We start from the raw sequence: 144,179 nt of genomic DNA, 5'->3' as shown, positions 1-144,179 counted from the left end.
TTCTATTTGATGAATATTCGAACACCCTGCATTAAGGTTATCAAAAATATAAAGTCTTACTCCATCGTAATAAACACAAATCCAATGACCAGAATTGTTATTACCGCTAAAAACTATTTGAATATGTTTATCTCTTTCTCTAATTTTAAAAATTAAATCAAGCATTTGTAAATACAAAGTACTTTGCATAATGAAAAAAGAATTTGAATCATTTTTTGATAATTCTTGAAATTTATACATATGCATTGTTAAAGACGGATGTTGATTAACAAAAAAAAATAAATAAAGTAAAATAAATTTTGAAGAAAAATAATAAGTTAGAAACTACACTAATCTTTATTATTAACAACCCGCTTATTCGGTAAGCGTAATTGCTCTTCGCTACACAAGATAGAAAAAGGTGGTGGACTGTTGCTTAGAGTGTTATCTATTCAACACCGCCGGGTAGACGGTATTTCGTTGAAAATATTCACAAAGAAAGAAATGAGATAACACAAATAAAGGTGATTAAATAAATTGAGAATTGAATTGACATAAAATAAGGTAACATTTATTCATACAACCCCCAATAGAAAATACATTCCAAACCCTAATTGATCTTTAAATAAAAAATGATTACAATGGAAAATACTGCTACGTTAAGCTACTTGAATTGATAATTCAAGTCTCACAAAAATCATATATTATGAACACAAACAAGAGATCAATATTGAGTGTAGGATTTTAATAACAACAGCAAAGAATTAATTCGTGTAAATGAAACAAGTGTAATAGTGTTGGTTTTATGAGATTCTGTAATTTCCAAATTATGAATATAAATTCAAGACAACTCACCCAAATAATAATAACTAAAATGATACCGAAAAGTATCAAATTACTTTCTCACTCTCAGAAGTTAAATTGTTATCTGTCATATGAATCTGCAGTATGCGGAAGCTATCTTTCCACCTTCGTTTATTTTTATATATTTTCTTTTATCAAACTTGTTTTTGTTAATTGTCTTCGGACAATTATTTCAATATTTCAATTTCTGTTTATTAAAAATTCAGAATATTGGGTCACAAAATCTGAATTTTCTGAACAGTAAACTTGAAATATAAACAATTGCGAATATATAATAAATACTTTTAGACAAGAAATGGATTCTTCACTTTAACAATTAGAACACTTTATACTTTTCAGATAATCTTCTTGATTTTAATGAACTTTTATGTACTCGTCGACTTCACAGATTGTGGAATAAACACTTATATTTTTAATAAATAAAACTCGATGAACTTCAACCCTTACTATGGGGAATAAATGATCCTCTCTACCACTCTTAGTAGGAGTTAAACTTTAATACTCATCCGCTCCTTGGCGGGACATACATCCGCTCTGCGGGAAAAACAAATTAAGACTCCCCGAATAATAATTTTGTGGCAACGATCACACCCATTTGGTATATAATTTTAGGTGGTGGGAGGGTTGATTTTGCAATCAACACCTCGTTGTTTCCATGCAAGTTTTAGCAAAGCTTGCATTTTAATCGTGGCGTGATCGGTTCAACCACCTTTATTATCGGTATACTTTATGTGTTTCCTCATTTTCCTAAAATAATGTGGCAACTCTTAGAGTGTAAGTCCCACAACTTGCGAAATCGACTGTTAATTTAGTTTGAATTATTTCGCAATATGAAGTTCAATAATCTGAACTCATTTGCGAAATAAACTTTAATTTAGAAATTAAAATAAAAAAATGAATTTATAGATATTTATTGAATTAATTAGAAATATTATTTAACTATTCTAGTGTCTGAAACTTAGTATGTGTGCGTGTTGTGTGTTGTATAGACGTAGGTATATAATTGACAAATAGTTGTAACGTTGATAATATAAATATGATTTTTAATAAATAATATTTATCGCCTAAAAAAAAATTTAAAAATTACGGAAATCCGTCCGTAACAAATACCCCCCTTTATTCTGGCTGACGTCCCTTGGCAGCCTGTGTAGGTGTGATGTCATCTATTTATAATTTTTTTTTTTTACAAAGGGTCCTTTAGTGGTTTTACATTTTTTAAATGTTTACAAATTGTCCAAGAACGCAAAATGTTGTATGTTGTAGATTAGCTGAAAAAAAATCTAACGAGAACTGATTTTCCTTTTATAATGATAAATAGTCGTTTCCTCTTTTTTTTGTTTTAGGAAGATTTTTTAGGGAAAGGTCAAATAAGTTCTCGTTCTTAAAGGAAAAAAAATGTTGTTTGTACGAGAAAAAAATGATAGAAAAAAAAAACTGATATTTTTTTTTATAAAAAAAAACGAAATATAAAGAATAAAATCAAAACCAGCAAATTATTAAATTTCATTATTTTGATTATGTTATAAATTGGTATTTATGAAAAAAAATATTAGAAAAATTTTTTTGTTAAGTTTGGTTAATTTAATATTATTATATAATTATCAATTTTAATAGTTTACTAATTTTGCTCAAGTTAAAAAAAAAATAACACATAAATTCAAGTGTATGGAATGTATTTTAAAATAATTAAAAAGAAAAATGAAATATTGACTCTTGATTTCTTTTACAAAAAAAAAATGTGTCATATATTTCAATATGTATCCATACATTTTGTTCATGAATGCCCCCCAAAAAAAAATGAAAACAATTGATAGTTGTTTTGTTTCGGAATATCAAAAAAAAAAAACTAAAATAACAAAAAAATTTCTTATTAATAGCCATATGCAAGTGTATAATCAAAAAAAAAATAATAACACAAAAACATGTTGGAGATAAAGTATTTAAAAAAAAAATGTTCTCCAACCCCTAAGCCTCTCTCTTTTCTTGCTGTCGTCCCTTGACAGCCCTCTTTTTTTTTGTCCTTCAAAACTATTTTCCTTTTATGAATGAAGATAAGAAAAAGGTTAGTAGAAATGAATTTGATTTACGTTATGTATTATTCATCCTAATAATGTGTCGCATTTTTGTATCATATTTTATGTAAAAATTGCTGAATCTCTTTTATTTTTGTTAGTTTGCAGAAAGTGTTTCCTTTAAGTGTTCGTTTATATTATGTGATCAGTCTTTCTATAGTCTTTCTCGAGTTCTAATCTTTATTACAAAATTTTGTTTCATCTGTTATTTTGTTCGAAGTTTTTTTTTGTGTAATTATTTTACATCTTATGTCTTCCAAATCTCTTAATTTTGACTCTTATATGATGGCCCTTGAGTTGGCTAGGAGTGGCGTGACGGATGCGGCGAGTCTTTTGGTGTGGAAAAGATTTGAGTTAGAAAAAATGCAGTCCGATAAAGTGTTGAGTGGCTGTCGTGGGTATGTATTCTGTTTAATTACTTCCTTTTCCCCTTTTTTTTTTATTATAATAACCATAAAATGTTTTACGTTTATTTAATTGTGTTTTACAAAAATTTTGTTTTAGGGTTCAAATTTTGATACCTGAGTGGGTAGATGCTTTAGTTAGAATCCCTACTTTCTCTAATTGGCCTTTGGATTTGGTGGATTCGAGGAAAGCAGTTAAAAGCGATGTGGGGGAGGTTATTTGGCACCAGGAGTACCGTTGGAGTTGGGTTGAAAAAAATACCAATACCGTGGTTACTGGGCGCCTGCATCCTTTCAACACCCCACCTTGTGTACAGTTCCGGATACCTTAGAAATTGAGGAGATTCAGGGCTGTTTGGGCGTTAATATCTCCAGTTAGTAAGTATTCTGAATTTATGCATTTGAAATTTTGCGTGAGTTAATGTACCTAAAAAAATAAAATTTTAATTCTTAACGTAAATATCTTCCCCCTTTTTTTTTACAGTCCCTATTCCCATTTACCCGCTTTTCCGAGGACTTATGGGCCACGTCATACTAATCTGGCCTTAGAATTAATCTTTTGTCAGCGATACAGAGAAGAGTGGGAAGACCTTGTTTTAGTGTGTTAATTTTCAGACAATGATTATTATAAATAAAAGAAATTTCTAATAATTTCTGTTGATGAAGAATTTATTAGAATTTTTTTTTGGTAATTTTTTTTTTAAATTATATACAATGATTAAATTTCATAAAAATTTTAACTGAAAAATAGTTTAAAATAATTGAATTTGTGATAATTTCCTTTAAAATTATTAAAAATAATTAATTTAGTGAAGAGTTTAGTTAAAAATCTGTTATTCAAAAAAAATTTTTTTTTTTTTTTTTTTAAATGTAAAAAAAAATCGAAAAGGTCGCATTTTATTAAAACAAGTCAAAAAAAAAAAAATCGGAAATAGTCGAAAAAGTCGTATAATCCGAGGCCTGTAATAATAATTCTGCATTAGTGGAGTAATAAATTAATAATAGGTATATTTCTAATTTTCACGTTATCATTTATTTATATACACAGAGAGAAAAAAAAATGAGTTTGATGTTATATAGATAGTGAATTTTTTTTTTTTTTTTTTTTTTTAGTTAAGCCAGCTCATAATTATTATAGTTAATTAAAGGAATACCCATTTTATGTTAAACTTATAAATTCCTATTTTCCAAAAAAAAAAAATTTTTCTTTTATTTTTAGTATGATGAGTTCCTCTACTACGTGCTCTAGCGATTTAGAGTTTGTTTCCCTCACTCGTCGTGAGGACATTGTTTGGCCCGAAGTGGCCCTTAATTCTTCCGACAGCGAAGTCAGTGATGCCTCTACCTTGCCACTAGCCGATATCACCCGTAAGTGCCTTAAACTACCCTTAATACTAAATTAAAAAAAAATGTTTTGCATACCCTTTTTTTTTTTTTATTATATTTTATTTATTTTATTTCATTTTTTTTTATAACTATATACAAAAAAAATTTTCTTTCTAGCCGCCCAAAGTGACATACCGGACACTCCTGCTTCCCCTGATCCTGTTTTTGAGGCGTATTTTGACGCCCATGCTAGACCTTATAGCCCAGGTTAGTAGCCTCCAAAAAAAATACATTTTGATGAACTTATATTTTACCCCGTCCTTAATTTCCATTGTCAAAAAAAAATTTTCTTTTATTCCTCTAGCCCCCCCCTCTACAGTTGTTGGATCCGTTGAATCTTGCCCGAAACGGGACAGCTCCGCTCAGACTAATTCTTATTTTCCGGAGGGTTTTCCTTTAGAATGTATTAGGTTATTTTTTTTTATTATTCCTATTGATTTTTACCCCATTTGAATCAATCCTTTATTAGTGTAAGTATGTACAAGCTGTAATTTCTTTATTTTCCCTTCTCCTTTTTTTTTTTTAGGTAACTTTTATAATATACCAGCCCATAGTTCTGCCACTCATTTGCTGAACAGCGATCTCCCCCTTCGTCCCTATGGTCAGTATATGATTCAAGTATATTTATACTAAAGTTCTTTTTTTTTTTTTATTTTTTTTTTTTTTTTTTTTTTTATTTTTTTTTTAGTGTTTAAAAAAAAATTTTTTTTTTATTAGTACCTCCGGCGGCTGACGAACAAGTGGTCCTGCAGCTGATCGCTCGGCGTAGAGTTTTGGCTGACGGTTCCATCCGAATGGAATATCGGTGGGCTGGTCCTAATTTTTATTAAGTAAGTTTACCCTTATCTATTCCTAATTCTCCCTGTTTTTTTTTTTTTAGTTTTAAAGTAAGTATATATTACCACCATAATGTTTTCTTGTGAATGTAATTCTAATAATGTGCTGATTTTATTATTGTATATATATGTATATCTGTATGTTCTTTTTTTTTGAATACCCCTTTTTCTTTTAGAACCCATTTTTACATTATTTGTTGACCTGCAACTGGGCTAATAAGATGCTTTTCACTACTCAGCGACAAACATCTTAATTGTGGTTGTTTATACCATAGTTGCGCGTGCATAAATATGCATTAGTGGCAGCTAATATTTGTGCAGAGAGAAAAAAAAACGAAAAAAAAAAAAAATCCTATATATATAAAAAAATATATATATATTTCCCCCCCCTCTTTTTTTCTTTTAATTCCTTAAATCTATATGGTTAGTTCTTTCACCCCCTTTTTTTATTCCTAAAAAAAATATGCTACTATATACAACTATATACCTCAAAAAAATACATATATTAGATCAACCCGATCTATTTTATTATTGGTTTTTAAAAAAAATTATTATTTTTTTTTTTTTTTAATGGATTTTTATAACTGGACACATTACGGTTCTTCTTTTTGGTTTTGGTGTAGGTGCCCCTGAAGTTAATACTTGAATAGATTCTGAGAAGCTGGCTGTAGCTTCTTCTTTTGTGGATGTCGTAACCTTTGTTTGATTTATTTCGGTTGGAATGTCTTGGGATAAATCTCTTAGTGGTACTTCATTTGTTTTGTCCTTTCCATTCAGGATATTGTTTATGGTTGTGGATCTTTTCTTACAAGTAATCATAATAATTATCACTGTTGCTAAAATTGCTATTGTGGTGACCGTGCCCCAAATTCCTATCATTATTGGGGAATATGTCTCATTGAGTTTTTGGTTCAACACACGTTGGCTTTGTTCTTCGAATTCTTTCTCTAATAATTTCAGTTTTTCGTCCGAATCCGACTTTTTCCATGAAAAGAATTTGTTGTCGTTTTCTACTACTACGACCTTCCGACCTACATCTTCCAGTATCAATGATACATTTTCTAACTTTAATTCGAGTTTGGGTTTATAAAGATATCTATACGGATTCTCTTTAATTTGAAGACTCGGCAATTCTATAGTATCTAACTTAAGAATACATTCTCTCGCCACATGTACAATTCCTATACCTGCTAAAGTGTAAGCTTCGGCTTCTCTCTGTGGGCAATTCAAATACACTATTTCCGAATGGATAAGAGAGTATAACCAACTACCTGTTGTGATCAGTGGTTCCCAAAGTGGTTGTTGATTTTTAGTGAACCTGATGTCACAAATTTTTAGGGTTTCGTTGTTTGGATTTCTTCGAAGCTCGGCCTCACAACCCGGTACTGACAGAATATCGTAAACTCCGTGCATGTGATAACATATGTATTTATCTTCTATCTGCTTGCAGCTTTTAAGTTGTTCCTCGTTTAGATAAAAATAATACCTTTCATCGCTTGTAAATGCTAGATATTTTGCATATGCTGATATATAAGCTCTAGTTCCGTTCTCTCCTGACTCTTGTAAAACCGGCACTTCATGCATCTTATATAATGTGTAAATTCTCTCTTCCACCAGAGGAATATCTAAGGTTATAATCAAATTATTCTCGCTAGTGTGTATGTCTGTTTGTGAGATTCTATCCACGTCTGAAAGTGTTATATCGTCTATAGGTACCGGAAAGTCCACGCCCTTCAAATACTTCTTCGTCTCTGTTGCTATGTTTACTAGTTGTTCGTCTGTTAACAATTTAGGTGACAATTTTCCTTCTTTCGCTTTATACATTATATCAAGTGTTTCACTTAGACCGTGTTCGTAAATCCCTATTTCGCGGTTCCAATTTTCAATGGTATTCCTAATATTGTTCAAATAAGCTTCGTGATCCAATTCATTTCGAAAACGTAAAATTTCATCCTCAAACGCTCTTAAATTTTCCCTGAACTCTTGCGATTGATTGTGTTGTTTTTCGGCTATGTCATACATTTTGTGTAATTCCGCTCGGACTACATGTGTTTGTTCGCCCATTAAATGAGAAATATTCATTTGAGCTTCATTGAGTTCTAACATAACCGCTTTATAGTTTTCTCCTTCTTCGTAGGTTAAAACTCCGATCGTGGGGCCTATCAGTTTTCCTAGTATCCCCATTAATGGTGCACTTCTTTTGTTAATTCTGTTATTTAGGAATTCTTGTTTTGTTGACTCCGAATGTTTTAGGGCTTTGATAACCCTTTGTACTTCTTTCCAGTGCAATTTAGCTATCTCCAACCTATTTTTCAAGCTTTCCGTGTCCGCGAAGTGATGACAATTACTGCCCAATATTTTCCTACATGGCTCGTTAGATCCTATTACGTGTTTTTCGAAAATTGGTAGTTGGTTTAAAAAGTCTTCCATGTCTAAAACAATGGCTGTTCTCCAAAACCCGGTGGTTCTTAGTACTGTGGATATTCTTTCATAATAAATGCCTGAACTTTTGTTCATTGATATTATAGTGATGCCTGAATTTTGTCCTCTGACTGCTAATAAGATCCCTGTTAGAAATAGCGCTATCCCCTTCATTTTCGGCTGTGATTCTGCAACCAAAATTTTAAACTAACGTTTAGTTAAATTTGCTAATCTATTGGGTTTGGGCAGCAACCGTCTTTCTATTCTATAGCTAGTTTAGCTAAACTATCGGCTTCTTCGTTGCCTTTAATTCCACTATGCCCTGGTTCATAAATTAGTTCTACTTTAATCCCTGTTATATTGTCGTTTAGTTTGCTAAATATTTCTTTACTAACTACAGTTTTCCTCCTATTAGTTTTCCACCCATTTTTCTGCCATTTTGGTAACCAGCTCAGGTAACCATCTATCGCAAACTTAGAGTCGGTGTGTATCCTGACTTTGCGTACCCCTTTTTTCTTTAATATGCTAATTGTTTTCACGATAGCTTCTATTTCTGCTCCATTATTGGTTTGTTTTATCTTCGCTTTTTCACTGACATTGAGAGGATGTTGTTTATTGAACCATATTCCTATACCTGCTCTCGCTGATTCTTTGCCGTTAGCTTTACAAGCCCCGTCGGTAAAAACATGTATGAAACCTTCCCTATCTTCTAGAAATCCTGCTTCGTTTTCTAGTCATAAGTACGCCTTTTTGACTTGGTCTTTGTGTTTTCTAAACCTTTTTCCTTCAGCGTCGCATAGAATTAAGTTGCTATTCTCAGTGATGGAAATAACTTCGTAGGGTCCATGATAATAAGGTTCAAACTTTCCTGCTCTGACCTCTTCTTTTACATCTACTACATCACCTACTTTTATATCCAACGGTCTAGCTTGATGGTCATAAACCTCTTTTGATTTAATTTTAGCGTCTATTATATTTTTTGCCGCTAGCCTCCTGATTTCAATAAGCCGCGTAACCAATTCTTGCAAATAGGATTCGTATGTTGCTAACTTCTCTTCTGTGGGAAAAGATGTGGGAATCCTTGCCTTTTTCCCAAATACTACCTCATAAGGTGTGAATTTAGTCGCATTATGTACTGAGGTATTGTATGCTAACATCGCAAAGGGTAATAAGCGATCCCAATCGTCGTTTGAATTAGCGTAATGTCTAATGTATTCTGCCAATACGGGATGGCTTCTCTCTAGGGCACCATTCGTTTGTGGATGATAAGCAGTAGTGGTTATTTGTGACACTTTAAAAAGTTTGGCTAATCTTCTCATTAAATTGCTAGTGAACATTCTACCCCTATCTGTTAGGATGGTTTTAGGTGCTCCATAAATTGAAAATAAGTGCGTTGCTAGAGCGTGAGCTATTGTCGTCGCACTTATGTCTGGGACGGGTACAAATATGCAATATTTGCTTAACTGGTCTTGCATAGTCAATACGTGACAGTTTCCATCCGCCGTAGTGGGTAAATTTCCTACCGTATCTAGGCACACTTTGTCGAACGCTTCTAGGGGTGTATCAGTTATGAGCATTGGTTCTCTATTTTTTGTTCGTATTATCCTTTTTTGCGCGCAACTTCTACATTTTCGGATATATTCAGTAATATCTTGTTTTAATCCTGGCCATGTAAATTTTTCTCTGATTCGCTGGTACGTTTTGTTTACCCCTTTATGACCTGCTATTAAACTGTCATGGTATTCTGATATTATTTTCTCGCGATATTCCTTTGTGGGAATGTTTATTTTTCCGTAGCATAACTTAATTTCGATTTCACTGCTGAGAAATGTTGTTACTAACTTTTCTATACCTTTTTCACCCCATTCATCCAATAAGTCACCATAGCGCGACACCCTGAATCGTTTTATTCCCTCTTTGATTAAAATACCTTTAAGATTGTGCAAAGCGAAATCTAAATCCTCTTCGTTTATTTTTTGATCTCATTTTTCTGTTATAATTACGGTGAAAGTCCTATATTTCCCTTTTGGCGTAATTAGAACCTGTCCTACTCTCGGTTTGTTACTTTTTATTTCCTGCAAATCTATTCTTCCTGTCGCTATCAACAACTTAATCGTTGGTGTAGATGGCTCTGCATCTGCTGACATAAAATGAACATAATTGTCCCTATTATTCGTTAATGGTCCTCTATCATAGGTTAGAACCTTCAGCCTATCTAATTTAATTTCCGTTTCATCTTGTTTCGTATTTTGAAAAGGAGGTTTACGAACGTCAATGTAGGGCATCGCTAAGTTCATCCCAGGTTTGCACCTTATCTCATTTTTATCAGGCACCCTTTTTTCTTCGTTCGTTATTATTTTACGTGGAACTACCCCTTTTTGCCTAGGCTCTATTTCTAAATCGTCTAACTCTAATTCTTCCCGAATCGGGTTAGGTACATAGGGGGTTGATTGAGCATTAGGTCTCGCCCTTGGGATGGGGGTGTCGAAAGTGACTGTTTTCTTACTACTTATAGCGTCTTTTACCGATTCTCTAGTTTCTTTTTCTGAATTTCTATTCTCCGTTATGCTTTTGTCTGGTTGATTTATTTGTTCTGAGATTTCCTGTAAGTCCGCTATAATCTCATCTATTGATCTAACTTCGTCCTGATCTATTTCTTCTTCATTATCTATTTCTTCTTCCTTTTCTATTTCTTTCGCCTGTTCCTCCACGAATTCGTCATCCCAAAAATATGATTGATGACCGGCCATTGATAAATCGAAACGCTTGATTGATTCTCTAATACTATCTGCTATTTCTTGGTTGGGCCTTTGTGCATTATTCACTGTTTCGCAAATCGTTATATCCTCTTCATTTTCTTCTTCTGATGTATCTACGGGAGGACTTAAATATACCTCGATTTCGTCGCTCCTGATCGGTTGTATGACTCTTTTAGTGTTATCGCTATCGCTTGATTCGTCATCAGTATCCTCTGCATTCGTGTCATTTAAAGACGGTAACATACTATGGCTTTTTCGCAAAATCGGTACGTCTTCTGCCTCTACTCTAGTTTCTGATTCCGTATCTGATTCACTACTTTCTGAGACGAGTGTGTCATAAATAGTTTTTGAGTTTTGTTTCGTAACGACTACCGGCTCGGCTTTAGTTCTCGGCATTAATCTTGACGCGATGGGTGTAAAATTCACAGGCTGCAATGCTTCTTTAGTTTTGGTTTTTCCCGGTGGTCTACCCCTTTTAGGTTTATTCTCTGTTACTGTGCCTTGCTCCATATCTACATTTGTGTCAGATTTAGCCCTATTTCTAAAATAATTTGGTGCTCCTTTTTCTGTCTGTCCTTTACTCGTTTTTCCCGTCGAAGGCCCCGCTTTATTTTTCTCTAGCAAGTTGTTTAAAACTTCACTAGCTCGCTTTTTATTACAATTAGCTGCACTACTAATAGGTAACACATGAATAGTTTCCGAATTTTCTTCTATTTCGTCACTTGAATTATCGCTAGACACCACGCTATCGCTAATTTCCTGAACGCTAGTCGTAGATTCTTCTTCTTGTGAATCGGGCTTTTCTTCTTTTGGATTCTCCGATAATCCTCTTAACCAACGGTTTATTTTTCCCGGTTTACATTCGAAATCATAATGGTAATCCTGCAATCGCAATAACCATTTTGTCATGCGCGATGTCGGTTTCCTAGCCTCGTTTATGATTTTTAACGGCTCGTGATCACACGCTAGTATGAATTTCCTTCCATATAAATAGGGCCTAAAATTTTCCAACGCGTAAATTACAGCTAAACATTCTTTTTCCGTTGGATCATAATTTTTTTCCGCCCCCACTAAAGTCCTAGAAAAAAATGCAATTGGCAAATCCATGCCATCTTTTTCCTGTGTGATTACTGCACTAATATCATGTTCACATGCGTCCGTAGTAACTTTAAAAATTTTTGAGAAGTCCGGGTGTTGCAAAATTGGATTTCTACACAACTCCTTTTTTAACGCACGTAGACTTTTCCTTTCTTCTGAGTCCCATTTAAAAATTTTGTCCTTTTTTAATAATTCATACAGAGGTTTCGCGATTTTAGCGTAGTTAGCTATAAATTTCCGATAGTAACCGGTGATACCTAAAAACTCACGTATCATTTTTTGAGTTTTTGGTGCTGGAAAATCCTTTATGGCTTCTATTTTCTTTGGGTCAGCTTTTATCCCGTCCTCCCCTACTAAATGTCCTAAGTAAGCTACTTCTTTGCGCAGAAACTCGCATTTCTCTGGTTGTAGGGCTAATTTAGCATTTCTTAATCTCTCTAATAAACGTATAATGGTTTTATCATGCTCCTCTAACGTGGCCGAGAATACTATGATGTCGTCTAAGTAAACAAACAATTCTGGTCCTTGTAAACCCGTCAAGACGTTATCCATTAGTCTTTGAAAAGTGGGAGCCGCATTTTTGATACCCATGGGCATTCTTTTATATTGGTAGTGTCCCCTGCCCGATGAAAACGCTGTCTTGTGTTGATCTTCTTCTGCCGTACCTATTTGATGATACCCCATCGCTAAGTCGAAAACGGAGAAGTATTTAGCGCCCCCTAGCCTCTCCAAGATTGTACTAATCAGGGGCATTGGATAGCTGTCTCCCTCCATTTTATCGTTTAGCGCGCGAAAATCGATAACTAATCTATATTTTTTATTTCCCTCTTTGTCTGCCTTTTTTGGTACTATTAAGACAGGTGAATTGTAACTTGAATTTGAGTTTACGATCAAATCATCCCCGTACATTTTTGCTAGAAGTTTGGCTCCGGCCTCCTCATATTCAGGGGGTTGTCTATACTGCCTACATTTTATTGGTTTATCGTCTGACAGTGGAATGTAATGTTTCACTAAAGGCGTGACTGGCAATTTGTCGCCAGGTACTAGAAACCTATCTTGTCCTAAATCTATCCATTTTTTTACGTAACTCAATTCTTCTTCATTCAAACCCTCCAAATTCATTTTGTCAAGAATTGCCTTAACCCTTTGTTCCTTAACTTCTTGTTGGTCCTCTTGTTGATTGCTAAAAATTTCTTTTTCATCTACATAATCAAACGGATAAAGCTGTTGAGGGAGGATAGCTACTTCAATTTCTTTTTCCGTAGTATTAATTGCCATAATTTTGCATTTTCCTTTTTTTTGTTTTACCAAAGCTTCGCCTAACATTAACCCGGCTGGGGCTTCTATTCTCGGTAAATATCCCTCTTTAAGATCTTGATTGGTTACTGGGATGTCTATTATTTGCCTAGTTCTTGCCTTGATTCTAAACAGACGCGGCACGGCGTTCCTTAACCAGCATTAAATAAAAAATGAATGGACCTCCGATTTTTTTTCGGGGTTTTGAAGTAGAGGTAAAAATATTACTTTTTAGCCCAAAACGAAAATCTTCGGTCAAGCTTAGAGTTTTTTTTTCAATTTTAATTTTTTATACAGGTTTACAATGCATTTTTAGAATTATTTATGCGTTATCCAGCATATATATAGTATATACATATATGTATTTATGTATATATCTATATATATGTATATTATGTATATATATATGTATATTATGTATATATATATATATATACATATATATATATATATTATATCTACACTCACACACGCACACATACACATATACACGCGCAAGCAGAATGTATCTTATACAAAATAAAACACAACAATTATAAATTTAATTTGCAGAAGCAAAAATAAAAATGAATTTTTTTAATACTCAATAGAAATTCATAAAGTTTTACATAATTGTTTTTAACTCAACGAATGATAAACATAAGATCAACAATAATAATACATATTTGAAGAACAATATAGTAAGTTGCAATTTAAACATTACTTATAGGGTAAAATTAAATGTTACAATTTAAATATGATAAGAATTATATTCACCAACTGCCCGCATCAATTTTGCACCATAATCTGGGTTTTGTTCATAAACTTTATACTTCAGCCAAGTAACATTAAAGTCGTGCTTGAAATATGTTGACGTATTTCAAAAATTCAACAAAGTTGTAGAAGCCTGTTTTGGTATTACGTTGGATGACAATTATAAAAATTACATTGAAGATTTCAAATCAAGTTATTTAAAATTAGAAATTTCAGTAACACCAAAGGTTCATGCAGTATTTTTCCATGTACCAGATTTTTGTGAGATATATCAATGTGGCTTAGGCTTCTACGGGGAGCAGGCTATGGAGTCCGTACACCACGACTTTAATGTTACTTGGCTGAAGTATAAAGTTTATGAACAAAACCCAGATTATGGTGCAAAGATGATGCGGGCAGTTGGTGAATATAATTCTTATCATATTTAAATTGTAACATTTAATTTTACCCTATAAGTAATGTTTAAATTGCAACTTACTATATTGTTCTTCAAATATGTATTATTATTGTTGATCTTATATTTATCATTCGTTGAGTTAAAAACAATTATGTAAAACTTTATGAATTTCTATTGAGTATTAAAAAAATTCATTTTTATTTTTGCTTCTGCAAATTAAATTTAAAATTGTTGTGTTTTATTTTGTATAAGATACATTCTGCTTGCGCGTGTATATGTGTATGTGTGCGTGTGTGAGTGTAGATATAATATATATATATATATATATGTATATATATATACATATACATAATATACATATATATAGATATATACATAAATACATATATGTATTGTGACGAAGTAATTCGTCACAAGGCAAATTTTGACTGGGGTTGGGTTTCGCGCGTTTGGGGATTTGTAGCAGAGACAACGCAGGAGTCCAGGAGGTGGCGCCATCGCGGCGGCCACTCATGGAACGAGGCGTAGACGAAGGGATCGAGAGAGAAAATCAATGTAAGATATAGACACGGAGAGCGTGTTGAGTCGTCGACGTTTTGTTTTTGTATTTTTGAGTGGTATTAAGTTGTGTAGAGGAGTAGCGTGTGTTGAGATTGGAGAAAATTATTGTTCAATTGTCGGGCGGAGGCTCGATTTATTGTATTAATAAAGTGTACAAGGAGAGTTTTGTTTATTTTGTGTATTTGGCCATTTTTCCCTTGCCGGCGTCTTCCCGTCATCAGCTGAGAGGACAGACCAAAAGGAAATTTGTGAGCCGAATTTGTCGACGTGGGTAAGTCCAATTTTGTTGTGTCGTGTCTCAAGGGTCGTGTCCCTTTTTGCGACTTTCGTTCTCGACAGAATCTCCTCTGAGAGATTATTTGATTTATTTTGAGTTTTGGGGTTATTTCGTGATTTTCCTGGTTTGCCAATTCCATTTAAAAATTGGCTGGCGTCTAACAATAATCACGTTGGGTTTTCTTTTGTAACAATTAAGAGGGGTTATTAATTAATAACATTAATTAATTAAATAATTTCGTTATAAAAATTGGCGCCCAACGTGGGGCCTCGTTGAGAAACTTTGAGACACGACTAAATTTTTGTGACTTGATTTTTGTGACTTTCTCGACCTGATATTTTCGACATAAAATATTTTGTTGCTGATTGTAATTTTTCATGTAATGAATTTATTGTTTTTGCCCTGAAATTTATAATTTGCGACATGGTTGAGGAGTTGTGTTCGGGCAATTAAAGTGAGAAAATTTCGCGAGTGTTCCCAGGTAAATTTAATATGCATAGCGTCCGCCATAGTCACGTGTAGAAATTTTCAAGAATTAATTTCAGAGACATTTCTCGACCGATTTTGACGAATCGATTTTTCTCGGAATCAGTGAATTTTTCTGGATTTTTGTGCGTGATTAAATTTTGAAAAAATTATTTATTATTAATAATTGCTTCCCACGTGGCCGGCGTATTAATTATACCATACCATGTGATTCGTCGCGCATGCGTATTACGTGATATCTCGGTGTTTGAATTTGAGCCATGCTTCTCGACTTGGAAGAAGATAGAAATTTCAAACACTTGTGACTTGCGCAATAGGAAATCTTGCGACTTGTAAAATTTTCAATGAGTGGAGAAATTGAAAATTTTAAATGAAACGTGTGGAATAAATTTGAGTGTCGATTAGTGTGACTTTTAAAAAAGAGAATTGTTAAATAAACAAAAATTAATCCAGGACCGTATTATTATCGCGACGGTCATCTTAAAAAAATTTTCTTTAATTATAATTGGAAATTTTAGTGGGTAAAATTTCCTTAACGACAAGTCAAGTAATTGTTGAATTTTCTTTTTGTTTACCAGGGCCGTGTCAACGGACCGACGGGCCCTATCAAAAATTAATTGACATTTTACGTGAGAATTTTTAATGGGAAAAATTCTCTTAATGACGACCCGGTTATAAAATTAAATTTTTACGAGTGATCAGTGCCGTGACTAATAGTTAGCGGGCCCCAAAAATTATAAATTTTATTAAATTTAATTTTTGCGACAATTTATTTTTGTGAAAAGTCAAGTTGTGTTAACTTGAATTTAATTGTCAGGGCCGTACCTATAAAATTGGCACCCCTATTTCTAGAATTCCAAAGTAACTGAAAAATTTTAGGGAGTAAAATTTTCCTTTGCGACTAGTCAAGCAAGTGTATAAAAATTATTGACCAGGGCCGTGTCAACGGATCGACGGGCCCTTCAAAAAAAATTAATTTACAATTTTGCGTGAAAATTTTTAAGGGAGAAAAATTTTCTTTGTGGCGACTCGATTATTTAACGGAATTTCTCTTTTATTGACCAGTGCCGTATCTAGTAGGGAACGGGCCCCCTTTAAAAAAAAAAAAAAAAAAAAATTTTTTGTGTTTTTCGACAATTAAATTTTTCGAGCGTTCAAGATGGCAGAGGCAATTGAACGAATGCATTTCTACAAAGAAAGAATGCGTTTCTTGTTAACAATTCCACAGGCGAAGGAATTGTGGCAAGTGATTTTAGGAATGCCGGTAGGACAAGTGGTAACGAGCCTGTTGACTAATCAACTATGCATTAGTGGCTCGTTACAAGTTTTGCGAGAACGATTGTTTCGGGCAGAATTGAAACTCGCGCTTCCCCCAGAAACTGACGTGCCCTTTTGCGACGAGTACGATAAGGGGAACTCAGTCAAAGTTTTTCAGTTTGAGGCATTCACGGAAGAGAGTTTATTGACCAACGTAAATCTTAAAAGAGGAGGCGAGTTTTATTCGAGTAGCGACGAGGAGAAAAATTCACGGTCGATTCGTGACTTGGGAGATTTAGGAGACCGACAAAGTCAAGGAGCCATTAGAAAAAGGGGGGGAAGTGAATCATCGCACAGCAGACCAAGTCCGACCACCGATGACTTTCCGACCCCTCCACCGCCCCTTCCACAATCACCACCGGTGATGTCCACAGCGTCGATCCCCACGAATTCCCCACCACGAATGTCAGCCGTTCATTCTATGAACTCTGCGCCAACGACCACCGTGAATTCTGCCCCGTCAATGAGGGTTTCAGCGACGATGTCGCCCGGGGTGATTAGCTTGCGACAGTCTGTAGCCAAGTTTACCCTGAGTCCAGAACTACAACAGCTGATCCGTATTAATAACCATTTAATGGCTAGAATGGGTCAGAATGTGGGGGATAATAGCAATTTCCACCAGCCATCTCAAAATCCAGTAGAATTTGCGACTGGGGAAGGGGATGAAATAACTTCTGTTAATCAGGACCAATCAGGAGGAGAGAGTCCCAACACCATCCCTAACCCAACCCCCCGGACAGTAGGCGAGAACAGGAACAGGAGTGGGGAAGTATGTGACAGTAGGCGCACATACATAAAGAGAGAAAGGGGTTCAGGCGTAAAGAGCGAATCCAGCGAGTTAGGTAGCGACAATAGAAGTGTGAGATCAGAAGTTAGCGACAGATTCTCGACTAGGGGAGGGAGTCGTCAAGAACGTACGGAATCCAGCCGAAGGCATACCCCCCAAAATACACCACGGGTTGATGCTAGGAGGACACTTTTCGACAATTCTTCGACTGACAACGAGACTGACGTTAGCGACAGGACTCAGAGGCGAAGAGACTATCGTGTAGCTTCTCGATTAACTCAAATCAATAGGACTCTAAAAGATTGGGATATCAAGTTCTCGGGTGAAGAGCGAGAAGATCCTGAAGAGTTCTTAGAGAGGATTGAAGACTGCCGAGATTGCGCCATGATAAGCGACGAAGATCTCCTCCAAACACTCCCCAGCATTTTTAAGGGTAATGCGAGTAGGTGGTTCCGCACAATTCGTAAAGAAATTAGTTCGTGGAGGTCATTCAAAAAAGCTTTTCGACGAGAGTATTTAACGACCATTGATGACGACGAAGTGGTAGACGAGATGAGGAGTAGGACCCAAGCGAAAGGGGAGAAAATATCCTCTTACATAACCAGTTTGCGACTGATAATGGGGCACCTTAGGAAACCATTGTCGACCAGGGAACAGGTTAAAATTGCTTATAAGGGACTTACCCCCACTTATCGGAAACAAGTTGATTCATCGGGGTTAGAATCACTCTCGAAATTAGAGAGAAATTTGCGACAGTTCGAAAAGGTTCTAGATCTCGACGACAGATACGTTCCCCCTCCCCCTAAAGAGAAAATGCGTTTTCCCGCCGCGGCTTATAAGGGTGCGAAGAAGGATGAGAAAAAGCCATCTTCCTCTAAAGAGACCAAGAAGATAGCGGCTTTAGAAGACGAGTCAGCGACGGGTAGCGAGGTAGAGAAGGTGGTCGACAAGAAAAGTAAGGGGAAAAAGTCGAAGAAGACAAAGAAGACTGATTCTGAGAAGGGGACTACAGAGGTAAATGCAATTAAGCAATCAAGTCCTCAGCCATCCGCGACTCCGATACGGGCTTCTAACCCTACTCCCACTTATGCGACAGTGGCCGCTGGGAAAGGCAAGCGCCAATTTCCACCAAAACAAGGAGTTGGAAACACTGGACATACAACACAAATTACGACGGGCGGGTCGAAGCCATTTGTGGGGGCATGTTTCACATGTCAAATGGTCGGACACAAAGTTTCGGAATGCCCCATGAGGACATGCTTTGTTTGTCAACAGCGTGGTCATTTCGCGGCACAGTGCCCAGCTAGAGTCCAGGTCGAGTCATGCCTTGTTTGTCGATCACCTGGCGTGAACTTCCTTAATTGTCCGAATTGCGTCCAAGTGAGGGCCGCTTTGGGAAACGGACAATGGGGGGCACAGAGCGGGTCTGTACCCCCCTCCAACCCACTGAAGAATCATTAAAACCGATTCTTAACGACGGGGTAGCGACCAGGGTTGGAGAAGGTTCAGGGGAAAAGAAGAGTAAACCAAGAGGGTTAAATTTTTTCCCAATCAACGAGGGTGCATCCTGTAGTGGGCAACAGAGTGGGAAGGGACCACTCAAACGTAGTGATGAGAGAGTTGGTACTGACGAATTAAATGAAGAGAATTCATTTAAATTTGCGACACAGGTACCAAAACGTCAAAGGAGTGGAGAGCGTTCACTCAAAAACGTGTTAGTGACAGATGGGACTAAAGATACTGAAATGGAGTCAGTACCAATAGTCCAGGGGAGGGGAGAGGCTGTGACGGGCACAGCTGACCCAGAACCCTTATTCGACAAGGATGTAGACGGCAGTCGTATGGAAAATCGGTATTTCTTTCGAATGACCATTGGCGACAAATCTTATGAGGCACTTTTCGACCCTGGAGCGATGATCTCGGTGATTAGCGACAGAGTGGCAGAGCCTTATAAGAGCCGCATCCAGCCTTGCAATACATCGATAAGAAGCGCCATTGGAGGAGTAACTGAGACAGCTGGATTGTTGAATTTGAACATCGAGGTGGATGGCCATTCTCAACCGTTTAGCGTCAAGGTCCTTAGTTCAGTAGTACAAGACATAATTTTGGGTGTGGATTTCTGTAAAGCCTGGAATATGGAGGTACAATTGGGACTGGGGTTATGGAGAGTTTTCAATGGCGACTGGCATGTTTTTGGCGTCAAGGATGGGATTGAGAGTGATGAGTCGATCTACGCTGAATGCGCTGGAATCTCTGCGTTGACGGACAAACAAAGAGAGATCATTCAAGAAATGGTGAACCGATTGGTTCTTCCAGAATCTGACGTACTGGGGGTGACAAATCTGACAGAACATCATATAAGGGTTACAGACGAGACACCAGTACAGCATCGACAGAGACGCATGTCACCTATTATGATCACGTGGGCTCAAGGACACATGATTCAACTACATGGGCAAGGCGTGATCGAACCATCAAGTAGCGACTGGAGGAGTGCACCGGTGATTGCCAGAAAAGGGAATGGAGATTTTCGAATGTGTATGGACTATAGGGATGTCAACAAGGTTACCGTCAAGGACGCCTATTTAATTCCGACGATAGACTCCATACTCGACAAGTTGAGGAAGGCGCGATACTTGTCGAAGATCGATTTGAAATTGGCATATCACCAAATTCCAATGGCAGAAGAGAGCAGAAAGTACACGGCCTTTGCCATCCCCGGCTCATGACTGTGGCAATATCGACGAATGCCATTCGGCTTGACTAACGCGCCGATGACTTTTCAACGAGTAATTGATGCTCTTTTCGGACCGGAATTTGAACCTCACGTGTTTGGTTAGACGACGGTGAACATCCGGTGATGTATATCAGCCGTGTTCTGACAGGGGCAGAACGGAATTATAGCGTCACGGAGAAGGAGTGTTTAGCGTTGTTGTGGGCGATTAAGAAGTTGCGACCGTATATCGAGGGATACAAGTTTAAGGTGATCACAGATCACAGTGCCCTAAAGTGGCTCAGAAACTTGAAGGACCCGAGTGGTCGACTAGCGAGATGGGCCCTGGAAATGCAGGTGTGGGATTTTGAAATCATTCACAGGAGAGGTGCATTGAACCAAGTCCCAGATGCATTCTCCAGGATGAGTGAGGATGACGAAGAGATGATCGATGCCTTTGATACCATTATGGATCAATGGTACCTTAAGCGACGAGATTTGGTTCGACAATTCCCGGAGCGTTTTCCTGGATGGAAAATTGAGAACGATCATCTTTATCGACATAGGAGTGACCCGTTACTCCTTCCGATTGTTGGCGACGAGGATGGTTGGAAACTGGTGGTACCTGAGGAGTACAGAGAGAGGGTTCTCCACGACGGCCATGGGTTGGCGTCGACAGGTCATTTGGGGGTGGAGAAAACATACAATCGAGTGGCGAGAGAATATTACTGGCAAGGAATCTGGAATGATGTCCACCAGTATGTCACTCGATGTCCCCAGTGCCAGCTTCACAAAGCATCACAAGCTGGACCGGCAGGACTAATGGGACAGAGGATAGTTGAGCGACCTTGGGCTGTAGTGGCAGCGGACACGATGGAGTTTCCACCAAGCAAGAGTAGGTGTAAATATCTTGTCGTGTTTCAAGATCTTTTCTCGAGGTGGGTTGAGGTGAAACCGTTGCGATCAGCTGATGGAAAGTCGGTGGCCAAAGCATTTGAAGAATTGGTCCTCTTTCGCTGGGAAACCCCTGACTTTTTATTAACAGACAATGGGAAGGAGTTCGACAACAAGTTCCTCAAGGAAACGCTTCAGGAATATGGTGTCAAACACATCACCACACCACCCTACCACCCGCAAGCTAATCCTGTGGAGAGGAGTAACCGGACATTGAAGACCATGATTGCGACTTTCATAGGGAATGATCATCGCGACTGGGATCTTCATGTTCACGAGTTTCGCCATGCTATGAACACTGCGACACAGGTGGCGACTAAAACGTCTCCCGCATTTTTGAATTACGGAAGACATCCTCGACCGGTTAAAAGTTTGCGACGGGAGGTAGAACCACGAGATCAGGTTAAGAGAATTGCGCCAGAAGATTGGGTAGACAGGGTAAAGAGGTTGGATGCGTTGCGAGACTTGGTAGCGAAATTTATCGACAAAGAACGTGATCGACAGACCGAGTACTATAACCGTAATCGACGTGAGGGGTTGTTTAATGTGGGTGATTTAGTACTCCGTAAATCACACAAATTGTCGAGTGGTACACGGAATTTCGCGACGAAACTCGCACCGAAATATGAGGGCCCCTTCGAGATCGTGGAGAAATTATCACCCACGGTTTTTGTCTTAAGTGATAATGAGAGTCGTCGTATCCCCAAAATCCATGTCTCCGACCTAAAACGATACCTTCCTCCGCGAAATTAGTGACCATATCTAATGATTATTTCTTTTGTAGATCAGAGGAGGAGTTTTGACGCGGGTAGTAAGAGACGGAGAGAGAGGGATAAGCGACGGGGGCCATATTGGAGAGAGAGGATGTCCGGACATGGGAATAGTCGACGAGGAGATGAACGGCGAAGTGATCGTTATCGACCAAGATCGATGTCACTCCATCGCCCAGAGAGGACCTTCGAACCACCAAGAGACCTATCGGTCCCACCTTCACTTTTAGACTTTCCAAATCCAGATCCTATGACGACCGGGGAATTGGGGGCTGTCAGACGGCCGCTGTTAGCGACTGGGGGATTGAGCGATGATCGTTCGGGGGATAGGGTCATCGAACCAAAGTCCTTACCGGTGGCCGAACCAATTGACGATCACCCGCATAAACGCGCCGGCGAAAGTTGGGCGCAGTTCGAGTCAAGATTGTCGATGATCGAACTGGAGCGGTTCATACAGGACAAGCCTCGAAAGTCGACGATGGAGCTGGAGAAGTTGAGGGACAGACAACGGGAAGAGAAGGAAAAGAGGAGAAAGGTTTTTAGGAAGGAAGACTTGGTCTACCCAGGGGAGGAGGAAGAGAAGGAAATCCCACCCAGGCCGATCACTCCGCCTGGACCTCCTAATCGATCTAAAACATCAGCCGTTGTCTCCAAACGGAATGAGAGCCAATCTGGGACCGGAAATTTGCGACAAGGGGGCGATGTGGGTGGGGGAAATCGATCCAGACCGTTACCTACAAAGACGACCGGGGTTATGTTCAATGGATTAAAACCAATATTGACCGACCCAACAGTCGACCCCCCTCCCCATGTTTGCCAGAACTGCTGGTTGAGAGGACATCGACGCCAGGAGTGTCCCAAGAAAGTGACAGAATCTTGCTGTTATAACTGTGGCAGGAAATATGTCACCCTAATCAACTGCCCCAGATGTAAAGAGGCTCACGAACGGTTTCTGGAGAAAAAGGAGTCATCAACAATTAGTGACAGGGGAAAGTTGGAGAAAGCGCGAGGACGGTCCCAATCAGGAGTTGATCCTTCATCATCGGGCCCAAAAATACCGGAGAAGTCTCGACATGTAGCAGCAGTCCCAATTCTTTACGACGTGACACCTCGTAAACCAACGGTGGTCTCTGCAGAAGAGAAAACGGAACCACCGAAGAAGAACACACCGCCGTCTTCGGAGTTAGTGGCGACAGAGGAGGTTCCTGCTATGGACTTGGTCAGCGCCATTAAACAACTGACTCGAATGATGAGCGGGTTACCAGTTGAAACAATCAATTTGGCGGTTCGACAGTTGATTGAAGAGAGGCGAAGGACCATGGACAAAATGTAGTCCTCCAGATTGTCGACAAGGGACGATTAATTTTCGACTTGGGTTTGGTGTTGTGGTTAGGCGTTACTGCTGGGAGTAGTAACGGCCTAGGGGAGGGGTGTTTGTGACGAAGTAATTCGTCACAAGGCAAATTTTGACTGGGGTTGGGTTTCGCGCGTTTGGGGATTTGTAGCAGAGACAACGCAGGAGTCCAGGAGGTGGCGCCATCGCGGCGGCCACTCATGGAACGAGGCGTAGACGAAGGGATCGAGAGAGAAAATCAATGTAAGATATAGACACGGAGAGCGTGTTGAGTCGTCGACGTTTTGTTTTTGTATTTTTGAGTGGTATTAAGTTGTGTAGAGGAGTAGCGTGTGTTGAGATTGGAGAAAATTATTGTTCAATTGTCGGGCGGAGGCTCGATTTATTGTATTAATAAAGTGTACAAGGAGAGTTTTGTTTATTTTGTGTATTTGGCCATTTTTCCCTTGCCGGCGTCTTCCCGACATCAGCTGAGAGGACAGACCAAAAGGAAATTTGTGAGCCGAATTTGTCGACGTGGGTAAGTCCAATTTTGTTGTATCGTGTCTCAAGGGTCGTGTCCCTTTTTGCGACTTTCGTTCTCGACAGAATCTCCTCTGAGAGATTATTTGATTTATTTTGAGTTTTGGGGTTATTTCGTGATTTTCCTGGTTTGCCAATTCCATTTAAAAATTGGCTGGCGTCTAACAATAATCACGTTGGGTTTTCTTTTGTAACAATTAAGAGGGGTTATTAATTAATAACATTAATTAATTAAATAATTTCGTTATAGTATATACTATATATATGCTGGATAACGCATAAATAATTCCAAAAATGCATTGTAAACCTGTATAAAAAATTAAAATTAAAAAAAAAAACTCTAAGCTCGACCGAAGATTTTCGTTTTGGGCTAAAAAGTAATATTTTTACCTCTACTTCAAAACCCCGAAAAAAAATCGGAGGTCCATTCATTTTTTATTTAATGCTGGTTAAGGAACGCCGTGGCGGTACTGGTTTGACCTCTTTCCTCAAACTATGTCTAGCTTCATGTGATTCCTGATCTATGAATGGAATGGGTTGTACCGGTCTCGATGCAGTTATTAGTGAATTATAAAAAAAATTAATGTTGGCCCTTTCTTCTCTTAAATATGGCCTTCCTATAATGCCGTCTGTTCTGACCCCAAAATTTGGTTTTACTACATGAAAAGTGTATTGTTTGTCAAATATGGTAATATCAACCGTACCTAAAGTATAAACCCTTGTTTTTGACACTCCTGTCATGTATGACGCTTCGGAGGTTTTGACCGGTGCATCCGGGCTTAAAGCATCTGATTTTATAATATTTATGTCCGCCCCCGAATCTACAAAGAAACTAGCTTTTCCTCCTACCAAATAATTTCCCGGTAATTTTACTGCGGGCGATTCTGTTACCGTTTCGCTTATTTTGAAAATGACGGGTTTTCCTGGAAACGTACCGCTATTGGACGCATTGCGTTGTTCGAGCTCGTCGTTGCGTCTTCCCGACGAGCTAGCTCCCAGTTTAAAGGACGGTTAGTGTTATCCCTTTCTATTGAATTTGCTCTACTATTTTGATACATGTTTCTTTCTCCCTTTCTATAATCGGTTGGGTATCTATTTTCCCAGCTTTCCCTAGTTCTGATGTTGCTATAACGGTGGTCTTGTGAATACCTGCTAGGACTTTGTTGCCTATTTACCCAATTATTGCTATTCGCGTTAGGGTTATAAAGTCTAGGGTCGTCATAGTCATTGCTGCGCCCCGTATTGTCTACATGGGATTCTCCATAAATATTTTTCCCATAGTTCCTATCGTAACTTCTATCGTTTCTTGTCTCGTAACTGGGCTGGTAGTTACCTAGATCTTGATACCTCCCCCTTCTAGACCGATTTGTAACCTGATATCTATTTCTATCCCTCCTATCTTCGTAATCTCGATTATCTCTCGCACCATTTTGCCTTCCCCTAGGCTGGGGCCCTCCCCCCTGATTTTCGTTGTTATAATTAGTGATATATGACGCATAACCCCCGTTAATAGGTTTCATTTTTCTATCCTGCGCAGACTTCGCACATCTATAAGCTTCTTCTAAATTCCTAGGGGCGCGTGCGTCAACCGGATTGATGATTTCATCAGGCAAGGCCCCAACAAATGTTTTTAACGCTGTTTGCTTTACTACATTCATGTTTGCTGTCTCTATATTAGCGTCGAAACTAGCGCGTAAGGCTGCACTTGCTCCGCTAAGTAGTCTTAACAACCTGTCATAAAGGTCGGCTAGGTTCTCGTTCCTATACATTTTTAAATTCATGATTTCCCCATAATATACTTCAAACGGTTGCCCGGGCGCGAATCTTTCTTTCAATAAATCTATTATATCTGTGAGTCTGGCAAATTGTTTATTGTCGGTGCAGTCCCTTGCTGCTCCTGACAATTTTCCTAGCACCGAGGCGATTAAAGTTCCTTCATATTCAGGAGGGAAAGTTAAAGCTGCCATTACTATATCCTGTATAAAATCTTTAACCGACATGTTCCTTCCATCGAAAACCCTTATCTGTTGTAGGGCAGTTTGTATATTTAAAGTATCCGCAATAGATCGGGCAGCGGCAAAGCCAGCATCTTCTTCGCCGTTTGCGATAAATGGTCGCTGAAGAGGTAACCCAGAATGGAAACCTAAATCTGTCCTATCTCTATACAGTTCTGCTACACTTGATGCATTTAAATTTTCGCGTCTATTGTCCGCGAAAGGGTTGTCAGCGTGTCCATGGTTGTCGCCACCATTACCGGATTGACGGCGTTCCCCGTTTCGTTCCTGGTCCGTCATGGTTTTTTTTTGTTTAGGACGCAGGGATCAAAAACAAATAAAATAAATTCGTTATTTCTTTTTTTTTTTTTTTAAATTATTCAGTCGATATTCCGAAGCTTTCGTAATAGGCACTAATTAACGGGTGAGACAACCAACCTACACTGCCCGCTTGTTTCCAACCTATCACTGCTACTTCAATGTTCTCTGTAGTAGGGTAGATTGGCTCAATGACCTCGAAGTATGTTTCGTAACCTTCTACCTCTACGATAATTCCACCTAACACTCTAAATTGTTCCCCAAATAAATTTACAACAGTAACGTCCGTCGGCCAATATTCAGTGGATAAAAGTTCCGCGGAAATAAAATTTTCTTTTGTCTCTGAAGTAATAATGAATTCTGCTGATCCACTAACTATGTCTTCGCTGTGTAATACTCTGCTATGCGATTCATGCACGTAAGACGGTACCAATTCATTGAACAATAAGAACGCCATTAAAAAAAAACTTTACTGGTTGAATTTACATAAAAAAAAACAACAAAAACCAAACTCCTCATAGTTATAAAAAAAAATATAATATATATTTTCATTTTCTCTAAATACTCATATGCCTATGTAACACGACACGGTTTCTCCTTTCATATTCTTTATACTCTTTACCGCAATTGAAAGGGAAAATTGCCTTCACACGTCTACTGCTGTTCGATTAATACAGCAATTATATGTCAATCTCTTCTAATTCTCAAATCTAATCGCTCAATAAAATTTAATAATTCGCTTCTATTAACGCAAATAAAATTCTTTTATGGACTCATTGTAACTTGTATCTTTTTCCTTTATTATTATTTTAATTCTTTCATATATATAATCTGCCGATTCAGCGCTCTGGCCGCGACTCGGTTCTCTTAGTGTTTCATAATATGACGAACACACTAACCCCGTAAACTACCTAGCTACTGTAGGTCATTGAATTCTCAACAAATAAATAACTCGATTTAATTAATCTGACATGTTCAACTTTCGCAACGATTAGGCTAATGTACTATAACTATTTTCTGAACGCGTATCTTTGATTTTTTCTTTTTCCACGAATAATTGTCTTTTTACCGCATCGAATTTTTCTGGACTAATATTTCTTCTCGATAAGATTTGTTCTCGAATTTTATTCTGTTTTTCGGATTTACTCTCGTGCTCGTACTTCGAAAAATTAAACATTTAGAATTTTTAATTCAACAACAAAAATTTAAATTCGCGTTTTGTACTTTTCGTACTTTAATCCTCTCACTTGCCCAAGTGGCTACACACTTCCGGCAAGGTTAAGTCGAGGAATTTTTCCCGAATTTTTAGAGAAACCAGAGCTTGCCGAATGCAAGGGTAGTTACTGTGTCTCGGTTCGACGTTAGCGAACCAAACAAAAATAAACAAAAATTCTACTCGCGCACTTGACAAAATTCCCAAAAAAAAATTTTGTCTGAAAATTAAAACATCATAACATAGACACAATAAATAAAAATTTTTTTTTTACTTCAATAATTGTTCATAGTGTATAAATTCAATTTCATCATTTTTAATCATTTAAATTCTCAGTGTTTAACGTGTATTTGTAATTGTGTTTTTTTTTAAAACATGTACATTTTGAGAAGGAAAATTTATTTTTTCACTCTTTACTGATCTCTCATTTTTCTCTTTTTCAAACCATTTTCTCAAAAATATGAGCGACAAATCCCACCGCTGCCACCATTTTGTTAAAGACGGATGTTGATTAACAAAAAAAAATAAATAAAGTAAAATAAATTTTGAAGAAAAATAATAAGTTAGAAACTACACTAATCTTTATTATTAACAACCCGCTTATTCGGTAAGCGTAATTGCTCTTCGCTACACAAGATAGAAAAAGGTAGTGGACTGTTGCTTAGAGTGTTATCTATTCAACACCCCCGGGTAGACGGTATTTCGTTGAAAATATTCACAAAGAAAGAAATGAGATAACACAAATAAAGGTGATTAAATAAATTGAGAATTGAATTGACATAAAATAAGGTAACATTTATTCATACAACCCCCAATAGAAAATACATTCCAAACCCTAATTGATCTTTAAATAAAAAATGATTACAATGGAAAATACTGCTACGTTAAGCTACTTGAATTGATAATTCAAGTCTCACAAAAATCATATATTATGAACACAAACAAGAGATCAATAATGAGTGTAGGATTTTAATAACAACAGCAAAGAATTAATTCGTGTAAATGAAACAAGTGTAATAGTGTTGGTTTTATGAGATTCTGTAATTTCCAAATTATGAATATAAATTCAAGACAACTCACCCAAATAATAATAACTAAAATGATACCGAAAAGTATCAAATTACTTTCTCACTCTCAGAAGTTAAATTGTTATCTGTCATATGAATCTGCAGTATGCGGAAGCTATCTTTCCACCTTCGTTTATTTTTATATATTTTCTTTTATCAAACTTGTTTTTGTTAATTGTCTTCGGACAATTATTTCAATATTTCAATTTCTGTTTATTAAAAATTCAGAATATTGGGTCACAAAATCTGAATTTTCTGAACAGTAAACTTGAAATATAAACAATTGCGAATATATAATAAATACTTTTAGACAAGAAATGGATTCTTCACTTTAACAATTAGAACACTTTATACTTTTCAGATAATCTTCTTGATTTTAATGAACTTTTATGTACTCGTCGACTTCACAGATTGTGGAATAAACACTTATATTTTTAATAAATAAAACTCGATGAACTTCAACCCTTACTATGGGGAATAAATGATCCTCTCTACCACTCTTAGTGGGAGTTAAACTTTAATACTCATCCGCTCCTTGGCGGGAAATACATCCGCTCTGCGGGAAAAACAAATTAAGACTCCCCGAATAATAATTTTGTGGCAACGATCACACCCATTTGGTTTATAATTTTAGTTGGTTGGAGGGTTGATTTTGCAATCATCACCTCGTTGTTTCCATGCAAGTTTTAGCAAAGCTTGCATTTTAATCGTGGCGTGATCGGTTCAACCACCTTTATTATCGGTATACTTTATGTGTTTCCTCATTTTCCTAAAATAATGTGGCAACTCTTAGAGTGTAAGTCCCACAACTTGCGAAATCGACTGTTAATTGGCGATTCAAACAGCTACACTAGCGCCACAGTTGAACTAATTTAGGTGTGACTCGCTCTAAAGCAGTCTCTGTTTTGACAGTTTATTTCAAATTATTTAATTATTCTGATATTTTTATTGCGTTTGTAAAATTATTTTTAAGCGTTAAATAAAAAAAAATAATTTAAAACACATGGAGTGCTACAGAGCGAGTCACGCCTAAATTAGTTCAACTGTGGCGCTAGTGTAGCTGTTTGAATCGCCAATTTAGTTTGAATTATTTCGCAATATGAAGTTCAATAATCTGAACTCATTTGCGAAATAAACTTTAATTTAGAAATTAAAATAAAAAAAATGAATTTATAGATATTTATTGAATTAATTAGAAATATTATTTAACTATTCTAGTGTCTGAAACTTAGTATGTGTGCGTGTTGTGTGTTGTATAGACGTAGGTATATAATTGACAAATAGTTGTAACGTTGATAATATAAATATAATTTTTAATAAATAATAATAACTTAAAATAAAATACTCTTCTATGTTCGACATGGTATCCTTCTTCAACTTTCAAACTGTTGATAAAGCCAATTTTCAAAACATATAGTTTATTTTAGTTTATTGCTTTAAAAAATTTACTTACATGTGTTTCACCTATAAAAAATTTCATTAACTATAATTCAGCTAACTAATGCAACAATGATAGTCTTACATGAACGTGAATTAGCGTTGTTTAATCTTTTTCCATATTATATTATTTTCGATAATGATTATTATTTAACTTATTTTCCTCCGCACTTTTTATTAATATTCAAATCAATATTCAACTCACAAACTATTATTTAACCCATAAAACAACTTCAACCCTTAAAACAATATTCAAACCTCTTTCTATCTATTTAATTTTTTTTCCAAAAGCCAGCATCCTCTACTATGAAACAGTTAAAATTTTTTTTTCAATATCGAAATATATTCAATACCAATGTTATCCAATATTATATTTTATTATCCTCAAAATCCAAATATCTTTAATGACAATCTTATCCAATACCAAAAAATTTTTCCAAAAAACCAACTTTCACTGTGGTCAAATAATCAATATTTTTTTCCAATATCAAAATATATTCAATGCTAATGTTCTGCAATATCATTTTTTATCCTTAAAGTCAAAATATCTTTAATGCCAAAATTATCCAATACCAAAAAAACTAAATGGATTGAAGTATTTTTTATATGAAACATTTAAGACAACCAAAAGAAACAAATATCTTTTATACCAATATTATGCAATATTCATATTTTATGCATAAAAAAATTATTCAATAATCAATGTTTTATCTTCAAAATACATATATAATTATTAATACTTTACAAAAATAGGAATATATTTTTTGGGCCCAATACAAAAATGAAAAAGACAAATATAATATAAGAAGATTCAACACATGCAGTAAGTTATTTATTGACAAATTGCAGAAAAATATTATAAACTATATAATAATCAAGTTAAGTTACCTGAGACTATTAGAAGCTTTTTTAGCGACACTACTACAAAGTTGTTGCAAAGGTAGACTTACATCAGCATCTTAAATCAGCAGTAGCCGTTTCACTCCATTGAGGAGAAGTGTTATACCCCCACTCTACCAATCCGGGCCTATATTAAGTTCTCGCGTGAGGCAGATATTACGGTAGGCCTGAGTGGCGTCCTCGAGGATAGATGTTGGTAAATTAAGTATGGATACAGCAGTTCCACTCACGGGGATTAAACGGTTATCATCTATATCGCATATACAATAATATAAAAAATTTCCCTCAACCCAAGGCTGTTAGGACAAATCGAGCGATCACGGATTGGGTCCTGAAAAGGGAAGTGGTATATCCTCACTCTATCGGCCTATCCCGGGCTCAGACCTCGAGTAAGTCAATTACAGCGGGGGCCTGTGTGGCGTTCTCGGGCTTAATGACAATATTATTTTATGACGCTTAATAAGTTTTTCAAAAAAATTATAAAATTTTTAAATATAAACATTGTTTAATTTATTTTGACATATTCGTTTTCCTCAGAAGTTCACGATTACGAGCATATATTGCTCCAATAATAATAAATGTTAATATTGAAAAATTTTATAATTTTAGTTCAATTCAATAAACCTACATGATGTGTTTTAAATCGATTAACCCAAAGGTGCTAGCACCAAAAATTTTCTTCTTGCTTTTTATTCTCCAGTACATATAACCACATGGTGATTGTTCGAGCCGGGCTGGTAAAGTGGGGGACACAACTTCGCCTTACAGGACAGAATTTAAAAGGTCATCGACCATCTTATGAACCCTCAACCGAAAGCTGTTTTGACAAACAAATTTCAGGTAGAAACCTTCGAGAACCCTAATTATCAAAGTAAAGATAATCTAATAATAATGAGAAAATTCATGTACTAAGAAAATGTGAATGAATGAAGGAATGAACACAAAGATTATTATTCTATAAATAAAAATAATAATAATAGCGAGTCTCTTATAGCAATCACGCAATCTAAAACCATCGGCAATCAAGGATTGCTCTCGCGGTTCATATATATTAATGTCAATACGAGCATTTACTTTTGTCTTCTTTTAGGCAATACTAAATAACAACATAACAATAACAATGTGTGCGTTATGCACAAAACAATCAAAAAAAAAACAATGAATTATCAAGATATTATTACAAATAAATAAATAAACAAAAAGAAAACAAAACATATTCATAAAAAAAGGAAGGATATACTTCCGAAAAGGTCCCCCCTTTAAAATTACTAAAACATAGGTATTCTTACGTATTTTGGTGCGTAGATTACAAAAGTCGTAGTGAAAATTGGCGCAAATTTGATTATCATGGTAAAAACCATAAAAAACCCCATAAAATAATGGTTTTTTACGATTATCTCGTAAAAAACAAAAAATTTCGAAAAAAGTTTTAGACAAAAGTTGTAGATCTCAAAAAAACACACATTTTATATTTTATGCATTTTTTACCAAAAGTCATTATTTTTCGAGGAAAATGGTCCGAAAGTAATTTGCGGAAATTGTGGAGTGGAGTCTACAGCAGCGGTAAATGCAAAATTGTAAACACGGCCTTCGGCCGCGTAAGTTACTGCTCGCTTCTCTTTTTAAGAAATCTTGGCGAGAGGGGGTGGATGTGTCCGAAAGTAATTTGCAGAAATTGTGGGGTGGAGTCCACAGCTGCGGTAAACGCAAAATAGTAAACACGGCCTTCGGCCGGGTAAGGTACTGCTCGCTTTTCTTTTTAAAAAAAACCTTGGCGAGAGGGGGTGGATATGGCCGAAAGTATTTTGCGGAATTCGTTAGATCCTGACTAATGGTGAATATGATACTATATACGAGTCAAATAATATGTCTAACCATGACTGCTGTATATGTTTTCATTATCATGGTGTTTTTCGTTTTTTGGATTTTCCTCGAAAAATAATGACTTTTGGTAAAAAATGCATAAAACATAAAATGTGTGTTTTTTTGAGATCTACAACTTTTGTCTAAAACTTTTTTCGAAATGTTTTGTTTTTTACGAGATAATCGTAAAAAACCATTATTTTATGGGGTTTTTTTATGGTTTTTACCATGATAATCAAATTTGCGCCAATTTTCACTATGATTTTCGTAATCTATGCACCAAAATACGTAAGAATACCCGTGTTTTATTAAATTTAAAGGGGGGACCTTTTCGAAAGTACACCCAAAAGGAAACCAATGTCACAATGTGAACAATAATAAAAAAAGATTATGATACATTTATTTAGATATGTCCATTTAATGGATTTCCTAAGCGACTATTCACTATTTTGCTTCTTCAAATCAATCATGCTATTTACAATGTCCGTTTACTTTCACTCATCACACACCTAACAACAATATAAGAATTCTTACACTCATTCCGCCACACAATATAATCTAGATTTCGTTTTATTTTATTATATTAGCCATGGATATTTAACCGTGTTATATTGCGATCGATCGCAGATATCTCTCATCGGGAGGGAAGTCGATAATACCATAGTGTCGGTGGGTAGTTCTTTTAATATGTTTTTGTCAATTGTCAGTCTTTTGTCATACTTGTGTCGTTTTATGTGATAAATTATAGGTACGTTTGTGTCACTCTGAATGTATCCAGACTAGTCCAGTCTGGGGAATGCACCGAGATGCAGGAACCCTTTCACCCTCATCCCATCAATGATATCCAACCTCGTCATATATGGTTCTTTTATCAGGGGATTTATGTCATTTTTTAGAGCTTGGCTTATATGATTCCTCGTCAATTTTATAATGAAATTGTCAATTCTAGGGATGTTAGCTTCATTATATATTTTTTTGTTGGATAACATTGTTTTGTAGTTGGTTCCAGGGTCCCTATGTCTACCTAGGCACGCCCTGATGCAGGTTCTTTCGAAAATTCTCAATTCCTCCATTACATGAGGAGAGATGTTATACCAGACCATGCATGCATACGTCAGAATGGGTCTAATCAATGTGATATAGCATAAAAGTTTGACTTTTGAGTCTAGTTTTCTAGAATAAAATAAGCTCTTTAGTGAATAAAATGCTTTTTTGGCTATTTCAATAGAATTTTTAATGTGACTAGTGTAATTTAATTTGTTATCTATAATCATTCCCAGGTATTTTACTTTATACTTGTGAGTAAGTTTATTTTTATCTACGGTATTATCGACTATATTAAATGTTTTCTCTCTATTGGTATTTGCGCTTTTTTTCTCAGTAAATTCATATTTGGTCTGAAAAGGATAGTTTCACATTTGTCAATATTAGAGGAAAGACGCCATGTATCAAAATAGTTTAAAATATTGTGAAACAATCCTTGTAATTTATTTTCCGTATCTTTTATTAACGCGCCTTCCACATATATGATTAGGTCGTCCGCGAAACTGATACCTCTTGCTTCTTTGCTCTTATTTATATCATACATATTCATTAATTCTGCTGTATATATGTTGAAGAGAATTGGCGAATTAACCGCACCTTGTTGCAGGCCCTCCAGCAAATCAAACTGCAGGTCAGATATAAAATTCCCCTCTTTAATTTTTAATTTTCTTCCCTTAATTGTGTGCCATATGATTCTGATTAAATGTGGGGGGAAGCCCTTCTTAATTAATTTAAATATTAGCCCATCCAACCAGACTGTGTCAAAGGCCTTCTCGAGGTCCACCAGACAGGCCGCCACTACGTTGCCTTTGAAAAATGCATTGTTTATGTCTGTAGCAATTATTACATATATTAATGCTTAATATATAATATAATAATTCTGAATTTTATAGAGAAAAAATTAATTAATAATTGTGATTAATAATATATAATAAAAATTGAATTATATATATTAATTACCTATATGCATTAAAGGTCATTTTTATTTAAATAAAAACAAATTTTGTTTAATGTGTATTTGAAATTTTTTTCAAATAAACGCGGTTTTAAATAGTCACGTGGTAATTAGTCATGCGCAGTTCTAGTACTAGTTCTTGCTAGAGATCTCTAGTCTAGTTCTTGCCATGAGCATTGTTCTTGATGTGTTCATTATTGTGCGTCGTTGAATATTTTAGAAAATTTAGTGTGCTTAGCATAACCAATTAAATAATATTCTCAGTGTAAGAAAAAACGACTACATATATTCTCAAAAGAATGGGAATGTGTCTTGATATAAATTTAAATATTTTTGTTACATAATTGTATAATTTTACTTTTTGAACTAGTAAAATTTGTTACCTTTCTTTAGAGTTTTCATTTTTCAGCTCTTCATTCTGTACTGTAGAGCAACTAGGCTTTTTAAACTCCACAGCATTTTCTGAATCGCTTTCGTCACTCCATTGGCGATTATTTTTCAAAAAACGTAATTTAACGTAACATTTTTAAAAAAGTTCATGTTGTTACTGTTTTGACAGCATTTGACAGTATCTAACCTCACAATAATACCTAAACTGACCTTACAATCTAACCTACAGAATGCAGTAAAATGGCGCTCTTTATCAAAATATTTGAAATGTTCTTGTTTTCAAAGTATTCTTATTGTCTCTAATTTTTTGAAATTTAATTTTCTAAGAGAAGAAAACAATTTTTTATGAATTTAACATATTATTACTTAATACATATTAAATAATATATTACTAATATATAATAATAGTATGGTAATGTTTAATAATAATAATATAATAGTAATAGTAATATAATAATAATAATAATAGATATAATTAATTCACAATAATAAATAAACACGAATAAATGTTTATTTATTATTTGTATATTTATTTTTTATATGCTATTTATTTAGCCAAATTGGTAATTTTAATAACTTAATATAATTAAAACCGCTGCCAAGTTGAAGTATGTATTTTTGTGTTCATTCCATGAACACTTTGCTTCCTCATGCGCATTCACCCTATATTAGGAATAATAAAAGTTTTGGGTATGTTTTGCATAAAAATTAAAAAAAGTTTATCACCAAAAAAAGCTTTCTAATCTAATTATAATGATTTTACAGATACATAAAGATTTTTGAACAAAAAATGCAAACAAGTTTTTATCAATATTATTTATTTTTAAAATGTCAATAACTTTGGATAAAGTAATCGTAAAATGTTCGTTAACAGGTCAAAAGATGCGTCTTGAAAATCTCTACAAAATGAAACTAAAAAAACTGTAGGTGTCATAACATTTTTTTAAAGTTATGAGCAAAAAACGATTTTTTATGATTTTTAAAATGTCAATAACTTTGGATAAAATAATCGTAAACTGTTCGTTAATAGGTCAAAAGATGCGTCTTGAAAATCTCTACAAAATGAGACTAAGAAAACTGTAGGTGTCATAACATTTTTTTAAAGTTATAAGCAAAAAACGATTTTTTATGATTTTTAAAATGTCAATAACTTTGGATAAAATGATAGCAGATTGTTCGTCAATAGCTCAAAAAATGCGTCTTAAAAAACTCTACAAAATTAAGTAAAAACATCCCAACTTTCAAAACATGTGTTTCAAGTTATGGGCAAAAAACGATTTTTCAAAAATTTTAAAAGTCAAAAAAAATATAGTTAATATGTATTAATTTGTCCCAAAGTTTTCTCATTTTATGTCCCCAAGTGAGATCTACAATTTAAAAAAAATTCAGCCCTAAAGCTCTTATAGAATTTGAGATATTTATGAAAATGTAATGTATATACACACACACACACACATACGGAATGACATTTTCTAAAAATGTCATTTTTGGATTCCTGAGGTCAAAAAACATAAAGATATGTCAAAAAAATGAGTTCGAAAAATTTCGCGAAAACAATACTTCCTCCATGAGGAAGCAATTATTGTTAATTATAATGAAATATATTTAAATGATAATTAGTTAATTCAGTTATATTTTATTATAGAAGCTTATAATAAAATATAGTTGAGCTGAATAATTGTATCGGAATTGATTCAAGATTGAATCTAGACTGGACATTCAAGCTTCGCTCATGAAGACTGAACCAGTCTTGAATCAAGCATGGAACGAGCATTGGTGTCCAATAATTCTGTTAATTATAAGTTTTGAAAAAGCGCGAGTTAAAATTATTTTATAAAGAAGTGAAATGGAGGAGCAGGTGTTAATTTTTGGAAATGGTTGCTATACAATCGTGTATAAAACATCAATCATTTTTGATCAGAAAAATCGAGAAGTGACAACTCGTTCGAAAGTGAAGTATTTTTGGCCAGAAAAGGCACTGCACCAAAAAGCTTACATTGGAAACATCATTAAAATTTCAAGTAAGTTTCTTTATTCAAATTAAAAATCTCGTCTTCTTAATTATTTAAACATTAAAAATTTGGTTATGTGCAATCTTTGTATGCCTTGAAGTTGTCTATATGAAAAACACAGAATCGTATCTTTAGATATTTTACATTCAAATTTTTCACTAAATTTATTATTTAAATAAATAATGAAAATAGACGTTACTGTATAAATATTATTGTAGCGGATGAAGATGAATTAATTAAACTACGAGATGAGTTAAAAAAGGAAGATAAGAAGAAAGCAGCCAAGTCAAGAAAGTGTAAAAATGATAAAACTTCCCTTGATGATAAATCAGAAGATTCAGAAAACCAAGAAGTTGAGAAAAAAAAGGTATCTTAATATCAATATATAAATACATTTTTAATAAACAATAATAAAATTATACTATTAATAATAGTAACAATAAATAATTTTTAAATATTTATTTTTTAACGAAAACTAAGATTTTATTAAAATCAATTGAATTTCCTTAAAAAAATTTTCAAAAATATTAAAAGTAATTTTTTAAAATCTAGTTTTATCAACACCTATCAATGGTACTATAATATAGTTTCAGTGTTCTTGAAAAATCTGGTAACTTCTTTAAAACAATTTAAAAGCAATTAATTACTTTTGAAATTATATATCAATATAATAAATAACAATTATATTTTCTTAAATAAATAGAGATATATTTTCTTGTTTTGAAAAAAATAATAGCAAACAAAATTCTTAAAAAAATTTTTTTTTTTAATTATTTAATATTGATGTTTTGTAAAAATGATAAATTTATATAAAATATTAGATAATAATAATAATAATAATAAATATATACCAGAAAATTTCAAGGAATTATTTTATATTTCTAATTAGAAGTTTTCCAAATAATCCATTTTTTATCCATTTTTTGTCCATATCTTACAAAATATTTATAAATTAGCAAAATTTATTTTTTAATTTTTTTCACTCGCGAAACAATGATTATAAAAGAAAATTTACAATTATGTATTTTAATTTTAATGTAAATTTTTTTATGCATTAAATTATATATTTTTTAGAAGGAAGACGAAAAAGTTCGAAGAGAGGCGAATGTACTCAGCGCAAAAAAATTGATGAAAGCATTAAATGAAACCCGACATTCAAATTCGACATCATCTAATTTGTTGAAAAAGGTGGAAAAAACTATAAGGGTGAGGAAAAATTTGACTGGTCTTTTGGAAGAGCTCAAACAAGTAAACCATTTATTAAATGAAGGAATTTATATTTTAAATTTTTTTAGGGATACCGAAACCACATTTTCAGTTTTTAAAAAAATTTTTTAAAACAAAAATAATTTTTTTAATCTACATTTCAGGATGAAAAAAAATTTTTTTATGGGTTAATTGGATTTAAAGAAAAAGATTTTTTATTTAAAACTATTTAAAAATTAATTTGTTAATACCTTTAACAAAAAAATTATGTTGATTATAAAAATTTCATAAATTTATTTTGATAATTCTGGGAATAAAAAATGATTTATCGTTAAAAAATAATTACTTTTTGAAAATTTTAGATGATCAGTTTGAGAAATTCTGACCCTTATTTAGAACAATTGTTATTTAATTTTTATAATACAATATTTATTGGGGTCCAATAATTTTTGTGGTATATCTTAATCATATAACGCTTAATGACTCAAATATTAATTGTTTATTTCAAAAACATATTATTTTGATTATGGTCAAAAATTTAAATGAAAACATTTATTTAAATATACCTACTATTTAAAACTAAATCAGTGAAAACCAGTAGATTTTCACTGGTTTAGTTTTAGAGAGGACATTAAAATTTTTTAATTGATGTCACTCATAGAACACGTTCTTTAAATGACTAGGAATTAGAAGATTTCGAAAAGGAAGGTACATCAGATGATGAGATAGATCTGCTTTTGGAAGAAAAAATCAACTCTTTTTCAACTTCAACAGAGAATCTCAGCATGAATTTCAGCGAACCAGAATCTCCTCACAAGGCATCTTCTTCTAATCAAGGATTCATTGATTCGTCTCGTATTGGAGCACCACCTAAATCAACACTTTTCGCTTCTAATAGAAGAGCGTCTCCCGCTTTGAATCAAATGTCTTCTGATCGGACATCTTTTTCTTCTCTTAAGTCAGCATTACCATGTTCAAATAAAGCGCCTTCTGGATTCGGACTGATTGCTCATTATGGCAGTGACAGCGACAATGGAGAAGAAGTAGCTAAAAATGATTTAAAAGAATCAGATGAAAGAAAAACGACTTCACTGATTGATGGAAATGAGCAGTTATATGTGTTTACAAAAGATACAGCAGGAACAGAGGTATACAATTTAATAACTAGTATAGAATAAATTTCTGCTACTAACTTATATTTTTATTTATATCTTTGCAATTATCACTTTTAATTATAGAATAAAAAAGTTGGGTGGAAAAACCACATGCAATTCGAAATTTGAAAGAAAAATTAAAAATAAATGATTTTATGATTAAAAAGAAAATTTTTGAATGCGTTGTTTTCACTGAATTTACTCTAAAATTAACTCAAGTGGAAATTTTTATTATAGAATATTATAATATTCCATAAAACAGAAACTTCGATTGTTTTTAACATTTTTTGGTAATAGGCCATTGAATTATTGGAAGGAACTGACATTTTCATACCGAAAAAGGCATTAGAAGATGCACAAAAGAAAGCCAACTCACAAACCACATTAGCACGAATGTTAATGTGTTCCATTTTCACAGAAGAGGCCTTAAAAACACACAGCTTAACCGGAAGAGGTCAAGCAGATGAGAGTAAGAAAGGTTTTCCAGGTGCAGCAATTAATTGCATATTAAGTAAGTATACAATTGAAAAACAACGTACGTTCTAGTATTTTTACTTCATAATTTTGAAAAATTTATTGGAAATTCTGCATTTTATAATTAATTCATTTAACGATTTAAATTATTTAATAATTTTATGCAATTTGATTATGTATATCGATTGAAATATTGTAAAAAACTTTTATAGTAAACATAATTTTTAAAGTTTTTATTATTTTATGACTCGTTATTTCAGATTTTACGAGACAGACGGCCAAACTTAAGGTTAAAAACAAGGAGTTGAACTGGAAAGTTGTTGACAACAGGCTAATAAAAAATACCCTGAAAAGCAAATTGTTCGAAATACAAAACAAAAGAGCAATAAGCAAATAATTGCACTTAAATTTCTTTTTATTTTGGATATTGTTTGTTTTTTATTGCATTGAAATCTTTATTTATATTTCATTATCAAATATCTTTTTAAGAAAAGAGTTTACTGAAATATTCTAATAAATTAATAAATAAATGTCTAATGAAATGTACATTGTTTGTTGCACGATCTTTATGTTTATAATTGAATTCCTTGAAAAAGTGAAATAGTAATTATTATCTGATAATTTGTAGTAGAAATTAACCAGAAATTATGTAAACATTGGTATATCGATAAATAATTTTCTGCTGACCAGTGTTCGCCATTCGAATTTAATTTCCTCGAGAATGGTTAAAAATTATTATTTATCATTAAATCATCATAATTATCATTATATTATTAATGATTGCTTAAAGTACTTTCTGATGTTTGATGTACGAATTTTTAAGGTACTTTCATCCGAAAAATTATCCTGAAATTTAGTTGATATCGGTAAGACTATGAATCACTTCCTGTTGATTGATGTTCGCCATAACAATGATTATTTCTCCGAAAAATTGGTCAGATATTATCTGGACATTGGAAAATGGAACAACCATTTCCTGGTGTCAGGTATTAACCTTGTTTAAATTATTTTTTTGGAAAAATGGACCATAAATCATCTGGAAATTGGTAAGTTCCTGAATCACTCCTTGGTGACCAATTTTCACCATTCCAATGTAATGTCCTCGGAAAAATTAGTTATGTATCATTTGGACAACAGGACGTCCATGAACGACTTCGTGGTTTTCAATGTTCACCAAGTCAGAATAATTGCCTTAGGAAAATGTCTAGAAAACATTGGTAAGTCGATCATAAATTGCCATTCCAATTTAATTTTCTAAGAAAAATTGGTGAAAAATTATCGCGACATCGGTTAATCCAACATCAACTTCTTGGTGACCGATGCTCACCATTTCAGGTTCATTTATTCAAAAAATGGGCTAATAATAATCTTTTTGGTTTATTGGACTTAAATAAATTATCTCAATTTTATATTATTATTAGTATTAGTAACGTTAGTAACATTAGTAACGTTAACTTTTCCACCTGGAATATTAAAAACATTAAAATAAAAAGTTTAAAACATTAAAATGTGATTTAAACGATAAAATAATATGTATAATTTATAATATAAAATTATGTATCCAAAAAAAAATTCGATTTTAAAAATTTTATTTGAACGACAAAATTAAAAAAAGCTTTATATTTCTATTAAATTAGAATACTTGCTGAATAAAATTATTATTAAATTATTACAATTTATTACAATCCCTGATTATTCGCTCACTAATAGTTTTTTAATGAACTCCTCTAAGGCGGAATGTGCCAATTGCTTTCTACCTTAAAGGAGTTTGACTGTATTTATAAATATTTGAAATTTATGAAATAGGAAATTATTTCACATTAATTATTACTTTTTCTATAATTCCCAATAGTTACATTATTATATTTTGCTTTTAAAACATTTTTAGTGATCGTTGAATTTTCATCACTTTTCCATTCAAAAAGCGTTGAACCGATCCGCTATGGATCAATATTGATAGCAATATTGCCTAAATATTGCCCGACTATATTGCAAATGACAGACATAATCAATGTTGCAGCAATATTATGGTAATGTGTTATTCGATTGGGGTTAATAAATCTTACTTTCATCATGCACAATTCATCATTTACTAGGGCAAAGATAGCCAAAGATAGAAGGAGAACATTTTTTGGAACGATCATGTTTTCAAAACTTGAAAACTTCAAAATCACAATAATATTATAAATGATTGCGTTTTTATATATTGCTGCAATTATATGATAAAAATATATTTTATTAGTAATTTCCCTTTTTTAACGAAATCAATTGTTTTTTAGAAAAACAGACTCTTAGCAATTTAAAATAATAAATATGTATAATTTACCTGATCTGATTTCAACAGTATATGTAAAAAACAAAACTCAACTGTTGGCAATGAGTTAGAGTCGAGGCTATTTAAAGGCTAGTGCTTTGCATAAAAAAATATAAATTACTTATCAAAGTCATAACTTTTTATTTCATTTTTGTATTTTTTTTTAATGTCCATAACAATGTAATCAATGTTATATCTTTTATAACATTAAAATTGTGAAATTTTTTTATTTACAAAAAAAATAGTTAAAAACATAAAGGGTGTTCTAAAATTTTTCATGGAAAAGTATTTTTTTTATTAAAAAGCTTGTATTTTTGTTAAAAAAAGAGAAAATCATATTATAATAGGTCTACAAAAGCAAAAAGTTAAATTTTAAGATAGAATTAACAGTTTTACAGTTCATTACAAAAAATATATTTTTATCACACATGCTCAAAACAGTCGTGTTTTTGTGTGTGCGAACCCGGTTGAAAGAACTTGTACAGGATCGTGTACATGATCTTTGGCATGATCGTGCACCAATCTTTTTTATTTACCTGGCCATGTACAAGAGCTGCAAGTAAACATGTAAAAATAATTGGACCAACGATCTTGTACAAGATGTTGTTCAAGAATTTGTACAAGAACATGCACATGTTTATTCATGGTAACTAAAGAAATCAAGCTCAAGAGTCCAAGCTCGTGTACTTGTATAAGATCGTGAGTAAATTCATGTACACATGGAAAAAACAAAGTAACTATTTTAGTACGAAACTTTGTTTACCTATCGACAATGGCGGATCCAGTCGTCGCTTCAAGGGGGCCATGGCGGATTTGATTTACCCAATGTCCATGCAGCTGGGTGGATATTGGGTAAACATTGGAATAACGTAAAAAAATTGATAAATCCATACTTTTCTAAAATGTTGTCATTGTTGGTGAAAGTCTAAAAATCAATTATTATTGAATTGGATGAAATAGTTTTTGGATTATAACGTTTTTAATTTTTGACTTTTGAAACAAAAAATTTTTTTCAATGTACAATATTTATAAGCAGAATGCATAAAAGTTAACATATATAATGATTTTTAAAGCTGAAGTTAGCAATTAAAAGTTAATGTAATTCCGCATAAAACGAGTCCTATATGAAGTTTTTTGGATAAATAGATTGTTAATAAACAATTGCAATGTTAACTAATTGTTTATTAACAATCTTGCATATTTTCTATTTGCCAGAAATAAACCTCTACAAAGTTTACGATGTCACTTCTCAATGAAATGAATATAACTTAGAAAAGTTCCAATAACTTTAATCTTCAACAGTTTCTAAGTTCACGTTTAACTTAGAAAGTAACATTATATATTTATGAAAATTTTTCTATTTTCAAAATTTGAAAAAACCACGTCTTTAAGGCATCTTAAAGAAATCAAACGGCCAAGATTTAGAACATTCTTAGGACATCAAATATTCAGATTCTGTAGCTAATTTCTTCTTCTTACGTAAAAAATATTTTTCTTGGTGCATTTTCATTTCATCCTCAGTTTCTGTAGCTAATTTCTTCCTCTTACATGCCAAATTTTTTTCTTTGCATATTTTCTTTTCAATCTCAGTTTCTGTAGAGATTTTTTTTCTCTCATATGCCATACTTTCTTTGCGTATTTTCTTTTCAATCTCAGTTTCTGTAGACATTTTTTTTCTCTTATATGCCAAACTTTCTTTGCGTATCTTCTTTTCATCCTCAATTTCTGTAGAAATTTTCTTCTTTTTGCTTTTCAAATCTCATTTTTGGAGTTCTATTTTTTGTATTTCTGTTTCATTACGATTTCCTTTTGTCAGTCTGTTATGCTCTTGTATAATTATTTTCTGCTCATCATATTTTATTGTACACCCTACTGAAAATTCTCATGTACGATCTTATATAGGATCTCACATAAATTCATATATTAAAATCCACATAAAATCCTATGTGAAATTTAAGAAACTATATAGGATCTTATGAAAAATCATAGGAAATTGAGACATGATTTGAAGTGGAATTCGATGTAAATTCTTTTAAACGTATTCTTAGGTTATAAATTATGTAAATTCCTATGTGAAATCCTACAATTTTTTCAAGTCACTTTTTTTCCTTCAATTTCTTATTGAAAACCACAGTATACCCATTGCTTCTTAAATAAAATTAGGTTTAATATTATTTTCTAATGTCGACATATACGTCCAAAATCACAAAGGTGGTACGACTTTTTTTATTATATGAGCCATCAACTGTCAAGGGGTTACATTTAAAAAAAACCTACAAATATATGAATTTAACCCAATTCAAAAGTAAATAATTGAAAACATACGAAATACTGGTATAAACAGGGCAATATAAACTATTTTGGAATACAGGATTTTTTAAAAACAATTGCAATGTTTGGAAATAGAAAACAATGGTTGGACTTATAAAAAAAAATTCAAGAACACAGTTTTCCTAAAAGTCTCAAATTGAGACCAAAAATTGCATCAAATCTTTGCAACGTTTTGATGCACATAAGTTATATCAAAAAGAGATCGTTTTGTGTATCATTTTTAGAAATTATACACGAAATTAAACGAATTTTTTTCAGATATTTTGGTAATAGTACAATTGCGGAGACCATTTCACTATTTAATTTGAAAATGAAAATAACAGAAAATCAAAGACAATGTGCAATTCGATAATTAAAAAATCGGACAAGTGCGAGTTACACTCGCACTGAAATCGAGGGTTCCGTACTCGAAGCGAACTTATTTGGTATAAAAACAAATGTTTAAAAAATATGTGTTGTATGACAACTAATATAAGTGATACAAAAAGGAACAATTTTGTAAAATTCAAGAAAATTGTTCCTCTTCGTATCATTTATATTAGTTGTCATACAACACATATTTTTTAAACATTTGTTTTTATACCAAATAAGTTCGCTTCGAGTACGGAACCCTCGATTTCAGTGCGAGTGTAACTCGCACTTGTCCGATTTTATTTTTTAAAAAATATTTTACTAAAAAAATATAAGATACATAATTTTATTTCAACTCGCAATATTTTTATTGTATTTACATTTTAAAAATATATTGAATATTAAATTTTATCTTTCTAAGTCAAAAAGAGATAAAACTTAAGATATTGATATAAGGCTAGTAGCTGCTTGTCAAGGAAAAATCGAAAGTTATCTAAAAAATAAAATTTGTTTATTAATTCCAGAAAAATCAACTCCAATCATCCTCGCTATATTTTTTTTGTAATCTACACGTAAAAATACGTCAAAATATATAAATTTGAATCACTGTAGAAAAACTTTTTTCGTTTTTTGCGGAAAAATACATTTTTTTCTGAAATTTATCATTTTTCTTCAAAAATTTGATAAAAATTGAACATCAACTCCAATCGCGCCTACATTTTTTCCCTGTATTTTTCACGCAAAAATTGAGTTTTACAGCAAGTATGAACAGTCTGGATTGAATATTGTGTGCGCTAGGGAGAATAAATCATTTTTTTCGAAATTTTTTATTTTTCCTTGACAACGCTATGTAAATTAACCCGAATCAAGTTCGCTATAATTTTCCTGTAATTTTCACGTAAAAATACGTAAGTGTGTCAAATTTGAGCTCTTTATGTCAAAAGATGTGGCCGCTAGGGGGGGGGTACATACTCATTTTTAGGTATTTTTCGTAAAAATTCATGGTTTTTCCTTGACAACGCTATGATAATCAACTCCAATCATGCTCGCTATATTTTTTTTGTAATCTACACGTAAAAATACGTTAAAATATATAAATTTAATTTCCTTTAAATAAAATTTTGTTCGTTTTTGGTGGAAAAATACATTTTTTTCCTAAAATTGTCATTTTTTCTTGAAAAACTTGATAAAAAGTTAATCATCAACTCTAATCGTGACCGCTTTTTTTCCCCTGTATTTTTCCCGTAAAAATACATTTGTATACTAAATATGATCTGTCTGGGTTGAATATTGTGTGCGCTAGGGAGAATAAATCATTTTTTTCGAAATTTTTTATTTTTCCTTGACAACGCTATGTAAATTAACCCGAATCAAGTTCGCTATAATTTTCCTGTAATTTTCACGTAAAAATACGTAAGTGTGTCAAATTTGAGCTCTTTATGTCAAAAGATGTGGCCGCTAGGGGGGGGTACATACTCATTTTTAGGTATTTTTCGTAAAAATTCATGGTTTTTCCTTGACAACGCTATGATAATCAACTCCAATCATGCTCGCTATATTTTTTTTGTAATCTACACGTAAAAATACGTTAAAATATATAAATTTAATTTCCTTTAAATAAAATTTTGTTCGTTTTTGGTGGAAAAATACATTTTTTTCCTAAAATTGTCATTTTTTCTTGAAAAACTTGATAAAAAGTTAATCATCAACTCTAATCGTGACCGCTTTTTTTCCCCTGTATTTTTCCCGTAAAAATACATTTGTATACTAAATATGATCTGTCTGGGTTGAATATTGTGTGCGCTAGGGAGAATAAATTATTTTTTTCGAAATTTTTGATTTTTCCTTGACAACGCTATGTAAATTGATCCGAATCAAGTTCGCTATAATTTTCCTGTAATTTTTACGTAAAAATACGTAAGTGTGTCAAATTTGAGCTCTTTATGTCAAAAGATGTGGCCGCTAGGGGGGGGGTACATAGTCATTTTTAGGCATTTTTCGTAAAAATTCATGGTTTTTCCTTGACAACGCTATGTTAATCAATTCCAATCAAGTTCGCTATAATTTTCCTGTAATCTACACGCGAAAATACATATGTGTATTAATTTTCAGCCCTCCAGATAAATTTATGTGGCCGCTAGGGGGGGGGGGGTACACGATTTCAAAAAAACCGATATTAATAGGGTTCCGAACCGAGTACGGAACCCTAAAAAGTGACAGCTTATAAACATAACCTAAAATGCATGAGAAAAAATTTGTCGATAAAATCAATATAGCCGACCTTTTTAGAAGGTAGATGGCAGCACTCATCTATTTTCTTTCTTTAAATTTTTTCTGAATCGTTTTTATAAAAAGCAAAAGTGTCATCTACCTTCTAAAAAGCTCGGCTATATTGATTTTATCGACAAATTTTTTCTCATGCATTTTAGGTTATGTTTATAAGCTATCACTTTTTAATTATCGAATTGCACATTGTCTTTGATTTTCTTTTTTTTCATATTCAAATTAAATAGTGCAATGGTCTCCGCAATTGTACTATTACCAAAATATCTGAAAAACATTTTTTTTTGAAAAATAAAAAATATTGGAAATTTAAAATTATAAAAATTGTGTAACTTTGTTGTTTTCACTCCAATAAAAAAATGATAGATGAAAAAAGTGTTTCATTTCATCACATTTTTCAGAAAAAAATTGAAAAAAATTATTTTTTGAAAAAATTTTTGAAAATTAAAAATTTGAAAAATTTTATTGTTTTTTGACGAAATACATACATACATACATACATACAGACATACAATTTTTCCAAAAGGTATCCGACATATTGGTTTTTTGAGGTTATATCAATATCCTGATGTGAAGGGGTTAAATGGACCTCGGATTCGGATTCAGCTACCCTAAAACCATAAGATAGACATAGTGAGACCTCCGGGTCAGAACCAAAATTTTTTTTGTGTGGCTGTGTTATTAATATTTTATTTAAAAAATAATTACATTAATGATATAAATAAAATAAAATTATTATTATATTCTTAAGTATAATAAGGAAATTAGTATTTTTTTATTAGGAAACAATATAATTATAAAAAAAAAAAAAAATTAATACTGAGAATATTTTTATATTGCTTTATTAACGTTTTCTTATTATTAATCATTTTAGACAAGCGCGCTTTTTTCGTCTTATAAGAGAGTTGTCGAAGCGCAAGCGCAGTACCGTTTAGGTAAGGTCATTGGCAACTCTGATTAGCGCACTGAAACTAGCAGCCGTGCTCAGGACCCTCTCAAGGCGTTGCTACAGCTATTATGTCCCTAGGCTAAAAAGCGTCTTTTTAGCAATATTTTTTATTGAAAAAATCTGAGTGGATAAAAAACATTTATAATTTTTGTGTCAACAGAATATATATTTCAAACTTAAAAAATATGTAAACAATTATTTTTGCAATAAACAACCTACTACTTTTCTTTTGTTGAACTTTTAACAAAATGTGTGTAATATCCTAGTGGGCAAAGGGACGTCTTAAAAACGTCTAAAAGACTTCTCATCTTGTCCGTGGACATCCGGGTAATAAAGGTTAAAAAAAAAAGGTTCTATGTCTGGTCCAAAAGATGTCTGAAAAATGTCTAAAAGACATTGAAAAGGATGTCCAAAAGACGTCTTCTGGACGTATCAAAAAATAGTAAAATATTCTATGCTCGTGGTTACTGCAAAAATAAAGGTTGCTCTTCTTATAACTTTAGCATATGTGCAGGAGTAAAAGAAGGAGAAGATATATCAGTTCAGGTGGAGAGGATTGGTGTAATAAATAATTTTGAATATGGTGGTTTTCGTGAAAAATGTAATTCAAAACGTACACAGTCTCTCAAAAGTGAATAGATAAGTGAAGAAAATTAAACAACGGAACCTTCTTTTTTTACAACAATTAAGAAATTACGTGAATTGCAAGAAAAGTACTTAACAAAAGTTCCATTCGATGAAAAAAAATAAAAGAATTTACTCAACATCTTGGATCCCACCCATTTGAAGTACTGATGTTTTCGCACCAACAAATTGATAATCAATTATCAAATTGATTATTTATTATTATATTATTATTAATTATTATCTTCTACAATTGATAAAAAAAAACAATATTCGTCTCTGCTTATTGAATATACTTTGCATTATACACCGTTACAATTACTAGACATTATTACATCTAGTAATAACAAAAAAAAACTAAACATTTTATATATCTCAATTTATTTATCAATTAAAATGCCATTCAATATTCAAAAAACCGTATATAGCAATCGTTAAGGTTCATTTTGACCAACAAACAATTGACGCATTATTGGAAAGTTTGAATAATATGACAACAGAATGTTATTTACAAAGTTTATGGGATAAAATTTTATCTGACGATAAGGAAAATTCATGAATTTGTCTCGCGATATATGTACCTTTGTTCATGATTCATAATATATAATGTATACAGCCAATCAAAATATTGACAATTTTTCTGTCTCTGAAGAATGCAAGGATCTCCAAAAAAAAGTTGTACAGTCAATTACTTATTCTTGTAATATTGAAGTAGCAGCACTTATTTTTATAACTACTGTAAAGGAGTTTTTTCCGAAATTCATAAATGCTGAAATGTAAAATTCATTACATTCCCACGTGAAAAAGTTCCCGGGAGACTCCCGGGAATCTCCCGGGAGTTGATTCCCGGGAATTTCCCGGGAATTTCTCAGAAAAAATTCCCGCAAACTTGTTAACCCTTACGTACGTGAAGCATTGTAGGTGTCTCTGAAACAAAAAACTTTTGTTTAAGGCGTAAAAAATTTTTGTAAGTATTTAAAAAGTTTCATTTAACACTAGGAAGTACCCAGAAGCATATTTAAAGTTTAGGTTAATCATATTTTGCATGTTAATTACTTATAGGAACCTATTCAAGGTTTCAGTCTGAGATCCAGGTAATTAATCGACATTTTCCAATGTATTAAACTGAAAAAAAATCAATAGTCGATTACTAGGATCTCTCCAGGTACTTCTCTAAAAGTTAGTTAAATTTCGATAACTTCTTCGAGGAAGAAAACCCTAAAATATGAAAGACGATCGCTACAATAGATTTCCAGGTACCTATAATTACTCAGGGTAATTTTTCGTCAACTTCTGGAACAAGTTAACCTTAAAACGTGATAAATGATCACTAGGAAGTTTCAAAATACTTTCCTAGTGTTCAGGTCGTTTTCATAAACTTTTTCAGGGAAGTTTGTGTTAAACAGCTCAATCGTTTACGAGAAGCAATTATCATATTACCTAAACTCAGTCAAAATCAAATATCTACAATTAACCTTAAAATATTTGCTCCTAGGTCAATTGATTTTTATCAACTGTCTCCGTCAAATTAAATATAAATCAGTTAATTATTTATTCCATGTAATTTCAAACAAAAAGTTTTTATCATAATTAAAATTTTTTCTTCTGATTATTTATTTATCAATTTATATTTATAGTTTTAATTCTTGAAAAACAACTAAAATATCTTCAAAAATATCGTTGATTTTTAATTTTTATTAAACTTTTATGTACAGACATTTACTAAATTACAGAATAAAACATTTTGATTAATTTTTTTTAACTATAAAACATTCTCGAAGTATTAAACATAACATACAAAAATACCAACAAAATTGTCTGAATTTGAAATTTCATAACCTAAACTTTAAATATGCTTCTGGGTACTTCCTAGTGTTAAATGAAACTTTTTAAATACTTACAAAAAATTTTTACGCCTTAAACAAAAGTTTTTTGTTTCAGAGACACCTACAATGCTTCACGTAAGGGTTAACAAGTTTGCGGGAATTTTTTCTGAGAAATTCCCGGGAAATTCCCGGGAGTCTCCCGGGAACTTTTTCACATTGTTTAAATGAAATTATAGAAATTATAATTAAAAATTTCAACTCCAGCTTTTCTAATGCAATTTATACTATACATCTTATACTTTTGAGTCCAGTATCTTCGAAAATTCTCACATCTTTTGCTTTTTTATTAAAATTTTTAAAGGAAAGATTTCATTTTATCAAAATAACAAAACAACTCAAAAAAATAATGTGCATAGTTATTAATTCAGTTTTAAGTTCTAAGTTATCAGACTCAGAATCAATCCCGCAGTCTGATGAATCAGATATTTCAGATGATGATCCTGACCTTTCCATAGAAGTTTGGAAAAATACGAAACGGCAAAATTATGATTTGCAAGATGCAAAAAGGCTTAAAACTTGTAAATAACCAATTTTCATAGAAAAAAACCAAAAAATACAGAATTGTTAAAATTTGATAATAATGATTTGATAAAACAAACCGTGGATTGACGCTAAAGAATTTAGAGAATTAAATATCAATAATACAATTCATATATCAGGAATCGAAATAAACAAATGCAGTCTAAAACTAATTATTAATTATTTTATTGACATCGAAAAATAAAAGCGCACAATATTAACAAAGAACCAGTAACGACCTAGTAAAAAAGGAATTATTGAGCAAGCCATTTAGACAATCGAGCTAGCCGTCTGCTCAATTGTCCAAACGACATCTGGACATAAGGACTGCTTGCTCAATCATCCAATACATTAAGCCCAATCAACCTACACATATTTAGAGGTTACACAAATGAAAAATTGACTTAACTTTACATAAAACTTAATAAAAATTAATAAAAATAGATACATTTTGATAATTAAACTGTAAAAAATCTGTAATTGCAAAACACGACCAATTTTATGAAATATTTTTTTAGTTACTGTGAGTGTGATTCGGCAGGTAAAAGTATATTTCTTTACAGACACTCGATATTTATTAATTGAAAATTTCCTTTGTTGAAAAGGAAACAGTCGAATATATTGTATTTTAATGTAATCAAGATTCGCGGTAGAGCCTATACAGTTTAACGGATTCGCATGAAACTTACAAATAATATTAATTAGATATACATTTCAGGAAATTTCAAAACACTAAAAAAATTTAAAAATTTTCAATTTTTTATGAAAAAGAATTTTTTGCTTGATTTTTAGGTAGACGTGGAGCTCATAATTCTTTATTGATTCGCATAAAACTTACCAAAAATATCAATTATGTTTAAGAGCATTTGAACCTTCGTGACGTCACAAATCATGGCGCATGACACGCAAACTTCTCAGGTATGTGAAAAGCACAATTTTGAATATTTTTTAAAAAAACCTTTTGGAAAATGTTCAGAATAACATAGACTCTGTCTGTTATGTGCGGAAAATTCAAAATTTTGCGTTTAAAACGTTTTTTAAACAATGTTAAGGTCACAAATTATGGCGCATGACACGCAAACTTCTCAGGTATGTGAAAATCACAATTTTGAATATTTTTTAAAAAAAACCTTTTGGAAAATATTCAGAATAACACAGACTCTGTCTGTTATGTGCGAAAAATTCAAAATTTTGCGTTTAAAACGTTTTTTAAACAATGCCTACATATAAGCAATTCGTGTATTTTTCCTTACTTGTGACAACCAACTTAAACATTGTTTAAAAAACGTTTTATACGCAAAATTTTGAATTTTTCGCACATAACAGACATAGTCTATGTTTCTCTGAACATTTTCCAAAAGGTTTTTTTAAAAAATATTCAAAATTGTGTTTTTCACATACCTGAGAAGTTTGCGTGTCATGCGCCATGATTTGTGACCTTAACATTGTTTAAAAAACGTTTTAAACGCAAAATTTTGCATTGTCCGCACATAACAGACAGAGTCTATGTTATTCTTAACATTTTCCAAAAGGTTTTTTTAAAAAATATTCAAAATTGTGCTTTTCACATACCTGAGAAGTTTGCGTGTCATGCGCCATGATTTGTGACGTCACGAAGGTTCAAATGCTCTTAAAACTCGATATACCCTATTGAAAAAAACACGTATAATTATACGTATAATAATACGTATAATTACACTACCGTCCGAAATTGTGCGAACTCTGCTTTTTCAACAACTATAAAACTGTTCCAATCTTCAAAAATATTAAAACTAAAATTTTTTCCTCTTTATTTTATTAAAGTTAATAAAATTCTGAAAGAAATGACACCTTGACAAAGAGAATATGTTAATTTTTCAATTAGATATCTAAGAAAAACCCAATTTTCAATGTTTTTACTATTTTTTTTATTTCTCTGGCAAAAATTAATATTTTTAAACGTTCTTAGGCTCATTGAAATCGTATTTTGTTATGCAATTCAAATTATATAAAACAATTCATGTACACATTCCTCCCTAGCGTATGCAAACCGTGAAAGTTGGCTCATAAAATGTCAAAAAATTGTGATTAATATTTATATGACAAAAAATGATCAGTAAAATGTATAAATCTTAAATTTACTTACATAAATCAGAGAAGTTTAGAATGATATATTTACTTGATTTTTAAACATTATATTTTATTGTAGAATTAAATTTAAATTTTTTGACATTTTATGAGCCAACTTTCACAGTTTGCATACGCTAGGGATGAATGTGTACATGAATTGTTTTATATAATTTGAATTGCATAACAAAATACGATTTCAATGAGCCTAAGAACGTTTAAAAATATTAATTTTTGCCAGAGAAATAAAAAAAATAGTAAAAACATTGAAAATTGGGTTTTTCTTAGATATCTAATTGAAAAATTAACATATTCTCTTTGTCCAGGTGTCATTTCTTTCAGAATTTTATTAGCTTTAATAAAATAAAGAGGAAAAATTTTAGTTTTAATATTTTTGAAGATTTGAACAGTTTTATAGTTGTTGAAAAAGAAGAGTTCGCACAATTTCGGACGGTACTGTATACTTGTCAATGTTTTATAATATTTAGGTATATATTAATAAACAAAAATATATTCCATATTTATATATTCCTAAATATTAAAAATTATAGACACGTACAATTATACGTATAATTCTTGTTTCAAATTCGTATGTCTTATTATACGTGTTTTTTTTCAATAGGGTATAATCAAAAAAATGTGAATTCAATACAAAAATTTCAAAATTTTCAATTTTTTAAGAAAAAAAAATGATTTTTTTGATAATTAGACACACCTGGAACCTATAATTCTTTACCGATTCGCATGAAACTTACAATAATATCAATTAGGTTAAAATCTTGATACATAATTGTGGATATTTGAATGCACTCAAGAAATTTTGAAATTTTCACTTTTTTAGATAATAAATCAGATCCGAGTTCAGATTCAGATTCCCGGTCATTTTCCCGAATACTTTCTCCCGGAAAGATATTTCCCCAAATGCAAATCCCCCGATGACCTTTTTCCCGAAAAAGGATTTAAGTATATTCTCCGAAAAAATATTTCATTGAAAACAAAATAAATAAACAAAATGAGCTATTTAAAAAAAAGACGAATGTATTAAACGCATCCAAAAATAGTAAATTATTCTATGCTCGTGGTTAATGCAAAAATAAAGGTTGAATATGGTGGTTTTCGTGAAGAATGTAATTCAAAACGTACACAGCAATCAAGAAATTTTGAAATTTTCACTTTTTTAGATAATAAATCAGATCGCATTAAATAGAAAACAAATGCCTTTATTGACGTAACCTAAATCAGACAAAATTTGTTGTGTTGTTGAAATCTCTAATATTTTCAAAATTAAAGAAGTACATGGAAAAAAATATTTCAGTATATTTTACAAAACTAGTTTCGGAATTTCGGATACGGAGAGGAGTTTAGTATTAGTTAATCCGGTTGATACTGTAACTGCAGACAGTAACGGAGATGCAAAAGGAAGGTAGAATTCACGTTCGCTAGAAGCATAAACTTGCGTTTCCGTATGTATCCCTCGCTTAGACTTTCCAAGGTCGGTGTCAATGTCGCTTTTGGAAAATTAATTTAATATAATAGAAAATGTTTAGGTTTGAAATAAGAAATGTTAAAATTATTAAGTTAAAAACAATTTATTTAAATGAAACTTAAAATTAGGTTCAATAATATAGGTTCGTAACCAAAAATTTGAAAAACAACAATAAATAATTTAAAAAAACATTAAAAAATTGGTAAAAAATTGTTTTCGAGTAACTCTTCAAAAATAGAGTATTTTTATAGGTATATATCCAAAAAATCGTCAAAAATTGCTTAAAATTGCAAAATAATCCTTTTTCGGGCTAAAATTGCAAAAACATGTTACAAAAAAAGGTATGTAAGATTTTCCAAAAACATATGGCGGAGGAATTTGATTTATTTGAAAAATAAATGAAAATACATTTTCCAAGGTCGGTATCGGTGTCGCTTTTGGAAATTTGTTAACTTAATATAATAGAAGATTGTTTTTTTGAGATTGGAGTAACTTACATTTGATAAAATTTAACTTATATGAAAAATTTGTATTGTTATTAACAATTTTTTTTATTTATATTTATGTACATGTTTATGAACTACAAAGAAATAAAGAATATCCTTTTGTACATTTTACTCGAAAATAATAATTAAAAGAAAAAAGTAAAACCAGTGTTGTTGGAAACTAGATTTGCTTCTATAAAAAATCTTTATTAAAATTAAATATACGAACTGGCAGACACTTTTAAAAGGATTAACTGCAGAAGTCCTTTAAAAAAGTCTATAAAATTTTTCCAAGAGTTTGCTTATGAGTGACAACTCATACTCGATTTCCACATTTCTCTCAGCTTAACAATGTTTAAATAAATGTGAACTTAACTTTTCATGACATAACAATCGATCTACTGATTGTTGCATGTTTTGAAAATGTTTTACAATTTATTTTTATTATTTAATACGTACTCACTTAACTTATAATAATTATGTACATCTTCTATAATTTTTCACTTGTTTAATTGTATGCTAAGGAAGTTTCTGGTTGAGTCCAAATATATCCAGTTTTTGTTATACTACAATGAGCATCGTAATATCTGCCAGGAGCTCTACAATACGACCAGTTCGGACATCGACATCTAAATTTAGTATGAAATTCTTCTTTACAAACTTCATTCCACCAACATGTTCTCTAGAACAAAAAATACAGAGCACAGTTGAAATTTTAGAATTTATGGGATTATTGTGAACTCGTAAAAAATAGTAATTAAAAATATATCATAAAATAATTTACAACTTCACTCCAAGTGTAAAGTTGTAAGCATTCGGTGGTAATAATTCAGTGGGAATACGTATATGCATACGCTTTCCGTATTATGAGGCCCACGCCCTCCCTTCTCCAGCGCGTCATGCCCTTCGTCTCTCGCCTAACACTTTCTTTAGTTTCATGTTTACCGGATACCTCGCGCGGTGTATTTTCCACTTAAAATGTTTAAATAAAGGGTTGTTCGCGGGACCAAACACAATTTCTCTCATTAAATAGACTTGCGCTTTTATATCAAGCACGATAGCGTGTCAATATATATAAACACTTCAAGACAATTTTTCTCTTTTTTTTGTTAATAAAATTTATAAAAACATATCTGTTCAGTCTTTTGCCTCTATTGAATTACACTTATGGCATATCACGTCAAAATAATAGAAAAAACAAAAGGATATTTTCAATAAGTACATTAATGAAGAGGCCCATTAAGGTTTCAATTCGTCCACTATTGGAAGCAATTGTTCGTGAATTGGAATGGGAATATAATGAAAAGAGTTTTGATTCATTAAAACAGTAACATAAAAAAAATCTTCGACTCCTGCCCTGTGGGCAAAAAACCATGTTCGTTCTTAAAACGTGTTAAGGACGTTTTTAGAACGTTTCATGTCCGCCAAATAATGTTCTGGAACATTTTAAGAACATGGATGTTCAAATAATGTTCCAGAACATTATTTGGTAGACATGAAACGTTCTTAAAACGTTTTTAGAACGAACATGGTTTTTTGCCCACAGGGTGGACAATCATGAGAGTCGGGATATTTGCACCGAAGATAAGACCAAGTTTGGGATTCAAAAATCTGCACCATTTTCTCATTATTGTCACGTATATTTAAGTGATGAATACCAAAAGCCCATTGGCACATCCAACAGGAGCCACCAGTCAATATTTTAAAGATATTGTGCCTTCCGCACCCAACGCATCCACGCTCTAGTCTAATATTTGTATTCGAAGATAGAAAATGTAAGGATTTGAGTTCTCCCAATTCATAATTAGGAATATTTCCATTCCTGAATCATGTATTGCATCTCCAAATGCCAATGTTTTCATTTGAAGACACCCAAACTTTAGCGGACATATGCACAAAAGGAGTTTCGTTTTCTTGGAGGATATACGTACATACATACATATATATACACATACAAACATAAACATTTTTGCAAAATTAAAATAAATAAATAATCGAGGGGGAATTTACTCTGGTAGTCAAGTGTACACTTGCCTGGTAATACTCGGTAATACTCGGTAATATCTGTAATATTTTGTAATGTCTTGTAATGATAAGTATTACTGTGTAATACCATGTAATACTGTGTAATACTTGTAATATTGTGGTATTATGGTGTAATACCTTAAAAAATTTAAAGAAAATCAAACCAGAAAATGTTAATATAAGTAATAATTTTAAACACTTATTCAAATGTAGCGCGGGAGTTGATGCTGAAGTATAGCAACTTTGCCATAGGTGGCGGTATCGAATGTTTACAGAACACGACAGCAGACGACAGTTTCCAGCTTAGTTTTCCAGTGACAACGAAAATAAAAGTTTTATCTAGGTATATTTTATTATTACATGTAATTATAATTAATAATACTAAATTATTGATTTTATAAGTTGTATAACTTAAATAGAAGACGGTAAATTGTGACGTTTGGTCCGTTTATATATTTTAAATCGATATTAAAATAAAGAGGTTAGTTTTGTAAATATTGATGATGATATTAATACAAATTAATTACATAAATTCTATTTATTTACAGGCAATGGATAATCTATGGAGCATTTTCGAGGAAGAATCAATTTTTATTCCTGAATATTTAAAATTAATTCTGTCGGTTACGAATTATGACAATTTGTTCAATTTGGAACGATTTACTAAAGATGATAAAAAAAATTGAAAATTTCATGCAAACCACTTTGCATGTAATAATTAAAGAAGAAGATCGTGGAAAATATTACGGTATTTTTAAAGATCATCCTGAAAAATTCATGTTTGCTGGAGGTCTTGAACGAGCCATGTCAGAAACAGTAAACATAGCGAAGAAAATTGCTTTAAAAAATAAAAAAACTAAAAATGTTGTTTCTGATGATTCTTCTGGCTCAACATCAAAGGTGGTTAAATCTCACGAAAAAAATAGTCAGAAAGAAAATACCAGCACTGTAATAGATTTAAAACTTACATTGGATAAAAATGTGAACAAATTTATCGAAGAAAATTATTCTAGACAAGATTTGCCTCCAGCTGAAGTAGCAGAAGATGGTCTTGGTTGTTATGTTGCTACATTGGAATGTCCATTTCCTAAGTGTGGAAAAGTGATTAAAATTACAAGAAATGGAAATAGATGGAACACGTCAAACTTTTATAAGCATATTAATTTGCATTCTCAAAAACAAGAAGCTAGTAAAAAAAGAATTTACTATTAAAGTGTTTGATAAATTGCAGGAAAAAAATTTAAACAAGATCAACGAGGCAACTATAGAAGGAAACGACGAGAGAAATGATCAGGGAAATAACATGAAACCTAGTTTAAAACGAAAAAGGATTCAGACTCATGATTCAACCAGTGATTTTTCTTCTGATGAGGATAAAGTACAGTCTAAGTCACAATCAAATAAAGTAGCTTCACACTTAGAAAATGAACATTTAAACAACACTCAAGAAACATCTGACATTACTTCTACTGGTGAAAACTCAAATTTTCGGAACTTGGAGAAGGTACAGGAGTGGTAACTCTTCTCCACAGAACTAAAACAAATCAAGATAATAAATCACGCTCCGCACGAAATCAAAGAAAATTAATGTTTGCTTCTCTAAGTTGGCATAAAATCGATGAATATGGAAAAATTTTAAACGAAATGGAAATAGTTCTAATGCAAAACGAAGATCTTAAAAATAAGCTCGTAACGGTCATGAGATCTAATTCAAAATCCAAACAGCCTACGAATGTTAGTAATGTGCTACAATTATTGCTTGATTCTGCCAAGATTAATGCCGATAAAAATCCAAATGGAAGACGTTACTGTACTGTTATAAAGGAACTTGCTTTTATTATTTATTCAATTGGTGGATTATCTATTTATGAAATTCTTTCAGCAAATTTATGTTTGCCTTCAATTTCGACTGTTAGGAAACAAATTTATAGCAATAAGGTTTTAATTGAAGGTGAATTTCGTATTAAGGAATTGAAACTATTTCTTCAGGAAAGACATTATCCACTTAGAGTGCACATCTCTGAAGACGCCACACAAGTTAACGGGCGCATTCAATATCATTCGGCCACAAATCAAGTTGTTGGTTTTACTCTTCCCTTAGATTCGGATGGGATTCCTATAGTAGGTTCATATCTTGCTAGTTCAGCTGAAAAAATGTGCAATTATTTTGACGAATGTGATACTAGCAATTACGTGTACTGTATAATAGCTCAACCACTCTGTGATAACGCATCAGTATTCTGTTTGGCTATGTTCGGAACTAATAATAAGTTTACTGCATCACAAGTTCTAAAAAGGTGGGAGTGGATGGAAAAAAATTGAAAGAAGAGGATATTGAGATAGTAGGCTTCTCTTCGGATGGGGACACTCGACTTTTAAAAGCAATGAATTTTCGCGTTATTACACCGTTACCTACAAAATCGTGGAAGTGGTATCAAGCTGATCACTTAGTAAAATATTTACATATTCAGGACCATATTCATATTGGCACGAAATTCAAAAGTAGACTTCTCAAACCATCAGTAATTTTACCTCTTAGCAAAAAATGTGTAGTTTCCAGTGGTCACCTTATTGAGTTAATACAAACCACAAGTAAAGACCAACACGAGCTTTGTTTAACGGACATTAATCCAAGCGACAAAATGAACTTTCGAGCAGTTCAAAAAATGTGTGACAAAAGAGTTCCAACGTGCTTACATTGCTTACATGCTTACATTTTGCCTGAACTAAAACCTTTGGAACGAATTGAAATGATCTGGGAATGGATTTTTTTCTTAAGATTGTGGAGAGCGTGGATTTTAGAACAAGATGACTACACTTTGAGTAACAACTTCATCACATCAAATACGTATTCAAGGCAAGTGCCTTGAAATAAATACTCATTGCCTAATTCAAGCAATAATTAAATTTCGAGAAGAAAAAGAGCCTAGTTTGTTTTTGCCTTGGTTGATGTCCAGTCAACCTTGTGAACAAACTTTCAGAAAATTAAGATCAACAACAACTCATTGTGGTGTAGTTTCGTTTTCAATCTTAGATCTGCAGAACCATTTTAGGCGAATCGATTTGTTATCATCAACGTTCTTAAAATTGGGGAATGAATTTTCTTTTCCTAGGCATCATAAAGCTTTTAAGGTTTCTGATGTTACACCTTACATTCCTACTACCCTACCGGAAAATTAGGAAATTGAAAATTCAGTACAAGTTGCTCTCGATCGTGCTATTAAAAGAGCATACAATTTTGATTTAATTAAAAAAAATAGATCTTCTGTTCCAGAACCTGATTTGCGTGTAATATCTCCAACCGAAGTAGATATGAATACAATGGATGATGTTTACTTGGATGAAGATAGTAATGAAAATCTCGATGAAAATGATCTCAATGGTGCTGATGATAATCAAGAGCTGAATGGTGATACTGATTATATCCAGGAAATTGATAATGAGCTGGATCAAGAGGTGGAATTAAATGACGTCACCGAGGACCTATTCATTGTTTCATCTGGTGCTTTGGGTGTCAAAACTTTCAACGATGTAAATATTAATGATAGTAGTCCATTTGTTAGAGTAGCGGATGGTAGAGGCAATCCTGATATTATTAAAAAGCAGACTTTATTATGGCTAAGAAGCTCTGGAAATTTGAAAATTAGTTCGGATAGACTTCAGCGAGTTCAAGCGACACATGTGTCCCATTTAACACCTTTGTGGAACAAAGGACTTTCTTCTCCACAACGAGAAGATTTTGTTTCGATTGGAGATTGGTGTGCGTTCAAATCAGAAGATGGTTCTCTTGTAATTGGTCGAATTTTAGCTTTTAGCTACCTTACAGGTATAAGTAAAAAAAAAGAGAATACAGTAAAACATCTGTTCCTCTAATTACACCAAAACAAAATTCACGAGGCTTAGGTTGTTTATGTTCATGGTTTACTATAGCAAAAAACCAAATATTAAAAGTTATAAACATGGATGCTCATGGTTATTATAATATTGAAAATTATATTTGTTCAGTTCCTCGTCCAAAGTTAGAAACTAATCAGTTACATTTATCGTGTTCTTTGAAAGAAATTTCAAAATATTTGAAATAATATTGTTATTTACGATTTAAAAAAGAAAAATTTATTATTTTCTTTTATAAGTAATATTTAAAAATATTTAATTATTTATTTCTCTATTTCTTATTTTAGTTTTGCTCTTAAATAATAATTTTAAGTAATTTTGTTGAAAGTTCTACTTATAAGAAAGTGCTATTTAACGTGTAATATTTTTTGTAATAAAGGGTAATAATACTCAGTAATATATGTGTAATACTTTGTAATACAGTAATATTTTGGTAATAGTATGTAATACTTGTAATATATGTAATACTAAGGTAATATGTGTAGTTATAGTCAAGTGTACACAATTTTTACTAGTAAATTCCCCCTCGTAAATAATTAAACATATTGATTTAAGACAATCATTTTTAAACATTTAGTACAAATAAACAAGAACTTACAACAATAATGGATGTATACATATACATATAACTAACAATTTTTCTTATGGGTTCTATGCCGTGGTATATTCCCTCTATTCTGCACTTCACTAATAAATTACTATAAAAGAAATCTTGATCCTGATATTTGTTTAGGTGAACCGACATGAACGACAGACAAACGATTTCTGTTGTTGACATGTGGATTTGAAAAGGTTACATTTTAACAGGTGTGTTTATTAAAAATGGTAAATTTTGACCAAGGTTGGTTAGAGTAAAAGAATGTCTATTATCATGTGTAAAAGTATTTTTACAATAGAATATTGAAATAGACAAACATTAAGATTAATAAATAAAATATATTAAATTTATCATTAAATATAAAAAATAAAAAGTAACAATACTTTATTAATAGATATGATTAATATATTTTTTCTGTTTTTTTATAATATAAAGGTTCGTTTACATAAAAAAGGGAAGTTTAATAAATACATTTTTTGCAATTAAAGGTAATTCTACAATATTATATATATATTTTTTTGTTTTTGTAAATTTTAATCACATTTTAATGATCAGTTAGTTGCAATTGATCTCTATGAACTGTTTTAATTTGATTATTACTAATTTTTTTTATTTTAATATTCACTGAGAAAAAAAGACATGACTGGGTACTGTCCGGACAATAATGGCCCTTGTCCAAAAATTTTTTTTCGTGTAGACAGTAGTCATTGCTGCCTGGACAGGAACCATTCCTGTCTGGAAAGGACTCATTAATGCCCCAGACATTAATGAAACAGACAGTGGTGAATGATGTCTGGACAGGAACTACTCCTGTCCAGACATTATTGACAGCGCGCCACGGTTTAAAAAAATAAGTATGCATATATTTATATAAAGCCATTGAAAAAATCAAACTTTAAATCACCTTAAATTTTATTTTATAAAAAAAGATTTTAAAATCTTCTTTGAACATTGCTTTATAATAAAAATAAAAAAATGAATGTTACAATTTCGTAAGTTTTCAAAGGTTATTATGATAGTTGATTAAAGTGCATAACATGGAATCCGAAGGTAAGATATACATTTTCATATATCTTTATTTTTTCTTTAAAAATAAATTCTTTTATGCTTATTATTCTTTTTCAATCGTTTTATAGAACTTGTATTCTCGTTTGAAAATATGTTTGATAATTCCATCGTGCTACGAATCCTACAGATTGTGACATCTTCTGTACAAACTACCAACGAATTGTTTTTTCTCCAGAGAGCAATCGTTTAATTGGCAGGGAAAATCTAAAAAAATTTCTTTTCAATTCATTCGATGGGAAAAGAATTCTTAGCCACTTCGAAAAAAATCAAAACCTTTCAGAAAATGCTTTAGCCACTCTAACTCATTTAATTATAAATCGGCAGTGTAACCTCATTTTTCAAGAAAAGAATACAAGTTTGCAAAATCCACTTAAAAAATATAAGTAAGCTCTATTATATAATAACTATGTATGAGAATGTTAAAAAAATTTTTTTGCTTTTTGACTTGACCGTTTTAAATTACCTTTTTAATTTTTCAGTATTATTTTCTCTAAATTTTGAACTGAAAAATGCAGAATATTAAATATAATTCTTATTAATAATAATTTTTGAAATATTAATCAAGGCACTCATCGCACGCTTTGTTCAAAATATAACATTTTTTCAAATTCTAATAAAAATACAGAATTCGATTCAATCCAAATGCAAAATGGGAAAATATAAGATGCGAAATACAAAATAAAAATTGGAAACAAAATTACAAAAATAAATTCAATTAAAAAATACATTTTGCAGAAAATTAAAACTGAAAATTTACTTTTATAGAATTTTTTCAGAAATTTTAAGTCAACTTTCGGTAGAATGTGCGGATATTGTCAAGCAGGTCTCAGGAGTATTTTACACAGCAACAAAAACAGTCAAAATTGGTGGAGTGTAAAAAAAAATTCGAGCTTCTGGGCAGAACCTTTTTTGCGCGACGTGAGATGTCAAAAAAGAGTTTAAACGGAGTATTATGGCAGTGGGAAAATATTCCTTGTATTGCGGGACACCGTGATTTGGTATATAGTTATAATTGTCTTGGGCAATGGTATTATTTTTGCAATTTCAAGGGATACAAAAGTACGCTTTCACGTAGATACTATTGGACTTCGAAAAATACTATGAAACTTCAATAAGCATTGAAGAAACTAGGCCATCATTTCGAGAAGCCGTAGTCAAATTCATCCGTTCAAGACGTCTGGACCATGAATTACAAGAACTTTTCGAAGATATTGATTCTTTAACTGACGGTACACTATAAACATCGAAATCGGAAATGATTTAATACGAATTAAATTTTTAAATAAAAACAATAATTGCATTATGATGTTTTTTACTTGAACCCTTAGTTTGATTTAATGCCCACACAGCACATAAAATTTCCTGAATATTTCATTGAAAGATTCGAAATATTTCAATGAATGGTCCATGAAATTTTGATGCAACAATGAAATGTCCGCCTATAAGAAATATTGCAGTTCCGATTGTACGAAAAATTTCAGCGAAATGTTGAGGAAATGTGAGGATGAAAAATTACTGACATATTATTTTTTAATATTTGCAAAATAAAAAAATGAAATATGTTACAAATTTTTAAGTGAAATATTTTGAAAAGATTGTTCATTAAAAGTCTAGAAATATCAAAATGAAATATTTCTAAATTGGTAAAAATACATATTTAGGCAATATCATCCGGATATATTTGTGAAAAATAAAAAAAATGAATTTCAGAAATAAATTGCGGTAGTGATTGTGAAAATATGAGTATTCAAACCTTTAAAATTTAATTTGTCTAAAATTGCAAATGACAAAAAGTACATATGAACCGATCGCCGGAAAGACGGCATACGTCGATTTAAGACATTTTGAGATATGTTAAATTTAAGATTCACTTGTAAGTTACAATTTAAGGCATTATTATCGAAAAATTTTTTCTTTTACAAAGGTTTACTATCGGTCAACTAATTTTGTCACATATTTTCACAATCACTACCGCAATTTATTTCTGAAATTCATTTTTTTTATTTTTCACAAATATATCCGGATGATATTGCCTAAATATGTATTTTTACCAATTTAGAAATATTTCATTTCGATATTTCTAGAATTTTAATGAATAATCTTTTCAAAATATTTCACTTAAAAATTTGTAACATATTTCATTTTTTTATTTTGCAAATATTAAAAAATAATATGTCAGTAATTTTTCATCCTCACATTTCGTCAACATTTCCCTGAAATTTTTCGTACAATCGGAACTGCAATATTTCTTATAGGCGGACATTTCATTGTTGCATCAAAATTTCATGGACCTTTCATTGAAATATTTCGAATCTTTCAATGAAATATTCAGGACAAATTCAGGAAATTTTATGTGCTGTGTGGGTGTATTTCTAAGTTCTTTGGCATGAGGGTTCTATGAAAAAAGAACAAAACTTTTCCTTTATTTCATACGTTTCGGCAACTGATGTGTGCCTTCGTCAGTGAATATTTATTATAGTATCTGTAATGATAAGTACAAATGTCACTATAGAGTAATGTTCAAAATTTAGATGTTGTCCATATTTTAATTTAGTTTTTAAAAAATATGAAATTAGTATAAAGTATAAAATAAAAATAACGTAGAAGTCATAAATAATAGATTTATATAAAAATTTTTTAATTGAATTTATAATAGAAAATTATATCCAAAGAAGAAATTCCTTGCCAACAATTTGCAACTTTCAATCACATGTTTGAAGAATGTTTAATGTAGATAGAAGTGGTACTATTGAAGCATACTATGAATGTACTCCAATTAATTGTAACACTGCACAACACATATATTTTAAATATTTTACACATTTTATTTTATTTATTTATTTTTAAGAAAAGTATCAATTAATAATAATTTTTACGAAAAGACAAAATTCTTTAAATGCTTTCGCATCGACTTTTCAGAGGATACTGAATTTTTGGGGGTTTGGTATACTTGTTGTGATATAGAAAAAACTTTATGATATTGTAGTGCATTTTTGAAGCCATGTGCAAAAGAGAAAAAAATAAAACATGTGTTAAAAAGGGGTTTTTAAATGGCTTGTTTAGATGTAGCGATTTGGACCATGGGTATTATATCCCGTAGTGATTGACACTAAAGAGTCAAATATCATTGGTGCCTTTATGTTTATGAAGGATCGTAAAATAGAATTTTTTTTTTTTGAAGGAATTACTTGTGAATGTGTGTTGAATTGTTTATGTCGGTGTTAGGAGATTTAAATGTAAGGAACGTTAAAGAATTTTTAAGATAGTGGTTTATAGGTGTAGGTAATGTTTAGGGGGTGGGGGGTGGTTAAATTATGTAAAGTGTGTTTTATAAATATATATATACAAACGTATATATGTGCAGGAAAAAAAATGAATTGTTTAGTGAGAGTATGTGGTGTTTTATCGTGAATTTAAATTTCTATTTTTGGAGAGAATGGCTAAATAAAATGATGATAAGTTATTAACATCGGTTCTTTCGTTAACTGTAATACCCCGATCAGTCAAATTATTGACAACATTCATTTTGTATTTGTTTGGATGATTGAAATGAAAATTGAGAATTCTGTATTATCTCATAAAGATTTTCACTAAGATAACTTAAACAAAATTAAACTAATTCTTACAAAAAACAACTATCCATCTGACTTTATTAACAAGATTATGACAAAACGATTACACACTTTAAAAAAACGACTCTTAAACAAAAATCCAGAACAGGTAAACGCACAACCAATAGCCGCCCCCTCCCATGTTAACCCCCCTCTAGCCTTACAACCACAACAACAAAATTATATATCACTACCCTACGTACAAGGTCTTTCTGAAAAATTATCAGGCATATTGAAACCATTCAACATCAACCCAGCATTCCGTAATACTACAGATCTCTCATCCATTTTTAAAACACAAAAAGACACAATTTCCAAATTTGACAAAAATAACATTGTCTATCGAATTCCCTGCAACGATTGCGATTCTTCTTACATAGGAACTACAAAACGTCTTTTTAAAAAACGGTTGACAGAACATAGAAACAATGTATACGAGACACCTGACAAATGGACAGCGCTAACAAAACATTCATGGATCTTTTGCACATGGCTTCAAAAATGCACTACAATATCATAAAGTTTTTTCTATATCACAACAAGTATACCAAACCCCCAAAAATTCAGTATCCTCTGAAAAGTCGAGGCGAAAGCATTTAAAGAATTTTGTCTTTTCGTAAAAATTATTATTAATTGATACTTTTCTTAAAAATAAATAAATAAAATAAAATGTGTAAAATATTTAAAATATATGTGATGTGCAGTGTTACAATTAATTGGAGTACATTCATAGTATGCTTCAATAGTACCACTTCTATCTACATTAAACATTCTTCAAACATGTGATTGTAAGTTGCAAATTGTTGGCAAGGAATTTCTTCTTTGGATATAATTTTCTATTATAAATTCAATTAAAAATTTTTTATATAAATCTATTATTTATGACTTCTACGTTATTTTTATTTTATACTTTATACTAATTTCATATTTTTTAAAAACTAAATTAAAATATGGACAATATCTGAATTTTGAACATTACTCTACAGTTACATTTGTACTTATCATTACAGATACTATAATAAATATTCACTGACGAAGGCACACATCAGTTGCCGAAACGTATGAAATAAAGGAAAAGTTTTGTTCTTTTTTCATAGAACCCTCATGCCAAAGAACTTAGAAATACATTAAATTAAAAAACAATAATAATTACAATTATTATTTCTTTTATTTTTATTATTATTAATGTCTAATATTGAGATTTGATTTTTAGATCAGAAAGACACAGTTATGATAACGATTTTTCCGGCAGCAATCGTTGCTCCAATGAAGTCAACCTCCGGCTGGAAACTGAAACGATAAAAACTTGACACAGAAGAAGAAAAAAGGATCAAATTGGCTGATCGAGAAATGTTTATCGGAAATGTACCGGTATGTTATATTTAAGGGCTGACAGAAAAACGAAATAAGTGTCAAGTGTCCCCTAATATGGCCTGGAAGTTGTTGTGCAAAGGGCTAACGAACTTCACACTTTTTTCCTTTTTGCATTGTACTGCGCTCTTATGTTTTCAAAAATACTTAACGTATACACAGTTTATGATGCTTTTAATTCCATTCGGTTGATGAAGACATAGATTCTTTCGTGGAAAAAAATTACAAGAATATGCTCAAGGGCAAGAATCTTATGTCATCATCACTGGCAACCTTAAAGACCCTAAAAATATATACCTGATCGCCAGAACTGTAAAATACAACTGCCAATCCATAGGTGAATCATTCAATTTGGCCGTCAAAATATTTTTGACATATCGAATTTCATAACTTTTTAAAATTTTCAATTTTAAATAAAAGATACTTAAATTCAATTAATTATTGTAAGATTTAAATCACATAGTGATTTAAATTCTTTTTCTACTTATAATAAATTACAGATGGAATTATAAATAATATAAAACACAAACATACAACATGTTTAATATTTGAAATTTATATTATTACGTCCCTGTATTACAAACTTGTCTGATAACCTCTAAGGGAATTTTCAAATGTATTGCTTATACTGTTTTTCGATTAAATGCGCCAGTTGACTCAGAAACTCTGAGAGAAGCGAATATATTAAACACGAGTCTTTTCAATTTTGTAATTTCTCATTTTTGTTGAATAAACACATTGTTATTTGTTAAATTTGCATTCAACAAACAGTTTATTCTCCCTTCAAGACATCCAGCAACAAATACAAATATTTAGTTAAAAGTTATATTCAAAAAACTAAGTATTTTGAACACAACACAAACACAATTTTTCAAATTAATTTATAAATAAAATAAGAAAAAAGTAGCTGTTGTTATTTTAGTATTGTTAAATAAATATCGCGAATATTAAGAAATAGAAGGTAAAGAACCTCAATATAGAATAAAAGACTTCATTTTAACAAAGTTTTGTAAATAAAGTTCCATCATTTCATAAATCAATATACAATTGAGCAATATAATTGCTCAATACAAGGAGTGGCTCATCGAAGGTGGATCACGCCATTACCCCAAAATTGCAAGAAGCGACTTAGCGACAGACAATTTCATTATATTTTTCCCACTCTTTCATCAATTAATAATACCAATTGTAATTGTAAAATACGAGGAGTTAAGGTAGAGCCCACACAGCACCGAAAGTTTCCTAAACCTGTATTAAAGCTGTGCGTGCCAAGTTGGAAAAATTTACCGTAAAGCTTAGCACAGGTTGTGTAAATATGTAAATGTCCGCAATTGAGTAAATGTTTAGCGTAAAACTGTACTGAATCTTTAAATTACGTATTTAGTACAGGTTTAGCGTAAAACTGTACTGAATCTTTAAATTACATATTTAGTACAGGTTTAGCGTAAAACTGTACTGAATCTTTAAATTACGTATTTAGTACAGGTTTAGCGTAAAACTGTACTGAATCTTTAAATTACATATTTAGTACAGGTTTAGCGCAAAACTGTACTGAATCTTTAAATTACATATTTGGTACCCCTATTGAAAATTCCGATATCGAAACCTATATAGGAAACTATATGGGAAACTATATTGTTTCCCATATAGTTTCCTATATAGGAAGCTATATATAGCTATATATAGCGTCAATAATATAAAAAAAAAAATTCTTCCGACGTGTTGACTCTGAGACGCGAACCCTCGACCATCATAGCTCTCAACCGCACTGGGAGCGCCTTAACGGGCTCGACCAGGGGAGGCTATGAAATATCTTGAGAAAATGTCTCTTATAACGAAAATACTTTAAACAGATACTTATATTATTTTGTAAAGTCATCAAACAGTTTTTCAGATGTTTATTATTACAAAGAGTATATTATTGTATACATATATTTTTTTCCAATGGTATATGCGTTTTAATACCCAATTTTATATTCGGAGTTTATTAACTTCAACATTTTAATTTAGAATGACATGAATTTAAATTTTAATCAAGTGAACTCTGCATAAATTTCAATTTTTTTGGAAATAAATTAAGTAACAATGTTCGTATAGCAAATTTTTTTTAATAAACTAATGTAATTTGTATAATGCTAATACTTAATTACAACTCACTTTAAACCAGAATTTTCTTATATGAAATTAATGTGATCAAACATAAATTATTACATAACTAGAATTCAATAATTATTTTTTTTAAACAAGGAAAATAAGTTACATTGACAGAATTCTCAAGTTTTTAAAAGTTCCAAAAAAAAGTTATCAAGCAACAAAAATTTACGCACAATTTTATTAAACATTTCGTCGGTTTTTACCATAATAATCAAATTTGCTTCAATTTTCATTAACATTTTCATAATTAACGCACCAAAATACGTTAGTATACCAAGTTTTATTAAAATTGGAGGTACCCCTAATATTATAGTGTTTAAAAATAATAAAATTGTGCGTAAATTTTTGTTGCTTGATAACTTTTTTTTGGAACTTTTAAAAACTTGAGAATTCTGTCAATGTAACTTATTTTCCTTGTTTAAAAAAAATAATTATTGAATTGTAGTTATGTAATAATTTATGTTTGATCACATTAATTTCATATAAGAAAATTCTGGTTTAAAGTGAGTTGTAATTAAGTATTAGCATTATACAAATTACATTAGTTTATTAAAAAAAATTTGCTATACGAACATTGTTACTTAATTTATTTCCAAAAAAATTGAAATTTATGCAGAGTTCACTTGATTAAAATTTAAATTCATGTCATTCTAAATTAAAATGTTGAAGTTAATAAACTCCGAATATAAAATTGGGTATTAAAACGCATATACCATTGGAAAAAAATATATGTATACAATAATATACTCTTTGTAATAATAAACATCTGAAAAACTGTTTGATGACTTTACAAAATAATATAAGTATCTGTTTAAAGTATTTTCGTTATAAGAGACATTTTCTCAAGATATTTCATAGCCTCCCCTGGTCGAGCCCGTTAAGGCGCTCCCAGTGCGGTTGAGAGCTATGATGGTCGAGGGTTCGCGTCTCAGAGTCAACACGTCGGAAGAATTTTTTTTTTTATATTATTGACGCTATATATAGCTATATATAGCTTCCTATATAGGAAACTATATGGGAAACAATATAGTTTCCCATATAGTTTCCTATATAGGTTTCGATATCGGAATTTTCAATAGGGGTACCAAATATGTAATTTAAAGATTCAGTACAGTTTTGCGCTAAACCTGTACTAAATATGTAATTTAAAGATTCAGTACAGTTTTACGCTAAACCTGTACTAAATACGTAATTTAAAGATTCAGTACAGTTTTACGCTAAACCTGTACTAAATATGTAATTTAAAGATTCAGTACAGTTTTACGCTAAACCTGTACTAAATACGTAATTTAAAGATTCAGTACAGTTTTACGCTAAACATTTACTCAATTGCGGACATTTACATATTTACACAACCTGTGCTAAGCTTTACGGTAAATTTTTCCAACTTGGCACGCACAGCTTTAATACAGGTTTAGGAAACTTTCGGTGCTGTGTGGGAGGTTTGGAGAGTTTGAGGTCTCAAGTGGAGACGGTGTTACAACCCGGAGTTTGGGGTTGATCAAAGTGTGTATTGTAAAAGAATTCTCTAAGTGGAGAAATTCTTTTAGTTGAATTAAATCATTGATTATTGAGATATTGATTATTGAATATTGATTGATGAAGTATTGATTTTGTGATTATTAAATACTGGTTTATTATATTGTTGATCTGTTGGATATTGATTTGTCATTTATTGAATACTGGTTCATCGATTTATTGAGTTATTAAATATTGATTATTGAATTGAGGATTATTAAATATTGGAATATTGAATATTGATTTGTCATTTATTGAATATCTATTTATTGAGTTATTGAATATTGATTATTGAATGGAGGATTCTTGAATATTGAGGACTTTTGATTTAAATATTATTGATTTGATTTTGGTGAGTTTTAATACATTATATTTACACCACACACACATTAACACTATCAGACACATTGTTTTGATACATGTAATAAAATCATTTTTATTCTATTTTATAAAATACATGTCTTTCTTTGAAGTTTAAATTGTGATTTCTATATTTGAACCATTCTCATATTTCCTTTTTTTCTGATTAATTAAATTAAGAGTACAATAAGAATACGAATCTCAACGACGTTCTGAATAATAGAATGGTAGTAGGAGGAATCCACTACCTTTATAATAAAATTTGTCCGAAGGGCATGTTGTTGGCCTACCGGAATTTGTAATAAGTAACTAAAAAAGCTTTGTCTTTCTTCGTAAATGAACCGAACATTCCCTGCGAGTAAAAAATTACCGAATGTTGTCGCTTCATATGTTTTCCGTCTTTGTATATTATTAATTGTTTATTTGTTACAGTATGTTTCATAGCTAACTACCCTTGTCGATTTTGTCATGTAAAGAGCTCGGAAATGAGCAAAATTCTTAAGGAATCACAATGTAAGCTTAGAGACGAAAAATCATACGAGTCTGATTGACTTGCAAATGATCTCACAAATACCGGTGTCTCAAAACAGTCAGCTATTTCTGATTTAAAATCCGGTTCTACCTTGGAGCTAATAGGCGTTGACCCTGCGTATGCTTTTTTTAAAGGTTCTGTTGAATACGATACTGGATTAATTCTTCATCAGTTCATTGAAATTGATAAGTTCTTTACATTGACAGAACTTAACTCGAGAATAGAAAATTTTGATTACGGACGAAATGAAACGAATAAGCCACGTCCAATAAAATCGAGTCAGATAAAAAGCAAGCATATAAAAATGTCGGCTAGCGAAGCATTCTGTTTTGTTCGAAAACTTGGATTACTGATTGCAGATTTAATACCACGTGCTAATGAACACTGGGAACTGTTTATTATTTTAAGAGAAATCATTGATATTATCGTCTCACCAATTTCGAGTGTTGAGATATCGAGCTGCATGGGAACCCTAATAGCAAAATATTTAGGAAAGTTGACTTATTGTTTCGGGGATAATGCCGTAAAACCAAAGCATCATCTTTTTCCCTATTATCCTAGAATATAAAATCTTTTTGGGCCTGTATGACATCTGTCAACTCTAAGATGCGAAAGAAAAAACCGAATTTCAAAAGTGGCCGCTCATGCTTCTCGTAATAGACAAAATGTTTCTAAACCATTAGGTATTAAATCTCAGTTGCAGGCTTCTGATAGATTTTTACGTGATGAAATATCAGACTTCAGCATCTTTGCCAGTAACAGATTTGCCAAACGTACATTTATATTATTATTTACTTGCTGATATTGAAGCTCGGAGCAATCTGAAACAGTTAGAGTCCATTTTACTTCACGGTCAAAAAATTTATCAAAATGCAGTATTAATGATACCAGGTGAAAATTACCCAGAATTGTACATTGTTTACATTATAATTGAAGTTGAACCTGGAAAAATAATTTTTATCCCCAAAGACGTGACTGAAAATAATATATATGACGACCATTTCCAAGCCTACGAATTTTATTCTTGCGTTTTTACTGATAATGTTAAATGGGTTCGTCTTTCCAATGAAACAATTCAATCGGCTTATGTTTCATTTGTAAGTAAAAATAATAATGGTAAAATGTACATTCCAAAGCGATGAATTTAAGTCGTTTAAGAAAATTATATTAATATTTATTAGTTTCTTTTCTTGTAAAAATATTGTGAATTTTAAATAAAATTTGAGATATGGGGCGCTCTACGTGAAGCGGACAACCCCAACCTTGTCATGTAAAAAACGTAATTTTTGCAATGCTGCTATTTCCATTAAAATGAATGAAATAAAAAAAGTACGGGTGTATTTTGTAGTAAATTTAACGATCTTTAAAGTAGTGGAGTTAGTTTTTAAAATAACTTTAATTTTCATTGAAAAAAGTAAAAATGAAATTTTCAAATTCATTTTTCACGACGTTCGACCATTTTAATTTTTTTTTAAATTGCTTAAAAAATTTTTTAAAGTATGTTGATTATGTGTGCCAAATTTCAGAATGGCATCTTTTGTCGTTTAATACTTATTTAATTTTAACAGTCGATGTGTTTCAAACAGAAAATTAGTGATTGTCGATTATGGGTTAGGCGACTTCAATATATGCAACTGAGTTCACGGTAATGTTTAAACAAGTGACACAAAATGTAATATTTTGAATTTATTTTTTCAAGGTATAACCGTAAAAATATATATTTTTTAAAATGAAAAATGTAAACAAATAAATCGAGACTCTATTAAATAGAATTGAAGGACACTACATTAAAAAGTTTTTACTAATTCAAGATTTTTAATACCGTGTTTTTTTACTAGAAAACAAAATAACCTTTATTTTTTTTAATCATCGAGTTAATTTTTTTATTTATAAGATAGATTTTAATTTTTTGATGGCGTGCCGTCGTAGCCTTTGTAGCGTTCAGACGTGTCTTGTAGAGCTCCTGTAATAATCGCTCTATTCCTGCAGTTAAAGACGTTTTAAAAACTTTTTCTTTTACTCCTACTGTAGTGTAGTGACAGTTGATATGTTTTGTGATGCAGTGATGTCTGTTACTGTGTTTTTTTTGTACTTTTTTAACTTTTAAAATCGATTTCTTGGTTGAATATCCAGTGTGAACAGTAATAAGCCCATAGCAATAGTTCCTATTGTAGCCAAAAAGTGTATAATTCAAGGTAAACAATTATAAGTTTGAGTGACAGTTGATAAACAATTTTTTTCGATCGCTTTCTGGAATGCTAATGGATTCAGGAACATTTCGGACGTGGCGGACGTCATCGAGAGCATGGATGTTCTGTGTGTCTCAGAGACTTGGCTGACTCAACCTCCAACTTTCCTGCCAGAACGGATAAGTAACCATCAGATTAAGTATTGTAATGCAATTAGGGAATTCTCTGTGGGTAGACCTAGGGGGGGTTTATGTTTATGCTTTATTTTAGTCCGAGTTTAGAGGATGAGGCTTGCCTATTGTCACTGGAACGGGCAATTGACCGGGTAGAATGCCTGAATTTGGGTTGTCCGATCATCATTGGGGGGGATTTAAATGGAAGGGTGGGAGATCTCAATCAACTAGACGAGGTGATTCTGTCAGAATGTGGTGCGAATCTATATGCAGAGAGAAAGTCTTTGGACAAAATAATTAACTTAAGGGGTAAGCTTCTGATAGAATTTTTTGAGGATCATTGTTTTGTATTGATAAATGGTAGATCGAGATGTGATAGTCCCGCTCTTTTTACGTATTGCGGAGATAGAGGGAATAGTACTGTAGATTTGGCATTTTGTAATTACGAATATTTAAACTCTATTTAAAATTTTTGTGTATTTCCCCTGGTCACTCAGTCGGACCACCTGCCAGTTGTGTTATCATTATATGAAGAGGAAAATTTTATTGCGAGAAAGCAAAGACAGGCTGGTAGGAAGACGTTGGGTGGGGGATTTAGATGGAAGGAGGAACTAGGCGGGGACTTCGCAGAGAGAATGAGTTGTCAACCAAATGTTCAGTGGAAAGAGGGCTCACTCGATATGGCTAACGAAATACTGATTTCAACTGTGACTCGAGTAGCCGGGTCTTTGGGGATGCGGAGGAAGGGAAGGAGTAACAAGGGGAATAAACCGTGGTTCAATAAAGAATGATATTTACAAAAGATAAACGTAAAACAGGCTCTCAGAAAAAGTTTTGAATCGAATTTTGAGATTAATGACAAAATAGAATATATTAAAGAAAAGAAAAGATTAAGGGATTTAGTATTAAAAAATAAAAAGATTTATGAAGACTCAATTAAAACAAAAATTGCGGAAACTAAGTATCCTTCTTCTTTCTGGAGGGCGGTCAATAAATTTAAACTCCGCTCCCCGGGATCTGACCACGTCGAGATTGAGGCTTGGAATGAATATCTAGCGCAAATGTTTCCTCCTCGAATCGTCTTCGACATTGATTTGTATGATGCGAGGCACCCCTTGCTCGATAGCGACGTGTCCTACGAAGAAATGGTGTTGGTTCTTAGTGAATGTAAAAGGGGAAAGGCGTTTTTTAAAAATTTACCGTCGAATTGGCTGTTGTATTTGCAATGTTTGTTCAATGGGGTGATTGGCTCGGAATCGGTTCCCAAAGCGTGGGGTAGGGCACATGCTTTCATGATCCACAAGAAGGGCGAGAAGTCTGACCCGTCTAATTATAGATTAATAGCGCTCATGAACTCAATTACAAAAATTTTCACTCAGACTCTAAACAAAAGGCTGAAAACATGGGCCGAATGTACGGAGAGTGTCCCAGAATTTCAGTCGGGTTTCAGGGAAAAAAGAGGTTGCATAGACAACATCTTTGTCTTAAATTCACTAGTCCAAATTCATTTGAGTCGGGAAAAAGGTAAACTATTCGCTTTTTTTGTGGATTTTGAGGGTGCATTACCCTCTGTTGTTCATAATAAGCTCTGGTCTAAATTATTCAAGCTCGGCGTAAGTTCAAGATTTTTAAGAATATGTAAAAGCTTTTACGAGCAGGTCTCTATCGCGATCCGTTTGAATGGAGGAGTGACTAATGAGGTGCAGGTGACCAGGGGAGTACTACAGGGGGATACACTAAGTCCCTTGTGCTTTTCGCTTTATATCTGTGATTTAGAGAGTTACTTGCGTGTCCGGGGTGCTAGAGGCGTGTCAATCGATGAATCAGACGAAATAGTGTTATTAGCATATGCTGACGATATTGTTCTTCTGTCATACTCATCTAGCGACATGCAAAGAAAAATTAAAATTCTACATGATTATTGTATGGATAATGATTTGAAGGTGAATTTAAAAAAATCTAAGATAATGGTTTTTCAAAAGGGGGTGCGTAGAAAGAAGTTCTGGTTTGTGTATGGGAAGCAAAAAATTGAAGTGGTTAAAAACTATATCTACCTTGGAACGCAATTTTCAAATTCGGGTACGTTTGGAGCAAATACCGTTAGAGCGATTACGGCCGCAAAAGTTGCATCAGGCTCAGTGTTAAGAATTTTGGATGGCTCGAAATCCGATAAATGGGACACAAAAAACAAATTGTTTGACAGTATGGTGAAATATGTGGCTATATACGGAGCAGAAATTTGGGGTGTTCGTTGTCTGGATTCTTTAGAAAAAGTTCAAACCAATTTTTTCAAGAGAGTGCTGTCCTTGCCTAGAAATACCCCAAACTACGCGGTTAGACTGGAAGCGGGTAGAGTTTGTGTCTCTTACGCTGTTTTAAAGTCAGTTTTAAACTGGTTAGAAAAGATAAATAGTATGCCAGACAACAGATACCCTAAAATCTGCTGTAATAAAATCTTTAAATTGGCAAGACAACAGGGAAAAATTGGTTGTAATTATAACTGGGCGTTGCAAATTGAAAATAAGTTGGAAGGATTAAAAGTTGCAAATATTGTAAATTGGTTAGATATAGATGTTTTGTTGGCTGAGGCGCGTAATGTTCTTGAGACGTATGAGAGATTTTTAAGGGAGAAAGATTGGCAGAGATTAGAGGACTCGTCAAGCTTGCAGATTTATCCACACCTGCCGATCGGAGAGAAAACTCAGATATATTTGAACGTGGGTCTGCCTATGTGTATGTCAAGATTAATAAGCCAAATCAGATTGGCCCCAACTAGACGCCACGTAATTAAATACAAAAAAAAGATTTTTAATGGATCCCACTGGGAATTGTTCGATATGTAATTTAGAAGCTAGAGAAACTATGTTTCATATCTTGGCAGAGTGTCCATTTTATGAGGACTTAAGAATTACGAGTTTTAAAAATAAAGAGTTGGAGTTCTCCGAGGGGCAGTTTTGGGTGGATCTTCTGGCTTCGAGGGAAATAAGTAAATTAAAAATCTTATCGAATTTTATATTAAAAGTGTTGAGAAAGAGATCTGTCCTGGTTTGAGTGATTCGATGTTTAAATGTTTAAATCAAAAAGAAAATTTTTATCAAATCGACAAAAGAAATGTGAAGAACGAGTTCTAATCAGTAATGAGTATTTGGGTGTTTAATTTTAAGGCATTTTAGTTTGTATAAAGAAGTATATATGGTCTTGTATAATTGATATTGTTACGTCACTGCACTCTATTGTATAAATTCTAAGAATTTGAGGACAATAAATTGAATTACTAGATTTTAATTTTTTTATTTATTTTTTAATTTATTAAATTATTATATTTATTAATTAATTTCTTTTATTTATTTTTTGATTTGTTAATTTTTTAATTAAGTTTGATTATTAATTGATTTTTAACTAATTTTAAAACAATACAGATTCAAAATTATAAGAACTACACGAATTAGAATATATAAATGAAACAGATTTTGTTTCGAGAAAACAGTTTAATTAACTTTAATACAAAATCGTCTTGTATTAATTATTGAAAGTACTGTAGCATTCGACAAAAAAGATTCTACTTAAAAACTTGCATCAGTTTACTCGTAGCGCTATTGCTAGTTTTCTTAACTAGAATGCCATCCGGAGTTGGAATGAATGCATGGAACATCTTGGTACCGGAGATAGTTACAGCAGCATTGAAACGTGGCTTTAAATTATTTCTTTGCTGATCAATTTCTTCTTTGCTGCAAAAATAAACATTTGTCTCTGATAAAGACTTCTTTGCCCAATCATATAATCGTCTGGGAGTCGTGATCGCTCTTTCAATAGGCACCTGAAGACTTGCTCTAGATGCCAAACGTTTGAGATTGCCTCCATGTCCGTCACATGGCCCTTTACCATGCGCAGTGGCGTGAAAATGAAATTCGACATCGATTCCAAAATCTTCCATATAGACCGAAAGATTTGCAAAGTTAAATCTATTTTTAAATTGCTGTGGTGCTCCATCTGTCACATAAATGATTTTTGAAATTTGCAAACCCTTGTCTCGAAGACGCTGGTGAAGAATTCGTTGAAAGGTGTATAAAAACTGACAGTATCGTGTTTCAGATCATCAGAAATCATGACGATGCTTTCATGCTCTAATTTTTGTTCATTTCTGTAATAAAATACCGACGTCAGAAGAGTGGCTTGATCATTATTCCAATGGAACGCCTGTGCAGCATCTTGCACTACGAAACTGTAATTTTCAGCGAAATCGCATTAAACCATTATTTCCCCTTCACTGATTGTCTCTTTCTAGTTTTACCGATACAAAATCTTTTTTTCCAGGCATCATTCGGCTATTATCTTCTCTAAGATAAAATGCTTTTACCAGGTTTTCAGTTTCAACTGATAACCGCTGTCCAATTCGAGGAGTTGGTGATGATAAAATGCCATATTTTTCAACTAATTTCTTCGCATTTTTCGCCTGCCTTCTAGATGTTCCAAACTCTTTGGAAAGTTTATTCTCACTCCAAGATTTAGGTGCACAAGTAAGAATCATTGTTTTTACACTTTTTTGACGTAGTCGGGTCATTAAATTTTTCTTTGAGTTGGTCCAAAATTTCCGAATCTACTGTTATTTCCTCTTCAACAGTAAGCTTATCCCCTCTTAACTCAGGTTGATTATTCGTATTTTCGTCTCTCATTTCATAATCATTATTTATTAGATCATCAACTTTTGACTGAAGTGGTTCCCTTTGGAGTCGATTTCTACATGAAGAACACACGTAAACGTCCTTCAAAAAGTTCCATTTCATCGATAAATTCTTTGAAATCTTTCGAATCCCTATATAAAATATCGAATTAAGTTATAAATAAATAATTTCGCAGTCAAGGTTAATTTTTTTGAATTTTTTTTCCAGAATAAAAAATTGTGTTGTATTAAATATAATTAACCTTAATTATAATTAACCATAATTAGATATAAAAAAATAAATAAATTTAATTCAATAGAAGAATAATATTTTAAACAAATTTTTTAGTTAATATGTAAACACATATAATTTTTTTTAATAAGATAAAACGTATTTTGAATATTTTGAAATACCCCTAGCTTTTCGATGTCGAGCTATGTGGAACGGATTAAAACATCGGTCACCTAGAGGCGCCATTTAGTTAATATTAGAATTCTTTATTTAAAATGATAAATATGAAATAATATTTATAATTAAAAGATGAAATTTAAAAAATAATACGATTTTTTGTGGTTATAAACTGAAGTAAATTCTTGTCTCTTAATTTAACAATAGCGTGAACTCAGTTGCATATATTGAAATCGTCTAACCCATAATTGACATTCACTCATTTTCTGTTTGAAACACAACGGCTTTTAAAATTAAATAAGTATTAAACGACAAAAGATGCCATTCTGAAATTTGGCACACATAATCAACATACTTTAAACAATTTTTTAAGCAATTTAAAAAAAAAATTAAAATAGTCGAAAGTCGTGAAAAATGAATTTGAAAATTTCATTTTTACTTTTTTCAATGAAAATTAAAGTTATTTTAAAAACTAACTCCACTACTTTAAAGATCGTTAAATTTACTACAAAATACACCCGTACTTTTTTTACTTCATTCATTTTAATGGAAATAGCAGCATTGCAAAAATTACGTTTTTTACAAGACAAGGTTGGGGTTGTCCGCTTCACGTAGAGCGCCCCATATATAATAATTATTCTTGCATTCCTTAAACTTTATTAAATCAAAAAATTATGTTTATACTTTTATTTTTATTAAACCAAAAATCAATAAAGTATTATCACCTTATTTATTATTATTTATTAACTTATTATACTTCCACATAGCACGACTTCTTGCTGTGAGGTTACTGTAAGGATATCTGTAGGGTTTGTAAGGTTACTGTGTAAGCCTGCAGTAAACTTGAGGTCATCTTAAAACTTCCGCCTTACAGTAAGCTTATACAGTAAAGCTAAGGTAAGCTTACACAGTAAGGTCGTGGTAAGTTTACATGGTAAGGTTGTGGTAAGCTTACACGGTAAGGTAGTTGTAAGCTTCCTTTAAGGTTACTGTAAGATTGATGTAAGGTTACTGTAAACATAGAATGTTGTTAATAAATAAAATTTATTAATATTTATGCGCAGTAGTTTTCTATGGCACATACGGCTGCGCAGTAACTTTTATTTGACAAACCCTATTGGGGTTCATAAAGTACTTTACTAAATATATAATTTTTTATACAAAAAAATTTATAATATAATATATATTATAATATAATTATTTTTAATATATTTTCATATTACTTTATATTAACAGTAACCTTACATCAACCTTACAGTAACCTTAAAGGAAGCTTACAACTACCTTACCGTGTAAGCTTACCACACCCTTACCATGTAAACTTACCATGTCCTTACTGTGTAAGCTTACTGTAAGGCGGAAGTTTTAAGATGACCTCAAGTTTACTGCAGGCTTACACAGTAACCTTACAAACCCTACAGATATCCTTACAGTAACCTCACAGCAAGAAGTCGTGCTATGTGGGCTATCATAATTTGCTAAATTAATTGAAAATATGGACACTTATGTTTCTTGTATTAAATCTTACTCTGCATTTGAATTAAAAAAGAAGACACTTTAAAATCAATGTATTTCTTAAATTTTAATATTTAATTATATAATGAGAAGGGTTTTTATTTAATTTTCTGTAGGATTTGTTTAATGTTGAAATATAAAAATTAATACATACAAAATAGTGAATAATAATAATAACCAAACTTTTATTGACATTATCATAACCTTTAATCATAATGATTTTCAATACGACGTTTCATATTTTAACCGTGGGGCGTTGTCACTAATGTCTGGACAAGAGTAGTTCCTGTCCAGGCATCGTTCACTACTGTCTGTTTCATTCATGTCTGGGACATTAATGAGTCCTTTCCAGACAGGAATGGTTCCTGTCCAGGGAGCAATGACTACTGTCTACACGAAAAAAAAATTTTGGACAGGGACCATTCCTGTCTGGACAGTACCCAGTCATGTCTTTTTCTCAGTGTGGATTCGCCAATTAGCTCGATTATTCGATAAGATCCTTCAAAAAATCGGTCAAAATGTTTGTTATTTCTAACATTTACTTTTAAATAGACTATATCTCCTAATTTATAATTTACTGGGTGTACATGTCTGTCATGATAATGCTTTAGATTTCTTAAAAATTCTTAAGCTGATGATCTAATGCTACCTATTTTCAGGAAAAATTCCTTTAAATATTGAGCATATGTTTTATCTGGTAATTCTTGGGAAAAATTTGAAGGAATGACAGCTTCTTTACCAAAAACTAATGTGTAAGGAGCAAATCCTGTTGCTTCATGAACAGCAGTATTATATGAAAATACAGCATATCGTAAATGTTCATCCCAGGATTGATTGTTTCCAAATTGACGAAGGTATTGTATCAAGTCCTGATGACTTATTTCTAAGGAACCTAGGGATTGAGGGTGATAAGCAATCGATAGTATTTTTAATATTAAAAATTTTGCAAAAGGTTTTCATTACCTTGCTTATGAAATTACTTCCTTGATCGCTGTGTATAATTTTAGGACAACCATAGAGAGATATGAATTGTTCAGCTAATGCAAGGGCTATTGAAACAGAGTCAATAGATTTTAAGGCTATAGCATCAGAATATTTCGAAAAGACGCATTAGATAGTGAGAATATATCTATTTTCTCGAGAAGTGATAGGTAATGGACCAACACTTTAGGTGTATCTGTTATTCTCATGGGTTGTTTTGTTCTTAAATTTATTATTTTGTTTCTCCCTATTGAAAAAAACACGTATAATTATACGTATAATTATACGTATAATTGTACGTATAATTGTACGTATAATTATACGTATAATTGTACGTATAATTATACTATAATTATACGTATAATTACACGTATTATTATACGTATAATTACACGTATTATTATACGTATAATAAGACATACGAATTTGAAACAAGAATTATACGTATAATTGTACGTGTTTTTTTTCAATAGGGATATATTTTTGTTTATTAATATATACTTAAATATTATAAAATATAGACACGTATAATAATACGTATAATAATACGTATAATTATACGTATTATTATACGTATAATTATAATTCTATTAAAAATAGAATAATAGAATAGAATAATAATAGAATAATTAGTAGCAAAATTGCGCTGAAAATTTTTAGAAATTTTAAAATGCAAATTAAATTTCACGAAAAAAAATATCGTCGAATGTCAATTCAAGCAGTCACCCATCCAAGTACTAACCGCGTCCAACGTTGCTTAACTTCCGTGATCTGATGAGAACTTGTTCCTTCGCCTTGGTGTTCCCGCTGTCTTGTCTTGATTAATAACTTTGTCGTATAAGCATTGTATCGCACCTAACCTCACTTTTAGTGACACGAAGTAACACAAATACACTTCAACTTTACAAAAAAAAGAAAAAACAAAAATAGTGTTCATTTGAAACCGATTCTCAATAATTAAAAGAATTATATGCTTGGATAATACATGTACATGACATGATATATTTTTTTGGGGGGTTTCATAGACAAGCTGACATGTGCTCAGGAGAGTACTGTATGTTTTAAGCGCCCCTAAAATAATAAAGTGTATTTGTGTTACTTCGTGTCACTAAAAGTGAGGTTAGGTGCGATACAATGCTTATACGACAAAGTTATTAATCAAGACAAGACAGCGGAAACACCAAGGCGAAAGAACAAGTTCTCATCAGATCACGGAAGTTAAGCAACGTTGGACGCGGTTAGTACTTGGATGGGTGACTGCTTGAATTGACATTCGACGATATTTTTTTTCGTGAAATTTAATTTGCATTTTAAAATTTCTAAAAATTTTCAGCGCAATTTTGCTACTAATTATTCTATTATTATTCTATTTTTAATAGAATTATAATTATACGTATTATTATATATCTGACAGTTTTTTACAAGCTTTTATGTAATTTTGTATTTTAACTTTCATTCCTGACCAGAAATAAATAGATCGAATTCTAGAATATGTTTTTGAAACACCTTTGTGACCACCTATACTATATTCATCATATTCTTTCATAATTAATTTTCTTTCTTCAGGATTTGGAAATTTAATTTCACCAGAACAAACTAAAATTTTAAAATGAGATTCGGCAAAATGTTGACAGAATAGTTTCTCAATTGAAAACCATGAAAATTCATCAAGATTATTTCCATTTTTGAAAACTCCTATGAATGATATATTTAGAGATTCCATTGTATTTTTGAGAGCAAGAATAAAATTTGATAACGAACTTAATAAAATTCTATCTGAATATTCATTTTTTACAACTAAATGGAAAATATGACGATTTCTTTGAGAGAATACAACTAATTTTCTAATTCAAAATGATTTTTATCTAATGATTCAGAATTTATCAAATTATTTTCAATTAATTCTTTACTTACATCGGATTTAAAAATGAAATCAGTACCTTAGCCAAGGGTTTTCCGTTCATCCAAATCACAAATAACGGCGTCTTCAGAAGCAAAATAATTTGCATTAATTTTCAAGTTCGAGCATAGATTCGTATACTGCAAGGACATTCCTGCACTAGGGCCAGGTAAGTCATTAACAATACCAGAATCAGTACCTCGACAATGAGATTTCAAAATATCTCTAGAGCCCCAAAAATCATTAATTCCAAAAGCGTCATCAATTAAATTATTTGAGTTTAAAAAGCTCACATTTGTTAAAGGAATATCTTGTATTGGATTTCTAGATAAAGCATCATCATCCACATTTATTTTTCCTGGTTTATAACGAATTTCGTAGTCGTATTCACTCAACTTAATTCTCCATCTAGCTAATCTTGAAATTGGATGCTTTAAACCATGTAACCACACTAATGGTCTATGATCTGTAAGAAGATTAAATTTTCTATTATACAGATAAGGACGAAAATATTTTAAACAAGTTGTAAATTCAGATGTTCATTACATGAACATTTTGCTTCCTCTTTACGATCAGCAAAAAAATTTGCTTCCTCGTGGAGAAAGCAAAATTTTATTGCCAAAATGTGAATTTTTGATTTTTTAACTTTCATTAAGGTATCACATCGGTAAAACCGTTTTCTATAAATTTTCTTGAAAATTTTCCCATATGTTCTTATTAACATTCTTGACAAATTTGCAAAATATGAAGAATTTTCGCCGTACGGAACCAGAGATTAGCAATCAAAGTTGCTTATTTTGCATGGGAGACGGGACTAATGTATGGGGGAGAAGTACATTTTCATAAATATCATCAGAAGTTTTCTATAAATTTTTTTCAAAAACTAATGTTGAATTCACGAATAAATTTGGAACTAAAATATACAAAGAAATTTATAATTTACCGTGACGTTTATTTGTAATTATAAATTAAAAATTCTAATTCATGACGTCATTTGCAATATATAGCACACCCGCCACTTTGATGTGGCAACATCGCAGGATGGTTACATTAGTTAGAGAGAGAAACCCTAGTAGAGGAATCCACCGTAGTCAAAGCGAGACTTATAGCGACGTTGTCAAACCTCCTACTCCTTCTAATCGCTGCTAGTGTGGGGTAGAATGCGAGTGTATTTGTAGAAGTAGGTACAGTATGGGCTGAGAGTATAGGGAGTTGAGGGCGAAAGTATAGTGCGGGAAGTAGTAATGCGAGTTACAAACTTTTGACTCCGATTAGTGCCGATGTGATACCTTAAGGGGGGCGCCTACTTTAGAATGTAAAAAACTGCGTACATTTCAGGAATTTTTTTCTCAAACACATTTAAATAAATCGATGCGAGATTTAGTGTATGTTTTCTTATATATTTAAATCTTTGAAATATAATTTTTTGATTAAATGAAAATAGAATTTAATAATAAAATAAACGCCATATATATAACGTCTCGCTGCTGAAATTTTCCCATTGCGTACAACCTAGGGTCCACAATTCTTATCCAAAACAAAAAAACAAAATTTTTTCTTTAAATATACATTATTGCCTTCTGTATGAATTAAAAGATTTCAATAGAAAGTAAAAACTGACATTTTTACATGACTTTTTAAAAAAAAATTTAATTTTCGCCAAAAAAAATCTCATTTTTTCTTTAAAAAAAAGCACTAAATTTAACTCTATCAAAAACAAATTTAATTCATACAGAAGAGACACTTTTTATCTTCAAAACAAGCCCAGGTAGACCTTAATCGGTTAAATAGATTTTTGTCTATCGTGTACGCAAACTACAAAAACAGTGTTTTGAGAAAAACGAGTTTAAAGATTGAAAAACATATAAGTGCTGTTTTTTAAAAACTTACGGCAGTCACAGGCCTCGATGAACGACTATTTTTTTATGGGTAGCTCTTAGATAAGACGACATTTTACTGATAAATGGTAATTTTAATGGTAGATGTAATAGTAGATAAGCGCAACAAATTATGAAAAGTATTAGAGACCGCGAATGGATTCGCGCGCCAGGCCACGCGCTTTATTGCGTTCTACAAGCTGTAACTCGAAAAATACTTTGTATTTTGACATAATATTTTAAGAGCATATTCTCTGATAGTTGTACTTTCAGTTAAGACAACTTTTAAAAAATCGATTTTTTTGACCCGATAAAGTAGGCGCCCCCCTTAAGTCTTTAAATTACCTCAAATGAATAATTTATATATATATATATATATATATCGATCGATTCGTCTTGACGTAAGAAATACGATTTTATTATATATAACCTTTAATTTTCCTATTTAAAAATTTTTTCGATTAAAAAAAAAGTTTTGGTAAAAAGACGATAAAATTTTTATTTTGGGGTGTTTTTCAAAATCCTTTGGTCAGATTTAAGATATTAATATGATAAATGAGCCTACCAAATTTTATCTAAATCCATTAAAACCTGTTAAAGTTATCTTCTAAACAAAAAAGGGATCCACACACACATACATCCGGACAATTGATCAGGATCTCATATAACATGTTTCTATAAAGAAAAAAATTTGTTTTCGCCACTTTGAAAAGTTTTATAAACGAAAGGACTACAAAGCTTCCTCCACGAGGAAGCAAAAATAAACAATTGCTAATAATTCTTTTTCTATGGTTGAATAATTTATTTCTGCATTTTGCAGAACTCGGGAAGCAAATGCAATGCGTAAATCTTGTCCAATTAAACCTTGACTAAGAATTCTATGCCTTGAAGACCTGTTAAGGAAATATCCATCAATCTTTGGAATGTACTGCGGGCAGTTTTTAATCCAAAGGGCATTCTATTGTATTCATAATGACCAAATGGAGCGCTAAAAGCAGTTTTATGCTTGCTATCGGGATCAAGTTCGATTTGATGAAATCACCTTTCTGTCCAAAAATGATTTGAGGGACAGAAAATATTTTTTCTGCTAATTTGAAACCCATTTTTCGCCCACCGCGTTTTTCATGCTCTCTTCTGACCAATTTTCTCTACTTGTCTTTATTTTATAATTTTTTTTCCCTTCACAAGAAAAATGAAACATTTATACAAAACTATTTAACTCTTGTACTTACAATAATATGTTTTTAATTATATGATAAAAAAAACTCCATATTCCATCTTGTTATATAAAAATTTTAAGAATGAAGTAGTACCTGTTAGTTTTGCAATCATTTTCGAAGTTCTTTAACACAATACGACAGTAGTTCATTTGTTCAAAAACAATTCATAACTTTTCTAAAAAAACATAGGAAAACAGCTTTAAAAAAATTATTTACTCTTCAGATGGATGTGCAGCACAATATAAAAATAGAAAAAAATTTCTTAAATCTGATACATCACGAAGATGATTTTGGATGCCCAGCAGAATGGAACTTTTTTGCCACCTCTTATAGCAAATGTCCTAGCTAAGACCCTTGCGACTAATGCAAGCTTACAACGACCTTACGAGAATCAAATTTTAACTAAAAAATTTCTGAAAAAATTAAAAAAGAACTTAGAAAAATATTAAAAACTACCAGAGTTATCTCATTTTAAAAAATTTAATATAAAAATGTTCAGTTTTGAATATTTTCAAAATATTTTGAAAATTACCCTCACGTTATCACTTAGTACCCTTCACACTCTAAGAGAAAATAATTTATTTATTTATTTATTTATTCATGACTTATACGGGTAAAAATTAAGACCCTTTAAGATTTACATATGTATAAACTAAAAGTATATCGCCAAATGTTAAATGATAAAAATCAAAGTTAATTATTAATCAAGTTAAGAGGTATATCGATGAGAAAAAAGAATACAACAAAAAATTCCAATTATCATTATAAAGTAAATTACGTAAAGATGTAACAAAAGCCGTGACATTATTATTGAAAAAATCCAATCTTTCAGAATAAAAATTACCCTCAAAACTAAGTCTGTTGAAAACTGAATTATTACAGTAATCTATGCTATGAAATGAACTGTAAAAAGGAGATACACATCGCAAACGTCGTATTGGTGCAGAAAAATTAATCAAAAACAATAAAGAGGGACATATAATAATTCCATTAAATACTCTAAATAGAAAAAAAAGATCAGTAAATATAAATTTTGATTCAATCTTAGGAATTCTAAACTGAGTTCGTAGACTAGCATAATCATGAATATAATAATCAAAGTAAACATTAAGTTGTCTAGCCATAAAACGCAAAAAACGATTTTGTACTCGCTCAAGTCTAAGAATGTGAACACTCGCGTATGGAAACCAAATTAATGAACAGTATTCCAAAATTGGTCTAATTAAAGAAAAATAAAGAATTCTCAGAGTGGACAATCTGTGGAAATACTTGGAATTACGCGTCACAAAACCCATTATTTTTAGAGATCTACTAACAACATGGGAGATGTGCACATCAAAAGATAAATCAGAAGTTAAAATAATACCTAGATCACGAACCTGATATACTCTCGAAAGCGGGTTATTATCAATAGAATAAATATATGTTTTTAGTAGTTTTTTTTTAGAGTAGGAAATAACATTACATTTTTTTATATTCAATGGCATACCATTATGTTCGCACCAAACAAAAAGTTTATCAAGGTCAGCCTGCAGTTTGACAAAATCATTCAAACAATCAGTTATACGATAAATCTTTAAGTCATCTGCAAATAATAGAAAATTGGAAAACTGAAAACAAAACTGAATATCATTTATGAATAGTAAAAACAGAAGGGGACCCAGTGTAGAACCCTGGGGCACCCCAGAGTCAGCAAAAAATTCAGATGAGTAAGACTTATTTACACGAACCACATGGGAACGACCTACCAAATAGCTTTTAAACCAATTAATAATAGTCGCTCCCACGCCAAAAAAATTCAATTTATGCAAAAACAATTCATGATTGACCTTGTCAAACGCCTTAGAAAAATCTGTATAAACAGTATCCACCTGTGAACCTGCTTCCAACTCACAAGAAAGAAAATTTGTAAAAATCGAAAGATTAGTTGCAGTTGATCTTCCTCTCATAAAACCATGTTGCTCATTAATTAAAATACCCAAAGAAGCCGAGTACAACTGATCAAACACTACACCCTCAAATATCTTAGAAAAAACGTTAAGAATTGTAATAGGGCGATAGTTCGCAATATCATTTTTATTACTATCTTTATAGATAGGAGAAATATATCCTTTTTTCCACAAAGTAGGAAAATAGCACTGAGACATTGATAAAGTAAATAAAAAATATAATGGTTCAATGAGAGAAGAGCAGCAACATTTAATAAAAAGCGGTGGTAAACCATCAGGCCCAGCACCAGTGTTCACATTCAATTCCTTAATTTTCTTAAAAATAATGTTCCTAGTAATAGTAACTGAATTAAAATCAATTGAATCACTCAAGCCATTCTTATTATCATTATATATAAAAGACGAGTCATAGTATTTAGTATCATATACTGATTTAAAACGTTCACAAAATAAAGTCGCTATATCAATATCATTCTCAGCCTGTTTGTCCATTAAAAACATATAATTCGGTATATATGATTTACCTCTAATTTTATTTACAAAATTCCAAAAATATTTAGAGTTCAACTCAATTGATTTTTCAGCCTCAAGCATATAATCTTTATAACATTTGTCGGCAATTAATTTACATTTAGCACGAAGTGAGGAAAACAAATTATAATCCTCCAAAGAACCAGACAATTTAAAGCGACTATGTGCTATATTCTTTTCAATAGTCAGGCGAACCAGCTCATCACTAAACCAAAAAGGATAGGTAGAGTAAAAAGTCTTTTTTTGAGGAACATAAACTTCAAACGCACTAAACAAAATATCATAAAAAACATCAATTGCATCATTAATATTAAGCGATATAAAAATTTCATTCCAGTCTATTGAATTTAAATATGTTGAAAGACCAGAAAAATGAGCATTTTTAAAATCATATCTTAAAGGTAAAAACAATTGATTATTAATAGAATGCCGAGTACCAAAAACAGTAAGCTCTAGAGACAAATGAGGGTGAAAATTATCAATTGGAACCAGTTCGTCGACAGACAAATCTAAACTACAATTATTATTATTCGTAAATACCAGATCCAATTTCATAAAAATTGCTAACAACGTGGAATTGCTCACGTTTAAAGAAGCAAAGTTTTCATAAAGTAAACATTGCATTGCTTTATTTATGAAGGACCCCGCATAACTTTGTTTAGTTTAAAACAAACGTTTTTACTTTTAAAATCGATAAGAGAGAAACAAAGTAAGAATAATCTTATATAGTAACGTATGATGTAAATTATAGTAAAAAATTTCGAATATTTTACGTTCGAACAGTTCCGGTCGATCCATTTTGCATACATTTATTAAATATTTTAAAAATTTTGACTTACCTCTGTTAAATAACCACTTATACTTCTATCGCTATGATTCCTTTTGAAAATATTTCGCCTTACACTAATAGAATATACGCCAGTACACAGCATCAATATGTGAAATAAATGAATCACTAGCAAATTCTGAAAGAATATATAACTTAAATTAATTTAATTTGCAAAGTTAATTTATAAAACTAAATTTAAAAAAAAATAATTTATTCAACTTTACTAATAGTAATAAATAGATTAAAACCAATGTGTAATCTTTATCGTACGTCCCATGAATAAATGTGAATTTTCACGAATTTACTGCACTAAAAAATGTTGCCGATAAATTCAACTACCATTGGGTGGTTGACTACAAAGTAGTTAAAATAACTACTTTTTTAGTTAGTCTAATTATGATTATATACTAAATGTAACTATTTTTAAAAAGTAAATAAGTGCGCGACTCCACTTCAAGCGATCGCACCTATTTAGGCTATTTAGATAAATTTTTATAATATTGAAAATTTGGGTTCCTTTAAGGGTAAAAAAATCCCAAGCATTTTCAAAAAATTCAAATATTTTTCAAAATATTGCACATTTAAATTTTTTGCAATCTTTTTAATTTATGGAACAGTTGCTCAGACTGCGGAGAAAATTTATTATTTCTCAGATGGATCAACTGCACAATACAAGAATAAGAAAATTTTTATAAATTTAGCTCATCACGTTGATAACTTTTCTTGTAAGGCAGAATGGCACTTTTTTTATCCCGATGCCTACGATTATAATACTTCGCTTGTTTAAGGAATGCTTGATCCTGATTTTGACAGGTTTTCTCTCGTAAGTCATTAAGTCTGGTCATGCGAGTGAGTTGTCCATTCTGCGACATCAGCGACTGGCAACTCATTTTTCCCTCTCCACAAGACGACGCATAGACCACACAGGAATTGGCTCGCTCCTAAGGTTTAGGAACGCCAGCGTTACGCGATTAGTACTATGCAGCGCCGTGTTGTAAGTGAAATGAAAATCACCAACAAAAATATCCTAGTTCCTATGATTTTCGCCGATAAATGACCGAATCATTGTTTTGAGAACCCTATTGGTTCTTTCAACAGGGTTCGCAGGTGGATGGTATAAGGGATTAAATGAATGATGTATTTGTTAAGCCATAGATAGGCCTTTAATAGCATTATTATGATATTTTTGTACAAGAAAAAGTACATGATCTTGCACAATTTCATGTATAAGTACTTGTACTTGAACACGTTCATGTTCTTGCACATGTATAGTTGTAAAATTTTTTTTTTAATAAAATTTTGAGATTTTAATAATTTTTAACCACTAAGATTCGTAACCCATGCATGCCAAAAACTATTGCGCAGCTGTAAATGTTAAAGTAAACTATTGAGCAGTCTTTGAAGTTTTTAATTTTTAGTAAAGAAAAACATGAATTAACATGTGCAAGAACATGGACGTGTTCATGTACAAGTACTTTTACATGAAATTGTACAAGATCTTGCACCAGATCTCACACATGAACTTGTTCCAAATTCGTATGCATTTTCATGTACAGGAACTGGTCAGAACTTGTACAAGTTCAGTTGCTGATCCTGTACAGGAAATTGTACAAGATCTTGTACAGGGATTTTCAGTAGGGACGGACCCATGATATCCGTGGCTACGACACTCCAGGGTTCTTGTACTATTCTTTGCCCCATTATACCACGTTTTGATTGTTCAGTTTTATTTAATTGGCAAGTAATGCAAGTCCGCACGAATTTTTCTACATCTTTGAACATCCCCGGCCAGAAATATCTTATCGCAATTCTATCATAGGTCTTTTGACCACCTAAATGCCCTGCCTGAGGATTTTCATGTGCCTCCCGCATGATCAAAAGTTGGTCTTCCTTAGGAACTACCAATTTCCATGCATTAAGGTCATCCATGAGGTTTTCGAGCAGAGGATTATTTTGGTAGCGATAGAACCTATCATTTATTACTTTCCACCCGTGATATTTGTGTGGTTCATTAATTACCGATTCGCGACGTCTATTATACCATTCATCTTCAATAGCCGCGACTTTATTTTCTTCCGAATCCTCATACATTCGAGAAAGCGCGTCGGGGATATCATGTATCGATCTTTTCCTATGTAATATCTCAAAGTCATACTCTAATAAGTCGAGTGACCAGCGGGCCAATCGTCCGGTCGGATTTTTAAGATTTTTTAACCATCTTAGACTACTATGGTCCGTTATCACTGTAAAGTGATAACCTGCCAAATAGAATCGAAATTTTTTAATTGCCCAGATGACTGCCAGGCACTCTTTTTCAGTTGTAGAATAATTACGCTCCGCATCAGAAAGAATGCGACTGGCATATGCGATTACACGCTCTTGGCCATCTTGAATTTAAGTGACTATCAGGCTTCGCACTCATTAGTCAATAAAAAAATAGTAGCAAAAAGTAGCCTGAAAAGTAAAAAAAGTAGCCTACGGAAAAAATTAATAATATGTGTAGTTTATATATTAAATTGTATTTAATTTAAAAAAATTAAATTTCAACACCTAATTTACATAATAATTTGCATAATACTTTGTTTTTAGGGTATAAAAAATTAAAATTATACCATAAAAGTAAAGAATTTTCGAACATTTAAATGGCAAAAGAGGTCATTACAAATTTTTGACTCAATCCATTATATTTTATATCAAAAGTCGTTAAGGCCTAATTTTTTAAAAAAATAGATACTTTCCGAAATGATTCTGGATGATATTTAGACAACGAAATAAAAACAATTAAGTCAAAAATTTTATTATTTATCTTGAAATATGAGTTTAAAATGGAGAAGATATGGAAAACTCACATTTTCAGCAATTAGAAAGATTATTAAAAATATTGACAACTCTTTTAAAATGTACAATGTATTTTACTGTCTCTTGTTCAGAATTAATTAATTTATTATCTTTTATTGACTACACAGCCTCAGAAAAAAAATTAATTTTGTCCGGCGAAATAGAGTAGTCATTGTTACGTCTTAGTTCTTAGAGATAATCGCAAAAATCTGATAAAAATCCTGAATTAGGGACACAGAAAAAAGCTGGTGTTATTTTTGTTGCGGGTAAATTTCTCCAATGCTAAAACCCATAAGATTTAACCCAGATTTAGAGTAAAATTTGTTGCGTGTTATTTTAACACCAATTCTGGTGTTAAAATAACACTTAGTTTTTCCTGTCGACAAAGATAATTTTTTGCCGAAACACTAAGATATTGTATTTCCATGTACATTGTACTTTTTTCCACTGAATTCGAATTCGAAGTCAGAATTGAGAGATAAGCTTAAATTTTGGAGATAATGCCAAAAAACTGATTTTGAATTTTTTTGAATTTTTGTTTATTGAGTTTTTTGCAATTATCTCAAAACATTTCAGCAAATCTAACAATTCTAACTTTGGATTCGGAATCAGTGACTAAAAATACATTGAATTACACTATCGCAGTGTCATACAAAAATTTTTTCACTTTTTGATTTTTTTTCTTTTTTAAGCAGTTTTTTGAGTTTATCTTAAAAATAAGAACCAACTTTTAAATTCTGACCCCGGATTCGGATTCAGTGACCCAAAATACGTAAGAATGACTAGTCTATTTTGCCGGACAAAATTTTTTTTGTGGGGGTTTGTTAATTAAGTGAATAAATGAAAATAATAGATAAAATATGTTTTCAAAGTTGGTCAGTGAAAGTAAGTAAGTTTAAACAGAACACAAAAAAGACACAAAAATTAGATCTATAAGGTGCTAAATATCTTGCGGTTACTTTAACCTAGCGCATTAACATTTATGTAAAACTGTGAAAAATATCCGGTTATCTATATATATTTCGGTGGTGGGGATAAATCACTCTGTTTTCTTAATTTCTAGTTTTTTTATTTATATAGTTTATTTTTATTTTTATTTAGATATTTATTTTTATCTAGTTTTTTTATTTTCTTCTAATTTCTAGAAAATTTTAAAATCTTTAAGTTTTTTATTAATATTTATTTAGGCATATTTGAAATTTAAAGAACTGATTTAATACCAATTTTTCACAGTTTTTCATAAATTTAAATGGGTTAAAGTAACTGCAAGATATTCAGCACTTTATAGATCCAATTTTTGTGTGCTATTTAAAATTACTTAAAACCATATACAGGTTTTGAACTCATTAGTCAGCAAAAAAGTAACAAAAAGTTGTCTAAATAGTGAAAAAGTAGCCAAAAAGTAGCCAACCATCAAAAAAGTAGCAAATAGTAGCTTTTAGTCGAAGAGTGCGAAGCCTGGACTATGGCTCCTATCCCGAAATTAATAGCATCTCTTTGAATGCAAAAAGGGATTTTAAAATCCGGATATCCCATAATAGGGGGAGAAGTTAAGATCTTTTTTAATTCATTAAACGCGTCCTCTTGCTCGTCTGTCCATTTAAACGTTTGTTTCTTTTTCGTTAAACGCGTTAACGGCTCGCAAATTTGGGGGGGGTATCGACTGTATACAATCTAGCTAAACACAGTGAAACTGTATACGTTTAATTGTACACAGTTCAACTCTATGCAGCTAAATTAAAAAGTTTTTAACTTTTTATTCCATACAGCTTAATTCTATACTGTTAAATTGTATGCACTTCGATTCTGCACAAAGCAAGTTTCGAAGTTAATAATAACGTTTAACTCTATACGGTTAAGCTGTACACAAACAAATTTGTCATATTAAAACTTTTCAGGTTTGTTTAATTGCATACAGATTATTTCAATACATGCATTTAAAAAGTAAATGAAACTTTTAATTCGACACAGTTTAATTAGGTACAGTTAAATTGTATACAGTTCGACTCTGCACAAACAAATTTTTTAATTTGTTAACTCAACTAATCCTGCACACTAATCCTCCTTATTCGGTTTGACTTGACTAAAATCTACCCTGACAATCGGTTTATCTGATGCCTACAATTTTTTATCATTAATATCAATTATTATTCCAAATGTTCGCAAAAAATCCATACCTAATATGCAAGATTCCGTTAGTTTTGGAACGATTCGGATGTTAATCTCATTTGTTAACTCCGCGAAACTTATTGGTAATCTACTTTCACCAATAATTAGCTCTATAGCACCGTTGGCTAACAAGACGCTGCTTTGTTTATTATTACGAATTTTATAGTTATTTGAATTAATTATATATTCTCCTACCGAACCTAAATATGTTCTAGTTGAATTCGTATCTACTAGTGCTTTATTTTCTGAGTTCCCTATCATAATATTAATGTAAGGTCTTGAATGGGTACCGTCACCGCCTAATTTATTAAATTCATTTCCCTCTTGTCCGCTATGACAAGCTAAGTCGGGACTATTAATATTATGCGGAATAGTATTAACCGATTCAATTTTACAATTAATAGGTTGTTCAAAAACTTTATTCGATTTATGGTCCGTAATGATCGATTCACTAATCAGGTTCGTTAATTTGTTATCCAAATTTTTAATAACTAGATTTTCTAAATTTGAACTAGATTCTACTATGTAATTTTCACGAGCGTCGTTAATCGCGGTTATTTTAGTCTTCTCCGATTGATTTTTTATTTTGTTGGCAAGGGTCTGTAAAGTAAATTAGGAGGATCATCGACCCTAAAGTTGATCTCCTTATTTAGTTTTCCTTACAGTAAGCTGATTTACATTTATACTTAGTAGCGCCTTTTTCTCCGCATATGTGGCAGAATCTTTTCCACTCTACTGGGCATTTCCTTTACGCAAGGCGGCTCAGGCTTAGGTTCACGGAAATTTTTTAAAGTTATGGACAAAAAACGATTTTTCAAAAATTTTAAAATGCAAAAAAATAATAGTTAATCTTTACTAATATGGCTCAAAGTAGTCTCATTATTTGTCCGCCAGTAAGACCTACAATTAAAAAAAAATTTAACCCTTTAGCTCTTATAGTAGTATTCGAGATATTTATGGAAATGTAGTGTATATATATACACACACACGGAACGACATTTTTTCAAAATGTAATTTTTGGATTCCTGAGGTCCAAAAACATAAAGATACATAAAAAAATCGAGTTCGAAAAATTTCGGTAAAACAATACTTCCCCCATGAGGAAGTAATTGGTTTAAAACTCCTTACTTGTTATTTTATTTTTATTTTACCCGTTTTTTAATGCATTTTATGAAGGTGTTTATCTTGGGGACACATTTTTTTTAAATGGAAAGTTACAACAATTTGAAAACATTCTTTAAAAAATGTTTGTGCTCAAATTAAAAAATTTTCTTTATGGACAAAGGATACCTTATTCATTGTACATTCATACGGTATGCACCATTTTTAAATATCCTAAAACGTTTGGATTCTAGAGCACAAAAACAAAACTATGTCCATTTTAGGGCCCACTTCCCTACTAAAAATACTTTAGATTATAAAAATTAAATATTACTTATTTGCATTCTAATAATATTATTTAAGTAAATTTAAAATAGAATTTTAAAAATTGTTACATTTAAACAATTGTACAATAAGAATTATTATTAGTAATTAATTAATTAAATAGAATTTAATAGAAGAAATCTTAGAAGAAACAATTGTATATTTAAAAAATTTAATGTACTTTTTTAAATATTTAAAAATCTTTTTTAATTAAAAAAAATTAATAGATATTGTAACGTTTTTAATTGTAGAATCAATATTTTAGCTCTCCGGGACTGAGTTCGTTTTGATTCCGACAAAAATAAAAATACATATACAATAATAATAACGGGTTAATTACAAACTGAAACAAATTATTTATTTACAACGGTATTTACAGGTGACGAAAATATGCAGGCGTACAGATAAATCACGGAAGTCGGTTTCACACAACGATATTGTCGGCGTCTATCGCGATACTTTGAGCCACGGAATCGAGAATCGGCATCAATCTGGTAACGTCGCTTATTTGAGCTGCGCCTAAAGATCCGCGATATTCTAGTGAACCACGAGTAAAACTCGTGTTCTAATTATACAAAGAGTAAAACTCTATATCTAAAAATTCAATTATCTTAAAAAATTATTATCTAAAATTTTTTGATAAATTATTTTTAGTTCTGTAAAATTTAATAATTGCCTGAAAGTTAACAAAATGTTTTGAAATTCAATTATTTCTAAAAATGTCAACTTTAATTCTTTCAAAATTATTATTATTTAAAAATCTGTAAAACTTGATTAAGTATTGCCTGAAATTTTATTGACCATGAAAACTAAATAAGTATGACAAAAATTTAAATTCCAACAAATTGATTAAATAAATTGATTTAAAAAAATTATAAAAATGGATCTTTAAGTATTTTTTTTAGAAACTTTTTTTACTTAAATAAAATTTTGAAAATTTGGCTGAAATTCTTTAGCATTTAATAATTATTTGAAATTAAAACATTGCTGGGTATCATTTTATTTTGCTAAATTATACAAAGTAACATTTATGTACATTTTTTGCCCACTGGGTATACTTAAACATGTACACAAAGTAACATCAATGTAATTGACATCAAATTAAAAAAAGAAATTTTTTTCTTGAAAGTTAAAAGTTTCGTAGATTTGCCTACATCTTTTAGAAAATCCAAAAGTATTAAATTAATTAAACAACTGTGGAAAATAAAGTTTTCGATTTAAAATACTGTAACAGTTATATACAGCAGAACTACTTGTAAAATTAAGAGGAAGAAGCAACTTTATAGATACATTTAATTATTGCAATTCATTTCAATAAAAGTTATAAAATTTAAAAAAACATCATTTTCCTGAAATTTTGAACAAGTTTTACAATAACAACAATATATTCTTTCAAAAAATTGTAAATGATCTAGAAATACAATTAATAATATTTGTTTAAATTGTAAATAAAAAATCTTTCTCAAAAAACTATAAAAATATTAAAAAACATTTTCTAACGATTTTTCCCTTTATTTTCATTTTTGGAGGGGTTTTTTTGAAGCTCTTTAAAAAATAGTTATAAAATTTTTTTTAAATATTATTTTCTAAAAACCATTTTGAAATTTTAGAAATAAATATCATATTTGTAATCAGTGATCCTAAAAACATTAAAGTAATAACTTTCGTGTAATTACAATCAAAACTTTTTTATGGGTAATTAGTGAATTAATTATGAATATAGGTTAACTTTACATGGTTTAATTTATTTGTATTATATATAAAGTTATTCATATATGTTTAATTTATGTTGTAAATTAACATTGTACTAAATTCATTATTTTGTTTAAAATTTAGATTTTTAATAATGTTTTTCATACTATAAACAAATCTTAAAAATATTTTTTATATAACATTTTATTGTTTTTAAATAAAGTACAAACAATAACTATATTACAAAAGTTTACAATTGGAGTTCCAAAAACAAGAAGTAAAATAAGAAGAAAAATATATTTAGAAAGAGATTTGGCAGATTACTGACAAATATTTTGCGAAAAGTGAAACAAATAAAGAAAGTGAGTTCTTTCAAGGGTTAGAAAATGAAGCATGTAGTTTATTTATGATGGCACTCTGAGGTTGAAAAGAAATTAGGAGTAAGTGCACAAAAAAAACCAAGATAATAATTTGTCTTAAATTAATTCAATTTTAAGTTCTGAGCTATCAGACTCAGAATAAATACCGCAGTCTGATAAATCAGATATTTCAGATGACGATCCTAATCTTTCCGCAGAAGTTTCGAAAGATACGAAACGGCTTTATGATCTGTAAAATGCAAAAACGCTTAAAACTTATAAATCACTAATTTTTATTTAAAAAAAGACCAAGAAAATACAGAATTCTTAAAATTAAGTAATAATGATTTGATCTGTTCTGGTGAGAAGATGTACAAGATCTTATACAATTTCGGAACCAGAATTTAGAACAAGTTATTGTACGAGAACTTGTACGAGATTTTGTACAAGACTTTAAACAAGTAAATATATTTAATGAAAATATGAAAATGAACATGTTCTTGTACATATTTTTGGGCAGGTTCATGTACAAGTATTTACACATGAAACCGTTCATGTTGTTGTACAAGAACAATGATAATAATAATTTAATTAATTAAATTTAATTTTAATGTAATTTAATTTTTTTTAAAAATAATTTTTTAGCATGCTAAAAAATTATTGCGCAGCTGTAATGTCTAAAGAAAACTAATGCGCAGCCTTTAAAGTTTTTAATTTTTACTAAACGAAGACATAAATGAACCTGTTCAAGAACATATATATTTTCTTGTATATAAATATAACATATATTTACTTGTTCAAAATCCTGTGCCTGATCTTGTATAAGTTCTCGTACAAGAACTTGTTTCCAATTCTGGTGCCGAAATTGTACAAGATCTTGTACTTGTTCTCACCAGAACAGGAACAAGTTCAGCTGTTGAACATGTACATTTTCTTGTACAAGTTCTTGTGCAGGGGTTTTCAATAGGGTTGCCTCCCAAAAATATAAAAAATGAGAAAATTTATTTTTATTTATTTATCACTTGTCTGAATACAAAGCAGTATTTACAAATTTTATCGATTCAGTATATTTAGGCGACGATAAAATTGATAACCAGAAATCCTCAATATTTGCACAATTTTTAACTGATGGGAATGATTGTACCCAAATATGGGTATATGCCGGACAATCAAATAGCATATGGGGAAGACTATCCTGTTCTAAACGACAAAAAGCACAAATTTCATCCTGCTTAAAAACACATTTTTTTTATCTACAATAATTCTATTTATGTGCACATTCAGCAATCTAACCTGAGCCAATATTCTTTTATAACGTAGAGGAGAGCGAAGCAACAAATACTTCTGCGGTCCGCGAACCAAGTGGAGGCTGGGGTAGATCATAAGACTCCTAGAAAGTTCATATCGCTCTTTGTCAACTAATCTGAGGTGTAACACGTATTTATCAAGAGTTACTTTCATATTATCGACTAGGGATAATGGTGATTCGCAATTCCATTTGAATTCCTCGCCACATGCCCCAAAAAAGACGCGCAATTTTAAAAACCAATTTGATTTATAATCCGGGCGCCGTGTAGCCAACCGCCCCAGCTCCATCACGCATCGTCTTGGGTACCTAGAAGATTCCATTAAAGCAATTTTATGAATCCAAGACAAAATGCCTGTTAGAACACGGAAGGAAGTATGCAAGGCCCCCGTTTCCAGTCTTACGGCATAGTTTGGCGTACAAATGGAAAACGCCAAGAGTCTTATATAGAACGCCAACTGCACCACCTCCAAATTCTCTAAATAATCCGGTCCCCAGACCAGTGTAATAAAATACTCAGAGATATACTCTGGAATAATTTCTCATATGATGACCATGAATGGGCACCGATTGCTCTGATGTTACTCAAAATAGAGCTCACAGCTGAATTGGCGGCGCTTACCGCTTTTCTACACGCAGATTTAAAAGAGCTGGAGTCAGAAAAAGTTATCCCCAAATAATCGAACTGTTTAATAACCTCAATGCAATCCTCACCATATTTAAATGCTTTAAATCTTTTTGCCTTGGAATTTCCTGAATTGGTAAAAATAACTATTTTTGTTTTCTTGACATTAATAGTGAGGCAGTTTTTACGACTATAATCATATAATGCATTCAACTTTTTACTAAGTTCCAAAGGCGTATCCGCAAGGAGAACAAAGTCGTCTGCGCAACCCTCCATCTGAATATCTATTGAGCTATATTAATAGCTCAATTAATAGCTAATACCCTCTACAACCTTTTTCAATAAAGTATTTTTTTATATCTGAAATAAACAAGACAAATTCGTAAGGACTTAAGACCTCTCCCTGCAGCACATCCTTGGAAATTCCCACCTCTTTAGTAAGACCCTCTGTCGATCTAATGCAAGTAGGTGCGATGTCATAAAAATTCTTTAAAATATTAATTAACTTAGAACTAACACCAAAATGATGCAGTTTGTTCCATAGCAAGTTATGGGCTACTGACGGGAATGCTCCCTTAAAATCTATAAAAGTCGCATACAATGCCGCCTCCGGGTTCGCAAGATGGATCTGGATTGCTGATGCAAGAAAAAACAAGTTGTCCAGGCAAGATCTGCCTTTCCTAAATCCTGATTGCGACTCCGGGATTAGCTCATGCTCCGACTCCCATAAAATCAATCTGTCACAAAGGATTTGGGTGAAAATTTTAACAAAACAGTTGACCAAAGTAATAGGCCTATAATTTTCCGGATCCAACTGTTCACCCATTTTATAAAACATTAATGTGACCGTTTTACCCCCACTTCTCAGGGACCTTTTCGGACCTTATTATCTTATTAAATAACTGTCCTATAAGTAGTATCCAGTTTTGAGGAAAATTTTTATAAAAGGAGTAATCAATTCCGTCCAACCCTGGTGCCTTCCCATTCTTACATTTGGCCAAACTAATCAAATATCCTTCGTGGTAATATCTTTATCTAAATGCGGATCTATCTGCTTAATAAATATGGAGTCAAAGGAAGCTGGACTAGCCTGTGGAAATAATCTTTTTAGGAATTGAAACCAGGCTTCAAGATCAATTTGCGATTGAATTCTGATTGCCTTCTTTTTCTTTATATCCAAATTATGTAAATTCTTTTTCTCTTTGAGATAATTAACTTTAGATTCCGGAGAAGTTCTTACAGGCCGTCAGCGCCTCCACAACTTTTTTCTTAGTTACAAAGTATTCCTTATCATGCCATTTCTTTTTTCCAAGCGTCCCCCGCGAAACAATGGATCGATTCCACCCCAGATCAGTCGCTACTTTTATGATTGTTCAGCCAATCAAATCATGAAGATCATCTATTTCCAGGTCGATATCACCAACCTCCTCCCCCAATGCCATCGCCGAAGTATATAGCTCCGCCTTATCGAAATCAAAACTAATTTATTAACTGAGAATCTCTAATTATCATTATTTAAAATATATGAAGATTTGAGACTCACGCACACTGGCAAATGGTCCGAGAGCGTGCCCAACCCGCTTGCAATTGGTTCGAAATGAGCGCGGTTGTTTGAAATGGTTTTTATTAAAGACATATTAAAACATCCAGATTATTTTGACCAATGGTAAATAATATTTTTTCATCACTTCCAATTCCGGTTACATGGAAACATGCGTCAACTCTCCCTAGACAATATCTAGACTTTTTTAACTCTATTGAGAACCTCTTGACGTATTAAAGCGCCCTATGGGGTGAATCTCGTAAGCACTCTAGAAACTCACACGAAGTGTAAATGTTAAATAATATTTTTAAAAAACTAAATTTGTTAAAAAAAGGAAAATAATTATATTCTTGGAGGTCTGTATTTCATATAAGTAACAATAAGTAAATAATAATAAGTAATACTCCTATAATTTCTAAAAAGTTCAAAGTGTAGAATATGCTTGCGTTCCCTCAAAGATCAATAATTTTATTTTTTGAAAATTCTAATATCCTGCTAAATTTTTTTTGTTTCTTTATACCACGTGCTATAAACAGTTCTTTCGTGAGAAGCAAGTAGATAAAATTTGTTATTATATAAATATTCGTTTATGAATTGTTTATATATTCTTGTATATTCCAGTACCAAGTCAAGTCTTAAGTTATATACTATAGTACAAGCGATCGTACCGTATGCCAAAATCCAGGGACTGTCCCTTTTTCGGAGAGATCCGTGACGTAGTCAATAAGGATTCAACCATTTTCCGTGTCGCGCTCGTTTGTTCGACAGACAAGATGTAGTTTATAATATTCTGTAATAATATATTAAATAATTACAAAATAAATTCCTTGATATATTTAATCAAATGCAAAGTTTAGTATGTGAAATTAACTACTTATACTGAATCTAGCGAACAATAAAATTCTCGCTAGATTCCTAAAAAAATTATTAAACAGCACACAATAACATGAGCTTCTTTTTTCTTGTAAAAATTGTTTATTTTACATTCATTTCGAAAAAATAAATTTTTTATTAAACAAAACTATAACTGAGCTAAAATTTTTACTTGTTTAACCGTTTTATTTCAATTCATATTATCAAACTTCCTAACAATATTTTTTTGTTTCAGGTTGCGTTAATATTGAACTTTTTTCACGTTTATTCTAACGAAATTTTTTTTCTGTTTCAGGTGGATACTAACAAAATTTTTTTCTTTTCAGCTCTGTTGAAAATCTTTGTACAAGATTTTCAACAATAAAATGTACATGTTCAGCATCTGAACTTGTACCAGATCTGTTGCGGAAAATGTGCATTTTCTTCCACCAGAATTTGGAACAAGTTCTTGTATCAGAACTTGTAGAAGATCTTGTATAAGAAAATATATTTAATTTTCGTATACAAGAAAATGTACTTGCTCTTGTATATATTCTTATGCAGGTTTATGTACAAGTACTTACACATAAAACCTTTCATGTTCTTGAAGTTCATTTGAAAAAAATTTGTTTCAAAAAAAATTTGAGATTTTATTAATTTAGAATCATTAAAACTCTTTAATTATGTATGATGAAAAATATTGTGCAGCTGTAAAGTTCTAAAAATAACTATTGCGCAGCCTTCAGAGAAAAAAGTTGGTGTCTTTTTTGTTACGGTTAATTTTGTCTACCCTACCGAAAGAGAAGTACTGGAATGGTACTGAATTGGACTTGGCTTGAGTTCCACTTCAGTACCACTACCTGATAACCCATAAGAAGACATTTTTAAAGTACTTTAACAATAGTTTTAAAGGTATGTTAGAACAGCAAAACGTCTCTCACGATATCCGTGTAAAACAGCAAAAAAAACATAATAGTTTGTAGAAAATTTCAGTTAAGTTTGGAAATTATATTGCAATCCCTCCTTGAACAATAGACTCCAAGGTCCTTTGTTGAAGGATTAAAATTTTAACCCGAGTTTTATTGCTTAAAAAATTTGTAATTTTAATAACTCAACTTTAAAAAATATATATTGAAATTCGTTAATATTTCCAGATTATGAATATCTAAAATTTATCATAAAATAATTACTTTTAGAAATATAAATTTCTTTTTAAGTCAAGATTTAATTAATCAAGTGGTGTTTTTTAATTTTTGGCCTATTGGCTTTTTATTTTAACATCAATTTACATTACGCGTTTCGACGCAGAATTCTGCGTCCTCATCAGATATCATCACTGTAATTAGATAGAATCACATTTGGATTTTTTCGAAGATACATTTAATAAGAGGTTTCGAAATTCTTTTTGTACCGGGTTAACTGAAGGACTAAAGCGTAGTGATAATTTTACATAATTTAGATTAAAGTAATGTAATATTTTTGTTTTTTTGTCATTTTTGATAAATATTGTTAGGTTATAACTGCAAAGAAAAGTACGAAAGATTATTGAGAATCATGTATAAAGTTTTATGTATAAATAATTATTTTAAAATTTACCTTAATAATTTTGAAAACCATTTTTAATGTTTATTAAACTAAATTTTTTTACTTAAAATTAAAGAATCTTAAAACTAAAAATCATTTTCGAAACAGTTTGTCTCGAAAACATATGTGACATGTGTGATTTTGTAGGTTATGGAATTTCGAAACATCTTATTAAATGTATCTTTGAAAAAATCCAAATGTGATTCTATCTAATTACAGTGATGATATCTGAGGAGGACGCAGAATTCTGCGTCGAAACGCGTAATGTAAATTGATGTTAAAATAAAAAGGCAATAGGCCAAAAATTAAAAAACACCACTTGATGAATAAAATAATTACATTTAAAAAAGTTATAATTTATCTCGTATACCTTAAGTTTGATAAAAAAATGGACATCATTTTTGAATTTAGCTGACAAAGGAAATATCATATGCATAATAATGTATGAAAATAATATAAATCCATGAAAAACAAATATAATATTGAAATAAATATAAAGTTTTAGCTTAAACATATTGAAAAAGCTAGTCGCTTTTCACTTTTATGAGGGTATTAACGGTAACTCGACCCTTTTCACAGGTAAATTTCCCAGTTCTATTTCAGTACCAAAATGCACCAAATTAGTACTGAGTTGGTACTGAGATCTCAGTTCCAATTACTCAGTACCAATCCAGTACCCCCCTTCCGGTAGGGTAATGCTAAAAACCTAAAGATTTAACTTTAATTAGGGTTAGAATTTGTTGCAGGTTATTTTATCACTAAATTGTGCGTTAAAATAACACTTTTTTCGGTGTTTAAAGTTTTTAATGCAAGAAAATATACATGAACCTAAATAAGAATATGTACAAGAACACATAGATTTTCTTGTGTACAAATATTAAATATATTTTCTTGTATACAAACATTAAATATATTTTCTTGTACAAGTTCTGATACAAGAACTTGTTCCAAATTCTGGTGCAAGAAAATATTCATTGTCTGCACCAGAACTAGTACAAGTTCAGCTGATGAACATGTACATTTTCTTTTACAAGATCTTGTACAGGGTAGGGATTTTCAATAGGGAGGTGAATACTAATGATACTATTTCTCTTTTCAGGTTGTTATAAAATTATTTTTCTTTCAGATCACCTACAGAGTACTGGATATTGTGTTAAAATCTGGAATATATGCTGGCAATATTTGATATATTCTAAATGTTGAAAGCTCATTTGTCAGTAAAAAAAATGGGCTATACTTTTTTTGTTTTGCACTTCCCGGTTAAGAATTTCTTATAGTATTGTCGAAGAAATTCTCTTAAATTTAAAAATGCAAAATTTTTCCAAAAATACACACTGAGACAACTTTTGCACCGTAGCCGACCAGTATTCTGTTGGTAAGCTACGACACTATACGTTTGGGCTGTTTCGGTACATTTTTGGGCGCGTGACTGCCATAAAGTTGTACAGCTACAAACCAAAGGTGGCGTCCCTACTACTTCGGTGAGCTACTCACCAACATTTTGGACAATCACGCTCCCAAAATTGTACCGCCGCACACCAAAACCATAGTGGAGCTGCTGTCACTTACCTTGTAATCACTAATAATATTAACAAAATTGAAGTTGCATTATATCGGGCAGATATTGTTACACGAATATTTAATTTAAAAGTTAAATTTCTAATGGACGAAATTTAAAAAAATCAAATATTTGGTCTCAATATATTGGTTATACATATGTAATTGAATTTCAAAAAAGAGGGTTACCTCATATACATTTATTATTATATTTACATAAAAATGACAAAATACGTACACCAGAAGATGTTGATAAATTTATACGTGCAGAAATACCAAATAAAATAAATCCACAGTTGTTTAATATTGTTAAACAATTTATGGTTCATGGACCATGTGGTCAACAGTACATGAATGCACCATGTATGATTGTAAACAATAATAGATGTACAAAACATTATTCTAAAAAATTTAATGACAACACAGTATTTAATACTGCAGGTATCTGTATCCTTATTTGCTATTACTTATTGTGGGTCAGATTAACATTGAACCAGTATCTTCATCCATGAATTCAGTCAAATATTTACATAAATATTTTTGAAAGAACATGACTGTGCTTTAATTGAAATAAAAACTGTGGTAAAAAAATGAATCAACTACAGATTCATAGGATTGAATTAGCGCGGTAATTAATCAAAAGAGGAAATTACGAAATTGAAGAATTCGACTTTATCAGCAAAGTGACATCTATTAGATGTCATTAAAACTCCTTGGTTCAGAGTTAGGTGTTTCATGTGATAATTATATCGATATGATTTGTCGACAAATAATTATCAATTTTTGAATTAATTTTGATCTGAAAAAATAAGCTGCGTGCTCGAGTACACTGTGCATCTGTGAGGACTCGAACCTCCTTAGTTGCTGCCTAACGCGGGACTTCTGCCGACTAATGCACCATGCCAATTTTGCTGCTAATTGATGAAATTTGATCAAATAAATCATTGCTAATAAAAATTTATTATTATTTTAATTGATTTGTGCAAGAATTGAGTTCAATTATGCATTAATTAAATATTAACTCATAATTGAAAGCAATTCTTGCACAAATCAACTAAAATAATGATACATTTTCATTAGCAATGATTTATTTGATCAAATTTCATCAATTAGCAGCAAAATTCTGCTTCTAATCAAACTCAATCAAAATCGAATCAAATTTGATTTAAATCCGATATTATGATTCCGCCAGGGTAATGTGAAATAATAAGCCATAAATGATCTTCAGAGATCAAATTCCACTTGTTACTCTGGATATTTTCTAAACTTAAATGTTAATAACTTTTTCAGCGTAAGACGAAATCGCTGAATGGCAGCAATTCAAAAAGTGTTACTCCCATTTTGCAATAATAGAAAGTCATAGAAATTTTTCTATTTTGTGCTTTCAGCAGTAATCCAATTCTACTTTTTTGTGGGAGCATATTACTGTATGTATAAGCGTGAATTGTTTGAAATTTAGACTTTTTTTAATAGCACAATCACAGATTGACAAATTAGCGGTTGAAATTTTACTTGAACGATAGACATTGTTATTAAGATTATTATTTCTGATGACTAACTACGTGCTTCAATTATAACATTTTAAAAATAATGAATAAAAATTTTTTTTTTAAATTTTCACGGTTAAAAATTGTTTTTTATAAGTGTGAACATATCAGTTTTTATTTGTTATACATTCAGTATGTTTGTTTACATTTAGAAGTATCAATTTCTAGCAATATGGTTAAGAAATTATTCAAAAATGTGTAAGTCAAATTAAATAAAATAAATATATTTAATAAATGAATGTATTCAATAAAATTTGCGTTTTTTTTAATAGTACAATCAAGAACTTTTTTCTTATAATTTTGACAAATTTTAAAATAAGTACAAAACATAACCTGTTAATAAATAAAATATAGATGAATTAGAAAAAATAAATAAAGAAGAAAAATTATCAATCAAAAGAGAGCAACAAAGAAAAAAGCGTAAAGACGCTGCTGATGTACGAGCCAAAGAATTACTTCGTAAAAAAAATACAATGATGAAAAGCGTCTTGAGAAAGAAAAAAATGATTTGGAGTCAAAAATGTAATCTTATTTTATTATTATATTGCTATCCAGTTTTAAAACTATTAGAATTAAAATGAAGAATAATATTCGTTTATTTTAGCGATAAATCGATTGAAAATTCCATTACTGATAATTTAAGTTTATCCTCGTCTCCAGAAATAAGTAATCAAACAAATTCTCTTCGTTCAATTGCAAATAACGAAAAAGGCAGAAATGATTTTCAGCCAAGAATGTCAGCTTATTTTATTTATCACATTTTTTATCTAGATTCAAATGTATTAGAATTGAATTTGAGAAACTTTATTATTTATTTTAGCGATATAACGGTGTCAAATTCCACGAACGATTTTAATTTAAACACGTCTTTAGAAATCAGTGCTCAATGCAATGGTGTACTTCCGCTTCCTTCAACTGCTAATCAAATACCACCCGATGATTCGATAAATTTAAATAATAAAAATTGTAACGAAATGGGTAAAATGTACAATGCAAAAAATATTCAGCGTCTCCAAAAAACCATACGATTCACACGAGCTAGAGAGGAACAATAACGCAGGGAAAATAAAAAATTAGTTAACATCATTAATGTCAAAAATTCAGTTATTAGTAAATGGAAAATGAAGTATTATCGATTGGCAAATAGAAACAAAGATCATATTTTGGAAAAAGTAAAAAAAATTGAACGCAAAGGATCTAGTGCAATTAGAAAAAATTGTTATATGCTGAGGTTATTAATCAACAGTTAATAGAAAAAAAGAAAAGATGAACAAATGAGAAGTCAAAATCAATTTTTTCACAATGTCTTGTGGGGAAAATTGTTAAAAAGTACAAATGCATGAAGGTCATGAAGCACTTAATTTCTATGATGACACAAAAGAAATACACCCTCACAACAAAAGGATATTCAGGATATCCTTGGGACGTCCTGGGGATATCGATTTGTTTTCGGCGGTTTGGATATCCCTGGGATATCTTAGAGATGTCCATGGATATCCAGAGGATATCTTAGGGATATCCGAATCGCCAAAAGCAAATGGATATCCCCAGGACGTCCCAGGGATATCCTGAATATCCTTGTGTTGTGAGGGCAGCGAATCGAAAACATTAAAATTAGAAAAGTCTCGTGACAAAAATTGCAATTAAAAATGAAATATTACAAAAAGTTAGAAAATTTTTAGAGAAAGATGAAAACTCGGCTATCGCTCCTGGAGTTAAAGACACAATTACGAAGGGAGAAACAACTAAAAGGAAAAGATTTTTACTGGACACGATGGATAATTTGTTGCAAAAATTTAACTCAGAGGTATCTTTCAAACTTTCCAGAGGATCATTTTATAATGCAAAACCTTTTTGGATTGTCAATCGAAAAGTTACAGGCCGTGATACCTGTTTATGTAAAATTCACACCAATATGATTTTTTTGCTCCAAAGATTGGAGGCTGCAAATCTACTTTCCAGCTCATCTACGCAGTCATTTTTAAAATCACTTGTTTGCGACGTTGAAGACAAAAAGTGTTATTACGGAGAATGCGAAAAATGTAAAGTTAAAAAAATAACCGAAAAAAAATTAGATCCAACTTGGTACTACAAATGGGAAACCAAAAAAGTTAGTAGATTAGGAGCAAAGGGCCTTAATTACGATGTAAAATAAACTTCTAAAGAGAAGATAATTTGTAACGTGGACGAATTAATTAAAGAAACTAACGCATCGATTCCGCAATATTTTCAACATGTCTACATCACAAATCATCAGTATAAAGCGACCGAAAACATCCTTACGAATCTAAAGCAAAATGAAGTTTATATTGTGATAGACTTTTCTTAAAATTACATTTGTAAATAATCTGACAAAATTCACAGTGCTCAATTTGGTGCGTAAAAAAAGCAAATATCTCTTCACACTGGTGCTTTCTATTACAAAAATGAATCATCTGGAGAAGTGTTATGCCAATCATTTTGTACCATTTCTGAATATCTTCGCCACGACGCTGCGTCTATCTGGGCACATCTAGATCCAATATTAAAGCTGATTAAAGAAACTGTACCAAATTTTTCTGCACTGCATTACCAAAGCGATGGTCCTTCCACCCAATAAAAAAACAAAACGAACTTTTATTTATTTAGACGATGTTGTGAAGAATTGAAATTAAAGTATGAGACATGGAATTTCACTTCCCCTGGGCTCGGAAAGAGCACTGCCGATGGAACTGGAGGAACGGCAAAAGGTTTATACGACAGAGCAGTTGCACAGGGTAAATATGTTATCAGCGCTCAATCAATGATCAATATAATAAACTCATCTTCCGAGAAGATTAAAGCTTTTTTGGTACTCGAAAGTGAAATTGTTAAAATGGATTCGAATGTGAAGTTGCAACTACAGACTGTTCCGAATACGCAAAAGATTTTTCAACTCATTTGGACACAGCAAAATTAAAAAACGCTTTATTTAAACCACTTAAGTTGTTCGTATTGTTTATTTAATGGTTTATACAACCAACCATGTATTCAATTTCTTTTGCATCCCAATAAGTGGTCCTTCGAAGAGAAGAAAACAGTTCCTGCTACTAAAAGAAAAACTGTTTGTAAAGTGGTGGAAACCAAGAGCCCAACTGGCTCGAAAAATAAGAAAAATGCAATTAAAAACGGAAGAGTGGAATGTAAGAGCCCAACTGGCCCCAAAAATAAGAAAAATGCGAATAAAAAAGAAAAAGTGGAAAATAAGAGCACAACTGGCCCCAAAAATAAGAAAAATGAGAATAAAAAAGAAAAAGTGGAAAATAAGAGCACAACTGGACCCCAAAAAAAGAAAAATGAGAATAAAAAAGGAAGAGTGGAAACTAAGAACCAAACTGGCACCAAGAATAAGAATAACACGACTGAAAAAAAGGCAAGTTTCAAATGATCGCAAAGTGGGACAAATAAAAAGCACAAATGAACGAAAAAGAAAAAAGGAAACGAAAGAAATTAACATTGTTTCAAAAAAGAATCGAAAAAAATGATTCAAAAAGTAAATTGTTAATATTTTCTTTTTCAACCTCAAAAATTTTGTTTTACGATGTAAAACACTTTTTTCAACAATAAAATGATTTGATTTATTTAAATTAAAAATTTTTAATTGTTAATTAAACAAATTTATGTTTATTTGTTTTTATTACTCGATACAAAAGAATAAAGTAAATAAATAAATACTTATTACAATAATAATTTTTTAAAAATTTTAATTTTTTGTAAATTTTTTATATTTAGATAAATCGACTGAAATTTGTTATATTTCGTGTTTCAGTAGTCTTAATTTGTTTTTTCAGTTTCAAAAATGGATTCTAGACGAATAAAATTAAGATGAACTTTTTTAATTATAACTCTTTCAGCGGTGAGAGAAAATGATTCACGGATACAAAATTTTTTTCCTAAAAATATTCCCAACATATATATCCATAAACAAAAGATGTGCTTGTAATTTAAAAATTGTGTAATTTTTATCTTCGAATCGTACGGTTCCGTGGATTTGCCCGTATACATATATATCTTTACTTCGATAATTAGGGTTCTCGAAGGTTTCTACCTGAAATTTGTTTTGTCAAAACAGCTTTCGGTTGAGGGTTCGTAAGATGGTCGATGACCTTTTAAATACTGTCCTGAAAGGTGAAGTTGTGTCCCCCACTTTACCAGCCCGGTTCGAACAATCACCATGTGGTTATATGTACTGGAGAATAAAAAGCAAGAAGAAAATTTTTGGTGCCAGCACCTTTGGGTTAAATCGATTTACAACACATCATGTAGGTTTATCGAATTAAACTAAAATTATAAAACTTTTGAATATTAACATTTATTATTATTGGAGCAATATATGCGCGTAATCGTGAACTTCTGAGGAAAACGAATATATCAAAATAAATTAAACAATGTTTACCGTGGATGTACCAGTTACCGTCCATGTCCCAGTATCCCTCCATTTTACAAATATCTCGTATAGTAATTTAAATTATTTTTTAACAATAATATATTCCTTTTGGCACGCAATCGACTTATTAGTTTAAGTAAACAAATAAAAGAAAATAATTTTTTTATAAATGTTATTTTGAAAATTAAGCTGGACGGAAACTAGGTCTTAGGTGGACGGCAACTGGGACATCCACGGTATATTTAAAAATTTTATAATTTTTTTGAAAAACTCATTAAACGTCATAAAACAATATTGTCATCAAGCCCGAGAATGCCACGCAGGCTCACCGCTGTAATTGACTTATTCGAGGTCTGAGTACGGGACAGGCCGATAGAGTGAAGGTATACCACTTTCCTTTACAGGACCCAATCCGTGATCGCTCGATTCGTCCAAACAGCCTTGGGTTGAAGGAAAAAATTTTTATTATTGTATATGTGATATAGATGATAACCGTTTAATTCTCGTGAGTGGAAGTGGTGTATCCATACTTAAATTACCAGCACCTATCCCCGAGGACGCCACTCAGGCCTACCGTAATATCTGCCTCACGCGAGAACTTAACATAGGCCCGGGTTGGAAGAGTGGGGGTATAACACTTCTCCTCAATGGACCCTAGCGGATGGATTCAACGCGATTTGAACGGAATAGCGTTGAAACACCGTTGAGAACACAACGGTCACTAAAAATGTTATTTAAAAAATAAAATATGATAAAGTATTTATTGGTATTTGTAGAAAAAGTGTTCATGAGTAATTTAAGACCTTATTTGTATCAATTTAATACGAAATAAGTGAAATAAAAGATAAAATATGGAGCACTGTTATATCAGGGTTTTCTGTCAAATTTTTATATAATTCAATGAAAAGTGTTTTAGATATGATTTTTTAATAATAAAAAACAGTGGAAAAATATTAATTTATTATTTTAAAGCATTTGAAAGGGTAATAAATAGTAAAAATTAATGTGTTTATTGTGTACTATTTGTGTGTATAGAACAACGTTTATCGACAGCATGTTACAGGTTACATCGGTGAACGCTTGATGGCAGCACAGTAAACAATTAATAAGACTTTGACAAGAAAAATATTTAACCCATTGAACGTCGATGATGCATCTAGACATAAATAAAAAAAAATGCTAAAGGCTTATTGAATATTCTTAAAAAATGTTCCTAGGGGGTTTTCAAATTTGATATCAGATTTCCAAAATTCAAAATACCAAATAAAATATAACGAATAGAAAAAAATTAAAACATAATCAAATTCTCCATTAGCTTGTAACTCGGGGGTTTTTGGGTTCGCTGATTACGTATATAATAACAAATTCGATTATTGTTTAATTCTTTGATCCGCCATATTGGATCCGCCATTTTGATTTTTGGAAATCTGTTATTATATTCGTAATCAGCGACCCAAAAAACCCCCGACTAACGTACTTCCAGAGAATTTGTTTTAAGTTTAATTTTTTTTGTTTCGACATTTTGAATTTTCAAAAATTGTTATTATATGTATTCGTAATCAGCGAACCCAAAAACCCCCGAGTAGCAAACTGATGGAGAATTTGATTATGTTAAAATTTTTTTCTATTTTGTTATATTTTATTTGGTATTTTGAAAATCTGTTATCAAATTTGTAATTAGCGACCCCGAAAACCCCCTAGTAACATTTTTTAAGAATATTCAATAAGCCTTTAGCATTTTTTTTTATTTATGTCTAGATGCATCATCGACGTTCAATGGGTTAAATATTTTTCTTGTCAAAGTCTTATTAATTGTTTACTGTGCTGCCATCAAGCGTTCACCGATGTAACCTGTAACTTGCTGTCGATAAACGTTGTTCTATACACACAAATAGTACACAATAAACACATTAATTTTTACTATTTATTACCCTTTCAAATGCTTTAAAATAATAAATTAATATTTTTCCACTGTTTTTTATTATTAAAAAATCATATCTAAAACACTTTTCATTGAATTATATAAAAATTTGACAGAAAACCCTGATATAACAGTGCTCCATATTTTATCTTTTATTTCACTTATTTCGTATTAAATTGATACAAATAAGGTCTTAAATTACTCATGAACACTTTTTCTACAAATACCAATAAATACTTTATAATATTTTATTTTTTAAATAACATTTTTAGTGACCGTTGTGTTCTCAACGGTGTTTCAACGCTATTCCGTTCAAATCGCGTTGAATCCATCCGCTAGGGGAGTGAAACGGCTACTGCTGATGTAAGATAAACATAGAGCAACCGACTACCGTTGCAACAACATTGTAGTAGTGTCGCTAAAAAAAAAGCTTCTAATAGTCTCAGGTAACTTAACTTGTTTATTATATAGTTTATAATATTTTTCTGCAATTTGTCGATCAATAACTTATTGCATGTGTTGAATCTTCTAATATTATATTTGTCTTTTTCATTTTTGTATTGGGCCCAAATAATAAATTCCTATTTTTTATAGTATTAATAATTATATATGTATTTTGAGGATAAAACATTGACTATTGAATAATTTTTTATGCATAAAATATGGATATTGCATAACATTGGTATAAAAGATATTTGTTTCTTTTGGTTGTCTTAAATGTTTCATATAAAAAATACTTCAATCCATTTAGTTTTATTGGTATTGGATAACATTGGCATTAAAGATATTACGATTTTGAGAATAAAGAAAGATATTGGATAACATTGGTATTGAATATATTTTGATAATGCAACAAAAATATTGATTGTTTGATAATAGTGGAAGCTGGCTGTTGGAAAAAATTTTTGGTATTGGATAATTTTAGCATTAAAGATATTTGGATTTTAAGGATAAAAAATTATATTGGATAACATTAGTATCGAATATATTTTGATATTGGAAAAAAATTGATTATTTGAACATAGTGGAAGTTGGTTTTTAGAAAAATTTTTTGGTATTGGATAAGATTGGTATTGAAGATATTCGGATTTTGAGGATAATAAAATATGATATTGGATAACATTGATATTGAATATATTTCAATATTGAAAAAAAAATTGACTGCTTGATAATAGTGGATGCTGGCTTTTGGAAAAGTATTCAAATAGAAAGAAAGAGGGTTGAATATTGTTTTAAGGGTTGAAGTTGTTTTATGGGTTAAATAATAGTTTGTGAGCTGAATATTGATTTGAATATTAATAAAAAGTGCAGAGGAAAATAAGTTAAATAATAATCATTATCGAAAATGATATAATGTGGAAAAAGATTAAACAACGCTAATTCACGCTCGTAAAAGACTATCATTGTTGCATTAGTTAGCTGAATTATAGTTAATGAAATATTTTATAGGTGAAACACATGTAAGTAAATTTTTTTGAAGCAAGAAACTAAAATAAACGATTAGTTTTTAAAATTGGCTTCATCGGCAGTTTAAAAGTTCAAGAAGGATACCATGTCGAACATAAAAGAGTATTTTATTTTAAGTAATAAAGCTTTTAAAAATATTGAAAAGGTAAATGAAATGTTAAATGATATGCATATGTATAAATTTCAAGAATTATTAAAAAATGATTCAAATTCTTTTTTCATTATGCAAAGTACTTTGTATTTACAAATGCTTGATTTAATTGTTCCAATTAGAGAAAGAGATAAACATATTCAAATAGTTTTTAGCGGTAATAACAATTCTGGTCATTGGATTTGTGTTTATTACGATGGAGTAAGACTTTATATTTTTGATAGCCTTAATGCAGGGTGATACAGGAATAAAAATGGAGGTAATAATTAAATTTGTTTATGTTTTTCTTCTTTTTTTCAAATTAAGCCCAGTAGGCACCGGGACGTCTTGAAGACGTCTTTTTTTGTCTGCGGACATTCTAGGACTTTGATGATAATGTCTCGAAGACATCATAAAGACATACAAAGGACTTCTTTAAGACGTTCTATATCTGGCCAGAAGACGTCTAAAAGACATCCAAAAAGGACGTATAAAAGATCCCCTAAAGACATCTTTTAGACGCCTTTAGTATTAGAAATTTTTTTTCAGAATATTTTTTAAGTTAAAACACATGAATTATTTATTATTTTACTTAAATTTTGACTTTATTTTGATTTTTGTTTTATTTGTACACATTTATACAGAAATCAGAAATGAAAAAATCCACCCGGAACTGGGATCGAACCCGCTAAACGTTGGGTTCTAACTCTACGCCTTAACCATCTGAGCCATCGGAGACAGATAAAATCCGTTACAAAGTTTACGAACTTATTTGTCAATGAAATGAATCGAATTTAAGAAATTTCTATAACATTTATCTTAAACATTTTCGATGTTTACGTTGAACTTAGAAAATAAAATATAAAAGTTATTTTTATGAAAAATTTTCTTTTTTCAAAATCTGAAAAAGACGTCTTTTGTCATAAGTCCAAAAGACGTCCGCAACAAGACTTCTTCTGAAGAAGAGTATAAATATTTGTTGCGGCGTGTCCAGGTGTTAGATATGGTTGGCTATACACTAAACAAATAGAAAGAGAAAATTTCCTTGCTTCAGAGAAAACGGAAGGCAATTTTGACAGTTTAATCCATTTGTCGCGCAAAGTAAAATCGGAAATAAATTGGTCGATATCTAACGTTTCAGGGTCGTTAAATTTAATTAGAAATTCTAAATTTCAATTAAAAATTTTCTCGGATGCTTCTCTAACTGGATGGGGTGCATGTTGTGACACACAAACAACTCACGGTTGGTTGGATAAAACGGACAAAAATCAAAGTACACTCGACTCTAGGTTTAAGCGACGGTTCGGTTGGCTTTTTGCTTAAATCGAGAACGCAAAAGTCACCTAACACGCTTAAACCTAGAGTCGAGTGTATAAATAAATAGAGTTAAAAGCAGATTTTTATGCCCTTAAGTGTTTCGCCTCAGATTATAGCTCTTGTCAAATTTTGATGTACATTGATAACACCACAGCAATTTCCTATATTAATAGAATGGGTGGGGTACAATTTTCTAATCTTCATAATATTACAAAACAAATCTGGCAGCGGTGCTAGGAACGAAATATTTGGATTTTCGCGTCATACATTAAATCGAAAGACAATGTAGTTGCAGACCGTGAATCTCGAATTCTTCCTACAGAAACGAAATGGGAATTGAACAATAGTGATTTTAGACAAATCGTAGATAAATTGGTGGCCATTGACCCGATGACAATATCTGGAGAAAATATTTACTTTTACGCCTTTCCCCTGTTTTCGTTAATTTTAAGAGTTATAAAAAAGATTATTGAGGACAAAGCACAGGGCATTTTAGTGATTCCCCTTCGACCCAATCCTATGTGCTTTCCTCTGCTTTTAGATTTATTGATTGATAAATCTTTATTTTTAGGCTCACGACTCAACTTGCTTGCTTCTCCTTCCAGAAAGATTCATCCGATGGCAGAGAACCTTATCCTGGTGGCCGAAAAGTTATCTGGGAAGCGTATTCTTGAAGAGGAATTCCAGAGTCGGGAATAGAGATTATCATTACCTCTCTATCTGAGAAGACGGTTAAACAATACGAAAAACCGCTACGTTTATGGTGGGAATATTGTGTCCAAAATAATCTTTCAGTTTTTAACGTTGAATCGAAAAATGTTTTAGATTTCTTTTCACAAGTTTTTCATAATATCGTTACATATGGGACTCTTAATTCTTATAGGGCTACGGTATCCTTGATTTTGCCAATAGATATCGGGAAAGACACGTTAATAAAACAATTTTTTAAGGGTGTTGCAAACCTAAAACCTCAGAGAGCTAGATACCATTGCACATGGGACCCTCAGATTGTAATTGAATTTTTAAAAACACAAATTCCACATAATAAACTAAAGCTAGAAGACTTGGCACAAAAATTGCTTTAAAGGAGGCAGACATTATCAAAAATCTCTATTGATCCCTATTGAAAATCCCCACATGGGAAACCACATGGGAAACTACATGGGATCCTATGTAAAACCCCATTTCCCATATAAATCCCCATGGGAAATTGGGACAGGAATTGGCATAGGAAAATATAAAAAAAGGGTTCCTCATTTCCCATGTCCTATGTCATTTCCTATGCCAAATGGAATACGATATCATGTGCATTCTTCCAAATGATAAAACAAATAGATTTAAGCATAGGAAATCATATAAGATTTCATATAGATTCTAAAATCTCAACCTAAGATATCACATGGATTTACATATAGGAAACGATATAGGATTTTATTCGGGAATTTTTTAGTTGGCTGCTTTATGCAGGCGGCAGTTTACAAAAAAAATTAATTATTTGATAAAATATCAAATAATAATACTGCAACTCATCTGAAAATAAAAAAAAGTTTATTTTACTTCTGCCTTAGACTCTCAGCTTTTATAGTATTCCAGACTGATCTCAACTGTGAGAGAAAATATTTTCACCATCTGGTGGCGAAACAATGAAAGTATAATGACGATCAACATCTATATTGAAATTTTCTATGTCATTTCCCATGTCATTTTCCATGTGAAATCCTCTTTCATTTATTCGAAAAATTTTCCCATGTCATTTCCCATGTGAAATCTTTTATCATTTTTTCGAAAAATTTTCCAATGTCATTTCCGATGTGAAATCCTTTATCATTTTTCGAAAAATTTTCTCATATCAATTCCCATCAATCTAGATGTTGACCGTCATTATAGTTTCATTGTTTCGCCACCAGATGGTGAAAATATTTTCTCTCACAGTTGAGATCAGTCTGGAATACTATAAAAGCTAAGAGTCTAAGGCATAAGTAAAGTAAACTTTTTTTTATTTTCAGATGAGTTGCAGTATTATTATTTGATATTTTAACTGCCGTCTGCATAAAGCAGCCAACTAAAAAATTCCCGAAAAAAATCCTATATCGTTTCCTATATGTAAATCCATGTGAAATCTTAGGTTGAAATTTCAGAATCTATATGAAATCTTATATGATTTCCTATGCTTAAATCTATTTGTTTTATCATTTGGAAGAATGCACATGATATCGTATTCCATTTCCCATGTGGATTCCCATATGGTGTCCCATGTGGATTTCCATATGGTTTCCCATGTGGATTCCCATATGCTTCCCCATGTGGGTATTTTCGATAAGGCGAAAGAGGATTTGACATGAGAAAATTTTTCAAAAAAATGATAAAGGATTTCACATGGGAAAATTTTTCAATAAATGATAAAGGTTTTTACTTCCCACATAGCACTGAAAGTTTAGTAAACATTTATTAAAGCTTTAACTGCAATGTTCGGAATGTTTAATTGCAAACTTGAGTAAAGGTTGCATAAATATTAAAATGTCCGCCATGAATAAATGTTTATCAGGAAAGTTGAGTAAACATTTAAATTAAATATTCGTTAAATGTTTATCAGGAAAGCTGAGTAAACATTTAAATTAAATATTCTTAAATGTTCATCAGGAAAGTTGAATAAACATTGAAATTAAATGTTCGTTAAATGTTTAGTTCGAAAGTTGAATAAACATTGAAATTAAATGTTCGTTAAATGTTTAGTTCGAAAGTTGAATAAACATTGAAATTAAATATTCAGTCAATTTTTGCGACGAACATTTCCTGAAAATTTAAATTACATTTTCAGAAAATAAAAATAAATAATATTTAAGAAGTATTAATAATAATAATAAAAATAATAATAATAATAATAATAGATCATTATTATTATTATTGTATTAATTTATATTAATAGTTGTTAATTATTATTATTATTAATTATTAGTTATTAATTATCGGAGGACAATAAAAAAAATTTAGTTTTTTGTGAATAAAAATAAAATAAATAAGTTTCAACATCGTTGCTCTGCTTTGATGCTTTGTTTCACATTGAATCAAGTATTGCATGCTTGATAAAGAACAATTTTTGAAAACAAATTTGGGGTGTGCTGGGGATTGAACTTACGTTCGCCGCGCGCTAGCTAAAGACCCTACTCGACCCTAACCACTACACTACAGATATCTGACTAAAAAAAAAAAAAAATCTTCCACACACTCTACAACTTTATATTATCGACTTTTGAGTCGATAAGTAGGATCAATTGTCTATCAGAAAGTTGTAGAGTGTGTGGAAGATTTTTTTTTTTTAGTCAGATATCTGTAGTGTAGTGGTTAGGGTCTTTAGCTAGCGCGCGGCGAACGTAAGTTCAATCCCCAGCACACCCCAAATTTGTTTTCAAAAATTGTTCTTTATCAAGCATGCAATACTTGATTCAATGTGAAACAAAGCATCAAAGCAGAGCAACGATGTTGAAACTTATTTATTTTATTTTTATTCACAAAAAAATAAATTTTTTTTATTGTCCTCCGATAATTAATAACTAATAATTAATAATAATAATAATTAACAACTATTAATATAAATTAATACAATAATAATAATAATGATCTATTATTATTATTATTATTATTATTTTTATTATTATTATTATTAATACTTCTTAAATATTATTTATTTTTATTTTCTGAAAATGTAATTTAAATTTTCAGGAAATGTTCGTCGCAAAAATTGACTGAATATTTAATTTCAATGTTTATTCAACTTTCGAACTAAACATTTAACGAACATTTAATTTCAATGTTTATTCAACTTTCCTGATGAACATTTAAGAATATTTAATTTAAATGTTTACTCAGCTTTCCTGATAAACATTTAACGAATATTTAATTTAAATGTTTACTCAACTTTCCTGATAAACATTTATTCATGGCGGACATTTTAATATTTATGCAACCTTTACTCAAGTTTGCAATTAAACATTCCGAACATTGCAGTTAAAGCTTTAATAAATGTTTACTAAACTTTCAGTGCTGTGTGGGTTGGGAAATGACATGGGGTTTGACATGGGAAAATTTTTCAAAAAAATGATAAAGGATCCCAATTAGTATGTAACATGGTATTTAACATGATATTTGACATGGGATTTGACATAAGAAATGACATGGGAAAGGAGGAACCTCGTTTTGATATTTTCCTATGCCAATTCCTGTCCAAATTTCCCATGGGGATTTATATGGTTTCCCATATGGGGAATGGGGTTTTACATAGGATCCCATGTGGTTCCACTTCAATACCACTACCTGTTAACCCATAAAGACATTTTTAAAGTACTTTAACAATAGTTTTAAAGGTATATTAGATCAACAAAACGTTTCTCACGATCTGCGTGTAAAACAGCAAAAAAAAACATAATAGTTTGTAGAAAATTTCTTTTAAGTTTGGAAATTATATTGCAATCCCTCCTTGAACAATAGACCCCTAGGTCCTTTGTTGAAGGATTAGAATTTTAACCCGAGTTTTATTGCTTAAAAAATTTGTAATTTTAATAACTAAACTTCAAAAAATATATATTGAGATTCGTTAATATTTCCAGGTTATGAATATCTAAAATTTATCAAAAAATAATTACATTTAAAAAAGTTATAATTTATCTCTTATACCTTAAGGGTACGGTCACACTATCTCATGCATGTACTGTGCATGCTTGTAGAAACATTTGGCCGGTCACACTTCAACGAAATCTAGTGAATATTTAGTAACTTTCTAGTAATTTTCCAAAAATTTCTGTTGTAACTAGAAATTTACTAAACATTTACTTAGTGATGCACAACGATACGAGAAGATCGATTATCTCGCGCGAAATTTCTCGTTTTTAACTGTCATTTTTTAAAAAACAACTCGAGTTTTTATTTGTTTTTATCAAATCGTCTCGTCCCGAAAACTAACACAAAAACGATCGAGTTCTCGGAGTATCTCGGAAACGTCAAAGATAATGGGAGAATTATTAAAAGAAACTCAAAATCTTAAAAGATCCTTAGAGAGGTATATTAGCATTTTCAAAAGTTTAATTTTATCTAATATATAGTTAAGATTATTAGTTTGAAAGTTTTATATAAATATAGTTTTTAAAGGTTAATAAACAAAAAAATGGTAGGTTAAATGTATTATTTAATAAATAATACTTAGCAAAAATTAACATTAAATTAAACCAAATTATACATTAAATATAAATTAACGATTTATTCCTTAATAATTCATTATTTATTTCAATTTATTTAATTTATAGTTTGTAACAATGTGTAATTTTTAAAATTTACATGATTAGAATTATACCTAACTAATTTTAATTTATAAAAGAAATTATCACTAATTCGATAAATTTATTTGATTTATACTTTTTAACAATGTGGAATTATCAAAATTCACATGGTTAGAATAATAAATAACTTTAATTTGTTAAAAGAATTATTATTTTTCGTTAACAGTTATTAATATATTAATAGTAATTTATTAATCTTTTAACCAAAAAAGTTAAAATCATTTTTCTACTAACCTCCGTTTAATTTTTACATGTTTGAATTTGCAAAACGAGATACTCGTGAAGCTCGCTCGGATAGTCGAGAAGATCGTTTTATTAAAACAAAACAAACTATATTCTCGGTTGTCAAAATTAAAAAGTCCGATTTTCTCGCTCGTTTCTCGGATCGTCTTGCTCATATGCATCACTACATTTACTAGATTTTGTTGAAGTGTGACCGGCTAAATGTTTCTGCATGCATGCACAGTGCATGCATGAGATAGTGTGACCGTACCCTAAGTTTGATAAAAAAATGGACATCATTTCTTAATTTAGCTGCCAAAGGACATATCATATGCATAATAATGTATGAAAATAATATAAATCCAGAAAAAACAAATATAATATTGAAATAAATATAAAGTATTAGTTTAAACATATTGAAAAAGCTAGTCGCTTTTCACTTTCATGAGGGTTGAGATGAGGGTATAAACGGTATCTCGACCCTTTTCGCAGATAAATTTCCCAGTTCCATTTCAGTACCAAAATGCACCAAATTAGTACTGAGTTGGTACTGAGCCCTCAGTTCCAATTTCCCAGTACCAATCCAGTAACACCCTTCCGGTAGGGTATTAAGGGGGGAACCTCATTTATCGGGTCAAAAAAATCGATTTTTTTGAAATAATTTTAATCGATTCTACAACTATTCAAGAATATACCTTCAAAATTTCAAATCGATATCTGTATTATTGAAGGATTTACAAAATTTTTAGCAGGACGCGCCAGGTTATTTACATCCAATTTTTATGTATTTAAAACTTTAAACGCGTTTTTCTCGAAACACCATTTTTCGATTTTGTGTACACGATTGAAAACGCTGTATTGAACCAAACGGGCTTTACCATAGCTCATTTTAAAGCTATTTAAATTGTCTTCAACGTGACATTAAGTGTTTTTTGAGAAAAAAAATTTTTTATATTTTTTTGGAATTTCAAAGTCAATTTTTCATGCATGAAAAATCACTTTTAACGTAAAACTCGGTAAGAAAAATCAATTTCGACATTTTTTTAAAAAATCGAAATATCACATCGAAGGTATTATTCTAAAGTTAAAAAAAATTGGTTTTTTTGTTTCAGAAAATAATTTAGAGCGCTAGAATGTACACAGACAAAATCAGGTGTCATAGCCACGGTGTAAATTTAAATAGTAAAAATGTTTTTTTTCAGTCTTCAATAATTATTTTACACTGTCAAGACATGCAATAAAGTACTCTATAAATTACAAAATGTTTGAAGTTATTTTACAAGAGAAAAAAAATCCCAAAAATGATGCATTTTTTAAACGTCTAATTGAGGGTCCCCCCTTAATCTATTCGAATGGGATGACTCATATAATTCCGATTGAATTTCCCTTAAGGTAAGTTCGTTTAATCAGTTAATTTTTTACTTTTGTATATGAAAGAGCAACTTAAATACTACCGATTCGCTTATAAAACTGAAAATTAATTTTTTGGGAGCTAAGGTGCTTTTTCTCATGTAGCGTCACATATATACAAAAACATTCCAAAAATTCTGGAGGTTTAAATTTTTTTCCTTTCTAAAAAAATTCTTAAAAAGCACTATTTTTAAGCCTTCTAAAGTAGAATCCCCCCTTAACTATTTTTTGTAGAAAAATTGTTCTTTCTGAAATAAACTTTATTTTTCATTATACTACTCTGACAATTTCAGCTCTAATTTTAGTTAAAGTAACCAATTTAAAAACTAAAAAAACACGTGTTGCTTTATTTTGCAAACGGAAAAACTTTTTATTGTGATGTTACTTAAGGCATTTCATATGAAAAGACGAAGTCATGTTTTGGATTTTTTCTAAAATTCAGTAAATTGTAGTAATAAATAATTGTACAAATTTGAAATTTTTAATGTTTTTGCAGATATTTACAATAACAAACTTTAGCAATATTTTTTTGTTTTACTTATAACGATATAGTTAAAATTTTAAGATGGCATTATTTTTTGTTTTAGAGATATCAATTAATTAACTAATAAAAATTAATGAAAAATGAAATATTTTAAGAACAAATAAAGTTCGAGTAATTTTAAAAACATCATTCCAATTGGATGAAATGGAAAATTATAAAATTAATTTTCGATTAAGTAACAATTATGTAATAAAATAAGCCAAATCTTAAAGTATCTTATATAAAAAAGTTAATATTGTTAATAATATAAATATCCACAGTACTAATGACTTTGATAGTGTTTGACTTAGGTACTGTTTTATCGTTTTTTTTTTACAGATTTCTGTATTTTTTCAAAGTCTACTCACTTTGGGTAAAAAATAAGTAGGATATTGAATTATTATTATTATTTTTTTTTACATATAATAATTACATATAATAATTTCCGTATTCATTCATTCCGTCTGTCCACACTTGAAGTTAGTCGTTTTTTTGTTCCTTTTGTTTTTCTAACGTTTTGACAATTCTTGATTTCGTAATATTTTATGGTTAACGCGACTGATATTTTTATTTATCGTCATTAATTAAGTCACATAGGTACTATAAGTCACAGTTTAAAGTAAAAAAAAATATTGTTCATTGTGTGCAGCACCAGTATATTTCCTACTTGTTATTTATAGAAAAAAAAGTTTCAATTATTATAATATAATTTTTATTACCTATTATTTATAAATTTATTTTATTATATATGAATTTTTTTATATAATGATTATTACAGAAAATTATAATATTTTAAATTATAATAATTATTTCTTTCATTATTTTGCTTCCTTGTGTATGGATCCCTTTTTTGTTTAGAAGATAACTTTAACAGGTTTTAATGGATTTAGATAAAATTTGGTAGGTTCATTTATCATATTAATATCTCAAATCTGACCAAAGGATTTTAAAAAATACCCAAAAATAAAATTTTATCGTCTTTTTTCCAAAAACTTTTTTTAAACCAAAAAATTTTTAAATAGAAAAATTTAAGGTTATATATAATAAAATCATATTCCTTACGTCAAGACAAATCGATCAGTATATATAAAGTATAGTTTTAATTTAAATTTAAAGAATTCATGAAAGTTAAAAGATCAAAAATTTACATTTTTGCAATAAAATTTTCTGATTTTTTAAATTTAAGTTTATAGATGAAATAATTGTATTCCTTACATGAAAACGAATCGATTGGTATATATAAAATTTACATTTGAGGTAAATTTAATAAATTAATGAAAGTTAAAAAATAGAAAATACACATTTTAGCTGAAAAATTTTATATTTATTTAAATTCCAGTTTAAATATAAAATAATTGTGTTCCTTGCATTAAAACCAATCGATATAATTGTAAATAATTATAAATTATATATTCTTTTTGATTAATATTTAGAAATTTCGGTTAAAATATGAATTTTTGATTTTTTAACTTCCATTAATTTTTTTAATTTAAATTAATTAATTAAAAACGTGATATACTTTATAAGATAAATGTTTATCTATAAGCATTCACTATATATAAATTTTATCGTAGTATTTTAATTACACAAACAGAAATAAATTTAGAATGACAATAAAAAATAATATTGCAAATAAATATATATTTTAATAATAATAACGAAAACAATTACTTTTATTTTAAGAGGAAAATAAAAATTGAACAGAAAGACGGTTACTTGCGGACGTCCGAGGTACTTGTTGAATAAAAAATAAATAAAAACAATCTTAACACTTATCCTACGATTCTTGAATAATAATTTAATACACATATGTATATTATTTCGTAATTACCTATTTTCTTTTTAGTTTATTATATTTACTAATTTTTACTATTTATAAACATTTTTTGAAGTAGGTCATTTACAATGTGTAATTTTAATTATACTTTTAAAAATTACTTGTAATAATTTCTCTTCACATTCTATAATTTTAAATTTAATTACGATTTTTTTTATAAAACAAAAAATGTAAGTGTTTTTAAAATTATGTAAAGATGTAATGAAAAGAGAGAATAGAAATATATTGTCAGCTTTTGTTGTTTATATTAAACTTTTTTCATCAATGAACACTGATATTTTTATATACATATAACCGCGAAAGTATTTAATTTTATAATGATACTAAATCGTTTAAACTTACTAATTTTTTTATGTCCATTGCTTTTATTGAGATTCCTTTCACCTCTTTAATGATGTATATTATAACTAGAATAGAGTCATACTGAAATAAAATTAATAAATTTCTACTGGGGTTAACCAACATAAGTACATGCGCAATAGACTATTGTCTGACATAGATGTTCCATCGACGTTCATGGGGGATGATATTTCTTAAAACTTTCTTTTAAAATAAATATGTAACCTATATAACTACATAAAAAAAATTTTAAATAAATTTGTCTACTTTTTAATTACCTTGTGTAATTCAACAGCTTTTCTATGAATTTAACTAGTTATGTTAATTATAAAAGAAGTAGTTAAAATATAACACAGAATATATTTGGTAAAAGTGATTTTGAAATAATTACAAAAACTAAAAAAAAGTAGTATATTTTACCACTTTATAAAGTGATTCGTTAACCCAAGTATACATTGGGGCCACTCTGGCTCCAATTAGGCATCCCATTTAAAACCCACTCTCAAAATGGGATTTCCTATACAGAATCCATTACAAAAATGAATTTGTTGAAATTTTCATTTGACAGAATTTCAATAACTTGAATTTAATTTAAGCATGAATTTTAATTTCTTCGAATTAATATTTAACAGAATTTCTATGTTGGAGAATTGTTATTTAAACTAATATTCATTTTAAAGACTTTAATATTTCATCAAATTTTGAAATTGTCAAAATTTTTACTTGCTTTAATTTTCGTTAGACATGATTTTTCATAAGATCCTATATAGTTTCTTACATGACACATAGGATTTTATGTGGTGTTTAATATATGAATTTATGTAAGATTCTATATAAGATCCTACATGAGAATTTTCAGTAGGGTTGCACTTATAAATTTTTTGTAATTTTTGTTTTTGATTTAATATAACATCCGTAATCTTTAACCAATCGGGATGAATTTTTTTTTAAATACTTGAATTTAGATGCTTTTTCATGAAAAAAATTTTCCAAAAAAAAAATTAAAAAATTTTTATTTTTATTAAAAAAACAATTTTAATTGTTTAAATAATTCGAAAAGTATATCTCCAATTTTTTTTTAAATTCATGAACATTCTCCACAATGTCTTTCGAGATATCTATACAATAACAAATTAGAGCAATATTTTTTTGCTTTACTTATTACTGTTTCACTACTAAAAATAGAGAGAAATGTTGAGAATGTTTTTTAAACAAAAGATCTTAAACTTTAAGAAAAAAATATTTAAAAAAAAAATAAAATTTGTTTATAACTTTTACTATTTTCAAGTTTGTGGCCTTTGGTCCGTATAATTAAAATTAACAAAATTCTTCTTTAGTTAGTCTTTATTGCTTTTCTAATGCATTTTCGCTGCGAACACAGCTCATCAGGACTACGAAAAAATCTTATTAATTTGTGGATTTTTTCGTAGTCCTGATGAGCTGTGTTCGCAGCGAAAATGCATTAGAAAATCTTTTAGAAACATCTTTTAAATACATATGTGTACTAATTTTCAGCCCTCCAGATAAATTTGTGTGGCCGCTAGGGGGGGGTACACGATTTCAAAAAAACCGATATTAATAGGGTTCCGAACCGAGTACGGAAACCTAAAAAATATATTTTTTGGTAATTTACGATTTCATTTAAATCAAATTTCATTTAGTTTAAATGAAATTTTCTAATTTTTAAATTTAAAATAATTTTATTGTAAAATTACAGTACAAGACTTATTTTGTTAAGTCTTATATTATTTAAACTTTAAATCATATAATTTAATTTTAATTTCACTCCTGCGCCACGTAACCCCGGACCGGGGTTGCTTGGCGCGCTTTGCACAGCTTCAAATAAAGTGGTATAAAAATAAAAGTATTAAATATATTTCAACTTTCTTTTTTTTAATTAAAGCTGATATGTTACAAGTTTTCTATACATTAACTTTTTAAAAAAGCAAAAATGAGTGAGTTACACAACAAAGAGTAAAAAGTGCGCCAAGTAACCCCGGTCTCCCCTACTTAGGATTTCTTTTTTGACCCTTAAAGGAACCCAAATTGTCAATATTATAAAAAGTTACCAAAATAGCCTAAATCAGTGTGATCACTTGACGTGGAGTCGCTCATATACTTTTTTTAAATAACTACTACATATTCCCATGTGGGATCCTATGTGGGATCTCATATAGAATTCTATATGGACACTTATGAGATTTGTCTCATGAGTTTCCATATAGGATTCCCGTAAGATCTCATGTAGTATCTCATATGAGAAGCCATAAGTGATTTTATCTGGGATCTCATACGGGAATTTACAATAGGGACTCCGACTGATAAACCTTGTAGAAGAAAATGTACAAGTTCTTGTACATGTTCATTAATGAACTTGTACATTTTCTTGTACATGTTCAAGTAATATTCTTGAACAAGTTCAGCATCCGGAATTGAGACATGTTCTTGTACCAGAACTTGTACAAGATCTTGGATAAGAAAATATACTTGTACAAGAAAATGTACATGTTCTTGTACATATTTTTTGTGCAGGTTTCATGTACAAGTACTTTTAAATGAACACGTTTATGTTCTTGTACAAGAACATTTGTTTAAAAATGTTTTTGAAAAAAATTTGAAATTTTAATAAGTTATAATTATTAAGACTCTTCACTTATGCATGCTAAAAATTATTGCGCTGCTGTAAAGGCTTAAGAAAACTACTGCGCAGCCTTTAAAGTTTTTAATTTTTAATTTAAAAGACATAAATGAACATGTACAAGAACATGTTCCACATCTGGTACAAGAAAATTTACATGAAACCTACACAAAAAAATATGTACAAGAACATGTACATTTTCTTGGAAAAGTTTTTTCAGCCGGGACGAATCCGATTGTGACAGGTGAGTTTACCAAATTGCAGCCTAAGTATATAGGTCCGTTGCACGGAGAGAAAGAAAAGGCTACGATAACCGGAGACCCAAGTAGTAACTGCCTGAGTGACTCAAGTAATAGCATTAAAGTCAACACAACTTGGGTCCCAAGTAGTTTTTGCCTGGCAAACACAAGATCTATTAAAAGCCTGGTTAAAACTCAAATGATAAGGTAGGAAATGTTTGAATTTCCCAGCTTAATTCAAGCATTTCCTACCTTATCATCTGAGTTTTAACCAGGCTTTTAATAGATCTTGCGTTTGCCAGGCAAAAACTACTTGGGACCCAAGTAAATGTTTTCTCTTCAACGGAATTCATAATTGACAAATATTTTTGGAATTAAAAATTTACGAAATATTTTCGATTAATGGAATATAAGTTGCACTTAGAATAAAAATGAAATAAATTTTTCTAAATTATATAAATTTTGAGACACACCTCTCCTCAGCAAATTCAAGAGTCATTAAAATGGTGACTAAAAATTATAGTTGCATCTTTTAAAGCACATCTAAAATAGGCAAATGCAATTTTGCAGAAAATCTCAGCTGCTCCCCTTTTCAAAATATTGATGAAAACATTATTTTTTAATTAAAAAACACTGAATTTGCAAATATATATTAAAAACCGAAACTTTCGGTGCTGAGGGGGTGATTCTAATTACCTTTTTTTATTGCTAGGGTAAGTCCGAGAGAGATGAAACACGTTTTTCAAACCTTTGTAATTTTAAAAGAAATTAACATCGCAAACCAATTCAAGTGCGATGATTTAGTTTTAATGCTTCTATATAAACCTGAAAATCAGTTTTAACTTTTCATTATTTCTGATATTTAAAAATTTGTTTTGAAAATAAATGTCAATTCCAGGAGAGATGAAATTGTCCGGGTGAGACGAAACAAATTGATAAATGAAACTTAAATACGACATTTTTAGTTTATTTGCCAGAGCAAATTCTGGTGAAAAATTGGCACTTATTTTAACCTCAATGCGTGTTTCATTATTTATGATAGAATGGAACAACCAATGGAATTGATTGTTCTTGACAACTTAAAAAAGAAATATATTTTTTGACGTTAAGTAGTGTTAAAAATGAATGTGAAAGAATTCTTTGAAGGTTTGGAAAGATCTATAGATAAATAAAAAATAAAATAAAAAAAATAAATAAAATTTATTTATTGTTAAAATTGTTTGTAGTTATGATGAAATAAAATAAACTAGCGCGATCGACCTCGTCTAAGTAAAAATAAGTGAGACCAAAAATGGTTAAAATAAGTGGGCCTTAAAATAAGTGTGACTTTATATAAGTGAAGCTACAGTGTAGAAAAAATATTCTTGATCTATATTTTTCATATAGACAGGGCATAAATTTTGTGGGTAAATTTCATGCAAGGTTCAATAAAATTCGCTAAAATAAAATAATGGTACATAAAGAGAATTTTGTTAATTTGTTGTTAGGCACTTGCATGCAAAAATAAAATTACAGTTGGTAAAATATATTCGGATATAGAACAAGTGTTCCAACTCTCCGGGATTTACCCTAATATTTAATTTAATTTATAATGAATTAAAATGGAGATTTAAATAAGAAAAAGATACAATAGACCTTTTCATGCTGATCGTTCTGTTCTTATCTAGCGCATACAATGACGCATGAGTTGGAAGAGGACAAAATGATCAGCATGAAAAGGTCTATTATAATTAGTCCCAAGAAGCACGTAATATAACCTCAATATCAAGGTAATATTACATGTAAGATTCGTAATATAACGTTGTAATATTACAGTAATCTTACAGTGATCTTAAAATGTCCGCCTCAAGGTAATATTACCGGTAATGTTACTGTAATATTACGCGCTAATATTAAGGTAATATTACAGTAATATTGCAGTAATATTATACCGTAATATTAAGGTAATATTACAAGAGAATATTACAGTAATATTATGGGAACATTTCTTTACGAAAAAAATCTACCCATCCAGGGAATCGAACCCCGAACTCAAAGCACACGAGTCCAGAGTTTTACCAACAAGCCAAATTGACTTATAATATATTTACGTTTTTTATGCTTTATGAATAACTCAAATCAGTCTGTAATATTTGTTAAGTAATTAAACTTCTTGATTTAATATTATTTAAAATATTAATAGTTGGCGGTAAAATATAGAGCGCGCGACTATCGCGAAACAATCTGAACGTATGCGTGTGTGTGTTTTGAGACAGAGAGATGTTGCGAGCGCATTGAGAAGAACGATCGAAAAGTACGAATACGTGAACGGTGAACGTTTAAATAATAAAGTCCGAACGAATAACGATTTATCGAGTACGGAAGAACGATCTTTTTGATATTTTATAATTAATCTTTACTTTGTATAAATTTAATCAATAGTGTCTAATAAAAGAAATAAATTCTATTTCAACTTTACATTTTTATCTTGTCAATGTTTTACATTTCAATATCCGTGTTCTTGTGTATTAAAAATTAATATTTCTTTTGAACTTTAACATATTACTGTAATATTACCGTTAATATTACAGTAATACTCCCGGTAATATTACCTTGAGGCGGACATTTTAAGATCACTGTAAGATTACTGTAATATTACAGCGTTATATTACGAATCTCACGTGTAATATTACCTTGATATTGAGGATATATTACGTGCTTCTTGGGGTGTTTATTCTAATTGCCTAAAAGTCATCAGTCTAGTAGCCCTTTAACAGCTTATTCTTCTAACAGCCTGATCTTGTCTACTATGGCTAATCGCCTAGGCTTTTAGCTACTTGCCTGATTTTTTATCGGCCTACAACATATGTATATACTATATAAAACCTGTTTTAGTGAAGATTTAAATTAAAGTTTCGTGAAATGTTTGGCGTAAAAGTTGACTAAAAATTTAAATTAAACATTTATTAACAATTTATACCGAAAGTTGAGTGAAAATGTAATTTAAATATTCAGTCAATTTTTGTGACAAACATTTCCTAAAAATTTAAATTAAATTTTCAGAAAAGGTTGGACGAAAATATTTGTAAAAAATACAAAAATAATATTTAAGAAGTATTAATATTATTATTAATAATAATAATAGATAGATCTTTATTATTATTATTATTATCAATAAAAAAAATTTACTATCTGGGATTAAAAATAAAATAAATAATATACAAACATTGTTGCTCTGCTTTGATTCACATTGAATCAAGCACTGCATGCTTGTTGAGCAAGAACTTTTGAAAACAAATTATGGGGTGCTGGGGATTGAACCTACATTCGCCGCGCGCTAGCTAAAGACCCTAACCACTACAATACAGATATCTGGCTGAAAAAAAAAAATCTTCCACACACTCTACAACTTCATATTATCGACTTTTGAGTCGATAAGTAGGATCTCACTTGTCTATCTGTAAGTTTTAGAGTGTGTGGAAGATTTTTTTTTTTCAGACAGATATCTGTAGTGTAGTGGTTAGGGTCTTTAGCTAGCACGCGGAGAATGTAGGTTCAATCCCCAGCACCCCATAATTTGTTTTCAAAAGTTCTTGCTCAACAAGCATGCAGTGCTTGATTCAATGTGAATCAAAGCAGAGCAACAATGTTTGTATATTATTTATTTTATTTTTAATCCCAGATAGTAAATTTTTTTTATTGATAATAATAATAATAATAAAGATCTATCTATTATTATTATTAATAATAATATTAATACTTCTTAAATATTATTTTTGTATTTTTTACAAATATTTTCGTCCAACCTTTTCTGAAAATTTAATTTAAATTTTTAGGAAATGTTTGTCACAAAAATTGACTGAATATTTAAATTACATTTTCACTCAACTTTCGGTATAAATTGTTAATAAATGTTTAATTTAAATTTTTAGTCAACTTTTACGCCAAACATTTCACGAAACTTTAATTTAAATCTTCACTCAATTTTCGCGTCGAAAATTTCTGGAAAATTTAATTTAAATCTTCCGTCAAGTTTTACGCCAAACATTTACTCATTTTGGACATTTAAATCTTTATACAATTTTCTCTAAACTTTGCAATTAAAGTTTCCGAAGTTTGCAAATAAATCTTTAGGAAATTTTCAGGAAATTTTCGTTGCTGTGGGGGCTCTTTACCGGGCAGACAAACAACACCGAAAAGGTGACAGTCAAATATGAGAAGAAAAAAATATAATAAAATTCTATGAGTTTTTTTTTATCTCTTTTCGGAGTAACCCTTCCAAATTAAATGAAACATTTTTTTTATAATATTTATTATTATAAAGGTCCAAAATAATCATTTTTAAAGTAAAAACAATTGTTTATAGGTCAAAATTTTCTATATTTTTCAAGCTTTCATACCGCAAAAGAAAAATGACGTGATTCGAAATAGTTAACTCACAATTATTATTATATAACAATAAAATGCTTGGTCTGTCCTTCTGTCCTAACTTGAAGTTGGCCTTTTCTGATTTCACGTGTTTTTTTGAATAGTAATCTTATGACGTGTCAAATTTTGACAATTCTTTTTCTCATTTTTGCCAAAGTTGTATAATTGTGTTTCCAAATTTCGGAATAAGTTTCTTTAAAATTCCAAATTCGAAAATTCAATTCACGAAGCTGAAGTACACAACGTTTACCAACGAATTTTTTTTTAAAGTTGTATATTGATTCAAAAATTGTATACAAATACAAAAAATTTATCATGAGAAAAAAGGTGCGCCAGGAAATTTCGTACAAGATAGTAATTTGAAAAAAATTTATTTTTAAAAATTAATTTTTAAGGTACCAGGGCCAACGAATACCTATTAAATATTACACCGTCCGACAAAATTCAACTTTTTTTTGACCCACAAAAAAATCCAACATTTTAGGAAACTAGGGCCCAAAAAAAATACCCGTGTCTGGCCGTTTTGCTAGATCAAGTCGTTTGTGGTTTTTAGGGGTGAAAACAGCCCCTAAATAAAAACTGACAAGATATCTTTTAAGAATTTTTAATATTTTATAAAACTTGGTATTTGGGGGTTTTCGGGGTCGCTGATTATTAATCTAATGTCAGATTTTAAAAATTCAAAATGGCGGATTCAATATGGCGGTCAAAATTTTAAAAAGTTATTAAATTTTTTTTAAACCTTGGTATCTAGGGGTTTTTTGGGTCGCTGATGACGAATCTGATGTTAAATTTTTAAAATTCAAAATGGTAGATATAAAATAAAAAATTAATAACTTTTTAAAAATTCAGGCTTCGCACTCATTAGTCAATAAAAAAATAGTAGCAAAAAGTAGCCTGAAAAGTAAAAAAAGTAGCCTACGGAAAAAATTAATAATATGTGTAGTTTATATATTAAATTGTATTTAATTTAAAAAAATTAAATTTCAACACCTAATTTACATAATAATTTGCATAATACTTTGTTTTTAGGGTATAAAAAATTAAAATTATACCATAAAAGTAAAGAATTTTCGAACATTTAAATGGCAAAAGAGGTCATTACAAATTTTTGACTCAATCCATTATATTTTATATCAAAAGTCGTTAAGGCCTAATTTTTTAAAAAAATAGATACTTTCCGAAATGATTCTGGATGATATTTAGACAACGAAATAAAAACAATTAAGTCAAAAATTTTATTATTTATCTTGAAATATGAGTTTAAAATGGAGAAGATATGGAAAACTCACATTTTCAGCAATTAGAAAGATTATAAAAAATATTGACAACTCTTTTAAAATGTACAATGTATTTTACTGTCTCTTGTTCAGAATTAATTAATTTATTATCTTTTATTGACTACACAGCCTCAGAAAAAAAATTAATTTTGTCCGGCGAAATAGAGTAGTCATTGTTACGTCTTAGTTCTTAGAGATAATCGCAAAAATCTGATAAAAATCCTGAATTAGGGACACAGAAAAAAGCTGGTGTTATTTTTGTTGCGGTTAAATTTCTCCAATGCTAAAACCCATAAGATTTAACCCAGATTTAGAGTAAAATTTGTTGCGTGTTATTTTAACACCAGTTCTGGTGTTAAAATAACACTTAGTTTTTCCTGTCGACAAAGATAATTTTTTGCCGAAACACTAAGATATTGTATTTCCATGTACATTGTACTTTTTTCCACTGAATTCGAATTCGAAGTCAGAATTGAGAGATAAGCTTAAATTTTGGAGATAATGCCAAAAAACTGATTTTGAATTTTTTTGAATTTTTGTTTATTGAGTTTTTTGCAATTATCTCAAAACATTTCAGCAAATCTAACAATTCTAACTTTGGATTCGGAATCAGTGACTAAAAATACATTGAATTACACTATCGCAGTGTCATACAAAAATTTTTTCACTTTTTGATTTTTTTTCTTTTTTAAGCAGTTTTTTGAGTTTATCTTAAAAATAAGAACCAACTTTTAAATTCTGACCCCGGATTCGGATTCAGTGACCCAAAATACGTAAGAATGACTAGTCTATTTTGCCGGACAAAATTTTTTTTGTGGGGGTTTGTTAATTAAGTGAATAAATGAAAATAATAGATAAAATATGTTTTCAAAGTTGGTCAGTGAAAGTAAGTAAGTTTAAACAGAACACAAAAAAGACACAAAAATTAGATCTATAAGGTGCTAAATATCTTGCGGTTACTTTAACCTAGCGCATTAACATTTATGTAAAACTGTGAAAAATATCCGGTTATCTACCCACACAGCACATTAAATTTCCTGAATTTTTCCTGAATATTTCATTGAAAGATTCGAAATATTTCAATGAAAGGTCCATGAAATATTGCTGCAACAGGAAAATGTCCGCCTATTTGAAATATTAGACGGTCAACTTGAGAAAATATTTCATTGAAATATTGTGGAAATATTTAATTTCAAAGATGCGCACTGGTCTAACTCAGTTTCTATGGCCTGTAGAACTGCGCAGTAGTTTTTACTTTTCTAGAAACCTAAGGATGTTGAATATTTCAGAAAATTCCTATTGATTTCATGTGTTTAACAAATTTTTTCACTTTTTGAAATATTTCCAGAATATTGCTAAATCGATATGTGTAATATTTCAGGAATATTTCAATGAAATATTTTCTCAAGTTGACTATTTAATATTTCAAATAGGCGGACATTTTCATGTTGCAGCAATATTTTATGGACCTTTCATTGGAATATTTCGAATCTTTCAATGAAATATTCAGGACAAATTCAGGAAATTTAATGTGCTGTGTGGGTATATATATTTCGGTGGTGGGGATAAATCACTCTGTTTTCTTAATTTCTAGTTTTTTTATTTATATAGTTTATTTTTATTTTTATTTAGATATTTATTTTTATCTAGTTTTTTTATTTTCTTCTAATTTCTAGAAAATTTTAAAATCTTTAAGTTTTTTATTAATATTTATTTAGGCATATTTGAAATTTAAAGAACTGATTTAATACCAATTTTTCACAGTTTTTCATAAATTTAAATGGGTTAAAGTAACTGCAAGATATTCAGCACTTTATAGATCCAATTTTTGTGTGCTATTTAAAATTACTTAAAACCATATACAGGTTTTGAACTCATTAGTCAGCAAAAAAGTAACAAAAAGTTGTCTAAATAGTGAAAAAGTAGCCAAAAAGTAGCCAACCATCAAAAAAGTAGCAAATAGTAGCTTTTAGTCGAAGAGTGCGAAGCCTGAAAATTTGATCGCTATATTGGATCCGCCATTTTGAATTTTGAAAATCTGACTGCAGATTAATAATCAGTGACCCCGAAAACCCCCAGATACAAAGTTTTATAAAATATTAATAATTTTTAAAAGATATCTTGTCACTTTTCATTTAGGGGTTGTTTTCACCCCTAAAAACAACAAACGACTTGATCTAGCAAAACGGCCAGACACGGATATTTTTTTTGAGTCCTAGTTTCCGAAAATGTTAAATTTTTTTGTGGGTCAAAAATTGTGTCTGACGGTGTTAATTATAAAAACACAGGCCTCGAATCAACTTAAAGACACAAAAAAGTCGTTTTAGTCGATTTATATTCCAAAAAAAGTGGATTTGTTTTTTATTTTAACAAAAATATTTTACAAATTTTTAAATAAGAATTTTTTTTTTAATAATAATCCTTTTCGAAGGGTTAAAGTTGAAATTTTTAGAAATAATTAAATTTTAGATGCTTTTAAATTTAAATTATTGAATTTTAATTGATTTTGAATTAAAATTTTGGGTAATAATGAAATTTTATTTTATTTTAAATTGAAAATTTTTGGGAAATAATTGAATTTTAATTGAAATTTTGGATAATAATTTAATTGAAGTTCATTTTTGATTGAAAATTTGGATAATTAATTTTAAATAGAAATTTTAGAAAATAATTGAATTTTATTTCATTTTAAATTGAAAACTTGGTAAATAATTAAATTTTAAATTGAAAATTTTGGATAATTATTGGATATTTAATTGATTTTGAATTAAAATTTCGGGTAATAATTGAATTTTAGTTTATTTTGAATTGAAATTTTTAAAAACTAATCCAATTTTATTGGGATATTTTTTTTTAAATTATAAACAATTGTTAAATTTCATAAAAACTTTAATTGAAAAATAATTTTGATATAATTGAATTTGTGATGTATTTCATTAAAATTATTAAAAATAATTAATTTAGTGAAGAATCATTTTAGTTCAAAATTTGTTAAATAAATGAATTGAAGAAGATCTACATTTTATACTAAAAAAATGTATTTTATTTACATTTTTTTTAAATGTAAAAAAAATGTCGCATTTTATTAAAATAAATCGATAAAAGTCGTATTTTTGAAAAAAGTCGGAAAAAGTCGTATAATCCGAGGCCTGTAAACATATAATTTTCATTATTATTATTTAATATGTAATAATATTCTAATAAATTAAATTATAATTGAAAATATTAATCTTTAATTTCTTTATAACAAACAATTAAAGACCCAATTTGGCGCGCGTTTAATTTTGCTAGTGTAATAATAAAATGCTTGGTCTGTCCTTCTGTCCTTACTTGAAGTTGGTCTTTACTGATTCCACGTGTTTTTTGAATTGTAATGTTATGACGTGTCTTTTGAAAATTACTTTTTTATATTACCTTTGCGTCAAAAACTCGACTGAATCGCTGTCTCTTACGCACTAGTGCTTAAAAGGAGAGGAAATCGTACTTTTACGCACACTTTCCCCTTCCATCACAGCAATTTAGTCGAGTTTTTGACGCAAAATGTTATAAAAAATTATGTATGGGACATGGGCGCAAATAGGGGAATTTTGCTAGTTTATTAAATAATGTTTGTTTATTTTTTTATTTTATTTACTGTGAAACGTCTGCTATCGCTGCGCGTGACGTTCGAAAGTTGTCGCTCTTGTTATTGAGAAAAAGCTAGCGTAGTAGCACGAAGTAATAATAAGGAGCTGGAACTCGTGGGCAAAATGCGTGCCGATTCCCTTGGTAAAGTACTTAGAAGCTAGAATAAGCGATAGTGGCGATCCTTACGGGTAATTGTGGAATCACGGATGATCACGTGATCAATAGTGAAATGTGTTTATCGACATTTTGTTTGTTTTTGGTGTTTGCCGGTCTTGCTGAGTTTCTAAATTTTATTATTTTTGTTTTTTAATGCTATAGTTTCTTGAAATGTGAATGTGTTTTTAGAAGAATAATTCTTGTGAAGCATTTCCTTTCAGTAAGTATATTCGTTAATTAATAAATAAAAGAATTTTAACGAATTACAAGTTGAAGATTCACGCGTGCTGTAAACATGTTTAGATATACTGCCGGTCAGAATTGTTAAAATTTAATTTACTTGTTGTTAAAAGAGTGCAATTTCCTAAATGTCATGAAAATTGAAATTAATTGTGAAATAATGAACATTTTTTATTACTCCTAGCCTTATTTTAAAGGTCTGTTTTTGCAATTGATAGTCCCACAATCTGGAACTATAGAGTAGATTTTTAAAATTATATGTTGTTTGTGTATTCAAATGAATTGTACAATGTACATTTTATAATTAAAAATATTTTTCATGTTAAACGTTTTTTAGGAAAATGCCAACGTGTTTCGTGGAAGGTTGTAAATCTTCGGATTTTCGCAACATGAAGGAGGGAGAGGAGAAACGGGGTTTATTTCATCCAACTACGGTAATAGAGCAATTTTTTTTATTTGTTTTATTTTCTTTAAATTTACAAACGAAGAAAATTTGAATTTTATTTTTTTTCATTATTTACATGTCCATTATTCATTTGAAGATATCAGAAATTTACAAATATCTTTATCTTTTTAGAAAGAAATTTTGGAAAAGTGGAGAAATGCTATTCCAAATGGAAGAGCATTAGAAAAAAAACATGTTGTTTGTGACCTTCACTTTTTAGAAGAAGAAGTGATTAAAGCATATGCCTCCGCAAGTAATGTTTGTAGTATGAGACTCGAAAGATTTCGGTTGAAAAAGGAGGCTGTGCCATCCTTGTTTCCAAGCAACGATTCAAGCTTTGTGGAAGTTGCTGTCAATAATGATTTGGATGAAACTTTTTTGCAAGAAAAAAATTTCAACGTCATATTTAGAAAGTATAATATATCCCCGTGCCATCGGAATACTGGATTGCAACACGTAGTCCGGAAAATGATTTCATTATTTGGAATTGTTGGAGGAAAGATTTTTTACAGTCTTCTCATAAAATAGTGCTACGTTCAGATATGACGATAAAGGTACACTTTCATAGAATTTTAATTATTCAGTGTATAACTTTCATTTAAAACAAAAGTTATTGTTATTGTTAAACCATTATTAATATGTTACTGGTTTGTACTTATAGATTTTTGTGTCAGACAGAGAAATAAGTATAGATGCTTGGAAATCTGTAAAAAATATTAAGGAAATCATCGAACTATTAAATGAAGTCACTAAATATTTACCATGCTTTAAAACTGACTTTACAAGGTTCGTACTGTTTATTTATATTTAAATGATTTAATTTAATTATAAACACTATTTACAGAAATAAATGTTTTGCAGATCAAGTAATTGCACTGGATTTGTTTTGCTAAAAGAAATTAATAAAAAAGGGCCTCAAATTGAACTGTGTGAACCATGCAGGTATTTTCGGCACAAAAGTTCCAATAAAAATAAGGAGCCAATTCTCAGGAAAAAAAACAAATTGTTACAAAAAAAAATCAAGAGGATAAATGAAAAAAAAAGAATTTCAAGAAAGGTAAGAAATATAAATTCATATAATAATTGCATGGTATTTAAAGAGTATGTATTATGAAAAATTTGGAAAATAATCACACGTTTACGCTTGCAGGCAAAACGCCTACAAAATAAAATTGAAACTCTTAAAACAAAGTGTGCTGAATGCAAAGAAGATGCAGTAAATGAATACATTGTGTCGTTAACAGAAGAGCAGCAACAAGCTGTGAGAGCAATTATTTCAACTGCTAAAGTTAAAAGCAAGAATGGGATACGGTATAATAGAGAATGGATTTATGAGTGCATTCTTTTAAGAATTAAAAGTTGTAAGGCGTACGAACATTTAATAAAAAGAGAAATAATGGCATTGCCCTGCATTAAGACTTTAAACAATTACATGAAATTTCTGAAAAGTCAATACGGCTTTCAAAAAGGTGTTTTTGAAGGTATTAAAAAGAAGACTGAAAATATGCCGCCCGAGGATGTTCATGGTAATTATAAATGAGATTATAATATTTTAAATTTAAAGTTTTATATTCTCTACAGAAATGAATGTTAAAAAATATCTAAGGATATTGTAACTTAATTTTCAGGTTGCATTCTTGTCGATGAAATGAAGCTAACCAAAGCTTTAAATTTTAATAGAATGAATTTAAAATTAGAAGGTTTCACTGATTTAGGAGCCCACACTCCTCAAGTCCAGAAAGGCAAACCTGGTGATCATGCCTTAGTCCTAATGTTCCAACCATTTAAAGGAAAGTGGGCTCAAACATTAGGATGTTTTTTAAGTAAAGGGAGTGCGTCTGGAACAGTTCTTCATAAATTACTAGTAGAATGTATAATGCTAGCAGAAAAGGCCGGATTGAAAGTTGATGCGATTATAACTGACGGTGCTACATGGAATCGCACGATGTGGAGCGTTTTCGGTGTTAACGATAAAGTCGTTAGCATACCTCACATAATTGACAACAAGAGGAAATTATGGTTTATATCAGACTTCCCGCATTTGATTAAGTGTATAAGAAACTTTTTCTTAAAGAATGGTATACGAGATGGAATTTGGGTAAATAATCATAATTGATTTTTAACACTATTATTTTGAAATTATAAATTAATTTTTTTTTATTTCAATAAATTCATAAACTTCATGCAATTATAATTGTGTTTTCAGACACCGGACGGAATTATTGCTTTGATTTTCTGGTACGCCTTATTGGAAATGGAGGATCCAGAATCATACGGCATCAAAGCAAATTTCAAATTGAAGAGAGACCATTTAGAACCAAAATTCTACCAGAAAATGAATGTTCAATTGGCATTTCAGGTAATACTGTAAATATTGCTTAACTTAAAAAATTGTACAATTTCATTTTTTTAAATTTTGTGAAATATAGTTTTTTGGTGTTGCCGACGTTCTACAATTATTCAAAAATGGACACCCTGAGCTAGAAGATTGTGAACCTGCCATCAAATTTTGCCAAAGATGGAAGAGCCTCATTACAGCCATGAATTGTCGTACACCATTAGAAGCAATGAAACCAGGCAATGAATATTACCAGGTGTGAAGCTTTATAATTTCATACATTTTTTCATTCAGTAGATAGAAAAAATTTAAAAAATTTTTTTTAAATAGCATTAGCTACTTTTTGAAACTCAAATGACTAATATCTTAAATATTTTTAGATTGTTGAAAATTTCTTAAAATATCTACAAGATTGGGAGTCTACTGCAAAGGAAAATAAATATGATTTCATTTCGGACAGTTCATTTTACGGCTTAAAAGTATCTTTAAAAGCTACTTTGGAGATTTGCGACTATCTCGTAAAAGAATGCGGATTTGCGTACTTGATGACAGCTCGTCTTAATCAAGACAGTTTAGAGGTATGCATACACAAATATTATGGGAATTTAAAATACGATTGTTTATTGTTATTTATTCCTTTACAGCGTTTTTTCGGAATGATGCGTGACTGCTGTGGAGCAAACGATCACCCAGATTCTAGTCTTTTTGTACAAGTGTATAAACTAGTTTCAACTTATTCACTTGTACAACCACCTAAAGGATGCAATGTTTCATCTACGGAATTATTCGATGTTTTATTGAATATTAAAGACATTGACGATGCTATTCAAAGGAAAGACCAATGGGAAGCACAAGTTGACACAATTCTGGATAGAGATTGCAGATCTACTGTGCTAAATGAAGCTGCACAAGTCATGTATGAGCATGACTGTTCTGAATCAGAAGCATCTTTATACACAAACAGATACATAGCTGGATATGTCGCGTGCAAGGCTTCAACTAGATTTACAAAGTATATTGTAGATAAAAAAACCTTTTATCTGCAATGGCTGCACATCAGATCTTATTTTATCACCAACGGACATAATTCCAGAAACTTACAAGTTAATTGAAATAAGATCTAGAGGATTTCTAAAGCATCCATCTCTCAAGCAAACTTTCTACAGGAGTTGTCACCTTTACCTTTCATTGGATGCGAACAACACTGTGAGCAGCTTACTCGACGGATTCTTGACTTTTACCTGATAACTCGAATGAATTTTATTTCCACAGTGGAATAGTAACAATAATGAAAGAAAATTAACTAGAGAAAAAAGAAAATTAGCCAAATTATCTGAAGCGCCTTGCGAGCCACAAGATATATCTAAGATTCCAGATATAAAAATGAAGCCTAAAAGAAAACGAAAACAAAAAGGTAACTGCAATAATGACGAAGAGCCAAAAACAAAAGGAAAACAAAAAAGTAATTGTGATAATAATGAAACGCCAAAAGGAAAACGAAAACAAGAAACTAACTGTAATAATGATGGAAAGCCTAAAAGGAAACAAAGAAAAGGAAATAAATGTGATAACAATAAAGAGAATTTAAAGATTGATACAAATAAGTGATTTGTAAGAAAGTCGTTAGTTATAAAGAATTGTTTTCAACAAATATTTTATTTAACTTTAAAATTCTTATTT

General features: G+C 30.8%; 2 protein-coding genes and 1 long non-coding RNA gene across 5 annotated transcripts; 1 reads left to right on the top strand and 2 right to left on the bottom strand.

Moving 5' to 3' along the window:
• Positions 1–40,572: 40,572 nt before the first annotated feature.
• Positions 40,573–42,396, bottom strand: LOC127285247 (uncharacterized). The gene is made up of 3 exons (XR_007843578.1): positions 42,360–42,396; positions 41,865–42,242; positions 40,573–41,496 (listed from the first exon to the last, which is right to left on the bottom strand). It is a non-coding gene; the product is annotated as an uncharacterized LOC127285247 (long non-coding RNA).
• Positions 42,397–55,122: 12,726 nt separating this feature from the next.
• Positions 55,123–127,250, bottom strand: LOC127285248 (uncharacterized). Of its 2 annotated transcripts, XR_007843579.1 has the most exons (4): positions 127,133–127,250; positions 103,357–103,478; positions 90,742–90,867; positions 84,654–84,791 (listed from the first exon to the last, which is right to left on the bottom strand). XR_007843579.1 is itself a non-coding variant. In XM_051311149.1 (3 exons), exons 1-3 carry the CDS (start codon positions 127,148–127,150, stop codon positions 55,876–55,878), a joined length of 318 nt encoding a protein of 105 aa, XP_051167106.1. In that variant the 5' UTR covers positions 127,151–127,210; the 3' UTR covers positions 55,123–55,875. The 2 variants fall into 2 exon arrangements, 1 of the variants encoding a protein (XP_051167106.1); XM_051311149.1 differs by lacking the exons at positions 84,654–84,791; positions 103,357–103,478 and adding an exon at positions 55,123–56,049 and having other exon boundaries at positions 127,133–127,210.
• A 13,121-nt stretch (positions 127,251–140,371) lies between these two features.
• LOC127285249 (uncharacterized) lies at positions 140,372–141,809 on the top strand. 2 transcript variants are annotated; one of them, XM_051311151.1, is made up of 3 exons: positions 140,372–140,715; positions 140,823–141,218; positions 141,312–141,809. In XM_051311151.1, exons 2-3 carry the CDS (start codon positions 141,012–141,014, stop codon positions 141,699–141,701), a joined length of 597 nt encoding a protein of 198 aa, XP_051167108.1. In that variant the 5' UTR covers positions 140,372–140,715; positions 140,823–141,011; the 3' UTR covers positions 141,702–141,809. The 2 variants fall into 2 exon arrangements, with proteins under 2 accessions (XP_051167108.1, XP_051167107.1); XM_051311150.1 differs by having other exon boundaries at positions 140,372–141,218.
• The last annotated feature ends 2,370 nt before the right edge of the window (positions 141,810–144,179 follow it).

The sequence above is a fragment of the Leptopilina boulardi genome, unplaced genomic scaffold (genome assembly GCF_019393585.1).
Source record: "Leptopilina boulardi isolate dan_hultmark-lab unplaced genomic scaffold, ZJU_Lbou_2.1 LbouV2_330, whole genome shotgun sequence".
Taxonomy (NCBI): domain Eukaryota; kingdom Metazoa; phylum Arthropoda; class Insecta; order Hymenoptera; family Figitidae; genus Leptopilina; species Leptopilina boulardi.
The sequence above is the reverse complement of the archived record's forward strand: the minus strand, read 5'-3'. Positions and strand labels throughout refer to the sequence as shown.

Coding starts and splice junctions, on each gene's coding strand:
- LOC127285248 (XM_051311149.1), bottom strand. Junction 56,050..90,741: donor TAAGTGGTTATTTAACAGAG/GTAAGTCAAAAT, acceptor TTTTTGTTCTAG/AGAACATGTTGGTGGAATGA.
- LOC127285249 (XM_051311151.1), top strand. CDS start 141,012: ATGTTTTGCAGATCAAGTAATTGCACTGGATTTGTTTTGCTAAAAGAA. Junction 141,219..141,311: donor AAAAAAGAATTTCAAGAAAG/GTAAGAAATATA, acceptor TTACGCTTGCAG/GCAAAACGCCTACAAAATAA.